General features: G+C 43.1%; 1 protein-coding gene across 1 annotated transcript; it reads left to right on the top strand.

Annotated features, from left to right (window-relative positions):
- The first annotated feature begins 92,001 nt into the window (after positions 1-92,001).
- On the top strand, positions 92,002-142,186 carry LOC127572631 (15-hydroxyprostaglandin dehydrogenase [NAD(+)]-like). Its single transcript, XM_052020099.1, is given in 8 exon segments — positions 92,002-92,353; positions 94,712-94,835; positions 96,587-96,612; positions 96,614-96,694; positions 101,066-101,162; positions 132,564-132,640; positions 134,960-135,123; positions 138,927-142,186. Coding segments are annotated over 8 exon segments (801 nt in total). The 5' UTR covers positions 92,002-92,260; the 3' UTR covers positions 139,066-142,186.
- Positions 142,187-144,179: the final 1,993 nt, after the last annotated feature.

Genomic DNA, 144,179 nt, shown 5'->3' with positions numbered 1-144,179 from the left:
ACTGATACCTTATCAAAGTACACATGGATACTGTCCCCCTCCCTTCCGCCAGACAGAACAGAATGTTCCCTTGGTCCTCACCTTTCACGCCACCAGTCTTCGCATCCAGCACATCCGGCAGACAATACAAAAGCCTGACAGCGCGTACCAGCAGGCTCAAGAACAGCTTCTATCCCACTGTTATAAGACTATTAAATGATCCCCCAGTATGATAAGATGGACTCTTGACCTCGTAATCTACCTCATCATGGCCTTGCACCTTATTGTCTGCCTGTACTGCGCTTTCTCTGTAACTGTAACACTTTATTCTGCATTCTGTTAATGTTTTCCCTTGTACTACCTCAATACACTGTTGTAATGAAATGATCTTTATGGATGGCATGCAAAACAAAGTTTTTCACTGCACCTCAGTATATATTACAATAATAAACCAACTTACCAATTTACATTATCCTTCACCATTTCCCCAGCTGCAATGGAATCCCACCACAAATCAAATCTTCTTCTCTTCCCCCCTTTCTGCTTTCTGAAGGGACTACTGTCTCCGTGACTCTCTGGTCCGCTCATCACTCCGCACCTAATCCTCCTGTCCCTTGGCGCTTTCCCCAGTAACAGAACGAGGTACAATATTCTCCCTACACCATTGAGGAACCCAAACAGACCTAGGAGAGGGAGGGATTCACGTGCACCTCCTCCAACTTCATCTGTTGCATTCAGTGCTCCAGATGTGGCCTCTTCTACATCGGCGAGACCAAGCGTAGACTAGGCGACCATTCAGTAGAGCACCTGTGCTCTGTCCACAATGGCCATCTTGAGCTTCAGTTGCAATTCCTTTCAATTCCCCTTCCCATTCCCACACCGGCCTTCTCCACTGCCACGGTGAGGCCAATCACAAGCTAGAAGAGCAACACCTCACGTTCCATTTGGGTAGCCTGCAACCCAATGGTGTGAACATTGAACTTTGCAGTTTCAGGTAACCCACTCCCCCTGTGTTCCTCTCCCACTCCTACTGGTCCACCTAGGTTTCCTCTCCCTTTGTTCACCTGTTCCATTCCCCCACTTCCATTGCCTTGATTCTTTACCCTCCCCCATCTGTTTCCATCTTCCCATCAGCCACACACCTATCTACCTGGGTTTCTCCTTCTCTGTCCTACCTCCCTATCACCTTCCCCATCTGTTTCCATCCGCTCATCATCCCTTCCTTACCTGTTTCCACTTATCACCTTCCATCCTCTGTCTCTATCCTCCTCCTCTCCTTCCCCCAACCAGCCAACACACCCAGCTCCGTTTGCCAATTTTTTATTCTTATGTTTCCAACTATCACCCACCAACCTCTGTCTCAAAACTCCCTCTCCCCGTCCCCCACCTGCATCCATCTGCCCATCATCTTCCACCTCACCTGGACCTTGTCTGCCAGCCCCTATCTCAACACTTCCCCCTCTCCTCTTGACACTGACTATCTTCCCTCCACAATCTCCATTCTGATGCAGGGTCTTGACCCGAAACGTCGACTATCCTTCCGCCACCACAGATGTTGCTCAACCCCTAGAGTTCTTCCTGAAGCATTTTTTTTGCTCCAAATCCTAGCACTTGCAATCTCTTGTTCCTCTACTGTGAAGTAGTCAGTGAGTAACCCAGCCAATAATTAAATAGCTAGTCATGGAATTGAGCAGTGCAGCATGACACCATTGGATTGTTATAAGAACCCATATGATTTGCTAAATCCTTTCAAGGAATGAATCAGATTTATTATCACTGACATATAATATGAAATTTGTTGTTTTGCAACAGCAGTACAGTGCAAATATATAAAATGACTATAAATTACAAAAATAGTGCAAAAAAGGAATGAAAAGGTGGTGTTCATGGGTGCATGGACTGTTCAGAAATCTGATAGCAGAGGGGAAGAGCTTTTTCTGAATCATTGAGTGTATCAGCCTTACAGTTCTGGCATATATGTGACTCCAGGTCCACTGGTCTGATAGACTCTGAATTGGTTTAGCAGGTTTCTCTATTCAGGGACAGTTAGGGATGGGAAATAAATGCTGGCCTTGCCTGTGACATCCACATCCTGAAAGCTGAATGAATAAGAAGAAACGTACTTAGCTGACCCTTGCCTTGAAGCTTCGCAATGATGCTTCCTCCTTATTTCACCTCCACCCGACCTGTACATCAGGACTCCCAGGAGGGACTGAAAGCAGAGAAAAGACCTGAGCAAATAGAAACAATGCATTGGAGATTCCTCTCCTCAAGTTTAATGTAGTCCAGAAGGTCACTGCAGACTCTGGCCTGTCAAGAACTGGTCAGGCTTACTGGTAAAGTGACTGCAGAGAGTCAGCAGCATCACACTAAATCGTGGAGAGGGAGACATGAGCTCAGACTGTTCAAAGCTGTTCAGAATCCACGTTCCTTCCCATAAAGCATAACTTGCCTTTACTCCCACTAGGTTTGAAGACTGTTCTCTGATTAAACTGGGAAAAAGGCAACCTATCCAAAGTAAGTTTAACCCAAACAATGATGCCTTCTACACAGTGTTGTAACTGTCCTCTTTAAAAAAAAGACACAATGAAACCAGCTTTTCCCCACTCTCTGGAACAGAAATACTAAGTAACTACTGGGTGTGAATTCATATGTTGATAGTTATTCCCAAGGCAGCTCCTCTTCGATGTAAACATATCTAAAAATAAAAGTCCCACAATAGAACATGATCCACGATTTTGTTGAGTGTGGACTGCAATCAAGTGGCTTGCCAGAGGAACTGATAACAATACTCACGAAGAACAGAACTTCCCACTAATCAAGTGCAAATTATGTCCGGAGAAACATGGAACAATTAATCTTTCAATGTGCACATGATAAAATATTAACAGCACACAATACCTTGGGAGTGGCTATTATTCCGAAACCCTCTGTTAGAAATGAAATACTTTGACTTTGTCTGATTAGTTACTGGATTATTTCTTGCCAGTCACATCATGCACAATCCTCATGCTAAATATTATTCTCACATTATAATCCACACATAATGACAGTGAAATATCTCAAGGAAAGAAGTTGTATTTATATAGTGCTTTTTTTAATCTTAATCTTAAATCTTAACCTTTAATGAAAGTCTGAATAGTCTCTAAAATACTTTAACAGTGAAGTTTCAGTTGTAATGCTGGAAACTAAATTGGTAAATTGGCAAATTGGTTAATAGGTTTATTATTGTCACACGTACCAAGGTACAGTGAAAAACTTTGTTTTGCAGTCATCCAGACAGATCATCTCACCAGTGCATTGAGGTAGTACAAAGGAAAACAAAAGCAGAATGCAGAATGAAGGGTTACAGCTACAGAGAAAGTGCAGTGCAGGCAGTCAATAAGGTGGAAGGCCATAATGAGGTAGATTGCAAGGTCAAGAGTCCACCTTGTCATACACAGGATCCATTTAATAGTCTTATAACAGTGGGATAGAAGCTGTTCTTGAGCCTGCTGGTACGTGCTTTCAGGCTCCTGTATCTTCTGCCCAATGGGAGGGGGGGAGAAGAGGGAATGTCTGGGGTGGGTGGGGTCTTTGATTATGCTGGCTGCTTTACAAAGGCAGCAAGAAGTGCAGTCAGAGTCTATGGAGAGGAGGTTGGTTTTCATGATATGCTGAACTGTGTGCAATACTCTCTGCAGTTTCGGGCGGAGCAGTTGCCATACCAAGCCGTAATGCATCTGTACTGGATGCTGTCTATGGTGCATCAATAAAAATTGGTGCAGGTCAATGGGGAAATGCTGAATTTCTTTAGCCTCCTCAGGAAGTAGACGTGCTGGTGCACTTTCTTGGCCATGGCATCTATGTGGTTGGACCAGGACAGGCTATTGGTGATGTTCACTCCTGGGAACTTGAAGCTCTCTACCCTCTCGACCTCAGCACCATTGATGTAAACAGGAGCATGTGCACCACCCCCCTTCCTGAAGTCAATGACTAGGTCTTTGCTGACATTGAAGGAAAGGTTGTTGTCATGACACCATATCACTAGGCTCCCTATCTCTTTCCTGTACTCCAACTCATTGTTATTTGAGATTTGGCCCACTACTGTGGTGTCATCTGCAAACTGGTAGCTGGAGTTGGAGCAGAATCTGGCCATGCAGTCATGAGTGTATAGGGAACAGAGTAGAGGACTGAGGACGCAGCCTTTTGAGGGGCACCAGTGTTGAGGATTATTGTGACAGAGTGTTGCTGCCTATCCTCACTGATTGCGGTCTGTTGGTCAGGAAGTTGAGGATCCAGTTGCAAAGGGAGGTGTTGAGCTCCCAGGTCTAGGAGTGTGAGATGAGTTTGCTCAAATAAAATTCTCAATTTGCACAGCATGTCTGGATGAAGGGTCTCGACGCGAAACATCGACTGTCCATTTCCCTCCCTAGATGCTGCCTGACCTGCTGAGTTCCTCTGTTTTTTTTTTGTATGATGTCCCATGAAGAGTGTTGTGATCATAGCCAGATGATCTACTTTATTGCTGTTAATTGAAGGAGTCATTTTAATCAAGATACTGGCTTCCTGAAATAGAGCTGTGAGAACTTCCCCTTCTATAACAGACAGCAACTTTGGGATTTTCATACATATCTGTGAGAACATTGAAATCTGACAGTTCCTGTCAACAATGAGCCTTGTGACACCAAGCTGTACTTAGAAACTAAGCTCTATATATAGAGATCAGTGAAGCAATGGAAATTTGGGCTAATTTATACATACCAGGTCTTAGGTAGTGTGCTGCAGCTGGCTTAGATAGTGCAGGAGAGAATAGCAGCAAATTACATTAGAGACTCTTAATTTCAGGTTTGATATTAGTTTAAAATAAGATTTTAAATCTGAGTTACAGAGTCATCAATTTATACAGCATGGAAACAGGCCCTTTGGCCCAACTTGACCATGCTGACCAAGGTGCCTTCCTGAGCCAGCCACTTGGCCTGCATTTGGCCCCTATCCCTCTCAACCTTTCCTATCTGTGTACCTGCTTTTGTAATTGTACTGTACAACTTCCTCTGCCAGCTCATTCCACATACCCAACATCCTCTGTGTGAAAAATGTGCCTCTCAGATCCACTTTAGATCTTTCCCCTCTCACATTAAACCTGTGCCCTCTTGTTTTAGACCCTCCCCCCCCCTTACCCTGGGAAAAACTGTGACCATCTCCCTTATCTATGCCCCTCATGACTTTATAAGTCTCAAAAAGGTCACCCCTCACCATCCTTCACTCCAGGGACAACGGTCCCAGCCGATCCAGTCTCTCCTTATAACTGAAACCCTCCAATCCCGACAACATCCTTGTGAACCTTTTCAGCACTCGTTGACTTTTTTCAAACATCTTAATGCAGACTTTACACATGACCCACTGGTTTCTTTTGGATGCTCCAGTTTCCTCCCACATCCCAAAGATGAGTTGGTCAGTTAATTCACGGCTTTGTGGAGGTTAAAAGCAAAAAGAATCAAAGGGGTGTTAATGGGCATATGTAAGACAGAATAACTTGCAGGGCCTCAGAGAATAAGGGAGTGGGGGAATGGAACCAATGGGATTATTCCCATTGCATGGACCCGATAGGCTGAATGGTCTCCTTCTTGACATTATAAAACGAGGATGAGGGGTTATGGTGATGGAGATTTGTTAATGACTTTGAAGATAATGATTCTTGCAAAAATATCCTCCAACAAAAGTATATTCAATAATCTAATCAATAAAAATCCGCAGACGGCTATTTCTTGTAGCAACCTCCTTCATAATGGGGAATGTCTCAACATTTCCTGCTATTTCTGGAAATCACGTATTATGGTGCTCCTTGAAATATGAGGCCGTGAGACCTCAACAGGAACTGAAAACTGGGAAATGAAAATCATTAAAAACTGTAGACAATGATGCAAATCCGAAGTGAAAACCAGAAATACTGGAACTACACAGCAGGTCAGGCTGCATCTGTGGGAAGAGAAACAGAATTAACGTTTCAGTTGAAAACCCTTCATCAGAACTGAGAAGGAGAGAAATGGGGAGACTGATTCACCATCCGATGTAACGGATGATGTTTTACATTCATTTGTCTCTGAACCTTGGGTTATAATTAAACATGCATTGACGTAACCTTCTGAGAAGTAACTAATGAAATGAATCTGTGGTAAGGACGGTGGATTCACAGCTCACTCAGCAACACATTGTTTCATAGAGTTGTAGAACTGTACAGTATGGCCCTTCAGCCCAACTCGTCCATGCCAACCAAGGTGTCTTCCTGAGCTAGTCCCACGGGCCTGCATTTGGCCCATATCCATCTAAACCTTTCCTATCCATGAAACTGTCCAAATCCCTCTTAAATGTTGTAATCGTACCTGCCTCAACCACTTCCTCTGGCAGTTCATTCCAATGGACTCTTTGGGTTAACCAAGGGATAGACAATATTTCATTGCCCAGCTCTCCTTCCCACCAAAAGATCTTCATTCCTACACCTACCTTAATTTAAATCACTGCAAAATGTTAGTGTGTTCTTTACCATCACCATCGAGCCCCTATATTTCCCTTCATTTGCCTGGTTGATTACCACCCATTGCATTCTGATGATGCTCTGTGGTTGTCTCAATGGGATGTATCAGCCTACATTTTGTCCTCAGGACTCCAGAGCGAAAAGTCAAACACATGCCTTTCTGATCCAGAAGAGAGGGTCATGGCTGAGTTAATTAAGTTGTGTGCAGTGACATGTCCAGGTGGCACAGTGACGCAGTAGGTAAAGCCACTGCCTCACCGTGCCAGAGACCTGGGTTCAATCCTGACCTCAGCTGTTGTCTGTGTGGTGTTCTGTGTGTTCATAATCCCTGTGATCATGTGGGTTTCCTCCCACATCCCAAAGAAGTGTGGGTTGGTAGATTAATTGGCCACTGTAAGTGTCCTCCAGTGTGTGAGGTGAGTGGTAGAATCTGGGGGGAGTTGGTAACTGATGTATTATTTTCAAATACTGAGGTACAGTGAAAAACTTTGTTTTGCATGCCATCCATACAGATCATTTCACAACATCAGTACATCAAGTTATATGAGGGAAAAACAATGACAGAATGCAGAATATAGTGTAACAGTTACAGAGAAAGTGCAGTGCAGGTAGACAAAGTGCTAGGACCATGACGAAGCAGATTGAGAGTTTATCTTCAGAATCCAAGACTCTTATAACAGCAGAATAGAAGCTGTCCTTGAGCCTGGTGGTACATGCATTCAGGCTTTTGTACCTCCTGCCCGATGGGAGGGGGAAGAAGAGAGGACATTTGAGATGGGAGGGGTCTTTTATTATGTTGGCCGCTTTTCCAAATCAGTGAGAAATGTAGACAGAATCCATGAAGGGGAGACTGGTTTCCATGATGTGCTGAGCTGTGTCCACGACACTCCCAGTTTCTTGCAGTCTCAGGCAGAGCAGTTGCCATACCAAGACCGATGCATCTGGATAGGATGCCTTCTATGATACATAACAAGAAAATTAAATTAATGTTGGATTAGTGTAAATAGATTACTGATATTTGGCATGGACTTGGTGAGTCAAAGTGCCTGATTCTATGCTGTAAATCTTTATGACTCTGAGGTAGAAATTTATTTGTGTCCAAGACCTGGTGCTTGGACTTCATTATTGGTGGAATCAGGAGAATTAGAAAGAGCATTTTGTTTTGTAACTAGATTTAGTTATTTTTCCAAAACCAAGTAGGATAAGCACTTAAGGTAAAATGTCTACCATGTTAATAACAGTATGTACATTGGCACACCATGTCTCGGTATGAGCTTGCTTTATTATGTGCCTTCTGTGTGTTCACAATAGCACCTTACCTTGAGATGGTGCTATTATGAACACACACAAGTCACAGAATTCATGGTTCACCTGTGAGATGGTGGACCCTTTCTTACCAGAGACCGTTGCTTGGATGGAGCACTGACTAAAAGATCCAGTAGCAAGTTACATTCACAGCAAAATTAAAAGGCTCTGTAAACACAAAAGATCATATTTGCAAATCAGGATGATGTGAGTCAAGATATCGTGTGACTTGAAGGGGAAGCTGAGCTGGTGGCATTTCTATCCACCTGCTTCCCTTGTCCTGCTTGGTAGTAGAGGTCACAGTTCCTTGTGTTGGCAAGGAACTACAGGGCATTTTGCAGATAGTACACACCTCAGGCAGCCACCACACAGTGATGGAGAAAATGAATGTCCAGGAGGGTTAATAGGGTGCCAAACAAGTGGGCTGCTTTGTCCTGGAGGAGCCAGCCTACCCACTGCAAGTCAAATAACCCTTTCTTCCTGAATCTAATATGTAAACTAACATGTTCAAAGAAAATTTAACAACACCACAATACTTAAGTACCCTTGAGATTTTTCGAACTGCACAGTGTGGTGTGACCCTGGAAATGAATCTTTAATAGCTGGAGACTCCGGGACAGATCTTTCCTGTGGGTTTAGTACAGGAAAGTGGTGCTGATAATAAATCAGCCTTGATTTTACTAAATGAACAAGGTTGAGGGACCAAATGGCTTTTTTTTGTTTACAACACCACTTTACAGAAGCACCACATTGCAGGAAGGATGTGATTTTGCTGGAGAAAGTGCAAAGGAAATTCTCAAGGATGCTGCCAATTCTGAGAAGTTTTAGTTATAAAGAATGACTTGGTCAACTCAGTTTGTTTTCTTTGCTGAGGATAGACTTAATTAACAATTGTTTTCTCTGTGGTCTATTCCAGCTCTATCCCTTTATTATTACAATGGAGAAGGAGGACATTTGGTCCATTAGCTCCATGTGGGCTCCCAGCAGAGTAATTGCAACATTCCCCATTTCCCTTCTTACTTCTCTGGCCCCCTGCAACGTTTTCTCTCTCAGATGCCCATCATCTCCCCTATGATTTGTTTTCGACCCGCTACATAATTTATAGTAGCCAGTTAACCTACCACATATCCTTGGGATATCATCGAACAGTACAACACAGGAACAGGCCCTTCAGCCCACAATGTTCTGCTTAACTAATTAAGCTACTAATTAAATGCCTAACTAAACTAATTCCTTCTGCCTACACAGTGTCCATATCCCTCCATTCTCTGCACATTCATGTGTCTATCTAACAGCTTCTTAAACACCTCTATCGCATTGGTTTATTATTGTCACTTGTACTGAGGTACAGTGAAAAACTTGTCTTACAAACCAATTGTACATGTCAATTCATTACACAGTGCAGTTACATTGAGTTAGCACAGAGTGCATTGATGTAGTACAGGTAAAAACAATAACAGTACAGAGTAAAGAGTCACAGCTACAGAGAAAGTGCAGTGCAATAAGGTGCAAGGTCACAACAAGGTAGATCGTGAGGTCAGAGTGCATCTCATCATATAAGGGAACCATTGAATAGTCTTACCACAGTGGGGTAGAAGCTGTCCTTAAGTCTGGTGGTACGTGCCCTCAGGGTCCTATCCTCTACTATCTTCTACCCGATGGAGGAGGAGAAAAGAGAGAATGTCCTGGATGGGTGGGGTCTTTGGTTATGCTGGCTGCTTCACCAAGACGAGAGGCAAAGACAGAGTCCAAGGAGGGGAGGCTGGTGTCCGTGATGCACTGTGCTGTGTCCACAACTCTCTGCAGTTTCTTGCTACCACCTCTGGCAGCATATTCCAGGTACCTATCACTCTGTTTAAAAAAAAACTTGCACTACACATCTCCTTTGAACTTAGCCCCTCTCACCTTAAATGCATGCCCTCTGGTATTAGGCATTTCGATCCTAGGATAAAGATACCAGCTCTTTACTCTATCTCATAACCACCTATCAGGAGTACTGTGTCCAGATTTGGTCATTTTGTTAAAGGAAAGATGTGGTTAGACTGGAAGGAGTGCAGAAAAGCTTTACAAGGATGTTACCAGGACTAGATGACATGCGTTATATGGAGAGGTTGGCCAGGCTAGGTCTTTATTCCTCGGAGCGTAGGAGAACGAGGGGTGATGTTATAGAGGTTTATAAAATCATGAGGGGCATAGATAAAGTGGATGATAACAGTCTTTTCCCCAGGGTAGGGGAGTCCAAACCTAGGGGGCATAGATTTAGGGTGAGAGGGAAAAGATTTAAAAGGGACCTGAGGGGCAACTTTTTCACACAGAGGGTGGCAAGTATATGGAATGAGCTGCCAGAGGAAGTGGTTGAGGCAGGTACAATAGTATCATTTAAGAAACATTTGGATAGGTACATGGAGGGGCGGGGCTTAGAGGGATATGGGCCGAATGCAGGAAATTGGGACTAGGTGGGTGGGCACTGTGGTCGGCATGGACTGGTTGGGCTGAAGGGCCTGTATCCGTGCTGTATTGCTCTGTGACTCTATAACATGTATCTTCAGAGTACATTTGCATGAAAAAAATCTATTGTGATTCAACGTGAAGATGCAACATTTCAATTGTTGGAGTAAAACACTTGAGAACAGAGTTCAGCTCATTTTGTGCGGCATCTTACTGATACTATATTCAGAAATGCAGAATATCGTTCATGCCCACTATGTTAACACCCCAGCCCAAACCTCTCAGGCACTTAGTGACTGCTCAAGCTCCAGTGTGGAATGCAGGGAGCTTATAGTCTTCATGAGACAACTGCCATCTCTTGTAGTCTTAGAAAGCTGTGTAATACTGAGAAATGGGCACCGTACTGTTGTTTTTCCATTACTTAAGTCAGCTGTATTTGGTCTGCATAGGAGTGGATTCCTTTAACAAGGAACTAGTTTGTGGTTTTGAGTTCCTCTCCATTGCTCAGGCCCTCGTGTCTGCTCCACCATTTCACAAGATCTTGGCTGACCTATTACCTCGTGCCTCTTTTCTGCATTATCCCCATATCCCTTGATTCCATAAATATCTAAGAATCTATCAATCTGTCTTGGATATATGTGACTGAACCTCCAGAGTCCTCTTGGACAGAGAACTTCAATGATTCACTGCCTTCTGCGTGAAGGAATTCCTTACCCAAGTTCTGAACAGGCAATCCCACAGCCCAGCATATCAGAGAAACCAGCCTCCCCTCCATGGACTCTTGTCTATTACCTCTTGCTGCCTTGGCAAAGCAGCCAGCATAATCAAAGACCCCACCCACCTGGGTCATTCTCTCTTCTCTCCTCTTCCATCAGGTAGAAGATACAAGAGCCTGAGGGCACGTACCACCAGGCTTAAGGCAGCTTCTATCCCACTGTGATAAGACTATTGAACAATTCCCTTATCCAATGAGATGGACTATGACCTCACGATCTACCTTGTTGTGACCTTGCACATTATTGCATGGCACTTTCCCTGTAGCTGTGACACTTTACTCTGTACTGTTATTGTTTTTACCTGTACTACCTCGATGCACTCTGTACTAACTCAATGTAACTGCACTGTGTAATGAATTGACCTGTACGAACGGTATGCAAGACAAGTTTTTCACTGTACCTCGGTACAAGTGACAATAATAAACCGATACCAATACTACTTCAATGCACTGTTATGAATTGATCTGTATGAACAGTATGCAAGATGACTTTTTCACTGTATCTTGGTACAAGTGATAATAATAAACCAATACCCTTAATTTATTTCCTATTTCAAGGCACCACATTCAGAGAAGCATCATTCCCACAAATGTTTGGCAAATCCCATAAGAACTTCATGTGCTTTAACAAGATAGCTTCTCATTCTTCTAAACTCCAGAAATAATAGACCCGGAGTGCTTAATCTCTCCTTGTGTGACAAACTCTCCATTGCTCACTGAGGCTTGTGAGACTTCTGAGACTTACTAATGTCGAAGGCAAAAGTTTATTGGTTTACTGGTTTATAATTGTGACATGCACCAAGATGCAAAGAAATTTTTTTGTTTGCATGCCATCCAGACACATCATGACATAAATAAGTACATTGAGGTAGTAAAATGAAAAACAATGCAGAATATAGTGCTGCAGTTACAGAGAAAGTGCAGTGGCAGGTAAACAAATAAAGTGCAAGGGCCACAGTGAGGTAGATTGGGAGATCAAGAGTTCATCTTTAGCATATGAGAGGTCCATTCAAGAGGTTTTAGAAAGTTTTTTTTGGAAACTCATGTGATTGCAACAGCTTGCACAAGAGAAATTTAATTTTCTCACTTTTGGTCTATTTTCTTAAGTTGAGATAAGAGGCACATGCTATTGTTGCAGTGGACCTACCACAAGGGGAAACCTCAAGATTTGAGACATGGTAAGTAGATGCTGTTAGTTTAGTAAACACTTGCTCCAAAATAAATTCTGCACCAATTGGTTGCCACGTTGGTTGAACCTTGTGTTCAATTAACTTCAACTCTCTTCAGAGGACTTATTTTATTCCCCCCAACACCAGCTTGAAGATAGTTGGATCACACGCAGCTCCTGAGCCAACATATATAATAACATTGGGAAGAAGAGCAGGAGTCGTTCTGCCATTTAATAAGGACATGCATGGCTGATCTGATCTTGGTCTCAGTTACACTTTCCTGTCTGTTCCCTTTAACCCTTGATATAGTCCAAAAATATATCTAACTTAGCCTTGAACAGATTCAATGATTCTGTCTTCACAGTTCTCTGGGGTGGAAAATTCTAAAGATAAGAAAAAAATCCACCTGTGTTGAGTGAGGAGTACCTTCCTCTCAGCTTAGTACTTCTCAAGCCAGCTCTGAATCTTGACGGAGACACAAGAGACACCAGATGCTGGAATCTGGAGCAACTATCTGCTGGAGGAACTCAGTAGGTTGAGCAGCATCTGTGGGGTGGGGGGGGAAAGGAATTGTCATCGTTTCAGGTCAAAACCCTGAATCCTTTCCTCCCACAGATGCTGCTCACCCATAGAGTTCCTTCAGCAGATTATTTAACAGCTCAGAATCTTTTCCAGTTCTGACAAAGGGTCTTTGACCTGAAAGTTTAACACTTGTTTCTCTTTCCACAGATATTACCCAACTTGTTGAGTGCTTCCAGCATTTTCAGTTTTCTTTCACCTTGGAATCTGAAGTGTTTCAATAAAATCATCTTTCATTCTTCTAAACTTCAATGAGTATAGCCCCAGCCTGAATAGGCTTATAAGACAAGGCCCTCATTTCAAGTTTCCATTAAGTTGCAAAGATTTGCTCCTGAAAGGATCCTTTTACTTGAATGAAAATCAGATGTGATTGATTGACACAACTTCCCATTTGACTGTACCATCTTAATCCCATCTGTTTCTTGTAAATTCATTAAATGATTGATTTAGTCAATTAGTCCAATGTCATCTCAAGGAAATTCACTGTGTTTAATGTTTGGCCAATATATCACATGAAGGTCTTCTGAGGGGAAAACTTGAGTTTATCGGCATTCTGAAAGGTTGGCGAATGAGTTTTAACTCCTGTGACAATTCCAGTGATAACATTTTCAAAGACTGTGAAGTCAAATCTTAGACCTGGTGGAATTGTGGTTGCTGTCTGTCATGCTGGTTTGCAACTCTAGTTAAAAGTCTGACCACAGGAGTTCAGTGGAAATGAGTTTGACAGTTAGACATGAATAAACCCACGTTTATTACATGCTTGATTACTTTAGTCACTTCCTTGGTTAATAGATTCATAAGATCAGTCAATTTTGTATTGGTTTTTTATTGTCACTTGTACTCAGGTACAGTGGAAAAACTTGTCTTACATACCGATTGTACAGGTCAATTCATTACACAGTGCAGTTACATTGAGTTAATACAGAGCACATTGAGGTAGTACAGGTAAAAACAATAACAGTACAGAGTAAAGTGTCACAGCTACAGGGAAAGTGCAGTGCAATAAGGTGCAAGGTCACAACAAGGTAAATTGTGAGGTCAGAGTCCATCTCGTCATATAAGGGAACCATTGAATAGTCTTATCACAGTGGGGTAGAAGCTGTCCCTAAGCCTGGTGGTATGTTCCCTCAGGCTTCTGTCTCTTCTGTTTGATGGGAGAGGAGAAAAGAGAGAATGACCCAGGTGGGTGAGGTCTTTGATGATTTGATGTCAGTGTTTCTGTGTGAATAACTCCTTCTGTTTGCTTTCATCCAACAGCTTGTTATAAAAATCAGCTTTAAATGTCCTTGTACTCTGTTGGGATATGATGTTTGGTTACATCTAAACCTGTGAATATACAAAACTGCCTTTCAAGTACTTGGCCCTGATCCCTTTGAATTCAGTTTACCTCAAGTTCAATGCATTCTTCCTGCATGCCTAGCCATAATGTAAAAAACAGTAAACACCATTTGAGTCAGGCAACATCTGCAGAAAGAAAAACAGTTAACATTTCAGGTCAAAGACCTTGCTGATGTTCATTTTTAATGCTAACTTTCTTTGTATATACAAGGACACACAGATGCCTCTGTACGAGAGAATTCTGTAGTCTCTTTCCATTTAAACAATATTCTGCTTTTCTATTCTTCCTACCAAAGTGAATAACATCAAGCTTCTTGTTGGACTCCAGCTGCCGAATCTTTGTCCGCTCACCTGACCTACCGATATACCTGTTACCCCGGTAGTGTAGTAGTTAGAGTAACTCTACTACAAAGCCAGCGACCCAGGTTTGATTCCCACCGCTGTCTGTAAGGAGTTTGTACGTTCTCCCCATGTCTACGTGGGTTTCCTCCCACATTCCAAAGGCATACGGGTTAGGAAGTTGTGGGCATGCTATGTTGGTGCCGGAAGCGTGGCGACACTTGCGGGCTGCCCTCAGCACATTCTCAGTATACGCAAAAAGAAGCATTTCACTCTGTTACAATGTACATGTGACTAATAAATAAATATCTTATCCTTCCTGTCATCAACACTTTTGGTTACAACACAGTCAGTTCCTCCATTCAGGTCATTAATATAGATTTAAAATGGCTGTGATCACTCTTGTCTCAGTGACCCCCTTTTTTATTTCCATTAACCCCCACTCCCAGCACTTTTCACTCTCTTCCCCCTCTCCCGATTCTCCTCCAGTCTTCCCATTTTTGACCCCTTTCCCACACACCCTCCCAGCCCCCTTCACCCATCTTTGTCCCCCTCTGGTTCTATCCACCCACTTCACACATAGATTCCTCACCCCCAATCTGGTTCCGACTGCCGTTCACCTCTCCCCTCATGGTTCCCTTCCTCACCTCCTTTACTTATCAGAATCCAGCACAGGTAGTGCTTTGTGTTCCTGCTTATCTCCCTCCAGCAGCTGTCTCCTCTCACTCTCCTCCCTCTGTTTCTTTTTCCCCTTTTCCCCCCTCTCTGTCTGGCTCTACCACTGTGTTCCTGCTCCATCCCCACTCACCTCCCCTACCTGCCTGTCATCCTGCACCCCTCCTCATCCCACCAATCACCTCGGACTCCTTTCTCACCAGTCCGGCCACCTCGCCTCTCCACTCTCAGTCCCGATACAGGGTTTCGACCCGGAACGTTGACAATTCCTTTCTTCCCACAGATGCTGCTCGACCCGCTGAATTCCTCCAGCAGGTTGTTTGTTGCTCCAGTGTTATGTTTGTTATAGCCTGCCAGCCTGTAAATGATCCACATTCCGTTTCCTGTTAGTTGTCCAACCTTCTATCCATGTTAATATGTTATCCCAAGAGCTATAGAGCTATGAGCTTTTACACGGAACACAAGAAAATAGGAGCTGGAGTGGACCACCTGGCCCTTCAAGCCTACCCCATCATTCAATACGATCATAACGCTGGCCTTAACTTCTCTTCTTTGCCAGTTCCCCACAGCCCTCAATAATTTCAAAATATATTCACCTCCACCTTAAATACCGGCAGGTATGGTAGTGTAGCGGTTAGCGTAACGCTTTACAGCGTCAGCAACCCAGGTTCCAATCCGGCCGCTGTAAGGAGTTTGTACGTTCTCCTCGTGTCTGCGTGGGTTTCCTCCGGGTGCTCTGGTTTCCTCTCTCATTCCAAAGACATTTGGGTTAGGAAGTTGTGGGCATGCTACGTTGGCACCAGAAGCGTGGCGACACTTGTGGGCTGCCCCCAGAACACTATGCAAAAAGACGCATTTTACTGTGTGTTTCAATGTACATGTGACTAAAAGGTATCTTATTTGATGACCTGGCTTCCACAGCCCTCTGGGATAGAGGATTCCAGAAATTCAACACCTGTGCAAAAAGAAATTTCTATGCACCTCAGTTTTAAATGACTGTCCCCTTATGTTGTAATTGCCAGTCACTTCAACTCCCCCTCCCACTCCACTGATGTGTCAGTCCTCGGCCTCCTCCACTGGCAGTAGTAGTCCAAATGCAAACAGGAAGAACAACACCTCATTTTCAGTCTTGGGACCTTACAGCCTAATGGCGTGAACATCGAAGTCTCCCACTTAAAGTAAACAAAAACACCCCCCCCCCACCCCCTCTTCTTTTCTTCCCTTTCCTAGCCTCTCACTCTTTTTTTCTCCTCACCTATTTGTTTTTTTCCTGCCCCCTTACCTGTGACCCATCCCCCAGTGGATCTGCTCTCCCCTCCTCCCCCGCCCCGCCTATCACCATCTCTTACCTGCATCTGCCTATCTCCACCCTGTGCCCACCCCGCCTCCCCTCTTTTGTCCACCTATTGCTGCCCTGCTTTTCCCTCCTATATATTGGGTTTCCCCTTTTCCTATCTTCAGTCCTGAAGAAGGGTCCTGACCCAAAACGTTGACTGCCTGCTTTTCTCCATGGATGCTGCCTGGCCTGCTGAGTTCCTCCAGCATCTTGTTGTCTTTTCATTGTAACTGTGTCTCTCCCCCCCCCCCCCCTTGTTCAACCTTCTCCCGCTACCAAAAACATCTCAACACCTAAGGTAAGATACCTTTATTAGTCACATGTACATCAAAACTCACAGTGAAATGCACCTTTTGCATAGAGTGTTCTGGGGGCAGCCCGCAAGTGTCACCATGCTTCTGGTGCCAACATAGCATGCCCACAACTTCCTAACCCATACGTCTTTGGAATGTGGAGGAAACCCATGCAGACACAGGGAGAACGTACAAGCTCCTTACAGACTGGCGGGAATTGAGCCCAGGTCGCTGACGCTGTAAAGTGTTACACTAACCGCTACACCACTGTGCCTGTGTCCTACACTGTCATACCCCTTATATATCTCAATAAGGTCACCCCTCATTCTTCCTTCATGCACTGTGCAGTAAACTCTTATGTGGCAAGAGAGAAAAATCCCTTCTGTGGAGGTACCCATCTGACTGACACACAAAGCTAAACAATGTAGGGATGGGAATGTTAACTCCATTTCTCTCTTGAGATGCTGCCTATGTTGCTGAATACTTGCAACATTTTCCGTTTTGTAATTAACGTTCAATAAAAATTGTAGGTGGTGTGAGGTCTTTGAGTGGACTCCAGACACCCAAAATATCCCTCTTCTGCTACAGTGTTGAGGGACGGCTCCCTGAAGGTACAGGCAGAAGATTAAGTGACAAAACACGTGTCCTGAACTGCGCATTAAGCAGCAGGCATATGCTTTTAATAATGTGTTAATACAGGGGATGACCACTTAATGGCTTCCCTGATCTCATAATGAAGGCTTCAATGAGAGCCAAGTACCATGAACATTCATCTGTTATCTTCCTCTGCATAGTTCCAATGGTACAGGATCAGAATGTCCCACACCTGACATTGAATTTGATGGCTTCAGAATGTTAGTGGAAGTTGAAATGGTAATTGGTTTATCATTGTGAGATGTACCAAGATCAATAAAAACTTTGTTTTGCATGTCATCCACACAGATTATTCCAAAACATAAATACATCCAGGTAGTACAAAGGGAAAGGCAATAACAATGCAGAATATAGTATTGCAGTTACCGATACAGAGAAAGTGCAGTGCAGGTCAACAAATAAGGTGCAAGGGCCATGATGAGGTAGATTGGGGATCAAGATTTCACCCTTATCACACAAGAGGTCCATTCAAGAGTCTTATAGTGGGATAGAAGCTGTCCAGTATCATTATATGCAGATGGCCTGTTACTTTATATCTCTAACCCTGAGAAATCCATTCCTGCAGTATTATCACTGCTTGTTCAGTTTAGTGTTTTTTTTGACTATAAATTAAATCTTAATAAGAGTGAGTTTTTTCCATTAAATATTGAAGTTCCATTCTATAGGCAATCACCATTCAGATTAGTGACTGATTATTTTACTTATTTGGGGGTTAAAATTACCAAGAAATAAGGACATTTAAAGTTAACTTTTTACTCTTAATTGATCATGTTAAACAATTGCTTACTAAATGGTCCCCATTGTCCCTATCATTGATTGGTCAAATCAATGCTCTTAAGATGACTATTTTACCTAAATTTCTGTATCTATTTCAGGTGATTCCAACCTTTATCTCTAAATCCCTTTTTGATATTATTGATTCTAAAGTTCTTTCATATGTATGGCAGAATAAAAACCCAAGGTTAAGTAAGAAATATTTACAGAAATTAAAAAAGGATGGCAGTATGGCTTTGCCTAACTTTAGATTTTACTATTGGGCAATTAATATTTCTATATTTAATTTTTTGGACAGAAGATTTAGATGCAATTCAATGTCCATGATGGGTGTATATCGAGCGTGAGTCAGTGCAAGGGTTTTCATTTGCTCCCCTTTGCACTTACTAAATTGAATAAACAAATGATTAATCCAATAACTAAACACACAATACGAATATGGTTTCAATTTCATAAATTTTTTGGATTTAATAAATTTATCTTATCAAGTCCTATTCTATTCAATTTTTTCTTTCAACCATCTAGAATTGATCTAGCTTTTCTTTTATGGAAAACAAAGGGAATAACATGCTTTTGTGATCTATTCGATAACTGTTTCTGGTCCTTTGAACAGTTGTCTAATAAATACAATTTGCCTAGATCACTTTTTTTTCCGATATTTACAGATTAGAAACTTTTTAAAACGTTACTCTACCTACTCTTCCGATACCACATCAAATTGAAATTACAGAAAAAATTTTAGGTTTTAACCCTTATCAGAAAGGCTTGATAACAATAATTTATGATTTTTATAACCATATAAATCCTATCTGTGATAGATGTAATTCTGAGGTGGCTTTCCTGACACATATGTTTTGGTCCTGCCCTCTTTTGGAAAAATATTGGAAAGACATTTTTGATATTATTTCAGTGGTATTGATTTACAACCTCATCCTATTACTGTAATTTTTGGGTTACCAATGATGGATTTTGGCCATTTATCTGCCTCAGCTTGTCGTATGATTGCATTTGTTATATTAATAGCCAGGAGATCCATTCTATTTAAATGGAAAGATCCTAAACCTCCTACTACATTCCAATGGTTTTCCCAAACTATAACATGTTTAAACTTAGAAAAAATTAGGAGTGGTACTACTGAGCCTTCGGTTAAATTTGAAGAAACTTGGAGCCCATTTATTCAGCATTTTCATATGATGTAAGCTGACCTTTTCAATAACTTTCTATTTGAATATAGAGGAGCAGAGTTAATGACATAATAATGCTTTTAACCGATGAAATACAACAGCCCAGCTTTTGTTTAGTTTTTGGTTAGTTTTTGTTTATTACCACCATTTGGTTTGTTATCGTTCTTTTTTTTTTGATTTGGGTTATTTTCCATATAAAATTTCTTTTAAAATCTTTTAAATGCTCAATTATCAAGAGATTGGGAGGTTCAGATTTCACATTTTACTCTGTATACATTAACTGTTATTATTGTAATCCCAATCTCTGTATCATGTGTATAAATACTACTGTTATGTTTATTCATTTGAAAATGGATAAAGATTGCAAAAGAAAGTTTGAAGTCTTTTGACAAATAAATAAAAAATGAGTTGTTTTTTTTCTAAAAAAACTGTCCTTGAGCCTGATGGTACACATGTTCAAGCTTTTGTATCTTCTGCCCAATGGAATGGGGGAGAAGAGACAATGATTGGGGTGGGAGGAATCTTTGATTATGTTGGCTGCTTTCCTGAGGCAGTGGGAAGTGTAGATAGAGTCAGTGGAGGGGAGGCTGATTTTCATGGGACTGAGCTATGTTTACAACTCTCTGCAATTTCTTGCAATCTTGGGCAAGGCAGTTGCCTTGTGAACAGGTTTTTATTTCTGAAGACTGGTTCTTGTGTTAATTAATGCTTGCTATATCCATATAATTCCATAATCTCCAACAGAAGCTCCATTCCTGGAGTCTCATTTGCTGCAGCAGAAATGCCTGCCTGTTCCCCTCGCAATTGAATCCCCCACCGTTCTCTCATTCTTTTTCATTCCCTCTTGCACAGCAGGAACACCTAAGATGCCATGAATGTAACTGTTGCTGATAAGCCAGCTCCCTCAACGATATCCTCAGCCATATATCTGTTAGAGAGGGAGATGCCCGTCTTCTTATACTGGGTCTGGTGGTCACCCATTCCCTTCCTGCCTGTGCACTCTTTACCTGTGGTATGATCACCTCACTCAACGTGCTATCCAAGTACATCTCAGCATTGTGGATATTCCACAATTAACCACTGTAACTCCATAATGGGGTTAGCCAGTAGCTGCAGCTAGATACATTTTCTGCACACACAGTCAAAAGGATGGTGGAGGTGTCCAATTTCCCACATGGGGTAGGATGAGCACGTCATGGGTCTGACTTCTCCTGCCCTGACATACCTTCTAATTTAATTAAATCAGAGCCCACTAATTACACCAAGACCTTATTTTATTCTCAACATTCCTAACAGACCTTATCTTTACTTTAACTGTAAAAATACCAGAAATACTCCCCTGCTTCTACATACCAATAAGTTCCCTCCCCCACCATATCTGAATCATAATTAGACTATATTCCTTTTTTCTCTCAACTTGCACTAATGTCATGTTTGTTTTAGTACGTATAAGTTAGGTTACAAGTCTCTTTTGATTTGTATTTGTCCTTGTCTTGTAATGTACTGTGCTGCTGCTGCGAAAAGCTAATTTTGTACCCAGTGTATATATTCCTATTGATGATGAACTTAAACTTGAAACATGACATCAGCTCCAACTCTGCCCTCGTTTGAGGTGGGTAGAATCTCTTGCAGGTCCTCTTCCGCGTGCCACTGTCACCAATAGTAGGCTTGCTGCTGTCACTCCCTGCCTTTAACTTACATGTCCTTCTCCCCCACCCCCTGCTCCCTCACAGCTCCTGCACCCTTTGCCACCCACTGTAATTCTATCTCAATCTCTTAGCCTCTTAATTCTGCTCTCATTTTGAACATTCCCTCAAACCTATATATTAGGACAAGCTATCGATTATCCCTCCGATATCTCATTATGTGGTTTTGTGTCAAACCTTACCTTATTTCTTCTTGGTAATACTCCTGCTGTCCTTTGGCAGATATTGCAATGTTCAAGATGTCATTGCTAATATCATGCTATTAAATGCGGCACTCAATATTAAAAAGCTTGAGTTCAAAATGAAAAGTAATTCCAGGTTGAAAGAAAGAAACCAAATTGTTAATTTACAGAAGTATCCCCAATTAATTAGTCATTCATTTGGTAACTTCAATAAGTTTTCATTCCAAGTCTGCAGTTTCCTACAAAAGCTAAAGGGCTACTTTATTTGGAAGTGAAGAATAAGTCATGTTCACACAGACAAAATGCTGGAGGAACTCAGCAGGTCAGGCAGCAACTATGGAGGGAAATAGACAGTTGACATTTCAGGTCGAGACCCTTCATCAGGACTGGAAAGGAAGAGGGCAGAAGACAGAATAAGGTGGTCATAAGTCATGTTTGTTCTTTTCTTCTTTTAAGAGCTCACTGTGATATCTGCATGAATAGGCTGATTAGGGACAGTCAGCATGGCTTTGAGAGGGGCAGGTTGTGCCTCACGAACCTGACTGAATTCCTTGAGGATGTGACAAAGCACATTGAAGAAGGTAGAGTAGTGGATGTGGTGTACATGGATTTTGGTAAGGTTCCTCATGGAAGGCTCATTCAGAAAGTCAGGAGGCATGGGATCCAGGGAAACTTGGCTGTGGATTCAAAATTGGCTCGCCCATAGAAGACCGAGAGTGGTGGTAGATGGAGCATATTCTGCCTGAAGGTCAGTGACCAGTGGTGTTCTGCAGGGATCTGTTCTGGAACCCCTGCTCTGTGATTTTTACCAATGACTTGGATGAAGATATGGAAGGGTAGCTTGGTAAGTTTTCTGATGACACAAAGGTTGGTGGTGTTGTGGATCATGTAGAATGTTGTAGTAGATTACAGTAGGACATTGATAGGATGCAGACCTGGGCTGAGACGTGGTAGATGGAGTTCAACCTGGAAAAGTGTGAAGTGATACACTTTGGAAGATTGAATTTGAAGGCAGAATACAAGGTTAATGGCAGGACTCTTAGCAGTGTGGAGGAACAGAGGGATCTTGGGGTCCACATCCATAGATCCCTCAAGGTTGCCACGCAGGTCAATAGGGTTGTTAAGCAGGAGTACGGTGTGTTGGCCTTCATTAGTTGGGGTATTGAGTTCAAGAGCCACGAGGTGATGTTGCAGCTCTAGAGAATGCTGGTCAGACCACACTTGGTGTATTGTGTTCGGTTCCAGCTGCCTCATTATAGGAAGGATATGGAAGCTTTAAAGAGTGCAGAGGAGATTTACCAGGATGCTACCTGGATTGGAGAGCATGTCTTATGAGGATAGGTTGAATGAGCTTGGGCTTTTCTCTTTGGAGAGGAGGATGAGAGGTGACTTGATAGAGGTGTACAAGATGATAAGAGGCATAGATCGAGTGGACAGTCAGAGACTTTTTCCCAGGGCGAAAATGGCTAACACGATGGGGCATAATTTTAAGTTGATTGGAGGAAGGTATAGGGGGGGGGGGGGATATCAGGTTTGTTTGGTGTTTTTTCTTTTTTTTCCCACATAGAGAGTGGTGGGTATGTGGAACACACTGCCTGAAGAGGTTGTGGGAGCAGATACATTGGGGACATTTAAGAGACTCTTAGATAGCTACATGAACAATAGAAAATTGGAGGAAAGGGTTAGATATTAGAGCAGAATAAAATGTTAGCACAATATCATGGGCCAAAGGGCCTGTACTGTGCTGAAGTGTTCTAATATCTGAGGCACTTTGTACAAAGTAAACCCAAGCGACAAGAGGCTAATATCTTACCCCACACCCAATAAACCCAGAGTCAGGAGAGAAAAAAGCTCTCTGGAAAATCCTTCTGACTTCCTCCCTTTGGTGATCCAAACTAGTCTGGGACATGGAACAACTACCTGGCTAACAGGCTTCTGTGCAGTTTTAAACACACATATTCTAACAAACAAGAATAGCTATTAGAAATTGCGGATCCAATTGTATAGTGGTCAGGAGCCAAAGGCCTAATGGTTCAGAGATTAAATGTTGCTATCTCAGAAAGTGAATATAAATTCAGGAAATTAATTTAATTTGCAATAATTATGATGAGTGCCAGTGGTCGTGGAAATTGCCATTAAAAAAAATTGCTCATGTCCTGTGGGAAAAATCTCTCCCATCATCTCTGGTTACTATTCACTGTGAATGGCTTAACCGTCCTCGCAAATGGTTCAGTAAATGTCTCAGATGCAAATTGAAAGGGTGATAAATAGTTCTGATCATTGTTGGCTATGTCCTGCGAGAGAACAATTTAAAAGATAATTCATTGCATTTCCTGTATTGTGAAGCCCTTTGAGGTCTTCAAGTTTTAGCTCCCTTGGAGTAAACAGGCACAGCTCATTAACCCAATCTCAATGACCAAGATTCTTCAACGATGCTATCTTACATTAATTTAGTGTTGTTATAATGTTCCAAGGTGGTTCACAAAAATTTGGGAGGAGGAGGAAGAATCTGGTAGGAGAGGGCAGTGGACCATGGAATAAAGGATGGGAGAGGGGAGGGGAGATGGGCAGGTCATCAAGGCAGGGGAAGGGAGCCATAGGAATAAGGACGCATCCTGCGGACTGGTGACAAACATTGGGGCTGCGGAAGTTTTTTTGGTTCATTTACTGGACTCAGAATCAGGGATCTGATACTGAGAGCAACAATCAAGATGCTGGAGGAACTCAGTGGGTCAGGCAGCAGCTGTAGAGGGAAATGAACAGTCAGCATTTCAGGATACCCTTCATTTGGACTGTCCATAGAAGGGGAGAGATGAAAAGAATGAAGTGGACACAAGAAATTCTGCAGATGTTGGAATCTGGAGCAATACACAAAAAATGCTGGAGGAACTCAGGTCAGGCAGCATCCTTGGAGGGAAATAAAGAGTCGACGTTTCAGGCCAAGACCCTTCATCAGGACTGGAAAGAGAGGGCAGAAGCCACAATAAGAAGGTAGGGGGACATGCAGGCAGGCAATAGGTGGGTTCAGGTGATAGGCAAATCCAGCTGAGAGGGAGATGATGTGATAAGCTGAGAGGTGATAAGTAGAAGAGGCAAAGGGCTGTCGAAGAAGGAATCTGGTAGGAAAGGGCAGTGGACCATGGGATAAAGGATGGGGGAGGGGAGGAGAGGAGATGGGCAGGTCATCAAGGCGGGGGAAGGGAGCCATAGGAATAAGGGAAGACAAAGGAGTGGGGGAGGTGTGGGGTTACCGGAAGTTAGAAAAATCAATGTTGAGGCTATCAGGTTGGAGACTCCCAAGGCAGAACGAGGCATTGTTTCTCCGACCTGTGCCTGGCCTCAATGTGGCAGTAGAGGAGGCCATGGATAGACATGTCAGTGTGGGAATGGGGTGTGGAATTGAAGTGGGTGGCCACCGGGAGGTCCCGGCTGTTGACGCAGACAGAGCGAAGGTGCTCAACGAAGCAAATGAAGTGATTGCCTGTGTTAAGGTGGAGATCAGGCAATACCAAGTGAGAAAGGTGGTGGTGGTGTTGCCCGAGATAAGGTGATAAAGGCTTGTTAATCTCCCTGGAGGATGTGTCAATAGAAAGGGACAAAAGAAAAAGGAGAGACAGAAAAATAATTAAAACAATAATGCTGGAGCATGTGAATACCAAACACTGGAGCAGGACAGCACTACTGATGCTGGAAATATAAAGTACAAAGAAATACTAAAAATATTCAGAAAGCCAGACTAAATCTTGAAGCAGATAGAGTCATAGTCATACAGCATAGAAAGAGGCTTCAGCCTACTGTCCACACTAACCATCAAGCACCAATCCCATTTTACTCTCCCCACGTTCCCCTCAACTCCCGAGATTCCTTCTCTCAAATGCCTCCACTCGATATTTCAGGTTGATGACCTTTCATCAGAATACCAGCTCTGATACAAACTGGAAAAGCTGGTTATCTGTATCCGCTGAGTTCAATGTTAAGTCCTAAGACTGCCCCAGCACCATTTGAATAGGCTTCTCTACAGCTGAATATTGAATAAATTGATCTCACTGAAACATGCAACTAGATGCTTGGCAGGGTGGATGCAGAGAAAATGTTTCATCCAGCTGGAGGGGAACAAAAAAGGGCCAGAATCTCAGGATAAGAATTTGGCCATTTATGACAGATTTCTTCATTCAGATAAGTATGAATCTTTGGAAACCTCTAACCCAGAGGGCTGTGGATCCTCAGTCACTCACACTGACAAACATTTGGACAGCATAGGATAGAGGATAGTATTGAATTTCATCCATAGAAAAATAGGGGGCTATGTGGGAGGGAAGGGTTAGATAGATCTTAGAGCGGGATAAAATGTCAGCACAACATTGCGGACTGAAGGGCCTGTACTGTGCTGTAGTGTTCTATGTTAACTTAGTCAATGGAGGAGCAGACTTTGAGTGGCCTACGCCCATTCCAAATTCTAATTTCTCACCTATAAACAAGGATTATTTCAAAATACATTCATAGCATGTGGAGTATTTTAGAACATTATGGAGGGGTTACGTAAATTCATCTCTAGTTTTTAAGCACTGAACAAGCTATAAAATATAAAAGCAGGAGCACATTGTACTCTGCCTCTCAATTTCTGAAGAAAGTTCAATGTGCTGTCACTGCACAGAAAACAGACTCTTCGGCCCTTGATGTTGAGTGAAGTTGATGGCGGTGGGGGGTGAATTTCAAGGGAAGGCTTCCCCCCCCTTTTTCCTGCTTTTTCTACCCTCTTTCTCTTCTTCCCTTGTTTCTCTTTCCATTTTAGTGGTTGTGAAACTTCCAGGACAGAGAAAATGATTGGATGCAGATAAATGTCCAATTATTACATCTGTGGCTCATTCTATTTAGCCATTTAACAGCTATCATAGAATTACCTTCCTTGAGCTGTCTTAGACTGGATTATAAAGGAAAGTTAACCAGATCTTTGTGAAAGAGCCCTGGCTTTCTTTCTGCTTGGAGCTGGTGATTGATTCTGTACTCTCCAGTGTTTGGTTTTTTTTAATTGCATCATAATATCTGCTCTCCACTACCTTGTTTTCTGTAAGAAACAATTTGTCAAACTTGACAAACGTTTGCAACACTGAAAGGTTCCACAATGATCTCTCCTCTGTGGTAAATGTGCTTGCAATTATAGAATGCATGTTTCACTGACAGTATTTATTGTTGTAGTTGAATTTATTTACTTTGATTATTCATCGTTGACTTTCTGACCCGTTTCTCCTGATTAGCTGGGTCCTTTGCCAATGGTGGGGTGTTCAGGTCAAAGACCAACTTTACTTCTGAATATACATTCCCGAGACTGTCATTGGCTGGAATCACTAATACTGTCACTAACCAGTTGTGGATGTTCCCCTTGACCCAGATGACAAGAAGCATTCATTTATTTCATTGTTACTCACAGGACCCAGTTGAACATGGATTGACAAATGCTCTGAATACAATCTGCACAAAATTCTCAGATGAAACACCTCTTTAAAGTTATAAGTTATGGTATTGTCCCTGGGATTTCACAGTGTACTCACGTGACTTTATGAGGATGTTGCCAGGACTCGAGAGCCTGAGTTATAGGGAGAGGTTGAACAGGCTGGGACTTTATTCATTGGAGTGCAAGGAGACTGAGGTCAGAATCAGGTTTATTATCACTGACATGTGACATGAAATTTGTTGTTTTGCAGCAGCAGTACAGTGCAAAGACAAATCTATAAATTACTAAAATATAGTGCAAAATAGAGGAATAATGAGGTAGTGTTAATGGATCGATATTAATGATGTATAAAATCATGGGGGGCATGGATAAGATGAATCTTCAGTCCTTATCCCAGAGAAAGGGAATCAAAAACAAAAGGGCATAGGTTTAAGGCAAAAGGGGAAAGATTTAAGTGACCTGAGGGGATACTTCTTCACACAGAGGGTGGTGTATATATGGAATGAGCTGCAAGAGGAAGTGGTTGAGGCAACATTTAAAAAGGCATTTGAACAGATGCATAGGTAGGAAAGGTTTAGAGGGATATAGGCCAAACGTGGGAAAATGGGAATAGCTTAGATGGCCATCTTGGTCAGTATGGACGAGTTGGGCTGTAGAGCCTGTTTCTGTGCTGTATTACTCTGACTCTATATACTTCATGTTTTTTAGTCACCAGATTTAAAATTGAGGATGTGAAAAGTCATATTCTTTAACATTCGTCCACCTAGGATCATCCTGCTGATAGACCATTGGCATTCAGGATAATTGGGAGAAATCCTAACTACCGGCGACAATTCCAGGTCCCATAAATAAATGGAAAGTACATGTCAATTAAGCCCTATGGTGTTGTGAATTTGAACAGGGTCACAGAGAGATGCAGCGCAGAAACAGGCCTTTTGCCCCACCCAGTCCGCTCTGACCATCAACCATTCATTAACAATAATCCTGCATTAATCCCATTTTATTCTCCCACATTCTCACCAACTCCCCCCATTCATTTACACTCTGGTGGCAATTTAGTGACCAAGCAGCCTCAAACGTTTGATCATTCTGCATTCTTAAATGACAAATGGAATTGCAAACAGAATATGTTCAGGAATCTGGCAGGTGTCTCACTTAGAGAGAGAAAGTACATCAATGTTTCAGCTCTCCATTGGAATTGCCAAAGGTTTTGCTGATAGGTCCCCATCGAGCTTATCATCCTGTATTAACAGGTTGTAGAATGCATTGTAGATTTTATAGCACGTGCTTTTTATATAATGTTACTACAGTTTCTATGCTTCCCATAAAGTACACAGTTGGCAGAAAAACTCCCATAATCTGCTACACTTGGACCTTTGGTGGTGTCCATCTGGCAGATTTTCCAGACTAATACTCCCATTAATATTCCAATACATTAATAATTCACTTCTTTTTTAAATGGTGCTCCATATCACAAATTTGGCTGCTGGGTTTAAAGGGAGTGCTGGAAACAGGGTGGCAGAGTGTTTAAAATAAGTGAGCCCCAGTGAATTTAAAGGGATTGGGAATAAGGCCATGATGAGTTTAAAGGGAGCATGACAATGGGGCCCCAAAGAGTTTAGACAGGACATGGGAATGGGATCCCCAGTGAGTTCAAGAGGAGTGCTGAATGGGGTCTGAGTGAGTTTAAAGGGGACATGGGGATGGGGTGCTAATGTGTTTAAAGGGATCTTGGCTCTTGATGTCCTCTGGTATTGGCCATTGCTGCCCTGGGGAAAAGGTGCTGGGTGTCCACTGTCTATGCCTCTCATAATCTTATACACCTCAATCAAGTCGTCTCTCATTCTGTGTCGCTCCAAAGAGAAAAGCCCTAGCTCTGTCAACCTTTCCTCATAAGACAGGTTCCCAAATCCAGGTAAATCTCCTCTGCACCCTCTCTAAAGCTTCCACATCCTTCCTATGAGGTGGCCAGAAACGAACACAATACTCCAAGTGTGGTCTAACCAGAGTTCCATAGCGCTGCAACATCACCTTGTGGCTCTTGAGCTCAATACCCTGACTAATGAAGGCCAGCACACCATACACCTTCTTAACCACCCAATCAACTTATGCAGCAACTTTGGGAGATCTATGGACTTGAACCCTAAGATCTCCCTGTTCCTCCACACTGCTAAGAATCCTGTCATTAACCTTGCACTCCACCTTCAACTTCAATCTTCCAAGTGTATCACTTCACACTTGTCCAGATTGAACGCAATCTGCCACTTCTCCACCCAACTCTGCATCCTTTCTATATCCTGTTGTAGCCTGTGACAACCATCTCCACTATCCACACCACCTCCAACCTTCGTGTCACCCTGCCAACTTACTAACCCATCTCTCCACTTCCTCATCTAAGTCACATATATAAAAACAAATCAAAGAGCAGGGGTCCCAGAACAGATCCCTGCAGAACACCACTACTGCTACCCTCTGCCTTCTGTGGGCAAGCCAATTCCGAATCCACACAGCCAAGTCTCCATGGATCCCATGCCTCATGACTTTCTGGAAAAGCCTACCATGGGGAACCTTGTCAAATGCCTTACTAAAGTCCATATACACCTCATCCACCGCTCTACCTTCAATTTGTTTTGTCACCTCCTCGAAAAACTCAGGCTCGTGAGGCACGACCTGCCCCTCAAAAAGCTATGCTGATATCCCTAATTATGCTTCTCCAAATGCTCATAAATCCTGTCCTTAAGAATCGTCTATTAGCTTGCCCAACACTGATGTAAGACTCACTGGTCTTAATTCCCAGGATTATCCCCATTACCTTGAACAAGGGAACAACATTTGCCATCCTCCAACCCTCCGGGTACCACTCCCGTGGCCAGGGAGGATGCAAATATCATCAATGCCCCAGCAATCTCTTCCCTTGCTTTCTGTAGTAACCTGGGGTATATCCCATTTGGTCCAATACTGCCCCTTTCTTAACCTCAAGATGCTGCAGCACATTAGCCTGTTCTACACTGACCTCACATTCATCAAAGTCTCTCTCCCTAGTGAACACTGAAGCGAAGTATTCATTGAGGACCTCCCCCTACCTTCTTTGCCTCCAGGCACATATTTCCTCCATAATCCCTGAGCGGTCGTACCCTCATCCTAGTCATCCTCCTGTTCTTCAGGAATGTGTAGAACACCTTGGGGTTTTACTTAATCTTACTCATCAAGGTCTTATGTCCCTTTCTAGCTCTCTTAAGTCCCTTCTTAAGCTCCTTCCTGGCTACCTCAATTCTCAAGAATCTTGTCTGATTTTTGCTTCCTAAACCTTTAGTATGCTTCCTTCTTCCTCTTGACTAAATGTTTCACTTCTCGTCAACCATGGTTTCTTTACCCTACCATCCTTTCCATCTCAGTGGAACAAATCTATCCAGAACCCCATGCAAGTGGTCCCTAAACAGCCTCCACATTTCTGCTGTGCATTTCCCTGAGAGCATCTGTTTCCAATTTACACTCCCAAGTTACTGCCTAATACTGGCGTAATTAGCCCTCCCCCCAGTTAAAAACTTTCTCATACCGTTCTCCTATCCTTGTCCATGACTATGCTAAAGGTTAGGGAGTTGTGGTCACTATCTCCAAAATACTCGCCCACTGAGAGGTCGATCACCTGACCAAGTTCATTGCCTAGTACGAAATCCAGCATAGCCTCTCCTCTAGTCAGCCTGTCCACATTCTGTGTCAGGAATCCTTCCTGGACACCTAACAAATTCTGCCTCATCTAAACCTTTTGCACTGAGGAGGTGCCAAACAATATTAGGGAAGTTGAAGTCACCCATGACAACATCCTTGTTATTTTTGCACCTTTCCAAAATCTGCTTCTCAGTGTCCTAGTGACTATAAGGGGGCCTACAGAATACTCCCAATAGAATGATTGGTCTTTCCCTGTTTCTAATTTCCACCCACACTGACTCAGTGGACAATCCCTCCACAACATCCTCCCTTCCTGCAGCAGTGATATTTTCCCCGATTAGCAATGCCACTCCCCTCACCCTCTTACTTCCTTCCCTATCCCTTTTGAAACATCTAAACACTGGAACATTAATCAGCCTACTCTGCCCTTGTGACAGCCAAATCTCTGTAATGGCCACAACATCGTAATTCCATATACTGATCACCCTTATTCTTAATACTTCTCGCATGAAACACTTTTCAACCCATCCAGCTGACTGCATTTTATGCCCTATCCACTGCCTATCTTTCCTCTCAGTCCCTCATTGCATCTCCCTTTACCCAACTGCTCCATCACCTGACCTAACACTCCAGTTCCCATCCCCCTGCCAACCTAGTTTAAACCCTCCCCAACAGCTCCAGCAAACCTGCCCACAAGGACATTGTGCCCTCAAGTTCAGGTGTAACCCGTTCCTTTTGTACAGATCATACGTTCCCCAGAAGAGATCCCAGTGATCCACAAATCTGAAACCCTGTCCCCTGCACCAACTCTTCAGCCAAGCATTTGTCCGCCATATCTTCTGATTTTTACCCTCACTGGTGCATGCCACAGGCAACAATCCAGAGGTTACCATCCTTGAGGTCCTGTTTTTTTAGCTTCCTTCCTAACTCCCTATATTCCCTCTTCAGGACATCCCTTTTCCTATATGGATTTGGTACCAATGTGTAGCACGACTTCTGGCAGCTCACCTTCCCCCTTAATGCTGTAGACTCAATCCAAGAAGTCTCTGACCCTGGCACCTGGGAGACAACATTCTCATCCACAGAATCTCCTATCTGGTCCTCTCATTTCCTCAGCTTCCCAAATGATCCAGAGTTCACCCAGCTCCAGTTCCCTAACACAGTCAGTAAGGAGCTGCAGCTAGATGCACCTCATAAGTGTAGTCATCAGGGACACTGGAGGTCTCTCTGACTCCCCACATTCTGCAAGAGGAGCATACTACTGCCTTGACTGCCATTCCCACTGCTCTAACTATACAATAACAAAGAAAGAGTCCTTACCAGAACTTCACCTTAGCCTCAGCTCACTTCCTTCACCTCTTCTCACCAAAGTCTCCTGAGCCAAAGCCTCAAAGTCCCATTCTAACACTGACCACTCCAACAATGGCCACTCTACTTGACCCTGACTTTTTATTGGAATGCTGCCAATTAGCTAATTAGCCTATCAATTATTAACTAACAATTTGCAGTTGGAACTATATGTTTTGGAATTCAGAAGAATGAGAGGGGATCTTATAGAGACAAATAAAATTATGAAAGGGACAGATAAGACAGAGGCAGGAAGGTTGTTTCCACTGGTAGGTGAGACCAGAACTAAGGGACGTAACCTCAAGATTTGGGAGAATAGATTTAGGATGGAGATGAGGAGAAACTGCTTTTCCCCCAGAGAGTAGTGAATCTGTAGAATTCTCTGTCCAGGGAAGCAGTAGATGCTACCTCATTAAATATATTTAAAACACAGTTAGATAGATTTTTGTATAGTAGGGGAATTAAGGGATACAGGGAAAAGGTAGTTAGGTGGATCTGAGTCCGCAGACAGATTATTGAACGGCGGAGCAGGCTTGATGGGCCAGATGGCCTATTCCTGCTCCTATTTAGTCAGAGATACAGCATGGAAACAGAGCCTTCAGCCCAATGAGTCCACATGGACTATCAACCATCCATTTCTTTCAACGTTCCAAAGACACACAGCTTGCTGAGTTAATTGGCCACTGTAAGTACTGCTGGTGTGGATGTGAGGGGGAGAATCTGGGGGACATTGATGGGAACCTGGGGAGAATAAGTTACATGGAAAATTGGAGACACAAGAGACTGCAGATGCTGGAACGTGGAGTAACTCAGCGGGTCGAGCAATACCTGTGGGGGAAAATGAATCATTGATGCTTCAGGTCGAAACCCTGCATCAGGACTAGATACTGATGCAAGGTTCCATCCATGCTGACCATGATGCCCATCTATACTACTCTCATTTGCCTGCAATAGGCCCATATCCTTTTACTCCTTTCCTAGCCAATTACCCATCCAAATGCTTTTTAAATGTTGTAGTTGTACCTGCATCTACCATTTCCTCTAGCAGCTTGCTCTCCATACACAGCCACCACCTTCTGTGTGAAAAACTTGCCCCTTATAGATACAGTCTCTATTTCATAAGGACATATGGAGTTTGGGGGTGGGGGGGGGCGGTGAAGAAGAGGAGATAGGAGGGCTTTAGTTTCAATGAGATGGTGCCAGACCTCCCATCAGACCAAGACTTGGTCATCAAGTTATAGATGTAGCAGCTACATGGCTATAAACTTTCATGGCTCACATTGGAGGATCCATAACATCACAAGATCCACGTCAACACCGATCATCACAGCATCCCTAGGCTTCTGGTCGGAGTGCAGCTGCCTGCTCCACTATTCTCAGTTGAATCGAGCCCACCATTGGACTGTGACTGCTTGGAGCAGCACGAACCCAGTGACCACAGACCCGCTCCCTACCCCAGATCACACTGCAACCCACAGTCCCGGGACCGTGGTGACCAGTGCACCCCTCATATAAGAGAGCCCTAGGCCATGTCAGGCCGGGGACTCCCTGGATAGCAGGCAGCTGGAGACCCTCCCAGCTGCTGGTGCCCCGGCCACCTGCAGCTCTGCTCCCCCAAGACCGGAAGGAATGAGTTGAAAGCTAGGTCCCAGCCACCCCTCACCCGGAGGATGATGCTGCGGGTGATCATGTTGACGGTGCTGCTGAAGGGCAGCTCACCTCCAGAAACAGTACAATGCTGCCCTTGCTGAAGATGGTAAAGAAATCACTTTTTCCCTCCTCACAAATTCCACGAGAGCAAATTTTATTCCTCATCTCAAATTTTTGGGCAGTGATTTGCGAATTTCCGTTACCCTAGAGGCAATAACAGGGGTTGCCTCTACCTGTTCCGGAAGGAAAAAGCCACAGGGGACTCCTACATTACATGCCTGCCCCTCCTGGTGGTCATCCAACTATCTGGCTGAACCTTGGAATCACAAGGGTAAAGGAGTTCCTAAAGAATCAATTTTTGAGACTGGCACCTCACATATTTTCACGTACCATCAGCTGCTTTCTCATTTCTGTTCAAATGCCCAGCAGCATTAAAGAGGATTAAGTGTTTTCCAACTAAAAACAGATACAGTTTAAGAAAAGTCACAATCCCATGAAAGTAAATTCCAAAAAATTCTAGCCTGTGTCAAAGGGGAAGCAAAGCCTAGGAGTAGAAAATATCTGCCATCTCTGGTGATGAGAAGAACAGCCCCCAAAAAGGCCAACTGACCTCAGTAGGAGCTGATATTTCACAGAACAAGGTAGCCGATCTGAAGCTGCTCAATCCCAAGAATCCTCTTGTACATACTGTGGATTTTGGCCACCGAGTGTTTTCCCAGGTTATTGCTGCTGCAGATGAGCTGCCAGATAGATCTGAAGTTCCAGCCTACATCAAGATGCACGTGGCCAGGGGGCAGATTTTGTAAGGAAGCCTTTTCACATTTGCTTCAAATCCACCTCAAAAGTAACACACTGAAAGTTTGGTCCATTTGTTGACACATGCATAAAATTAGTTTTGGCGAGAGATTGCTACAGATCCTACTCAGCATTTATCCAAACCAAAAAGGACACAAAACATAAAATATTGTTTTTGTTCTCCTGCAGATAATTTCTTTCTAAAAAAGTATTAGTTTTAATAGGTTATAAAATAGTTTAATGCAAAAGGAGATGACCTCTGATTGGGAGGGATAATTGCTAACAATGATTTAAAATTGACAAAAAAGCAGTTAAGAGAAACATTAAAGCAGGGATACAGAAAGACTATCACAAATATATGCTTTGCAATTAGATTTCAATAAAAATTGATACATTGTAGGGCTGGGATGGGGGGGCAGGTGGTTAGAAAGAGGAGGAAATAGAAGAGGAGATTACTGCACAAAATCGAAAACTTCCCTTCTGGTTCCTCACTGCACCCATACATACAGATGCCCATACATGCATTGTAGCATTCAATGGCATGCACTTCTGAACATTGCTTCTGCAATATTTATTCCCATGGGCCACTCATGCAGTTGCAGGACTTCACAATGGCTGAGAGGCTAGTTTCAATGTAACTAAAAGGGGACATGCACCATGGAATCCAGTGCTGGTAACCCAACTCAGGTTAGTCCAGTTGGTATAAACAATGTATTAATCCAGTCGTCCTTGGGCCCCACTATGCATCAGAAGTGACCTCTTCCACCCTACTAACTCCCGCCTATCAAATGCACCACCACCCCGCCCCCCCCCCACCGCCAAACAAAGATCTGCTGACACAACCTGAAGTCACTGACCCAAAATCTCCAACTACAGATCACCCCTCAACCCCAGATCGCCAAACTCCATTTGACAACCAATTACTAAGCAGCAACAGTCACACTGCCTCTTCTACCCAACAATCGGCCCTGACCCACTACTTTGTATTCTCATCACTCCTCCATCCTGAGCTTCTCTCTCTGATGGCAGAGCTGGTGGAGGAAAGTTCTTTGTGTACAGAACAGTTCAGTACAGACATTGGGTCGCCTGTGCTGAGTTTCCCCAATCGTGAAACCACGAGCAAGATCTTTATGAGCCTGCCACAAACTGACTGTTTAACGCCAACCAATTTCTTAATTGGGTTGTTTTTCCTGTATAACAGTAGAAAAAATTAAAAGTGTTTGAAGCACGTAATGTTATGTGAAAGCATAGTAATGGGACTAGTTTTAATGTGCTCTCGTAAAGGGTAGGCACTGATGCATTTGGCAGAATGGCCTCCTTTGAAGCAGTACATTTCTTAATTAAATTGGCAGTCTCAGAGAAACGACACCATGACTGGTGTAAGAAATGTTCCACTGGTGCATTGAGAATGCTGCACTGAGGATGGGGTGAACTGATCTTTACTTTATCCCTAGCTGCAGAGACGTTTTCTTAAGACCACAAACTTGAGTGCCCAGACCAACCATGTGCCCTTTCCCTAATCTAACATCAATGAGCTTAATTAACAAAAACAAAGCAAGAAAGGATGACACTATACTGCAACGCAAGTAGTTCCTTCCTGTTAGTGAAGTAACCAAGTGCACTGAAGAGAGGCAGACTAGCTTATAGGGTGCCATCAGCAGGAAGTCAATTTCTTTAACACTACTATGAATATTGCAATAATTATACATCTATTGCAAGAGCATCTTTGAACAGTGCTCTTCCCTGACTTTTCCACTTATTTTAATGCACATAATTTGCTAAATGATACACGTCCATCTAGGTCATCACATCTGAAATAAATGAAAATGCAATTCAGAGATTGTAGAACACCACACACTTCCTTTGTGGTTTGAAATGCATTGACATTGTTAATTAACTTTGTTAACCTGCACTCCGAGAAACACGTAGACCAGGCATCAATTCCTGGCAGGTCCGAAGATTCAGGGGGGTGTCATCCAGCAGTTTGATTCAGAAAATAACAATGTTAACAACATTTAAAAGGCATTTAGACAGACACATGAATAGGCAGGGAATGAAGGGATACAGACCACCTGCAGAAACATGGGAATAGTTTAAATTGGCATCATGGTAGATACAGACGTTGTGGGCTGAAGGGCCTGTTCCTCTGTTGTGCTGAACTGCTTCATACTCTATTCTAAAACCTAGGCTGATAACCTAGTGTTGTATTGAGGGAGTGCAGCACCTTCAGAGATGCAGTTTTTTTGGATCAGGCCTTAAAACAAGGCCCACTTTAGAGAGCAGATGGGATTTAAAAGATCACATGGGATTATTTCAAAAAGTCCCAAACAACATTCATCCAGTGTTGATATTTCCAAATACATTGTCCCTAGGTTTGTCTCTGCTTTTCTTTATCAACTTTTTGATATTTATTCAATACTTCACTGTTAGTAGTGTTCATAATGCAGTCAAATATTGTCAAAAGGCAAATTAAATAAATCCACATATATCTGCAGTAAAGAATGGTGTCTGCAGGATCAAGTAACAATGCCAATAGGAGGAGGAAAACTGATGAACACCACCAAAACAAATAATCTGGTCAACATCATTGCAGTTTGTGGAAGCTTGTGCACACAAATTGACTGTCACTTTTCCTGTTACACCAGTGACTGCACTTTCAAAGTACTTCAATGGCTGTGAGGTACTTTGCAGCAACTTGTTCTATATAACCTGTTTTTTTTGCATAGCATTTGTGGTGACAAATGCTGGGACATTAAAGATAATTGGACTCCAAACAGTTTGTTTTTTTACAACTCCTTCAGGGAATGGAGAAAGCAGAAGCCAAAAATAAGTAAACATTCTTGGCTTTGAAAACAAAAGAAACCAAGGCCCATTCAGTCCATTGTGCCTGCTCCGCCATTCAACTTGGCTAATTTTCCTACACTACCCCCATATCTCTTGATTCCCTTAATATCAAGCAATAGATAAATCTCTGTTCTAAATGCAATCAATGGCCGAGACTCCATAGTCCTCCACACCACACAATTCCAAACGTTCACATCCTGGAGAGTGAAAGAATTTCACCTTATTTCAATCCCAAAAGACCATCTCTTATTTTGAGGTGGTGACCCCTAGTTCCAGAGTCCTTGGTTCAAGTATCCCACTCCTTTTTGGCTTATTGTATCACAGCAACAATTACTTTTACCAGATAACATTTATACGCTTTGAAAGTAAAAGCAATAACTTTGGAAACAGCAACCAGGAAATGGAAAATAGAGAAAACTTCAAACAAGTTCTAAGCCAGAGTTTTATTCAAACGGTGTTAAATGTTTGCAATGATCTATCAGCAAATACTAAACTACTAACGGGTTTAAAATATAGTTGGATGACTAAAATTGGTAGCAGTCCGATCGATGTCACTTAGTTGAAAAGCTCTCTTTCAGCCTTGATGTGTGCTGTATTCTTTTGTTAGTATAATAAATGGAACATTAAGCAAATGAATCCGCTGTATAGCAATGCACAGGAGTGCTTAAGAGGTTGAGGAAGACAAGTACCTTAATTAGCAACAGAAAAAGTAGATGAAAACACCTCCTTAATAAATCTTCAGAACCAATTACAAAACAAAGGCAATTCATATTTCAGTGACTAACCTTTTTATAATGAAGAAAGCACAGTCAAATGTTCCATAATGCTCTTGTAGTAAATGCAAATAGTACATTCTTACAATACTGAGGTCCAAGTTGTGCTTGTTCAAGTACTTTGTACATACTCTTCTTAGATGGGAGTTGCGCAGTACATTTTACCTAAAAATCTAAAGAATGGAGTGTCCCTGGATGTTGCCTGTAAAGAAACGTGATCTTTGTTCTTAGAGAGTGTCCTGTGGTTTGGAATACTCTGGTCAATAAAGTGGAAGCATTCAGGAACAACAGAAGATAGGATCTGAAAGGACTTCAGTCTCCCTCTAATAGTTATATAATCACCTTTAGCTTTAAACACCTCTTGTTAAGATGCCAGTTTTGAGAATCCACAGAACAAAAGAGGAGATCCTCCTTCCCGGAAGCACAGTGCCAATAAATGGCACACCAGGGTAGGCCTGATTTGTTATATTGTAATTTACTAAAAAAGCCATTGGATAGTGTACGTTAGAAGCTCTTATGGCCAATGACCTTATCTACTGCCTGTTTCCTGTTTCTCGGCTGACAATTTCTGGATTGGTAGAGACATTTTTCAAAATGCTCTCATAAGAACAAACAGCCGCTGGAAACAAACAGAATCTTGTTCAACACTTCTGAAAGTTCCAGTTTATACTGCAATCAAACTGAAGTTGCTTTAGCAAAGGAGTGGAGGACAGCAGACCAAAGCCATACAGTCATTTGTAAAGGCATACTGTTCTACAATCCAGCTTCACTTCAGGCAGTTCAAAAATAAATCACATTTACCAAAATAATCCATGAAACAGTACAGACATTGGAATCTATTTTCTACAGATTTGTGTTCTCTCTCATTTAACTCAGTTCACATCTTGTGCTTTTCTATTGGAAACATATAGCAGGCTCAGCCTATAAGGGTGCAAAGATGAGGAAAATTGGATAAATGGCAAACTTAGGTTGGCATCATGCAATTTCATTTAACTCTATTTACAGACACAAAAGATTTCATAAAATTGTTACCAGAGGAGATGCATCTCCATCACAAAAGCAGAATAAATGAGTCAATAAGATTGCACATTTAACAGGTTTCCCTGGAAAGAGCTCAGTCTACTGAATAGCTTTTAGGCTCTCCTTCATTTCCATCTTTCAACCTCCATCATAAATAAAACAATAGAGAAAAATACAAATATCAAATTTCCCCAGGATTACTAAAACTATCTTCATGCCACCTTAAGACTTTACTTGGAGATCTGATCAGTAGCAGAGACAATTACAAGTGCGACCACGAACTAACTCGGGGTTTACACTGAACAATTGTGTCAGAAGAAAAATAACTTTCATGGAGAAGAGGGCTGGGATCTTTGTACGATGAAGTTGAGGCTCAATGATTCAAGTACATCTCAAGCATCAAATTATAAATCAGGGCTTCCTGATACTGATCAGTATCTCCGAGAAATTCAATAATGATGTACAAAATTCCACAGCACACAAGAGTCACTTGAACAGCCCATTCCATGGGAAATTACATCATCACAAATCTGACTCTTTCAACACATTGCAGAAAGTTAGAAAAGAGCTTTCAGCTGGGTTCAACACATCCTGGGAATACGTGTTCTGGTCAAGAGATGTCCAAAATTGAAATATACATCACTACCTCCAATGGTTGACTACATTGAACAGTACAGCACAGGAACAGGGTCTTCGGCCCACAATGTTGTGCCGAGCCAATTACATTAGTAATCAGATGCCCAACTAAACTAATGCCTTCAACCTACACAATGTCCATATGCCTCCATTTCCCTCACATTCACACGCCTAAGAGCTTCTTGAACACCCCCACCCAGCACATTCCAAGCACCCACCACTCCGTAAAATACTTGCCCCGCATATCTCCTTTGAACTTACCCCCTCTCACCTGAAATGCATGCCCTCTAGTATTAGACATTTCAACCCTGGGAAAAAGATACTGGCTGTCTACTCTATCTATACCTCTCAATCTTATAAACCTCTACCAGATCTCCCTTTAGACTCTGCTGCTCCAGAGAGAACAATCCAAGTTTGTCCAACCTCTCCTCGTAGCACACGCCCTCTAATCCAGGCAGCATCCTGGTAAACCTCTTCCGCACCCTCTCCAAAGCCTCGACATCCTTCCTATAATGGGGCGACCAGAACTGAATGCAATACTCCAGTTGTGGCCTAACTAAAGTTTTATAAAGCTGCAGCATAACTTCGTGATTCTTGAACTCAGTGCCTCGACTAATGAGGGCATGTATGCCATACGCCTTCTGTACCAACCTATCATCTGTGCTTTCACAAAGCTATGGACTTGGACCCCAAGATCTCTCTGCTCCTCAAAACTGTTAAGGGTCTTGTCATTAACAGTGTACTGTCTCCTTACATTTGATCTCCCAAGGTGCAACACTTCACATTTGGCTGGGTTGAACTCCATCTGCCATTTCTCCGCCCATATCTACAACTGATCTATATCCTGCTGTATCCTTTGTCGGTCTTCTACGCTATCCACACCACCAATCTTCATATCATCTGCAAATTTACTAATCCACCAGGGAGATTTTCATCCAGGACATTTATATACATCATAAACAACAGAGGTCCCAGTGCGGATGCCTGAGGAACACCACTAGCCACAGACCTCCAGCTAGAATAAGTCCCATCGACCATTACCGTCTTCTACAGGCAAGCCAGTTCTGAATCTAAACAGCCAGTTCACTATGGATCCCATGCATCTTCATCTTCTGGATGAGCATCCCATGAGGAACCTTGTCAAAAGCCTTACTAAAATCCATGTAGACAACATCCACAGCTCTACTTTCATCAGTCACCCTCGTCACCTCGTGAAAAAACTCAATCAAGCTGGTAAGACATGACTTGCGCCACAGTAAGCCATGCTGACTGTCACCAATTAGACTATGGTTTTCCCAAATGCTCATAAATCCTATCCCTAAGAATCCTCTCCAGTAACTTCCCTACCACTGACGCGAGACTCACCGGTCTATAGTTTCCAGGATTATCCCCATTTCCCTTCTTGAATAATAGAACAAGACTCTCCAGTCCTCCAGGACCTCGCCTGTGGCTAGAGAAGACAGATATATTGGTCAAAGCCCCAGCAATCTCATCTCTTGCCTCTCTCAATAACCTGGGGTATATCCCATCAGGCCCTGGAGACTTATCTACCTTAATGCTCTCTAAGAGACCCAACACTACCTCCTCCTTTATCTCAAAATGCCCTAGCATGTTAGCATGCTCGGCACCAATTTCTCTATCCTCCACATCCTTCTCCTTGGTAAATATTGATGCAAAGTACTCATTAAGGACTTCACCCACATCCTCTGCTTCCAAAGCACATGTTCCCCCCTTTATCCTTGACTGGTCCTACCCTCTCCCTAGTTATCCTCTTGCTCTTGATGTATGTATTTGTAACAATTCTGTTAGTTAACTTACAAAGTGTATAGAAGATGTTTCAGATAATTTATCTTGAGCAAATCATCAAAACAGGGCAAGGAATTCATTGCTTTGATACATTCCTACTCCAAGGAGAGAGTCAAGCATAACCTTCTGCTCTAAGGAACTTGATGCAACTTACATGGTAACTATTCTTTCTTTCTGACACTTGACCCCTCTCCAGCATCAATGCTAAAAGTATTTGTCAATCAAGGTATTGCTTCCTCACAACAATCATTATACTTGTGTGAAGAGTTATGAAAGTCTTTTGATTTATACCATGTAAACAAATTTAGAAATGCAAATTTAGTTAAGGTATTGTTTGGTTATAGCTGAATAAGTTTCCCCAATTAACATTTAGTTAGTTACTGATTTTGTTGAATGAACTACTCAAAGCAAGAACCTTTCCCTTCCAGTTACTGCTGCTGTGTACATCACGTTCTTATTGCAAGTGTGCCTGTTTTTGGGTTCTGCTCGGTGAAACTCACAACAAGTCCCAAGACCTGCCTTCTTTATACTCTTGCGCTTCTCACTCCGAGTCCCAGCTCCTGCTCAGTGAAACTCACACCGGTAGTAAAGAACTCACATGTAAAGAACTTGGTATGCTTGACATCCCAACTCTTACACTGAAGGCATGTTGCAGTAATACAAAATATTGGTTCAAACACTCATGTACAAATCTGGTTGCCACACTACAGGAAGGACATGGTATTAATGGAGAGAATGCAGAAGAGATTCACAGAATGTTTCCTGGAATGGAGGGCTGTGGTCATGGGGAGAGATTGAATAGGCTGGGTTTATTCTCATGGGAATGTAGGAGGCCAAGTGTAGGAACCTTAGAGGTTTATAAAATGATGAATAGCATAGATAGGATAAATAGTCAGAATTTTTTTACCCAGGACAGGGGAAATCTGGAACTAGAGGGTACGGGTTTAAGGTGAGAGGAGAGAAATTTAAAGGAGATTGAGGGTTGAGTTTTTTTTCCCCCCACACAGAGGGTGGTGGTTATCTGGAACAATCTGCCAGAGGAGCTGGTAAAGTCAGATACAATCACAATGTTTAAAAGCTGTTGGGACAGGTATTTGAATAGGAAATAAGTAGAGGGATACAGGTTTAATGCAGATAAATGGGATCAACATAGATACGCATCACGGTTGGTGAGGATGAGATGGGCCAAAGGGACATGATTCCAAGAGTATTGACTGTTGATGCATAGTTGTACCTAGACACTACTATTTAGTTGATAGTTACTACCTTTAGTAAAGGATGGTTTGTTTATAGGTTAACGTGTTTATTTGCCTATGCAAAAACCAAGACAAAGGAGCCTACAGACATTACAACCGCTACAAGATAGCAAAAGTAGAGCACAGCAGTCATAATGTACTCTGTCTTCTCTACAGAAGCTGCCTCACTGAAAAAGCCTTTAATTCTCTTACAGACCTTTCACATTATAATAAATTAAGTTCAAGATTTGTGTTTATATGGTGCCTTTCTTCTTCTCATCAGGATCACCCAGAAGCACTTCACACCCAATGAAATCCTTCTGAAGTGTTGTCACTTTGATAATGTGGTGAAAAGGAGCATCTATTTTAAGTACAGCAAGCTCCCATTAACAGCAACGTGATTCTAACTCAATAACATTGAGTGTAGAACATAAACATGCAAATATGGAGCAAGAATAGGCCATTCAGCCCGTCAAACCTGCTAAGCCATTTAGTAAGGTCGTAGATAATGTAAATGTAACCTCAGTTTAACATTCCTGTCTACCAACAGTTACCTTTCACCATCTTGTTTATCAAGAATCTATCTACCTCTGCCTTACAAATCTTCAAAGGCTCTGCTTCCACTGCCTTTGAGAACGTTTCAAGGACTCAACCCTTTGAAAGAAAAATCACCTCATCTTCATCTTTAATGAATGAACCCATATTTTTAAATCAGTGACCCTTAATTCTAAGCTCTCCTACAGAAGGAAGCAATCTCACTCTGACCTCATCTCACGGCTTTTGTTCATCTTCCCTCTCCCGCACATCCCTCATTAACCTATCAAACAGATGATTTTATCCACATCTTATCTCCATGGCAAGTTTATGTCAACTTATGTTTGTCCTCAATGTACTGAGTTGCTGCTGCAAAAAGCTAATTTTCACAGTATTTGTACCCCGTGTATATATGCCTTACGACAACAATAAATTTGAACTTGAACCATGCCTCAACCTCAGATATTTCCTTTACCCTATCTACCCTCACCCCTCTTTGCAACCTATAACCATTTTTTATTCCCTTTCCCAGTTCTGACGAAGGATCTTCAACTGAAATATTAGCCCTTTCCACAGACACAGCCTAACATGAGTATTCCCACCACTTTCTATAGTCCTTTGTATTTTTGTGTCCATTTCAACTTGTTTCTAATCCATGACCAAGGCAAATTTCATCTTGCTTTTTGCCAAGAAATTTTATTTTATAAGATTGAATCAAAAAGGATACATAGCATTTTGACTTTTGCAACAGTTGCAGAGCAGGATTAAGCAACATCCTGAACTTAAAATGAACATTCCAGGCTGGAAGGACAATGTTAGTTAGCCTGCTGTTTCCAATGGGAAAATAAAGAGGTGAAAGGTAATGAGGGGTAAAGGCTGAGCTTTACTTTGAGTATTTCCATCAATTTCTGTTTGAATTTTTAAAAATGTGAAGCTTTTTTTTTTGGGGAGGAAAAGAAATGATTTCAGATCTCTCTCTTTTGGGAACATTTTTGGACTTGCTGCTATATCACTGAGACACTTTACAGCAAATTGAAACCAAATGATTGCTCGGAGTGGCTGATACTTGAATTTTATGTGCGGAAAAATCCTATTCATATTCTTCAGAACTTCTATAATTCCCTAAATTCCAGTTCACTATCTCTCTCCCTCTGCATTGAATCAGAGCTTTATTTCTGAGCTACACATTCACGTGTGTATATCTTTTAATAACCAATGAAAGTCCATCCCTAATTGCCCCCTGCACTGAGGAGTCAATGACAAACCAACCATATTGGTGGGGTCTGGAGTCACATACAAGCCAGACCAGGTAAGAATGGTAGACTTTGTATCAGCAAATGAGATACGTTTTTAATGGTGACCAAATAGATTTGTGCTTATTGTCACTGAGAAAAGCTTCTGTATAACAAAAAATCCAGATTTATTTAATTTTATTAATTTAATTTCATCAGTTGCTTTGGAATTCAACCTTGTGTCTCATTATCAGAAATGGAGACAAGAGACTGCAGATGCTGGGATCTGGAGCAACATACGAGATGAGGGAGGAACTCATGTTTCTATGTCAATGGCCCAGTGAGTTCAAATCCCACCATTGCAGGTGGGGAAATGAAACCAATGAAACTTAAATAAAGCTGGAATTTAAATACAAGACTAGTCAGAATCAGTAATGATGACCATGAAATTACAAAGTTGTTATAAATTCCCATGTGTTTCAAGGGGGCAAATCTGCCACCCTCAACTGTTCCGGCCTATATGTGGCTCCAAACTATCAATATGGTTAATTTTTAATTGCTTCCCTAGTTTAGAGGCAAGTAATTGGTTTATCATCATCATATATACTGAGATACAGTGAAAAGTTTGTTTTGCATGCCATCGAGAGATCATTCCAAACATAAGTACACTGAGGTCATACAAAGGGAAGAGCAGTAACAGTGCAGAACATATTGTTACAGTTACAGAGAAAGTGCAGTGCAGGTAGACAATGGTGAAAGGGCCATGATGAGGTAGATTGAGAGATCAAGAGTTCATCTTCATCGCACAAGATGTCCGTTCAAGAGTCTTATAACAATGGGACAGCTGTCTTTTCAGGCTTTTGTATCTTCTGCCCAATGGGAGAGGGGAGAAAGTGACAGAGGTGGGAGGGGTCCTTGATAATGTTGGCTTTTATCTTGAGGTACCGGGAAGTGTAGACAGTTATTGGGGGGGGGGGGGGAGAAGAGAGGCTGGCTTTCATGATACTGGTCAATTAGAGACGAGTACTAGATGCTGGCATTGTTAGTGACTGTCACATCTCATGAACAAATAGCCAAACAAAAACGCCACAATTGACAAGTGTTTCGCTCAAGAAGTAGACTTTAAGGGGTAGTAAAAGGAAGCAAGAGAGAGACGTGGAGGCACAGAGAGGGAGTATTTGAGGTTAGGGCTGAGTCAGAGAAAGACAATTAGAATGGGGTTTGTGCAAAAGACAGACTGCAAAGAGCTTAAAGGGTTGCAGAGAGCGAGATAAGGTGGTGGGGAGATTTGAAGATAAGGGTGAGGATTTAAAATGAAGAGCCTAGGTCAAGTAGTAAACTCTGGGGTAGTGGGTAATGGAACTTGATATAACTTGTATGCATGTGGCAGTTTAGGATGAGCTTGTTTACAGTGAGTATAAGAGATACAGTGGCCCAGAGCACATTGGTACAGCCAACATTAACAACAACAGTTAACATAAAGCTCCAGAAAAATTACAATGACTTAAAGCAACCCTTGGTTGCATTACAGCTTGGTATGGCAACTGCTCTGCCCAGGCCCATAAGAAATCGCACAGTTGTGAACACAGTCTAGTACATTGTGCAAAGAAGCCTCCCCTCCATTAACTGTCGGCACTTCCCACTGGCTCGAGGAAGCAACCAACATAATGAAGGACCCCTCCCACCCCAGTCATTCCCTCTTCTCCCCTCTCCTGTCAGACAGAAGATACAAAAGCTTGAACGCACGTACCATTAGACTCAAGGACAGCTTCTATCCCACTGTAATCACACTCGAACAGATGTCTCATACACTAAAGGTGAATTCTTGATCTCCCAATCTACCTTGCACTTTACTTGTTTACCTGCAGTACACTTCCTTTGTAACTGCTACACTAGATTCTGCACTGTTTCTTTTTTTATTACCTTGATGTACTTATGAATGGCATGATCTGCCTGGATGGCACGCAAACTATCTTGGTACACATGACAGTAATAAACCAATCCTACCAATGTTACAAAGGAATGTAACCAGCTTGGCTTCCTTGTGAGCTGCAAGGATGTTGTTGCAGCCAATGATAAACTGGGTCTATAATTGACTGGTGTCCAGCTGTTTTACTTTGGAAGTGTTCCAGGCAGCCACAATTGTCCCCGAGCAGTCGATCCTTGCTAAATATTCTGACACTGACCTCACCCTGGGATATCATAGAATTAAAGAGAAAGGAACAGTCCGTGCTTGGGTTAGTGCTTTAATTCACATCAAATGTTGCATGTCAGCCATATCAGCCAGGCTTGTCCTGACAACAAACACATGCAAACATGCTCACTACGCATACACACATCCCCAAACACCCATATATGCATATGTAGACACAAATAGAATGTCTATTTCAGGAGTCTGACGTCAGACATGCGGACGGTGCAGCCTGTCCGACAGAGACAACTGATTGCAACTAGGGCCTCAGTGTTGAGGATGTTGGCAGGGGGAGGGTTCACTTATCCTTCCATGGTCTCTCTCTCTCACACACACACTCGCACACATACACAGGCACCCATACAGATGCATGTACACACACGCCCCACCAAAAAAAAAAGCACATTCACATTGTGATTTTCTAAGTCTCAGTACTTGTTGCACTACTTTGTAAAATACATACACCAGCCCCACTTGCACTCAACTACTTTACACATTTGGAATTGGGCTGTGGAAAGTGAGTGAAATTCAGTGTATTGCTGGGAGATCCACTCTCTAAAACCAACATTCTGGGAAACAAACACCAGGTGAACACAAAATCACGTCAGCCACCACAGAAAATGATTGAAGTGGTCACTGCGATTATCTGGGAGCGTGCTCGAACTGTCTTAAGGATGCACCTTAGATCCCGGATCAAGAAGGGAGGAGGCAATACTCTCTAGCCTTTCAATGCTCTCCGGGATTATCCACTGAGTGTTGCATATCGAGCCTGGAACTGGGACCAGTGATGATTGGATATTGTCCAGCCAACATTCAAATTTGCTCATCTTTTGTTCCTTTGTCTGACTTGCATGAACAAATCCAACCTCCAACCATCACTGGTCCCACCTTAATACAAAGAGTATAGCTCAGTATCATACCACTCAGACACATTTCAGCATATACTAGACACATGGAATTAATTTCAAAGAAATGTCTGTTATGTAGCAATGGTTTGGGCTGCCTTGTACTATATAACTGAGACATGGACAGGCCAGTAGAATTGATGGAAAGGCAGCAGATGAAGTCTAATGCTGAGTAGTATGAAGTTACATTTTCAGAGGAAGAATAATAAGAAATATAAATTGGAGGGCACAATTCTAAAATGGGTATGAAAACAGGGGCAGCACAGTGGTGCAGCAAGTAGAGCCACTGCCTCAGTGCCAGAGACCCGGGTTCAACGCTGACCTCAGGTGCTGTCTGTGTGGAGATTGAACCTTCCCCGTGACCACATGGGTTTCCTCTTGGTGTTCCAGTCTCCTCCTACATCCCAAAGACATGCCAGTTGGTAGGTTAACTGGCCACTGTAAATTTCCCCTAGTGTGTAGGAGAGAGTGGTAGAATCTGGGGGATGAAAATGTGGGAAAGATGAAAGAACGTAGGATTAATGTAAATGGGCAGTTGATAGTTGGCATGGACTCTGGGCCGAAGGGCTTGTTTCTGCGCACTCTATGACTTTATAACAGAGAGATCGGAGGGTGGACGTCATAGTTTGTGGAAAGTGGCAGGCTGACAGATGCTGGGCTTTGTAGATTGAGGCATCAAGAACAGGAGCAAGGAAGTCTTCAAAACACTGGGTGGCATGCTTCAGGAAAGAGGTGAAGACTTTGGAGATGTGCACTAAAATAATTCCAGAGATTTTTGTTATGGAGATGGTGCAGAAGACACTAAGGTAACTCAAGAGACTTCATTTATGTGGATACCCGACACCCAACTCCTGAATCAGACACTGTTCCCTCTACAAGCATCTTTCCCATGAGAGGACCAGAATAGAGAGGCAAAAACAGATCCTTAGCCATTTTTGAATTGGCCATTATTAAATGAGTGAGAAGTTTAAAGCCATAAGTTATCTTCATCTCACACACCTGCCAGAAATAAATCATTCTTTGAAATGAGCTGATGATCACTGGAAAGGAAGCAAGATGAGGATGGTGTTGCAAGACAGGAAAGGATTGTGTTCAGTTCTGGTTGCCTCATTATAGAAAGGATGTGGTAGCTTTAAAGAGGGTGCAGAGGAGATTTACCAGGATGCTGCCTGGATTGGAGAACACGTCTTATGAAAATAGGTGAGTGAGCTAGGGCTTTTCTCTTTGGAGAGGAGGATGAGGATGAGAGAGGACTTGATAGAGGTGTACAAGATAAGAGGCATAAATCGAATGGACAGTCAGAGACTTTTTCCCCAGGGTGACAATGGCTAACACAAGGGACATTTTAATGTGATTTGAGGAAGGTATAAAGGGGATGTCAGGGGTAAGCTTTTTTTTATATAAAAAAAGTGGTTGGTGCGTGGAATGCACTGCCTGCAGAGGTTGTGGGTGCAGATACATTAGGACATTTAAGAGACTCTTAGATAGACACCTGAATGATAGAGAAATGGAGGGTTATGTGGGAGGGAAGGGTTAGATAGATCTTAGAGCAGGATAAAATGTTGGCACAACATTGTGGGCCGAAGGGCCTGTACTGTGCTGTTGTGTTCTGATTCAAAGCTCTGCAATAAAATGCAACATTCCTGTTAATTCTTGGCAATTCAATAATGGAGGCAGATTCACTTGTAATGTATAAAAACAGCTGAATGAAGAATTCCAGGGGAGGGTGGGTGGGGTTGAGACTGACTGGATTGCTCTTGGATAGAGCCGGTATAAACTCAGCAGGGCAAATTGCCTCCTTCCGTGCTCCAAGCACATCAGTGATTATGGTTTCACAAATAATGATTGGCTGATTATTGACCAAAACTGACTGGAGCTTCATTGATGATACCAGGGAGCATATGAAATTGTTCACAGCCCCGGAACGGGTTCTCTCTCTGCTGATGCTGTCTGACCCATGGAGCATTTCATCAGTTTTAAGTTTTTATTTGATGTCAGATAACATTGATTGTGATTGACCAAACCTGTGCCCTGGGCAAACCCACACACCCCCTTGGTCACCTCTTCCCCACCAACCCCACCCCCTAACACACCCAAGCCATGCCAACACTAATCTTTTATGGCTACCTGGCTCCCAATGACTTTGCAGGTGGGGTAGGCTACAACTGACAACCAGGTCTCTAGGCCTCTCAATCTTTGGATGCAAATTCTCAGGCCTCATCTGCATCATGGTCTGGTTCGGCAATTCAAATATGCAGAAAGTAGTGGACTCTGCCCAATACATTACGGACACACCCCTCCCCACCATCAGTAGTATCTACAGGAAGCACTGCCTCAAGGCAGCAACAGCCAAAGATCCCCCATCTGGGCCATGCCATCTTCTTACAGCTACCATCGGGCAGGAGGTACGGAAGCCTGAAGTCTCACACCACCAGGTTCAAGAACAGCTACTTCCCATCAACCATTCTGTTCTTGAACCAACTGGTACAACCCTAATCACTACAGTTTAGCAACACTATGATCACTTTGCACTAAAATAGACTTTTTTTGTTCTAATTGTGTTCTTTCTTGTAAAAATTGTGTATAGTGTGTTTAATTTATGTTTTTTCTTGTGAATGCTACTTATATGATGCTAATGTGCCTGTGATGCTGCTGCAAGTAAGTTTTTCATTGCATCTGTGCACACAAGTACTTGTGCATATGACAAACTCAATTTTGACTTTGACACGGTCTTGATGTCCAGCTTGTTTTACTGAAGTCCTGCTTCACAATTTTTAAACCTTTGCTAATTGGTGACTTTGTAGTCAATGTCTGATCAATTCAGATTATTAAAAAAATTAAAAAAATAAAATACATTTTTTGAAAAACAATAAACTCATTAACTAAAACATGAATATGTGAAGAAATATTGTAAATTAAAAATGTTGCTAAACTTAGCTTTCTAGTGAAGGTCCATGACCCTATTCATATGAATGGATCCATGCTGGATTTGCCAGCGATGCGTGCACTAGAGCTGAGGGGCCTGATATGAAAATCATAAAAGCTGCAGATGTTGAAAATCTGAAATAAAAACAGAAAATGCTGAAACACTCAGCAGATCAGGTAGCATCTATAGAAAGAGTTAATGTTTTAGGCATAAGACCGTTAATCATACAAAGTCTCAGACCTGATACATTTTTTTTTCTCCTTCCACAGATGCTGCCTGACCTGCTGTGTTTCTCTAGGATTTTGTGTTTTTAGGTTAGGCACAAAGTATATGGCTCTCTCAACTTAGGACACTATGGAGTTCTGCTGTCCTCAGTGCTGAGTCCTAGGGTGCAGCAAGGAGGTCAGAAGAATCTGACCTCTGGTGTTCTGTATCTCCGCACTCTGGCATCCAGGCATGGAAGTTGGGAATCCACAATTAACTGGCACTTTGCCACAGAATCACTGTGGGATGATGGCATATTCTAGCCCAATTTTCCCATTTTGTAAAAATTGCATCTGTGTGCATCAAATCACACTCCATAATTTCAAAACCTTTCTCCTCAAAATTAGTCAAAATGGCAATGGATCAAGTTGGCATGCACTTGAAAGAGAATAGTTAAGTAAAGGGATTTTACTTGCTCATAAATATCAAAAGAGAAAAGGAATAAGATGTAGCTAGAATTCTAAGTGTAGTTTCAAGCCAGTATTTATGACCCACATTGGATTTCCACCAACCCTGTTTGATATAAAATGGTCTACATAACCTTCTTTTCCCACCTCCCCCATGGCTGTCTGCCCAGATTCCCTTTGGATGTCTCAACCACTCTGTAGTCGGCGAGTTTCACAAACTTGATGCTTGCACTTGTTTGTCTAGCTCGAAAGTGAATTCATCCATGAAAGAAGGGACAGGGGGAAAGCAGCTGATTTATTTTAGTTATGATGTGTATTTTCCAGTTCAAAAATCTATCAACTTAGTCCCTGCTGATCTGTTCATTCTGATTTGTTTTAGGAAGTTATAAGACCAAGTAGCACCCTGTCCACAGTTTTGTCTCCATCCCCTTTCCAAATTTATCTAGTTATCCTTAATGTCATCTTTACTACTCACATCAAGAATGACAACAATTTATACAGCACACTTAAGTAGCAAAAGTATTCCAAGGTTCTTCATGGCAGTGTTGTCAAACCATAAGAGCACTAATACTAAACCATATAAGGAAATATTACAGGTGATGAATTGATGGGCAGAACCATGTGCCAAAAGGAAGAATTAAAGTTGATAATCAACCATTCGCCAAAAGTATATTTAATACTGTCAGACTTTAGTCCTTGTAAGTTGTAGAAATGTTATGTTGCAGAAACAAAAAAGGTCTGGCAAACTGCTGGCCAGGTTGGTTGATCAGGATAAAGTTATGTCAGTTCAATCAATTCCTGGCCAACAATCAACAGCTGTGTTTGTTTGGCTCCCATCCTTCGCCAAAGGATTTGCATCACTAAAACAGTTCCTGAGCACAGATCTAAGTCAATCAATACAAAGATTAAAGGAGATTTGATGAAATAGCTTTTCACTCAAGTGACAGGGCTCCGGAACTCACTACCTGAAAGGGTGACAGAGACAAAAATAAACACAGGAGCATTCTCATTCAGGATGAGCACCTGAAGAGTTGTAACATGTAGGACAAACAGTAAAATACTGTTAGATGATAGAAATCTGAAAATAAAGCAGAAATGCTGGAAATGTCAAGAAGCTCAGACATCATCTGTGGGGAGAGAGAAATAGAGATAATCTTTCAGAATGATGACTTGTGTTCTTGTATCTCTATTAGATCATTGGGGGTATTTAAAGAGAAGTTAGATACATTTTTTTTTTAAAAAGAGATCAAGGGATTGAGGGCTATAAGGAAATGGCACAGAGAAGGAACTGAGGCCTGGGGTAGATCAGCCATGATCACATTGAATGGCAGGGCAGGCTTGAGGGGTCAGGTGATCTACCGCTCCTATTTTCTTCTGATCTTGAAAGTTCAGAAAAAGTTCTGATAGAAGAAGGTTATCAACATGAAATATTAAATCAGAAGCTGCCTGACCTTTTCAGCATTTTGGTTCTATGATCGGCAGTTTGGAGCCATAGAAAGCATCTTATCTGGATGGATCACAGGTTGGTATGGCAACTGCTCAGTCCAAGACTGCAAGAAACTCGAGAGTCGTGAACACAGCCCAGTTCATCACACAAACCAGCCTCCCTTTCATTGACTCCATCTGCCTCGGGAAAACAGCCAGCATAATCAAGGACCCCTCCCACCCCAGTCATTCTCTCTTCTCCCACCAGTAAGATAAAGTATCTTGAAAGCACGCACCACCAGATTGAAAGAGAGCTTCTATTCTGCTGTTATCAGATTCTTGAACAGACCACTCATATGCTAAAGATGGACTCTATCTCCCAATCTACCTCATTGTGGCCCTTGCACTTTACTTGTCTACTTGCACTTTCTCTGTAGCTGTTATGTTATATTCTACATTCTATTTTCTTTTATTACCTCGATGTACATATGTATGGCATGAAAGCATGGAAGCAGAAGTTTGTCACTGCATACTAGTACATGTGACAATAATAATAAACCATGATGATCCTTTTTGGTCAGCATCACAATGATGGGTGAATGGCCTCTTTCTGTCTGCTAAATTTCTGTGGTTCAATGAGAGTGAAATGGGAGCAGGTGGAGGGAGCAGGGAATGGTCACGTGCCTTGATCAGTTCAATCCAGGCAATTAACAATGAACTGGTAGGAGAATTCTTGGAGGCATTAGCCAATACCATCATTGCTAAAAAAACAAATCAAACAGAACAAAATATAAATGGAAGAATGTGCCAAAATCTTGCACTGATTTTGCATTTTATAATAATAGAGACAATATCATTGCACTGAAAAGTTGACAGCAAAGTCAGGCATCCAGCACCTCCGATGTCAATGATGCTGAGCAGTCAATTGAATTTTAAAGAATTCTCACAGGCAGAATATCAGAAAGCTCCAACTAATATTTAAAACATTTTATACGAAGTGAAGTATATATAAAACTGGCACATGAAATTATAGTAGAAACTGACATACCATAAAAATGTTTTAATTATTACAAAAATCCTGGAATATTAATATAGCAGTTAAATGCAGAAATCCAGACATTATCAGTGTTACCTGCAGAACCACTCTGCAGATGGAACCAAATGAAAATCATGCACTTGACCTGAACACTATTTCCAGGTCATTTTCACTGTAAGAACCAAATGAGTGTTGTTGGAAGAGATGTAACCAAGATTGTTGTGCAAAGCCACAATTACTGTTGAACAATCTCTCTGGCCCTGAAAACTAATTTTATGCTTGGAGTCTAAGTCCCTCAGAATGATTACTTCAACTTTTTATGATTTTCATAATAAGTAAAAATTCTGTCAGTTTCTTTAATAATTTCACTGGTCGTTTAAAATATATTTTATTCTCTATAAAATGTTATAAATGCTAGTTGGAGCTTTTTCAGTGGAGCCCAGCCCAGAGCAATCTTATTCCCCACTAATTTTCCCTGTAACCTATTATCCTTCAGATACCTACACAAGAGGGACAACCAAGAGACCAATGAAACTTTGGAACATGGGACAAAAATCGGAGAACCTAAAGAAGGCCCAGTCACAGGGAGAACATGCAAGCTCCACAAAGGTAGCACCGGAAGTCAGGATTGAACCTGGGTCACTGGAGCTACAAGTCAGCACTCTACTTGTTGTGCCATGTCAGGTGCAATCCAGGCCAAATTGGTTGAAAATCTCACAAGAAACAAGTTTTCGGTGTTTCACATCTATTGACATCATTGGAGTCAGAGTAATACAGCATGGAAACAGGCCCCCTGGTCCAACTCGTCCATGGTGCTGGTTCCAAGCTGGTCCCATTTGCCTGCGTTTGGCCCATATTGCTCGAGACCCCTCCCTTCCATGTACTTACCTAAATGTCTTTCAAACGTTATTATACTTGCCTCAACTACTTTCTCTGGCAGCTCATTCCACACACACACCACCCTCTGCCTGAAGTTGGAACATACAACAGTACAGCACAGAACAGGCCCTTCAGCCCACAATGTTGTGCTGACATATCTATTCCCTCCTACCTACAGAATACCCATATCCCTCTATTTTCCTCTCATATGCCAATCCAAGCCCCTCTTAAAAGCCCCCAATGAATTTGCCTCCACAACCTATCAGGCAACACATTCCAGGCATCCACCACCCTCAGTAAAAAAAAAGTACCCTCACATCTCTTCTGAACCTACCCCCACCTTAAATGCATGCCCTCTGGTATTGGATCGCTCAATAATGGGAAAAAGATATTGCTCGTCCACCCTACATCCCTCAATTTTATACACTTGCAACAGATCACCCTTCAGCCTCTACCGCTCCAGAGAAAAGGGCCCAAGTTTGTCCAGCCTCTCCTGATAGCACATGCCCTCTAATCCAGGCAGCATCCTAGTAATCCTCCTCTGCATCCTCTCTAAAGCCTTGACATCCTTCCTACAGGGAGGTGACCAGTCAGACATGTAGCTACCCTCTTAAGGAGGGGCTAAAAGTTGAGTAAATGGCTCAGGTGTTGGAAGTGAGAGCAGATCTTTAAAAAGGCTTGTGAGGAGGCACAGGTAAGAGTAAGTAAGGTTTTATATTGCTGTTGATCCTTAGTACTTGATTCGATGTAGGCAGAATGGTAGTCAGGACAGTGGAATGCTCCTCCTGCAGGGTATGGGAAGTCAGGGAGTCAGTCTCCCTGTGGGAAGCACACCCCAGTGCAGCTCCTGACAGACTGGGTCAAGGAGCTGGATTTGGATGTACTCAGGATCATCTGGGAAGCTGAGATCATTATAGATGAGCCTTCTACTGAGGTGGTCACACCCAAGGTAGAGGCTTCAGCCAGGAAAAGTAAGAGCAGTAGGCAGACCATGCAGGGTTCCCATGACCATATTCCTCACTAACAGGTACACCTCTTTGGATATTGTTGAGGGGATGTCCTTTCAGGGGCTAGCAGCAATAGTCAGGTCTATGACTGGTTCTGAGGCTCGGAAGGAAAGTGTGCAGTCAGGCAGGGTGATAGTGAAAGGAGACTTGATAGTAAGGGGGACAGACAGGTGATTCTGTGGCCGCAGAAGAGACGCCAGGATGGCGTGTTGCCTCCCAGGTGTTAGGGTCAAGGATGGCTCTGAGCGGCTGCAGAAAATTCTCAAGGGGGAGGGCGAACAGCCAGTGGTCATTGCACGTTAGTAGATACGACATAGGTAGAACAAGGGATGAAGTCCTGCAGAATGAGGATAGGGAGTTAGGTACAAAGTTAAGAAGCAGGACCTTGAAGGCAGTTATCTCCAGATTACTCCCAGTGAAATGATAAATTGGAATTGGTTTGTTATTGTCACTTGTACCGAGGTACAGTGGAAAAACTTGTCTTGCATACTGTTCGTACAGATCAATTCATTACACAGTGCACTGAGACACAGGGTAAAACAATATAGAATGCAGAGTTCCTGCATTCACCATTGATATTGACAAGTGCATGTGCACTGCCCCCCTTCCTGAAGTCAATGACCAGCTCTTTTGTTTTGCTGACATTGATGGAAAGGTTGTTGTCATGACACCATATCACTAAACTCTTAATATCCTTACAGGTAAATTTGCTGATGCTACACAGGAGAGTTTAAACTAGATTGGCAGGGGGTTGAGACTCTGAGCAGGAACAAGTCATGGGATAGAGCAGTAGCCAGCAAGAGCAAGTTTAGCAATCAGGATAACCAGAGGAAGAGTAAAGCCTGGGAAAGGAATACCCAATTAAACTGCATTTATCTCAGTGCATGGGGTTTAACAGGTAAGCCAGACAAACTCAGACCGTGGATTGGTTCTGAGGACTGGGGTGTCATAGCCATAATAGAAACATGGCTGAGAGAAGGACAGGACTGGCAGCTCAATATTCCAGGATACAGATGCTACAGGTGTGACAGAGGTACAGGTAAACACGGAGGGGGTATTGCCTTTTTGTTAAGGGAGGACTTAACAGCAGTACTTCAAGATGACATTCTTGGGGGATAATCCAGTGAGGCCATATGGGTAGACAAGGGGAGAGTCACTCTAGTGGGTCTGTATTATAGACCCCACTCCCCCCCCCCCCAATAGTCAGCAGGAACTTGGGGAGCAGGTGTGTAAAGAATTTGGTCATAGTTGTAAGAATAATAGGGTTGTATTAGTGGGAGATTTTAATTTCCCCAGTATTGACTGGACTGCCCAGAGTGTTAAGGGTCTGGAGCAGGTGGAATTTGTCATAAGTTTCATGAGTCAATACAGAGGACCCTACTTGAGAGGGTGCAATACTGAACCTTCTCTTTGGGAATGAGGCAGGGCAAGTAACTGAAGTGGTAGTCAGGGAACACTGACTCATGACCATAATTCCATTAGTTTAAAGATAGTGATGGAAAAGGATAGGACAGGTCCACAGTTTAGAGTGCTAAGCTGGAGCAGGGCTAATTCTGAGGGAATTAGGCAAGATCTAACAGAGGTCAATTGGGTGAGACTGTTTGAAGGGAAAGGAATGAATGACAAGTGGGAGGCTTTTAAAAGTGTGATATCAAGAGTCCAGGAGCAGCATGTTCCAGTTAGGGTGAAGGGTAAACCTGGTAAATTTAAGAAACCCTGGCTGATGAGGGATATTGAGGCTTGGGTCAAGAAAAAGGAAGCATACACTGGGTTCAGGAGGTTAGGGACGATTGAATCCCTGATGACTATAAGAATACTCAAGAGAAATCAGGAGGGCAAAGAGAGGGTATGAGATGGATCTGGCAGGTAAGGTTAAGGAAAATCTCAAGAGGTTCTATAGCTGTATTAAGAGTAAAAGGATGGCCAGGGAGAGAGTAGGTCCCCTTAGATCAGCAGGACCACCTATATCTTGAGCTGCAAGAGCTGGGTGGGATTTTTAACAGATATTTCTCCTCAGTGTTTACAGAGGAGAAAATCTTGGTTGCTCAAGAGATGAGGAAAACAAGTGAAGATGTTTTGGAGGATATTCATAATTCCAGGGAGGAGGTATTTGCAGCCTTACAGTGCATTAAGGTGGATAAATCCCTGGGGCTTGACAGTGCATCCTCTGACTTTGTGGGAGGCTAGAGAAGAAATTGCAGAAGCCCTTGCAGAGATATTTGCTTCATCGTTAGCCACTGGTGAAGTTCCTGAAGACTGGAAGGTGGCTAATGTTGTTCCGTTGTTTAAGAAGGGTAGCAAGGACAAGTCAGGGAACTACAGGCCGGTCAGCCTGACATCAGTAGTGGGGAAGTTACTGGAGGGAATTCTGAGAGACAGGATCTACCAGCATTTGGATAGACAGTCTGATTAGGAGTCAGCATGGCTTTGTGTGGAAAGTCATACTTGATGAACCTTTTAAAGTTTTTTTTTGAAGAGGCATCCAAAAAGGTAGATGAGGGTAAGGCAGTGGATGTCAACTATTTGACTTCAGCAAGGCCTTCAACAAGGTCCCAGATGGTAGGCTGGTCTGGAAGGTTAGGTCCCATAGAATCCAGGGAGAGATAGTTAAGTGGATTCAAAATTGGCTCAGAGGTAGGAAGCAGAGGCTGGTGGTTGAAAGTTGTTTCTCAGAATGGAGGCCAGTGGTGTGCCGCAGGGGTCAGTGTTGGTGATTTGGATGTGAACGCACAAGGCCTGATCAGTCAGTTTGCGGATGACACGAAATTAGGAAGTGTTGTTGATGGTGAAGGTGGTTATTGTAGATTACAGGGAGATCTTGATCAGTTAGGGAAGTGGGCCGAGAGGCAAATGGATTTCAATACAGATAAGTGTGAGGTGATGCATTTTGGAAAGTCAAACCAGTGTAGGGCTTATACTATGAATGGTAGGGCACTAGGGAGTGTAATGGAACAGAGAAATCTCGATGTACATGTGCCTAGTTCATTGAAAGTGGCATCGCAGATAGACAGGGTGCTGAAAGAGGTGTTTAGCACACTGGCCTTCATCTGTTAGGGCATTGAGTATAGGAGTTGGGACATTATGTTGCAGTTGTACAAGTTGTTGGTGAGGCCACAATTGGAGCACTGTGTACAGTTTTGGTCACCCTGTTACAGGAAAGATGTGGTTAAACTGGAAACAGTAAAGATTTACAGGGATGTTGCCAGAGTAGAGATTGGCCAGGCTAGGTCCTTGCAACACAGGAGAATGAGGGGAGAACCTTATAGAAATGTTTAAATTTATGAGAGGCATAGATAAGGTGGATGGTAACAGTCTTTTTACTGGGGTAGGGGAGTCCAAAAGTAGGGCCATAGACTTAGGGTGAGAGGTGAAAGATTTAAAAGGAATCAGAATCAGGTTTATCATCATCACTGACATATGTTGTGAAGTTTGTTTTGTGGTAACAGTACAGTGCAAGATATAAAGACATAAAAATTACTATAAGTTAAAAATAAATAGTGCAAAAGAGGAAAACGAGGTAGTGTTCATGGACCATTCAGAAAGCTGATGGCAGAGGGGAAGAAGCTGTTGCTGAAATGTTGAGCGTGGGTCTTCAGGCTCCTTTACCTCCTCCCCAATGGTAGGAGCATGAAGATAGAGACCTGAGGGGCAACTTTTTCCATGCAGTGGGTGGTGAGTATGTGCATCGAGCTGCCAAAGGAAGTGCTTGAGGCAGGTACAATAGTATCATTTAAGAAACACTTGCATAGGTATGTGGAGGGGTGTGGCTTAGAAGGATATGGGCTGAACACAAGAAATTGGGACTAGCTGGGTGGGCACTGTGGTCAGCATGGACTGGTTGGGCTGAAGGGCCTGTATCCGTGCTGTATTGCTCTAACTCTTTAAATCCAGCCCAATGATGTCATTTGAAGTTACTGGGAATCAGATTACCATGCATGTTGTCTGAGTCCTAGTATTGGCAGACAACTTGTTCAGGCTGAAGGAGTGGGGCCAGATTGCACTGAACAGATGGTTCAATAAAAATATAACAAAAGCTGACATCAAACAAATTGCTGACAAAAAGTGAACAGTGGTAATGGTGAACTGCTTTGTTTGAGTAGATTATATTAAGAGCAGAACTTTGGATAATGTCAAAATGGCAAAGGAAACAGTGTCATTGACTCAAAGAGCAGAAGAAATACATAGAACATAAAACAGTACAGCACAGAAAGAGGCCCTTCAGTCCACAATGTCTATACTATAAATTAGCATCAGGATCAGTAATCACCTACTGAATATTGAAAAACCTGGATAGTGGACATGGAGAGGATGTTTCCAGTTGTGGGAGAGTCTAGGACCAGAGGACACAGCCTCAGAATAGAAGGATGTCCCTTTAGAACATAAGAAATAGTATCTGTGGAATTCATTACCACAGACAGCTGTGGAGGCCAAGTCATTGGGTATATTTGATATGGAGGTTGAGGGATTAGTAAGGGCAAAGGTTACAGGGAGAAGGCAGGAGAATAGGATTGAGAAGGAAAAATGAATCAGCCATGATCGAATGGTGGAGCAGACTTAATGGGCTGAATGGCCTAATTCTGCTCACATCTTATGGTCTACTTCTGCCTGCACATGAACCATCCCTCCATATCCATGTGCCTATCTCAAAGCCTCTTAAATGCCACTATCATATGTGCCTCCACCACCACCCCGAGTAGCATATTCCAGACACCCTGCACTAAACAAAAAAATAAAACTTGCCCTACACATCTTTGAACTTTCCAATCCTCTGGTATTAGACATTTTGACCCTGGGAAAAAAAAGACACCAGCTGTCTACTCTGTGCCTTTCATCATTTTATAAACTTCTATCAGGTCCCGTCTCAGCCTCCGACACTCCAGAGAAAACCATCCAACCTCTTGTACTAATACCCTCTAATCCAGGCAGCATCCTGGTAAACCTCTTCTGCACCCTCTCCAAAGCTTCCACATCCTTCCTGTAATGGGGCAACTAGAAGAACACACAATACTCCAAGTTCAGCAGAACAAAGTTTTATATAGCTGGAACACGACTTCTTTTCTCAGTGGATGAGCCCTCCAGCACGTCCTCCGAGTACAGCTGTGACTGACTAGTAATGCAACCCTGCCATCTCTTTTACCACCCCCCCCCCCCCCCAAAACCCTGGAAAGTTAAGCTGTCAGTCCTGTCCCTCTCACTGGCAAGTCTGTGATGGCCACAACATCATAGTTCATGCACAGATCCAGTCTGTTCATCTGCCTTACCCATAATACTCCTTGCATTGAAATAAACACTTCAGCCCATCATTCCCATTGTGTTCATTAACCTGTCCTTCCTTTCAAACTTACTGGTCATAGCATTTACCTTCCCCTCAATCCCTCCACTTGCTAACCTGCTACTCTGGTCCCCACCCCCCACCACTCTAGTTTAAACCCTCCAGAGTAGCACTAGCAAACCTCCCTGTGAGGACATTGGTTCCTTCTAGTTCAGATGCAACCAGTCCCTCTTGTACAGGTCTCTGGAAGAAAACCCAATGATCCATATATGAAGCCCTCCCTGCTGCCCTATCTCCTTAGCCATGCATTGAACTGCACTCTTTCTAGTTCTTGCCTCATTAGCACCTGGAACAGGTAGTAATCCTGAAACTGAAACCTTGGCGGTCCTGTTTTTAAAACTCCCTGAATTCCCTTTGCAGGACCTCAGCTCTCTTCCTGCCTATGTCATCAGTACCAATATGGACCTTGACTGGCTACTCACCTGGAACATCCTGTGCCTGCTCAGACATCCTTGACCTTGGCACCAGGGAGGGAATACACCTGGAGTCTCACACACAGCTGCAGAAATACCCATCTGTACCCCTGACCATAGTCCCCTGTCACTATTGCTCACTTAGACATTGCCCTACCCTGCTGTTTAGCAGGGGCCAGATACAGTGACACTATTCTAGCTGCCATTTCCCACCCCTCCTCAGAAGCCATTCCCACCAACAAAACAGTATACTTTGGGGGGGGGGGGGGGGAAGAATGGAGGGGAGGTCACCACAGCAGACCCCTGCATAACCTGCCTGCCTCTCACCCATCTATCTGGCTGAACCTTTAGTGTGACCACCTCCCTGAAACTCCTATCTATGACCCTCTCTGCCTGCTTCATGTTCTTCCATCGAATCCATGCAGTCTGAGGGGAACTGCAGCTGGACACTTCCTACAGACAGTTGGTGAGTCAGAATTAGTGAGTTCCATGAAGAATCTGAATGATGTTTTACTGCATTAAATCACTTGGAAATCCTGCAATATCCATGTACTAGGTGTAATGGCAATTGCATTCAGTTTTATAAGCCAATTACTATTAATGAGAACACATGTTTCTTAAAGTTTCAGACAACAGTCATTGGTCACTGCAAAGAGACCCATTAAGAATACTGAACAGACACAAAATAGATAATGCTCACATCTTAATGAATACCAAAAGTATGCAAATCCAATCAAAGCTTCAGAATTATTGAACATGGAGGTATACTCTGGAATTACAATCTAAAGATCAGATATTAATCACACATTCAAGAGGTTTTTTTTACACTGGGGAATTAATGAATCAGAACCAGAGTTTGGTTGTTCCAAATGAATTCCTTCAATTGCCAGGCATAACCAACTGCACTGTCTTAGACCATTAGAAACTGCAGAGAGTTATGGACACAGTTCAGCACATCATGGAAACCATTCTCCCCTCCTTGGTCTGTCTACACTCCTCAGTGCCTTGGTAAAGCAGCCAGCATAATCAAAGACCCCACCCATCCCAGACATTCTCTCTTCTCCCCTCTCCCATCAAGCAGAGGGTGCAAGGCCTGAAAACACATACCACCAGGCACAAGGACAGCTTCTCTCCCACTTATAAGGCTATTGGTCTCCTAGTGTGATGAGACGGACTCTTGACATCATAATCTACTATGGCCTTGCACCTTACTGTCTGCCTGCACTTTCTCTGTAACATTTTATTCTGCATTGCTATTGTTTTCCCTTGTACTACCTCAAAACACTGATGTGATGAAGTGATCTGTATGGATGGCATGCAAAACAAGTTTTTCCATTGTACCTCAGTACATGTGACAATAAACCAATTTACCATAACCTTCATAGGAGGTCAGCAGAACAGCCATTTTGAATCAGTTATGCTGATCCTCCAACATTTTCAAGCCAAGTGATGCTTATTGTCATGTGCACAAATATGGTGAGGTACTTGTACAATAAAAACTTGCTTGCAGCAGCATTACAGGCAATTAGCCTTAGACAACACACAGAACATAAAGTTATACAAGACAGTGAAGAAAAAGATTGTGCAAAACAAGACATCAGTGCAAAAAAAAACACAATCAGAAACAAGTCCATGGTAGAGCAAGAAGTGGTCCATCATGTTCTGTTGATGAGGTAGGGTTAGGATTGTGTAGGTCAGTTCAAGAACCTAATGGTTGAAGGAAACTGAATTTGAAGGCACAAGTGAAAATCAGCAATGTTGAGTTGCTTTTACTCGGCCACTCTTCTGTACACCCATACTTATCTTCAGTCCTGAAGAAGGGTCCTGACCTGTAACAGTGGCCACCTGTTTTACTCCACAGCTGCTGCCTGGCCTGCTGAGTTCCTCCAGCATCTTAATGTTTTTCATCTAGATTCCAGCATCTGCCGTCCTTTATTTCTCATATTTAACCACAGCTTGCCCTGGCCATCAAATAGACCTTTGCCCACAAATTGTTCTTGTGAATGAGGTCCTTTCTTCTTAAAGCATTTAAACTGTCTGAATCTAATAATTGCTCTTTCCCTCTGTTTTACATCAACCAATCAATTAAGTTGATTACAACGATCGGTAAATAGAAACAGATGTAAGTATTTAGCTCCTCAAGCTTCTTCTGCCATTCAAAAAGATGTGTTTGATATAATCTGCCTTGCCCCATATATGGTTAAACAAAAATTGATCAATCCAAAATCAACAATAGAAACTGTCTTCCCAATGCTATTTGACTGATTTCAGTTTTTGAATATGTTGCTGTCTTATGAGGATAGGTTGAGCGAGCTAGGGCTTTTCTCTTTGGAGAGAAGAAGGATGAGAGGTGACTTGATAGAGGTGTACAAGATGATAAGAGGTATAGATCGAGTGGACAGTCAGAGACTTTTTCCCAGGGCAACAATGGCTAACATGAGGGGACATAATTTTAAGGTGATTGGAGGAAGGTATAAGGGGGGTGTCAGGGGTAAGTTTTTTACACAGAGGGTGGTGGGTGCATGGAACGCAATGCCGGCAGAGGTTGTGGGGCAGATTCATTAGGGGCATATAAGAGACTCTTAGATAGACACATGAATGATAGAAAAATAGGAGGCTATGTGGGAGGGAAGGGTTAGATAGATTTTAGAGCAGGATAAAATGTTGGCACAACATATTGGGCTGAAGGGCCTGTACTGTGCTGTAGTGTTCTATGTTCTATGTTCTATTATTATAAAACAATCATGATTTCAACCCTCAGAATAAAGTTCAGATTGTATAGGATTTCATATATGAAAGACTCTTCCTTTAACTGTCAATCAGGTAATACCCGCCCTGTCTGGAACGAGACAAAAGAAAAACAGATAGCATTCTGCACCAGGTTGTACTTGGGATACTTGGATTTCTCCAGCTGCATCTCAAACATGAGAGGGAAAGGTTACCTTTGAGACTGGGAAGCTGTCTCCACTGCAGTTTCAAGGGGTTCAATATTCAATCCCTCTAGTAATATGTATCAATAACTTGTCCTGTGCATGGTGATGACGAAAGAAAATGGAGGCAGCAGTGGGGTAGCAATAAATTAGTTAGGGGCAGGGAAGCCCCAGCTGGAAAGTGTTAATAAAATTTTATTCCCAATTTTCTTTGTTGTCATTAGGTCTAAGCAGCCTTGTCGCCTTTCGATCATATTTCTCTTTCCTGAAGTCAGCATTCCTCTTACTGTGCTGTAAAAGTTCTGGTATAAAATACTAAGCAGACCATAGAGGTGTGGCAAGAAGGGTATGATAGCATTAAAGAGGGTGCAGAGAAGATGTAGGTACAGGTTATGAAAATGTTTGGTTAAGAGGAAGAATTGCCAAGATTTGGTTATTTCCTTCAGAACACAGGAGGCCGAGGGTATAAAGTTATGGAAAGTGAATGGAAAGAATATATTTCTCTTGGCAAGTCCGTGAGGTCTGAAAATAGGAGACTTAGGTTTAAGGAAATAGGTAGAAGGATGAGAGGAAGCATATTCCACCAAAAGATTGATGGACTCAGCCAGTTCCACCATGGGTACAGATCTTCTCACCACTGAGGATATCTACAAGAGGCAATGTTTCAAGAAGACGGCATCCATCATCAGGGACCCCCACCATCTGGGCCGCGCCATCTTCTCAATGCTGCCACCAGGCAGGAGGTACAGGAGCCTGAAGACCCACACCTCAAGGTTCAACAACAACAACAGCAACAACAACACTGCCATCAGGTTCTTGAACTGACCTGAAAAACCTTAACATTACGTTTCTTCTTTTCTCTCTTTCAGCTTGCACTAGTAGTATGTTTATTTTGTTGTTTATAAGATCTTTATTAGTCACATGTACATCGAAACACACAGTGTCACAAACCAGCAACAAAAGAAACACACTGAGCATGATTCAGTGTTAAAAACTATTTTATTAATCACTACTTATGGTAATACGTAAAATAAAAGTTAAAAAAAATGTTAGTATGTTAGAATTCAAGAATGTTAAACCTCGAACGTTAACCCCAAAACTAAACTCTTCGTGTGTGTGTGTGACAAAGTCCAAAACTCCCAGTTCCGGAATGGTTCTTAAAGTTCAGTTCCGCAAGCCATAAGGTGAAACATGAGCAAGGGCTTCTTCAACAACCACCGTTGTCTGAAGATAAGATGTAGATGTAGAAAAACATAGAGAGAGTACATACGAAATCCAGATGTTCCACGATGGAACCCAAACGACACTTCAGTGTTTACTCGGTAGTGACTTCCTCACCCCGAAAAGCATCCGAACCGTGGTCGTCCACACACAAATACCTGTTTCCTTCTACAGGTCAGCAACAAAGTGAACTCCACCGGATTACTTCCAACTTCCATACATGGATTTCAGTGGTAAACACAGTTATTGTTTCTCATCCATCGATAGAGAAAACAAGCAGGCTGGTGTCTCTCTCCCTTCTCTCTCTCTCTTCTTCTTCTTCTTCAACAACGTCATTACGTCCTTTATCTTCTATTGACGTAAGCACGCCCCACACACACATACACACACTCTCTATCTTAAAGGGACTTTCACTGAGTCCATAACACCTCCCACCTAAAAAAAAAATTTTCCCAAGAAAATTTTAACCGCGCATACAGTTAGTAATGTTAATAATTATCACGCTACACAACTACAGACTATCAGATTAGTACAGATACACATTTCCCATTTAACATCGGGAAAGACAATCAGCAATCACATTATCTTTGCCTTTAATGTGAGTTATCCTGAGATCAAACTCTTGCAAAATTAAACTCCAGTTTAACAGCCTTCTGTTCTTGTTTTTGACTCGGCTCAGAAACACCAGTGGGTTATGATCTGTATATACAGTCAATGGTTTCTGAGCGGTGCAAACATATACACTGAAATGTTGCAAGGCTAAAACAAGCGACAGTAATTCTTTCTCTATGGTGGAATAATTCTTTTGATGCTCATTAAATTTCTTTGAAAAGTAAGCTACAGGATGGTCAATATCATCAAGGTCACCCTTCTGCAACAACACAGCTCCTGCAGCTTCATCACTGGCATCTACTGCTAATGAAAATGGCTTTTCAAAGTCAGGTGTTCTGAGCACAGGATGGTAGCATAAAATGGCTTTCAGCTTCTCAAATGCTTCTTGACAAGAATCTGTCCAAACAAACTTTACTCCCTTCTTCTGAAGATTAGTTAGGGGAAGAGCAATATCAGCAAAATTTTTACAAAATTTTCGATAATATCCAACCATTCCCAAAAACCTTCTAACAGTCCTCGTACCTGTGGGAATAGGGAACTCAGATATCACTTGAACTTTTGCCTGAACAGGAGCTTGCTTGCCTTGACCTACAACATAACCAAGATACGTCACAGTGGCATGGCCAAATTCACTTTTAGCCAAGTTAACTGTAAGGTTAGCCTTGGAAAGTCTTTCAAACAACCTTTCTAACGCAGAGATGTGATCTTCCCAAGTATCATTCCCAGTCACTAAGTCGTCAATGTAGGCATCTGTATGTTTTAACCCATGAATCACTGAATTAATCATTCTTTGAAATGTTGCCGGAGCATTTTTCATTCCAAATGGCAAAACATTGTATTCATACAATCCAGAAGGGGTTACAAAGGCTGAAATCTCCCGTCCTCTATCTGTTAATGGAACACACCAGTACCCTTTTAATAGGTCAATCTTTGTAAGAAATTTTGCCTTTCCCACTCTGTCTATGCAATCATCCACTCTAGGAATAGGGTAAGCATCTGACTTTGTTACAGCATTCACTTTCCTGTAATCTGTGCAAAATCTAACAGTTCCATCAGGTTTAGGTACAATAACACAGGGCGAACTCCAATTTGAAGTAGAATGTCTAATAATATCATTTTCCAACATGTATTTTATTTCCTGATCAACAAGTTTACTTTTTTCCACATTCATTCGATATGGGTGTTGTTTGATTGGTTTTGCATCCCCAACATCAACATCATGGGTAATTATCGATGTTCTGTTTGGAACATCTGGGAACAGATTTTTAAATTTTAAAATTAATTCTCTCATCTGTTGTTTTTGTGAAACTTGTAAATGGTCCAACTTCGTTTCAAGGTTCTCCAGGATATTTTGGTTTTTTAGTTTCGATGGAACAATATTTGGTCTAAATTGGCCTTCCTCAACATCAACATCAGGCATTCTAGAAACAACCTTTACACCATCCACCAAGGCCACAACTGAATCCCTCTCATAATAAGGTTTTAGCATGTTTACATGACAGAGTTGTGTTTTCTTGCGTCTATCTGGTGTTTTGATTATATATGTTAGATCAGTCACTCGAGATTCAATAACATAGGGTCCAGAAAAACGAGCTTGCAAGGGATTATTTTGGCTAGGGAAAAATACCAATACCTTTTGCCCCACTGCGAATGTCCTAGGCCGAGCACGTCTATCAAAATATGTCTTCATTCTTATCTGGCTTGTTTTCAGATTCTCTCTCGCTAGCTGGCAGACTCTCTCCAACCGAGTTTTAAATTTTTGGACATAGTCCAACAGACTCAAGTGAACTTCCTCATTAATCCATTGCTCTCTTAACAACTCCAAAGGTCCTCTCACCCTATGTCCAAATACAAGCTCAAACGGACTAAATCCGATTGACTCCTGGATCGATTCTCTAACGGCAAACAAAAGTAAATGGATACCTTCGTCCCAATCCTTGGTGTTTTCAAAGCAATAAGTCTTCAGCATATTTTTGAGAGTAGAATGAAATCTCTCCAGAGCTCCTTGAGATTCTGGGTGATATGCAGATGATACAATCTGCTTTGCTCCCAGCTCATAGACTATTTGTTGAAAAATTTTTGACATAAAATTACTACCTTGATCAGATTGGATTTCTTTTGGCAAACCAAACAAGGTAAAAAATTTTACAAGAGCCTTTGACACCGTCTTGGCCTTAATATTTCTAAGGGGTATTGCCTCTGGAAATCTAGAAGTGGCACACATGATGGTTAACAAATACTGATTTCCAGTCTTAGACTTTGGTAATGGACCAACACAGTCCACAATCACCTTCGAAAAGGGTTCACCAAAAGCAGGAATTGGTTTCAAAGGAGCCACAGGGGGTTTTTGATTTGGTTTACCTACCATCTGACATGTGTGGCAGGTTCGACAAAACATCACCACATCTTTTCTCAAACCAGGCCAATAGAATTGTTTCAAGATCTTCCTACAGTTTTATTCACACCAAAATGACCACCCAAAGGCATACTGTGGGCCAGGTTTAAAATCTCATCCCTATAAACTTTTGGAACAACAACCTGATGAATAACTTCCCATTCCTCAGTAACAGGAACATGAGGAGGTCTCCATTTCCTCATTAACACTCCATTTTTGACATAGTATCCAGTTGGCACTTTCTCAATCTCCTCACATGAGAGAGCTTTTTCTTTCAATTCTGTCAACTCAGGGTCCTTTGTCTGTTCCACCATAAAATCCTTCCTCGACAAAGACAAATCTTTAAATTCAAGCTCACTGTAAGGATGTTGATCCTCCAGTGAAGACAGAAAAGTCTCAGATAAGGCATCAAAATTTTCTTCCTGTTTAGGACTGTCACAAGGAACCACATCAGACTGCACCGGACTGTCTGTCTTGGCTAATTCTTTAGCTCTAGCTCGAGTCACCGCACATGATGGGTAAACATCTGAATCATCCTCAGACTCATCAATCCTGGTTTGGTTGTTAACCGTACCACAGGATCACTTTCTCCATTTGCAAGGTCATTTCCCAATAACAAAGAAACTCCTTCCACTGGCAAACTAGGTCTTATCCCTATCTCGACTGGTCCTTCTACGAACTTTGACTTTAAAATCACCCTGTGAAAAGGGACAGACATGGTCTCACCTGTAACGCCTCGTACTAGATTTACTTCACCAGTGTCACTTTCTTCACCAAAATTTAAAACACTGTCCAGCAAGAGAGATTGACTAGCCCCAGTATCTCTAAGAATTTTCACTGGCACCTGGGGTGACTCATCATTCAGTGAAACAAAACCCTCTGATACATACGAACGGAATTCCTTTCTCACCTCCTCCAACTTTTCCGCTTTTCCCTCTTGCAAGGACTGATCTTTAACAGCATCTCCTAAACCTTTTTGATTTTTAATTGCCTGAAAACAAGCATTGGGCCCAGCTTCCTTCTTTTTCTTCAAAAGGGCACAATTAGATATCACGTGGCCAGGTTTCCTACAGTAATAACAAGTACGCTCAACAGGTTTCTCCAGCCCTGGCTTCTTTTCATCTTTTCCTTTTTGATTACCTCCCAATTTAATCTCTGGTTTACCTGGATTGTCTTTGTAACTCTTTTGAAAGGTTTTAGGTTGTCCCCATTTGGATTTATGGGTTAAAGCATAATCATCTGCCAACCTAGCAGTTTCTTGTAAAGTTTCCACTGCCTTTTCATTTAAATATGTTGTTAATTCAGCTGGAACACATCTTTTAAAGTCTTCCACCAGTATCAATTCTGTCAATTTATCGTAATCCCCATCTACATTTTTAGCCAGGCACCATCGTTCAAAACATATTCTCTTTCCATTGGCAAATTCCATATAAGTCTGATCTGCAGATTTCCTCAAGTCTCTGAATTTTTGTCTATAAGCCTCAGGGACCAATTCATAGGCCTTCAATATAGCTTGTTTTACCTTGGTATAATCAGCTGCATCCTCAACAGACAAAGCAGAATAAGCTTTTTGAGCTTTACCTTTAATCACACTCTGTACCATAAGAGCCCATCCTTTCCTTGGCCAGTTTGAACTCACAGCAACCTTTCAAAATGTTGGAAATACTGATCAACCTGATCTTCTTCAAACGGAGGGACTAATCGAACCTCCCTGCTGGCTGAAAACCATCATCAGAATCAGATTCCGAACTCCTACGCTTCATTTGTAACTCATGCTGCCTCTGTTTTTCCTTCTCCTCTGCCTCAAACTTTAACCGAATTAGTTCCCGTTCCGCCTCTAACTTCATCCGAGTTATCTCTCGTTCGGCCTCTAATTTCTTTTGTTCGGCCTCTAATCTCTTTTCCTCTCGTTCAGCTTCTAATTTATTTTGTTCTCGTTCAGCCTCTATCTTTGCCAGCTGCACCTGTGCCTCAGAAATTGCTATTTCACTGCCAGGAAACTGTTTTAACACTTCCTTCTCAAACACTTTCTTTTCCACATAATGGCCAGCTATCAGTCTCTGAATATCTGCCTTTCTCATAGACTGCTTTACTTCTGTAAGGTTTAGCCTTGTAGCAATCTTTATCAGATCATCCTTTTTCGCCACTTCCAATCCCTTTTGGGTTGGTGACTCCAAAAATGCCTTAATATCCATTGCTGCTGGTTTCCACACACACAAGCCAATTAAAAAGAATTTATCAGACCTCCCTCAAAAATCTTTGGATTGAATCTCGAACAAATCTCGTCAATCTGGGGTACAATCCCAGACGACACTCGTTAACCTTGGGAACTATCCCGGACGAGCCCCCAATTTTGTCACAAACCAGCAACAAAAGAAACACACTGAGCATGATTCAGTGTTAAAAACTATTTTATTAATCACTACTTATGGTAATACGTAAAATAAAAGTAAAAAAAAATGTTAGTATGTTAGAATTCAAGAATGTTAAACCTCGAACGTTAACCCAAAACTAAACTCTTCGTGTGTGTGTGTGACAAAGTCCAAAACTCCCAGTTCCGGAATGGTTCTTAAAGTTCAGTTCCGCAAGCCATAAGGTGAAACATGAGCAAGGGCTTCTTCAACAACCACCGTTGTCTGAAGATAAGATGTAGATGTAGAAAAACATAGAGAGAGTACATACGAAATCCAGATGTTCCACGATGGAACCCAAACGACACTTCAGTGTTTACTCGGTAGTGACTTCCTCACCCCGAAAAGCATCCGAACCGTGGTCGTCCACACACAAATATCTGTTTCCTTCTACAGGTCAGCAACAAAGTGAACTCCACCGGATTACTTCCAACTTCCATACATGGATTTCAGTGGTAAACACAGTTATTGTTTCTCATCCATCGATAGAGAAAACAAGCAGGCTGGTGTCTCTCTCCCTTCTCTCTCTCTCTTCTTCTTCTTCTTCAACAACGTCATTACGTCCTTTATCTTCTATTGACGTAAGCACGCCCCACACACACATACACACACTCTCTATCTTAAAGGGACTTTCACTGAGTCCATAACACAGTGAAATACATCTTTCGCGTAGTGATTTTGGGGGGCAGCCCGCAGATGTCGCCACGCTTCCGGCGCCAACATAGCATGCCCATGACTTCCTAACCTGTACGTCTTTGGAATGTGGGAGGAAACCGGAGCACCTGGAGGAAACCCACGCAGACACGGGGAGAACGTACAAACTCCTTACAGACAGTGGCCAGATTTGAACCTGGGTCTCTGGCGCTGTAAAGCGTGTGTAAGATGTATAATTTATGTTAATTTAAGTTTATATTAACATGTTTGTCCTCATCTTGTAAGGTACTGTGCTGCTGCAAAAAGCTAATTTTCCTGGCATTTATACCCTGTATATGTATGCCTGTGCCAACAATGCACTTGACTTGAACTTGATGAGCTTGATCTCAATGCCTGAAAAGTTTCCAAAGGCAGAAAGCATCATCTCGTTTAAGTTGCATCAGGATGAACATTTGATGTGTGTAACCTACAAAGGTGGGGACTCAGAGCTGGGATTCAGCTCTATACCCGGCACCTTCACGCTGGTGATCTTGAATTTTTTTAGGGCAGGCACGGTGGTGTAGCAGTTAGTATAACGTTATTAGAGCGCCAGTGACCCGGGTTCAATTCCGGCCACTGTCTGTATGGAGCTTGTACGTTCTCTCCGTGTCTGCGTGGGTTTCCTCCGGGTGCTCCGGTTTCCTGTCACATTCCAGAGATGTACGGGTTAGGAAGTTGTGGGCATGCTATGTTGGCGCCAGAAGCGTGGCGACACTTGCGGGCTGCCCCCAGAACACTCTACACAAAGATGCATTTCACTGTGTGTTTCGATGTACATGTGACTAATAAAGATATCTTATCTTAAAATTCATCCACCTTTTTTTTCAATGAGCCAAATGACTTCCTTCTACGCCATAAATTTCTGCTTCCACAATGAAGATGGGAAACAAACTGTGGGGAGAATAAAAGACAGAATTAACATAGGATTGGTGTATAATTGATGGTTAATGGCTGGCACGGACTCAGTGGGCTGAAGGGCCTGTTTCCCTGCTGTTTCTCTGACAAGGAGACCCAGAAGACCAAGTTTCTTCCCACCTAGTGGCCAAAAGCAGTAAATGCACTGCATCTTGGTGAACACACCTTGCCATGGGTAAACTATCAGTCCTACCTTTGCTTGCGGCCTTTGGACTTTGCAAGGGATTGAAAGGATGGATAGACCTAACCTTCTCCCACTGGTAGGGGAGCTTAGGACAAGAGGTTAAAATTAGAGAAGTTAGAAAATGAAAATAGGAAGCACAAACATTGGTGGAAGTGTGAAACTCTGCCACCGAGAAAAAAGGAATAGCTATCTTTTATTTTCATTAGTACACAGCAAAAGGAATACCACAACCACGAAAACAAAACATTGTGGAGACTGGCACTGGAAACAAGAACTGAGAATGCAGGCAATACTCAGCAGCTCAGACAGCATCTGTGGTGACAGGAACAATGCTAACATTTCAGGTCAATGATCCCTCATCAGAACTAGAAAGGGTTAGAAAAAAAAGGCAAGTCTGGAGGAAGGGAAATTGGGGAGGGGGAGGACGGAATAAAAGTGGATCTCTGTGAAAGACAGGAGTGATAAGTGAAGACATGATGACAGTAGAAGGTATAGGGAATGGTGCTTGATAAATAAAGAAACAAATGTTGGGTCTCAAGGAGGTGTTAATGGCAACCGAAAAATTATAGATTTGTTACACCACAGAAAGAGGCCATTTGACCCATCAAGTCTAAGCTGGCTCCTGGAACAGCAATTGTATGTCCTATTGGCCCGCTCTTTCATAGAACATAGAACAGCACAGCATAATACAGGCCCTTCCGCCCACAATGTTGTGCCGACCTTTAAACCTCGCCTAATACTATCTAACCCCTTCCTCCCACATATCCCTTTATTTTAAATTCCTCCATATGCTTATCTAGCAATCTCTTGAATTTGACCAATGTACCTGCCTCCACCACCGCCCCAGGCAGCGCATTCCATGCCCCAACCACTCTCTGCGTATAAAACCTTCCTCTGATATCTCCCTTGAACTTCCCACCCATTACTTTAAAGCCATGCCCTCTTGTATTGAGCATTGGTGCCCTGGGAAAGAGGCACTGGCTGTCCACTCTATCTATTCCTCTTAATATTTTGTACACCTCTATCATGTTTCCTCTCATCCTCCTTCTCTTCCATTAGCTCTGCAAATTATTCTCTCTTGAGTACCTTTTGAAGCCACTGATAGAACACAAATTAATAGAACACAAGAAAATAGGAGCAGGAGTAGGCCACCTGACCCCTCAAGGCTGCCCCACCATTCAATATGATCATGGCAGATATACCCTGGCCTCTACTCTTCTTACCAATTCCCCATAGCCCTCAATTGCTTGATCTTTCAAAAACTGATCTATCTCTTAAGTACCAGCAATAATCTACCATCCACAACCCTCAGGAGTAGAGAATTCTGCCAATGCACCATCCTCTGCGAGAAGAAATTCCCTCCTCAGTTTTAACTGACTGTCTCCTAATGATTAGTTCTGTTTCCCTTCACTTATAGTGAGCTCACTCCTGTAGTTCATTACCGACTTCTGCTGACTGAAAAAATGAGATTAGTGGTAATGATTTTAAACTGAGAATTGATGTTGAAATAATGCATTATTGATCCAATAAATGCAAAGACCTACATGGCTTAATTATCAGGCATGATCCAAGTTTGCCAATGACAGGATGATTGGTCACTGCTGTTAACCAGAGCTTCACATTACAAAGGAACATTGTTAACTGAAGTGAGTGACTAAGGATAATGGCAGAAGATTCTCCACAGTCAAATAGTGAAGCAAAATAAATCTGGATATTACTTAAATAGCAAAGAAATATGGGGCTTTCCAGATGTAGTGAAAGGTACAGCAATGAATGAAACATGATATTTCATTGTTGTCATTAGAGAAAGGATGTACTGCTGAAGCATTACAAGGCGTTGGTCAGACCGCATTTGGAATATTGTGAGCAATTTTTGGCCCCATATCGAAAGAAGGATGTGCTGGCCCTGGAGACGGTCCAGAGGAGGTTCACGAGAACGACCCAGGAATGAAAGGGTTAATGTATGAGGAGAATTTAATGGCTCTGGGCCTGTACTCGAAGGAGTTTAGAAGGACAAGGGGGGATATTCATTGAAACCTGCCAGATACTGAAAGGCCTGGATAGACTGGATGTGGAGAGGATGTTTCCATTAGTAGGAGAGTCTAGGATCTGAGGGCTCAGCCCCAGAATAAAGGGACGCCCCTTTAAAACTGAGATGAAGAGGAATTTCTTCAACCAGTGGGTGGTGAATCTGTGGAATTCATTGCCAGAGAGAGCAGTGGAGGCCAAGTCATTGGGTGTACTTAGGGCAGAAATTGATAGGTTCTTGATTGGTAAAAGGGTTAAGGGTTACAGAGAGAAGGTAGGAGAATGGGGTTGACAAAAATATCAGCCATAATTGAATGGCAGAGCCTAATTCTGCTCCTATATCTTATGGTCTTATGGAAAATTTTGCCATAGCCATGCAACATCAAGATGGTACTCTATCCAGAATACAGCCTCCCCTCTATGGACTCTTGTCTATACCTCTCGCTGCCTTGGTGAAACAGCCAGCATAATCAAAGACCCCACCCACCCGGGTCATTCTCTCTTCTCTCCTCTCCCATCAGGCAGAAGCCTGAGGGCACATACCACCAGGCTCAATGACAGCTTCAATCCCACTGTGATAAGACTATCGAACGGTTCCCTTATACAATGATATGGACTCTTGACTTCACAATCTACCTTGTTATGACCTTGCACCTTATTGTCTACCTGCAATGCACTTCCCTGTAGCTGTGACATTTTACTCTGTATTCTGTTATTGTTTTACCCTGTACTACCTCAATGCACTGTGTAATGAATTGATCTGAACGAACGGTATGCAAGACAAGTTTTTCACTGTACCTCGGTACAAGTGACAATAATAAACCAATACCAATACAAAGTTGAGTGTGTACATCCAGAAGAGGAGCACAGTGCAAGTTCACTAGAATGTTGTCAGGTTTCCTAGAGTCAAATGCACAGGAACGTAAGAAGGTGCAGAGTAGTGGACTCAGCCCAACACATCTTGGGAAGATCCGTCGCCACCATTGGAAGTATCTACAGGAGGCACTGCCTCAAGAAGGCAACATCTATCATCAAAGACCCACACCATCTGGGCCTTGCCATCTTCTTGCAGCTACCATCAGGAAGGAGGTACGGAAGCCTGAAGTCCCACACCACCAGGTTCAAGAACAGCTACTTCCCTTCAACCATTCAGTTCTTGAACCAACCTGCACAACTCTAATCATTACATCAGTATAGCAACATGGTTACTAATTTGACCACTTTGCACTATAACGGATATTTTTTTTGTTTTAATTATGTCCCTGCTTGTATAATTTCATATAATTTATGTTTAATTTATGTTTTTCTTGTGAATGATGTGTCTCTAATGCTATGTGTCTGTAAAGGGGCTGCAAGTAAGTTTTTCAATGCAGCTATGCATACACGTACTTGTGTACATAACAATAAATTTGACTTTGACTTTGACCAGGTTTATTGATTGCCAGATGAAAGACTAATGACTGAACAGATCATAAACTTGAAGATTTTGCAGGGAGTTGAAAGGTTGGATAAAGGTAAACTTCTCCCATTGATTGAAAAGCCTGGGAAAGACACTAACTAACCATCATAGTCAAGTCAGCAAATTCCCTAAACCCCATCTCCTACACCCACCTCATCCCCCACATAGCCAGCAAAGTCAAACCAGTGTAGGACTTATACTATGAACAGTAGTGCACTAGGTAGTGTAATGCTCCCTCTATCTAGAAGAACAAGCACATATTTCATTGAAAGCAGTGTCACAGATAGACAGGGTGGTGAAAAAGGCATTTAGCACATTGACCTTCATCAGTCAGAGTACAGGAGTTGGGACCTTATATTGCAGTTGTATAAGTCGTTGGTGAAGCCGCACTTGGAGTATTGTGTACAGTTTTGGTCAGCCTGTTGTAGGAAGGACGTGGTAAAACTGGAAGTAATGCAGAAAAAATTTACAAGGATGTTGCCAGGACTAGAGGGCCTGAGTTATAGGGAGAGGTTGGCCAGGCTAGGTCTTTATTCCTTGGAATGTAGGAGAATGAGGGGCGACCTTATGGAAGTGTTTAAAATTATGAGCGGTATAGATAAAGTGGATGGTAACAGTCTTTTGCCCAGGGTAGGGGAGTCCAAAACCATGGGGCATAGATTTAGGGTGAAAGGTGAAAGATTTAAAAGGGACCTGAGGGGCAACTTTTTCACACAGTGGGTGGTGTGTATTCAGAATGAGCTGCCAGAGGAAGTGGTTGAGGCAGGTACAATAGTATCATTTAAGAAGCACTTAGATAGGTACATGGAGGGGCAGGGTTTCGAGGGCTTTAGGCCGAATGCAAGAGATTGGGACTAACTGGGTGGGCACCATGTTTGACATGGACTGGTTGGGCCGAATGGCCTGTATCCGTGCTGTATTGTTCTATGACTCTAAGTCATCTGTATTAATTGTGACAGAAACTACAAATGCATGAGTATGAAGTGATGTGGACCTACGGTGGGTTAAAGGCATTGATATCACTGAATGGTGAACTTGGACCTGTTCCCTGGTTCTTTGAAGCAAATTGCTTGGCCCTGTGCTTCCCCTTTAGGCACATCATCAATTCTATGACAAGACAAATTGTCTGCAACATGGAATGATTTGTTTTTTCTTTCTCTTTGCTTTTTTTATCCATATCACAGAATGCAAAACTCTCTATGATTGAGAGCAACTGGACAGCGTTTAAAAATTTGTTGAATTTCAACAACCATTTCTTGATATATGCAGTGTAACTGAAGCAGCTGGAAGTTGGTTTATCCTCATGCAATCTGGCCAGTGTGTGACTCTAGACCTTGGAGTTAGATACAGGCCAGACCAGGTAAGGATGACAGATCTCCTTCCCTGAAAGGCATTAGTGAACCAGATGCGTTTATTAAACGGTCCAGTTGTTTCATAGTCACCATTAATAAAATTAATTGTTTTTATAAAAAAATCCTATTTATTAACTGAAGTTAAACTCCACAGCTGTCATGGTGAGATTTGAACTCAAGGCCAGAGCCCAGATCTCTGGATTAGTAGTCCATTAATTTAACCATTTTGCCACCAACAACTGACGTAAATAAGTGAACGGTAGTGTAGCAGGGCAGGCACGGTAGTGTAGTGGTTAGTGTAACGCTTTACAGTGCCAGCGACCTGGGTTCAATTCCGGCTACTGTCTGTTTGTACGTTCTTCCCATGTCTGCATGGGTTTCCTCCGGGTGCTCTGGTTTCCTCCCACATTCCAAAGATGTACGGGTTAGGAAGTTGTGGGCATGCTATGTTGGCACCGGAAGTGTGGCAACACTTGCGGGCTACACCCAGAACACTAGTCAAAAAAGATGCATTTCACTGTGTGTTTCGATGTACATGACTAATAAAGAAATCTTATCTAAACCTCTAAATAAAAACGATATAGAACCATTTGCTGGTTACGTAAGGGTAGAGTAATCAGTTTCTTGGTAAAGTTAATAAATCAGAATAATGTTTAATGCCTAGCTATTTATGTCCTGGTGCCAGAGGAACCATTTGAATGTTTAACCATTAATCTGTATGAGTACTTGCTGGCAAGGCCAGCATTTATTGCCCATCCTTAGTAATAAAGTCATATAGCACAGAAACAGGCCCTTCGGCCCAACTCGTCCATGCCAACCAACATGCCCACCTAAGCTCGTCCCATTTGCCCCTGTTTGGCCCATTTCCCTCTCAACCTTTCCTATGCAAGGGGCTGGTGGAGGCAGGTAGTTATAGAGACATACAGCATGGAAACAGGCCCTCCAGCCCAACTGGTTCATACCGATCATGATACCCATCTAAGCTAATCCCATTTGCCTGTGTTTGGCCCATATCCTTCCAAACCTTTCCTATCCCTGTACTTGTCCAAATGTTTTTTAAATGTTGTTAATGTACCTGCCTCAACCACTTCCTCTGGCAGCTCATTCCATATACTGACCACCCTCTGGGTATAAAAGTTGCCCCTCAGGTTTCTATTAAGCCTTTCCCCTCTCATCTTAAATCTATGTCCTGTAGTTCTTGATTCCCCAACCCTGTGAAAAAGACTGTGGGCATTCACCCTATGCCCCTCATGATTTTGTACACCTCTGTTAGATCACCCCTCAGTGTCCTACACTCCAAGGAATAAAGTCGTAGCCTGCCCAACCTCTCCCTATAACTCAGTCCCTCAAATCCTGGCAACATCCTTGTTGCCCTTAAGAATAGAGTGGTGAGCAGCTTTATTGAACTGCTGCAGTTCTTGACGTGATGGGACAACCACAATGCTGGTAGGTAGAGAGCTTCATGACTTTAACCCAACAATGCTAAAGAAATGGTGATGTATTCAAAAATCAGGCCGGTCTGTGACTTAGAGGGGTCCTTGGAAGTTGTTTCAGTCCCTTATAGCACTTGGTGACAGAGGTTGTAGATGGTAAAAGGTGCTGTTGAGGGAGCTTTAACAAGTTGTTACACACTAAAGGCACAGGAGAGGTGAAGGAGGAGACCTTGGAAGTTGTGGTGTTTCAATATCTACCTGCATCAGTTGGTGGTAGAAGTTGCAAGTTTAACAGGTGCTGTTGAGGGAGCTTTGACAAGTCAATACACATCGTTGGCATTGAAGAGATGAATGTTCAGTATATTGGAGGGGCCACTGTTCCAGTGGGCTGCTTCGTCTGGGACGTCACTGAAACTGCACTCGTCCAGGCAAGTGGAACGTAGCCCATCATTTTCCTGACTTGTGCCTTGTGGATGGCTAAACTTGAGATGTTAATGGAAACTCCATAACATTCAAGTCAAGTCAAATTGACTTTATTGTTGTGTGCACAAGTACCGTGAGGTACAGGTACAATAAAAAAACTTGCTTGCAGCAGCTTTGCAGATACGTGGGTTCAGACAACACACAGAATATAAATTATACATAAAATTATACCATGCAAAGAAAAAAGACAAAAAATGTGCAAATGCAAGACCTTAATGCAAAAAAAAACAAAGACACAATCGAAGACAAGTCCATTGCAGTGCAAGAGGTGGTCCGCCGTGTTCCATTGCTGAGGTAGGGTTAAAGTTGTGCAGGTCAATTTAGGAACCTGATACTTGTAGGGAAGTAGCTGTTCCTGAACCTGGTGGTGTGGGACTTCCAGTTAACTTCAACAATTGTAGCAAAGTGAAATTGAGAGGGCATTATTATTTATTTAGAATTGTATAAGTCAATAATACATTACCAGGAAATCTGTGATTCTGTACAGATGAGCTCGGAGTACAATGAAGGAGCATTCCTTATTTAAGATTCAGAACAGTGAACTGAATCTGAGCCTAATGTGTCTGAAAAATGCCTGAGGGGCATTCATGAGAGGCATGGAGAGGGTGAATATACTCAGTATTTTTCCCGCGGTCGGGAATCAAGAACTAGAGAGCATAGGTTTAAGATCATAGGCACTTGATGGGCATCTTTTTTATATAGAGGGTGGTATCTATATGGAATGAGCTGCCAGAAGAAGTGGTTGAGGCCGGTACAGTAACGACCTTTAAAAGGCAGTTGGACAGGTACATGGGTTGGAAAGGTTTAGAAGGTTATGTGCCAAACACTGGCAAACTAGCTTGGATGGGGCATCTTGGTCAGCATGGACCAGCTGGGCCGAAGGGCCTGTTTCTGTGCTGCATAAATCTATGAATCCAATCTGCTAGCTGAAGGGAGAGAGGGGGAGAGACGCTGGGAACCACAACACAAAGAAACACAGTGAAGAAAGGTCACATGATCAACTCCTAGTGAGACCATAGCAGAGACAGCTTTCTTGCTATGTGATTTGACCATGAGAAACAGTACGAACTGCATAATGTATTGAAAGTATGAACAGGCATCCTTATAATTAAGAACTCCAAAAATTAGCTTGATAAGGAAAGATGTGTTTCGATGTACATGTGACTAATGAATAAATATATATATGTGTTTTGTTTACCCAGTCCTTGATGAGTGACAGCTTAAAATCGTAAGAGCCCTGGGCTGGGGTAAGAACAAAGAAAGTCTTTAGATTGGAGGAAAAATCGTATAAAGGAAGGTCAGCCGGTGACATCAGGAGCAATAGCCCGGGAACAACCATCACCAGAAGGAGGCCCTGAGTTCCGAACACAGAGAAGACTATGAACCTGTTGCAGTGAATCTGGCCAATTCATTTCACACAAGTAGTATTCAAATCCAAACCATGAGTCTTGTGACTTAATATGATAAGTTGGAACAGTAAATTGTTAGAAGTCAGCGGTATGCATACATGCTTAAGCAACTCAAGTGAATCGGAATCAGATTTATAATCGCTGACTTACATGACGTGAAATTTGTTGTTTTGCGGCAACAGTACAATGCACAGACATGAAATTACTATAAATTATAAAAATAAATAAATAATGCAAGTGAAAACGAAGAACAAGGTAGTGTTCATGGGTTCACGGACCGTTCAGTAATCTGATGGAGGAGGGAAAGAAGCTGTTTCTAAGTTATTAAGTGTGGGTCTTCAGGCTCCTGTACCTCCTCCCAGATGGTAGTAACGATGATAAGATAAAATAAGATATCTTTATAGTCACATGTGCATCAAAACTCACAAGTGAAATACATCATTTTGCGTAGAGTGTTCTGGGGGCAGCCCGCAAGTGTTGCCACACTTCCAGAGCCAACATAGCATGCCCACAACTTCCTAACCTGTACATCTTTGGAATGTGGGAGGAAACCGGAGCACCCGGAGGAATCCCACGCAGTCAAGGGGAGAACGTACAAACTCCTTACAGACAGTGGCCGGAATTGAACCTGGGTCGCTGGTGCTGGAAAGCGTTACACTAACCGCTACACTACCGTGCCTGAAGAGCTAATGAAGATTAAGTTATACTAAACCTTGGTTTAGAGTCTCTTTGTTTGACACATCAGTTGATATCCTATAGAGGTAATAGGGTCAACACCTGTGAATCTGTCACCATTGGACACATGGGAACATCCCTAACCACCAGTTCACTAACATGTAATACACCATTCCGGCTTGGACGTTAATCGATGTTCTTTCCCTATCACTGGTTCTTTCCTAGTACTTCAGAAGCAGTTTATGACCACTTGCTCAAGGATAACAAGGGTTATTTTGAGGGTAGGTTGAGCAAGCTAGGGTTTTTCTCTTTGGAGAAAAGGAGGATGAGAGGTGACTTGATAGAGGTGTACAATATAAGGAGAGGCGTAGATCGAGTGGACAGTCAGGGACTTTTTCCCAAGGCGACAATGGCTAACACGTGGGGCCATAATTTTAAGGTGATTGGAGGAAGGTATAAGGGGGATGTCAGGGGTAAGTTTTTTACACAGAGAGTGGTGGGTGTGTGGAATGCACTGCCGGCAGAGGTTGTGGGGGCAGATACATTAGGGACATTTAAGAGACTCTTAGATAGACACGTGAATGATAGAGAAATGGAGGGCTACATGGGAGGAAAGGGTTAAATAGATCTTAGAGCAGGATAAAATGTTGGCACAACATTGTGGGCTGAAGGGCCTGTACTGTGCTGTTATGTTCTATGTTCTATTTTCAAATGGAGGCTAAAAAAATTTGGCATGTCCCCTTTCACACTCACCAACTTTTAATTGATGCTCCATAGAAAGTATCCTATCTGGATGCATCATGGCTTTGTATGGCAACTGCTCTGCCCGATACCAGAAGAAATGGCATAGAATTGTGGACACAGCTCAGCACATCATGGAAACCAGCCTCCCCCCCCCCCCCCCCCCCCCCCCATGGACTCTGTCTATACTTCTTGCTGCCTCGGTACAGCAGCCAACATAATCAAAGACCTCACCCACCCCAGACATTCTCTCTTCTCCTCTCTCCCATGCAGCAGGAGATACAAAAGCCTGAAAGCACGTCTCAAGGACAGCTTCTATCCCACTGTTATGTCCATTGAACGGTTCCCTGGTACGATAAGATGGATTCTTCACCTCACAGTCTACCTCATTATAACCTTGCACCTTATTGTCTGCCTGCACTGCACTTTCTCTATAGCTGTGACACTTTACTTTGCATTCTGTATTGTTTCACCTTATACTACCTCAATGCACTGTGTAATGAATTGATCTGTATGAACGGAATGCAAGACAAGTTTTTCATTGTACCTTGATACAAGTGACAATTATAAACCAATTCCAATACTTGCACTGTCCTCTCTCTGCAAATGTAACACTATATTCTGCTTTTTTTCCCCTTTTGTACTAGCTCAATGTACTTATGTATGGAATGATCTGTCTGGATGGCATGCAAACAAAAGCTTTTCACAGTATCTTGATACACGTGACAATAATAAACCAATTACCAATTGCCATTGGCATGGGTCATCAAACTTCGAGCTGCTCCATAATCAAAAGCACACAATCTAACAAACTATTTGTACTTGAATTCATACTGGAGTTCAAGACCAGCTAAAGCATTACACCAAGCACAAGTTTCCTCACACTCAGGATGCAAGAGGGTGTATTCTGTCCAGAGAGAACATCCCACATTGGGCCAAATAGGCAAAGGTCCAAATATTGTGCACATGATTTCCTGTTCTGCACTGGAACCAGGGTCATACAGGATGGAAAATTCACCATCTGGAGGAGGTGATCCCACCAACATTTCGAGCCTTTGTGCTCAGACTGCTTTACTCCAGGGCAAACAGCTTGTACAGAACAGGAATGCTGTACCCATGCAGAAACAATTGACCTGGCACTGATTGATGGTAACAGAATCATCACGGGCTGCCTGAAGGCAATGATGGCCAACCCCTTGTGTTTCCTCACTGGAACAGGCCCATCAGAACGGAGAGCTGCGGCCAGTCAAGAAGGATGTCGGATTCCCGCCACTGCGTTACACTGCTGCAGGAAGAGACACAAAACTGCTTAGGGGCTTCCTCGGGGCAACACAGGGATCTGGGGCTGGTGCTGTGACTAACATTCAGGAGTCGTGATAGGCGTGGCTCATGGATTTACCCAGTGGACTCAGATTATATTAGATTAGATTAGTTTATGGTCATACACACCAGGGTACAATGAAATTTATTACTCATGTGAAGCTCACAGAGTAAACAGTATACATGGTAGTAATAACTACAACAATAAATACAGCAAAAAACACAAAATGAGCAGAATGGTGCAAAGCTTGTAGTGCAATCTAAAGAAGTGTAAAAAAGATATCAAAGTGACAATAGCGGAATAACCAAGAGAGGTAGAGTAAAGAGTACTTGGCAGCACCACTGGGAAGGGGATGTGAAAGAGGTGACTGGTTCAGGAGTCTGACAACAGTGGGGAAGAAGCTGTTCTTGAGTCTGAATATCCAGGCTTTCAAACTCCCAGAAGGTAGAAGAGAGGAAAGGGAATGGCCAGAAGGCATTGGTATTGGAACTGGTTTATTATTGTCACTTGTACCGAGGTGCAGTGAAAAGCTTGTCTTACAAACCGATTGTACAGGTCAATTCATTACATAGTGCAGTTACATTGAGTCAGTACAGAGTGCATTGATGTAGTACAGGTAAAAACAATAACAGTACAGAGTAAAGTGTCACAGCTACAGAGAAAGTGCAGTGCAATAAGGTGCAAGGTCACAACAAGGTAGATCGTGAGGTCAGAGTCCATCTCATTGTATAAGGGAACCGTTCAATAGTTTTATGACAGTGGGGTAGAAGCTGTCCTTAAGTCTGGTGGTACGTGCCCTCAGGGACCTGTATCTTCTACCCGATGGAAGAGGAGAGAAGAGAGAATGTCCCGGGTGGGTGGGGTCTTTGATTATGCTGGCTGCTTCACCAAGACAACGAGAGGTAAAGACAGACAGGCACCTTGACGATACTGTTAGCTTTCCTGAAGCAGCACCCCATGAAGACAGACTGGACGGAAGGAAGTGATGAGCCTGTGACGGACTGGGTAGTGTTTACCGCTCTCTGCAGGTTCCATTGGTTCAGAGCAGAGCAGTTGCCATACTGGGCTGAGATGTTACCCATCAGGATACTCTCTATAGCGCATCTGTAGAAGTCCAAGAGAATCCTTGTGGACATGCTAAATATTCTCAGACGCCTGATGCACTTTCTTGCTTACTGCATCTGTGTGGAGGGACCAGGAGAGGTTGCTGGTGATATGGATGCCAAGGAACTTGAAGCTGTTGACCATCTCTACAGCAGCTCCATTGGTGAGGAGTGGGACCACTTCCTTAGGTCAACACCCAACTCTTGCGCTAACATTGGGGGCTAGCTTTTTGTTCTGTCACCATGACAGAAGGCTTGTGATCTCTTTCCTGTACTCCATCTCATTGAGTATAGAAGTTGGGACATTATGCTGCATTGGTGAGGCCACAGTTGGAGTACTGTGTCCAGTTTTGATCACCTTGTTATAGGAAAGACGTAGTTAAACTGGAAAGAGTGCAGGAAAGATTTACGAAGATGTTGCCAGGACTAAAGGACCTGAGTCAGAGGGAGAAGTTGGCCAGGCTAGGTCTTTATTCCTTGGAACGTAGGAGAATGAGGGACGACCTTATTGAAATGTTTAAAATAATGAGAGGCTGAGATAAGCTGAATGGTAACAGTCTTTTCTCCAGGGTCAGGGAGTACAAAACTAGGGGGCAGAGATTTAGGGTGAGAGGTGAATGATTTGAAAGGGACCTGAGCGGCAACTTTTTCACCCTGAGGATAGTGAGTATATGGACAACGTGGTTGGCATGGACTCATTGGGCTGAAGGGCCTTATCCGTGCTGTATTGCTCAATGACTCTGTGACTCATCATTGAGGGCATTGGGGGACTGAGCAATGTCCCATGGGGGAGAGGGAGAAACAGGCCACCTGAAAGGCCCCAACTGGACATAAGAGGATGACATGGTGAGCCAGGACTGGGCTACCACACGGGAGAGCTGCCATTCCAGCAAAAGGCATACCGTGCAACAACACCTGGTCTGCACAGTGCTGGAGGACAGTCCAGGCACAGTTTGGGATCTCACAAAGAACACCTTGCCAGCTTCACATTGTACCTATTAATGGGAAGATCCAGGATCTCAGCGGATGGATACAAAAACCTCCATCAACCAATAAGCACACTTAGTAAATACATTTCCTAACATCACAATTTATTTTCACCCAATCAGCTTAATTAATATTGTGCTTTAATGCTGTTCAATGGCCATGTATAGCTCTAGGCATTCAACAATATAACCAGTTAGAGAGTCATAGAGTCATAGAGCAATACAGCATCGATACAGGCCCTTCGGCCCAACCAGTCCATGCTACCATTGGTGCCCACCCAGCTAGTCCTAATTTCTTGCATTCAGCCCATATCCCTCTAAGCCCCACCCCTCCATGTACCTATCCAAGTGATTCTTAAATGAGACTGTTGTACCTGCCTCAACCACTTCCTCTGGCAGCTCGTTCCATATATCCACCACCCTCTGCATGAAAAAGTTGCCCCTCAGGTCCTTTTTAAATCTTTCCCCTCTCACCCTAAACCTATGGCCTCCAGTTCTGGACTCCCCTACCCTGGGGAAAAGACTGTTGCCATCCACCTTATCCATGCCTCTTGTAATTTTAAACACTTCTATAAAGTTCCTTTCAAAAATATTCTTCTCTAAGTAAATGCGTCTTTTCGGAATCTTTCAACAGAATTTTATTCCTGATCAGTATATTTCCCAACTGTTGTACATCTTTTAAATAATCGGGAATATTCTGGACAGGTCGGCTAACTGGACTGAGTGTCTTTCAATGCATGAGACCGGTGCTGTGGCAATTAGGAAGGTATTGTACGTTTGATGGAACTTTCACTCCTACTACAGCCAAGTTAATTTTAACAGTCCTGCCATAACCTCCATTGGATGGGAACCAGCTTACACAGAGCAGAGTTAAAATAGCATCAGGGTCACAGTGACATCAGGATACCTGTTTCTGAGCTGAGGAATTTGTTTGGCAACTCAGCTGACCTAGAATGTGGTTGCAGGGTGGGAAAGAACCAACGAGAGCTTTGTGAGGATTTCAAATTTTGTTCTGCTGCAACTAGAGAGTTAAAATTGTCCCAGAAAATAAAGAATAATGTTAATCATCCATTGAAAAGAAAAAATGCTCGGTATTTCAGGAGTGGCCTAATTATCATCATTCATTTTATTTGACACCTAGAAGGTCAACAAATATCTCACAAACTTGTCCATACCCAACAAGGTAATGTATCTTTCTCTTTCAAAGGTCATGGACAGTTCGAACATTTACCTTCTGTTTATTACCAGATGACTATACTTAGGATATGGGCATGAATGACACCTCATTGCCCAAACCTGGATCATAAACACTTAATAAGATTAGGAAATGGCAAGTATATTGCAAGATGTACAGAGGCTTGGAAGAACATATAATGTCAGAATTGTAATGGCAGAAACCTGGGTGAATTTCAACTGGAGAGAGATGGATGGATGTTATGTATTGGCAATGGTTCGGAGGGATATAGGCCAAATGCAGGCAAATGGGTCTAGCTTGGATGGGCACCTTGGTCGGCATGAACGACTTGGACCGAAAAGCCTGTTTCTGTTCTGTATTACTCTATGATTCTATTAGGAGACCTGGGCCTCCGTACCTCCCTTTGCAACTGGATCCTTGACTTGCTCATCGGCAGACCTCAATCAGCATGGATCAATAACAACATCCCCTCCTCACTGACCATCAACATAGGTGCACCTCAAGGCTGTGTACTTAGCCCCCTGCTCTACTCTCTTTACACCCATGACTGTGTGGTTAAGCACAGCTTCAATACCATCTAAAAATTCACCAACACCACTTTGTTGGCTGAATCATGGGTGGTGATGAGTCAACATACAGGAGTGAGATAGTGTAGCTGGTTGAGTGGTGCTGCAACAACAATCTCTCACTCAATGTCAACAAAACCAAGTAACTAATCATTGACTCAAGAAAGGAGAATTCAGGAGATCACATGCCAGTTTTCATTGGTGGGTCAGCAGTGGAGAGAGTCAGCAGCTTCGTTAACTGGGTGTTAACATCTCAGATGACCTATCCTAGGCCCAGCAGATAGATGTAACCATGAAGAAGGTGTGCCAGCACCTGAACTTTCTTGGAAGCTTGAGGAGATGCTAGGCATGTCACCAAATACTCAGCAAACTTCTACAGATGCACTGTGGAAAGTAACCTGACAAGTTGCATCACAGCCTGGTACAACGATTCCAATGCACAGGAACGCAAGAGGCTGCAAAGAGTAATGGACGTAGCCCGGTCAATCACAGGCACAGTTCTCCCCACCACTCTAGAAGGCAGCATCCATCATCAAGGATCCCCACCATCTGGGTCATGCCCTGTTCTCACTGCTACTGTTGGGCAGGAGGTACAGAAGCCTGAAGGAACAGCTACTTTCCTACAATCATCAGGTTCTTGAACCAACTTGCACAACCCTAATCACTACCTCAGCAATAGAACACTACGGACCACCTCTTGCACTACCATGGTCTTGCTTCGAATTGTGTTTCTGCACTAGTGTCTTGTCTTGCACAGATTTTTTCTTCACTGTCTTGTATAAATTATGTTTAATGTATGTCCTGTGTGCTGTCTGAATCCATGTGCCAGTGATGCTGCTGCTAGCAAGTTTTTCATTGTACCTGTACCTCACTGTAAATGTGCATCGGACAATAAACTTGACTTGACTTGCATCACTGAATCTGAAGATTACAAATTCAAATTCCACTCCAAGGATTTGAACGTGAAATCCAATCAGCCTATGGAAGTGCTGCATATTGGATGTGCTAGCTTCAGTGTAGTGTTAATTTGGGGTTTTACTTGCCGTATCAAAGGATATTAATGATTTGTGTGAAAAGGACAGACTATGTCCCAAGCCCAGACTATTACTTATCCCTCGAACATCACTGCCAAAACAAGTAATCTAGCCCTTATCCTATTTCTGTTTGTGCAGGCTTGCTGGGCAAGATTCCTGCTGTTTCCCTATAAGTCAGCAGTAACTACACTTAAAAATGTACGATACAGGCTGTAAATGGATTGTGACTTCCTGAGAATCTGTAAGGTATTTTGTGAATTTGTGGAATGTGATTGTGGGTGGCAAATCCAGCATTTATTGTCCAGTCCTTATTATCTCCTGTATGTGGTGGTGAGCCACCTTCTTCAGCCTCTGTGGTCCTGGTGGTGAAGGTTCTCCCAGAGTGCTGTTGGGTAGGCTGTTCAAAGGTTTCGTCACTGTGACAATGAAGCACTGGTTTTAATAGCAAAAAGTCGCAGATGCTGGAAATCTGAAATAAAAACAGAAAATGCTAGTAAAACTCAGCAGGTTAGGCAACATCTGTGGAGAGAGAAACAGATGACATTTCAGGTCGAGCAGCCTTCATCAGAACCAAGACAGAGAAAAACAAGTTAGTTTAGGTAGCAGAGAGGGTAATTGGTAATTGGTTTATTATTGCCACAGATACCGAGATACCAGGCAGGCACGGTAGTGTAGTGGTTAGCGTAACACTATTACAACGCCAGTGAACCGGCTTCGATTCTGGCCACTGTCTGTAAGAAGTTTGTACTTTCTCCCCGTGTCTACGTGGGTTTCCTCCGGGTGCTCTGGTTTCCTCCCACATTCCAAAGACGTACAGGTTAGGAAGTTGTGGGCATGCTATGTTGGCGCCGGAAGCGTGGCGAAACTTGTGGGCTGCCCCCAGAACACTCTACACAAAAGGATGTATTTCACTATGTGTTTTGATGTACATGTGACTAATAAAGATACCTTACATACAATGAAAAGCTTTTGTTTGCGTGCCATCCAGACAGATCATTCCATACATAAGTACATCGAGGCAATACAAAAGGGAAGAAAAAAGCAGAATGCAGAATATAGTGTTATAGTTACAACGAAAGTGCAATGCAACTAGACAAATAAGGTGCAAGGGCATGTTGAGGCAGATTGAGAGTTCATCTTTGTGGTATAAGAGGTCAATTCAAGAGTCTTATAACAGTGGGGTAGAAGCTGTCCTTGAGCCTGGTGGTACGTATTCTCAAGCTTTTGTATTTTCTGCCTGATGGGAGAGGGGAGAAGAGAGTCTGGGGTGGGAGAAGTCCCTGCTTATGTTGGCTTCTTTCTTGAGGCAGTGGGAAGTGTAGGCGGAGTCAGTGGAGGGGAGTCTGGCTTTCATGATAGACTGGGCTGTGTCCACAACTCTCCGCAGTTTCTTGTGCTCTCGGACAGACCAGTTGCCGTACCAAGCTGTGATGCATCCAGATAAGATGGTTTCTATTGTTCATCTGTAAAAATTGGTGAGGGTCATCATGGACATACCGAATTCCCTTAGTAGGTTAGGGGATGGATAGGACAAAGGGAATATCTCTGATAGGGTGAGACTGGATGACTAATGTGCAGTTAGCCAAAGTTAAAATCAGATTAACCTTCTTTGTCTGAGTAATGTGTTGCTATTGACTGGTAAAATATCTCCAAGTCAGGATACTTTCCGAATTATCTCTTCTGGACTGGATTAGGAAAGGGAGTATCAGTTGTCATGGTCCATGTGTGCACTCACAATGTAGTGCGGACTATGAAGGAAGTTTTGCTGATTATTGATCATCTCTGGATTATTACCTGACTCACGTGCAAAAGGGGATAAGGAAGATTAGAGAAGTAACCATGTGTTCAAGGATTGTTGTGGGAGAAATGGGTTCCAATTCATGGGGCATTAGCATCAGCGCTGTGGGAAGAGAGAGCTAGTCTATTGGGATGGACTGCATTTGAACCACAGTAGGTTTGGTTGTGTTATGATTGTGCTGGAGATTTGTATTACCGTAGTTATCGATTAGGAAAATTCTAGTGACAGGACGTTTAATAAACCAAAAAGAAATAGGAGAGTAGTGACGCAGAGTAGTGAGGGAGAAAACAAAATTCAAGGTGTGGGGGGGGCAGAAAATATAATCAAAAGTGTGCAGCAGAAATTGAATATGGAGTGAGTAAAAGATATAAAATTCAAGGTTCAATTTTCTTTATCTGAATGTCTTCAACAAATAAAGTTTGTTACAGGATGGATGAGTTTGCAGTACAAATGATAGCAAATCAATATGATCCAACAGGTATTACAGCAATGTGGTTGCAGAGTGACAGGACTGGGAAATCAACATTCCAGATTCTAAAAAATAGGCCAAAGAGGAAAGGAGGTTGGGTACATCATCAATCAGGGAAGAGCCTGAGGGCACGTACCTCCAGGCTAAAGGACAGCTTCCACCCCACTGTGATAAGACTATTGAACAGTTCCCTTATATGATGAGATGGACACTGACCTCATGATCTACCTTGTTGTGACCTTGCATCCCATTGCACTGCACTTTCTCTGTAGCTGTGACACTTTACTCTGTACTGTTATTGTTTTTACCTGTACTACATTAATGCACTCCGTACTGACTCAATGTAACTGCTCTGTGTAATGAAGTGACCTGTACGATCGGTATGCAAGACAAGTTTTTCACTGTACCTTGGTACAAGTTACAATAATAAACCAACACCAATACCAAACCGATATTTAAGAAAGGATGTGCTAACGTTGGAGAGGGTTCAGAGAAGATTCAGTAGAATGATTCCAGGAATGAGAGGGTTAACATATGAGGAACATTTGAGGCTCTTGGGCTGTATTCCTTGGAGTTCAGAAGAATGAGGGGGGACCTCATAGAAACATTTCGAATGTTAAAAGGCCTGGACAGAGTAGATGTGGCAAAGTTGTTTCCCACGGTAGGGGAGTCTAGTACAAAAGGGCACGACATCAGAATTGAAGGGCGCCCATTCAGAACAGAAATGTGGAGAAATTTCTTTAGTCAGAGAGTGATGAATCTGTGGAATTTGTTGCCACGGGTGGCTGTGGAGGCAAAGTCTTTGGGTTTATTTAAGGCAGAGATTGATAGGTATCTGAGTAGCCAGGGCATCAAAGGTTATGGTGAGAAGGCAGGGGAGTGGGGCTAACTGGGAGAATGGATCAGCTCATGATAGAATGATGGAGCAGACTCAATGGGCCAAACGGCCGACTTCTGCTCCTTTGTCTTATGGTCTTATGGTATCATTTTGGTGCCAAGTAGTGATATTGATTGTGCTGTGGAATCAGTTTGGGTGGAAGTAAGGAACAGCAGGGAAAAGAAGTCATGGGTAGGAATAGTCTCCAGGCCCTCAAAGTGTTGACTCGAGTGGGAAAAAGCACAGGCTGAAGGACCTGTATTACTCTGTGACTCTATGCAGAAGCACTGGCTAGCTGCAGTTCATGTGTCAGTGTGGTCTGGACTTCCACGACCATGCACGGAATCAAATAGCACTGCATCTGACCTCCCACTCCATTCCTGGAACGGCCACTGAATCCAGCCGCCTGTGTGCCGAGGAGGATGGATAAACTTCACATCTGGCCCCTCAACGTTACACCACAAAGCACAAGGGGTCGGGAAAGGGGGCTGGGAAATAATTCATAGCTTTCTCTCCAGCAAGCCAGTTGCTCTCATCCGTGCATCTGAGCAGGCTGTGTGTTGGCCGAGCTCACTCCGATTGTGTAACCCATTGCAGCGCCGAAAGGTTGAAACGAAAGCAGCTCTCGGGTGCAGCTAGGGGAGGAGAGAGGCGGGGGAAGTTGGAGCACTCCCTGACCGAGGCTGGGAATGGTGTGCACCGTGCCCAAAGGGGTTGACTCGGGGACAGAACGGCGGTGCAAACATCCAACACGTGATGCAAACATTGCGAGGAGTTGCAGAGTCAACGGAGGGAGAGAGAGAGAGGGGAAGAACTTTGCTGAAGTTTGGAGCACACAAGTGACTGCCCCCTTTGTCCACGGGAACGGGGCTCTTGCCCTTTCCGCCTCCTTCCACGCATAAAGGCTCCCCGCCAAGGGCTGCGAGCACTGCAGAACTGCCGATGGCTTTGAGTGACAAGGTTGCGCTGGTGACCGGAGCGGCGCAGGGGATCGGCAAGGCGTTCAGTGCCGCGCTGCTGCGGCAGGGCTGCAAGGTACATCGCTCACGCTGCCGGCGGGGATGCTGAGCCCTGCTTGCATCGTGCCACTTCTTTGCCTTTTATTTACCCTTCCTCTCCACCATTTCACCCCCCCCCCCCCCCCCCCCCCCCCCCCGCCGCGCTTCTCTACGCGTCCTTTCCTCCCCCTCCACCGCCCTCCCTCCGCCCATTCCCCTCCTCTGCTCCTCTTCGATTCATCCCCCACGCGTTTTCCCCTTCCTCCCCTCCGTTCCCTCTTTTTTCCTCCCCTCCATCCTTCCCCTATATTCCTCCTCTCCGTTCTTTCTCCGTTCCTCCTCACCGCCTCCTCCCAATTCCTTCCCTCTATCCCTCCCTTCCTTCCCTCCATACCTCCCCTCCCTTCCTTCCCTCCATCCCTTCATTCTTTCCCTCCCTTCCTTCCCTCCATCCCTTCATTCCTTCCCTCTGCTCATTCCTTCTTCTCTCCCCATTCCTTCCCTCTATCCCTCCCTTCCTCCCCTCCATCCCTCCCCTCCATTCTTTCCCTCCATTCCTTCCCTCCATCCCTCCCCTCCATTCCTTCCCTCCATCCCTCCCCTCCATCCCTCCCCTCCATTCCTTCCCTCCATCCCTCCCCTCCATCTGCTCCATTCCTTCCTTCCATCCCTCCCCTCCATCTTTCCCCTCCATTCCTCCCCTCCATCTTTCCCCTCCATTCCTCCCCTCCATCCCTCCCCTCCATTCCTGCCCTCCATTCCTGCCCTCCATTCCTGCCCTCCATCCCTTCCCTCCATCCCTTCCCTCCATCCCTTCCCTCCATCCCTCCATTCCTTCCCTCCATTCCTTCCCTCCATCCCTTCCGACCCATTCCTTCCCTCCATTCCTTCCCTCCATCCCTCCCCTCCATCCCTCCCCTCCATCCCTCCCCTCCATTCCTTCCCTCCATCCCTCCCCTCCATCCCTTCTGCTCCATCCCTCCCCTCCATCCCTCCCCTCCATCCCTTCCGACCCATTCCTTCCCTCCATCCCTCCCCTCCATTCCTTCCCTCCATCCCTTCCCCTCTTCTCTCTCCATTCCTTTCCCCTCTCTGTTCTCTCTTCATCCCTCCCCTCCATCCCTCCCCTCCATCCCTTCCCTCCATTCCTTCCTTCCATTCCTTCCCTGCATCCCTCCCCTCCATCCCTTCCCTCCATCCCTTCCCTCCATCCCTTCTCTCCATCCCTTCCCTCCATTCCTCCCCTCCATCCCTTCCCTCCATCCCTTCCCTCCATCCCTTCCCTCCATCCCTCCCCTCCATTCCTTCCCTCCATCCCTCCCCTCCATTCCTTCCCTCCATTCCTTCCCTCCATTCCTTTCCTCCATTCCTTCCCTCCATCCCTCCCCTCCATCCCTCCCCTCCATCCCTTCCCTCCATCCCTTCCCTCCATCCCTTCCCTCCATCCCTTCCGACCCATTCCTTCCCTCCATCCCTCCCCTCCATCCCTCCCCTCCATTCCTTCCCTCCATCCCTTCCCCTCTTCTCTCTCCATTCCTTTCCCCTCTCTCTCTTCATCCCTTCCCTCCATCCCTTCTCTCCATTCTCCCTCCATCCCTCCCCTCCATTCCTTCCATCCCTCCCCTCCATCCCTCCCCTCCATCCCTCCCCTCCATCCCTCCCCTCCATTCCTTCCCTCCATTCCTTCCCTCCATCCCTTCCCTCCATCCCTCCCCTCCATCCCCCCCTCCATTCCTTCCCTCCATCCCTTCCCCTCTTCTCTCTCCATTCCTTTCCCCTCTCTGTTCTCTCTTCATCCCTTCCCTCCATCCCTTCTCTCCATTCTCCCTCCATCCTTCCCATCCGTTCTCCCTCCATTCCGTCCCTCCATCCCACCCGTTTTCCCTTCACTCCCTGCTGCCCCTCTGTTTTCCCTCCATTCCTTCACTCCATTCCCTTCCCATCTGTTCCTTTGCCTCCCCTCCTCAACATGCTCTCCCATTCCTCCCCCACGTTCTCTCTGCATTCCTCTCCTACGGTCTCTTCTCTCCCTGGACCCCTCCTCTACTCCCTTTCTTTCTTCCTCACCATTCATCTCTTCTATTCCCTCTCTGTTTCCCTCACCCCACGTTCCCATGATTCTCCCTCTGTTCCTTCTCCACTGTGCTCTTTCCCTCCTCCTCCTCCTCCCTCTCCTTTCTGTCTTCTCCCTTCCACTATCCCGACATTCTCCCCTTTCACCTCCATTCCTCCCCACTGCTATCTCCCGCCTGCTCCTTCCGCACTCCTCCGTCCGCTCCCTAGATCGACCATCTCCTCCACCTCCGCTCCCTCTCCACTACTCCCCGTTCACTCCATTCTTCTCCATTCCTCTTGATTCATTCTCTTGTCTTCATCCTCCTGTCTCCATTCCCAGGTCGTGATCCTGGATATGAACGCAGTTGCGGGTGAAGCCTGTAAGAATGATCTGGATACGGAATTTGATAGTGCGAACAGTTTATTCATTGCATGTGATGTCGGATCGGAAGAGCAGCTGAAATGTAAGTGGTAAAGGATGAGATCTGGGCCTCTTTGATAATGATTGTAATTTTCACGTAGCCTGAAGCAAGAAACATTTTGCAGAAGAAAAGGCATGTTGAATCTTAATTTGATCAGTATTACAATGTAATTGATTGCGGTGATTTGCAGGTTAATAATTGCAACTGTGTAGGCTGTATGTTATTTCAGTAAATGTCAACTACGTGCCAACACACCCAAACACACATATTCACACACCTGTTGTACTAATATTTGCCCAAAATACTTTCATGTTTTATCTGATGCATATTGAATTTGTACCAAAGAACTCTGCTGATGTTCATTTTTCTTACTTCGTTTAAGACTCCCGGTGATTTGTGCTTTACATAGGACATTGAACAGTACAGCACAAGAACAGGCCCATCAGCCCACGATGTCTGTGCCAAAAGCAATGCCAAATTAAACTAAATCTCTTCTACTTGCAAATGATCCATATCCCCCCATTTATGTATATTCATGTGTCCATCTAAAAGTCTCTTAAACGCCACTATCGTATCTGCTTCCACCACCATCCCTGGCAGCCTTTTCCAGGCATCTACCACTATCTGTGTATAAAACATGCCTCACACATCTCCTTTAAACTTTCCCCCTCACCTTAAATGCAGCTCCTCTAGTATTTAACATTTCTACTCTGGGAAAAAGATTTTAATGATCTGTATTCTCCATCTACTGCTTGACCTTAAACAACTAATTTCACGTCATTTTAAGTCCGTGTTTTTTTTTTCTCACTACTTTTAACGTTATGTTTAGTGGTGTAAGGTTAGCATTTTCTCTCCTCTTCCATGGATCTTGGCACACAAGGATAGTGCCTCAGTGTGGTGGAGGCCGGTACTCTCACAGCATGTGAGAAGTATCCAGATGAGTACTTGAATCGCCGACGCATTGAAGGCGATGGACCAGTTGTTGGTGAACGGGATTAGTATAGATGGGTACTTGACAGTCGACATGGACATGGTGGGCCGAAGGGCCTGTTCCTGTGCTGTACGACTCCCATGACTTTATGATTAGGAATCCCTTCCACCTTGGCAGAGGGGTCAATAACTAGTGGATTAGAGATTTAAGTTAACTTGTGGAAGGATGTGGAAGCTCTAGAGAGGGTGCAGAAGAGATTTACCAGGATGTTGCCTGGATTGGCGAGCATGTCTTATGAGGATAGGTTGAGCGAGCTAGGGCTTTTGAGAGAAGGAGGATGAGAGGTAACTTGATAGTGGTGTACAGGATGATAAGAGGCATAGGTCAAGTGGACAGTCAGAGACTTTTTCCCAGGGTGACAATGGCTAACACGAGGGGACATAATTTTAAGGTGATTGGAGGAAGGTATAAGGGGGGTGTCAGGGGTAAGTTTTTTACAGAGAGTGGTGGGTGTGTGGAACGCACTGCTGGCAGAGGTTGTGGGGGCAGATACATTAGGGACATTTAAGAGACTCTTAGACACATGAATGATAGAAAAATAGGGGGCTGTGTGGGAGGGAAGGGTTAGGTAGATCTCAGAGCAGGATAAAATGTCGGCACAACATTGTGGGCCCAGGAGCCTGTACTGTGCTGTAGTGTTCTATGTTCTATGATCAGGGAGGAGGGAGTATCAGAGGGATAAGGAGGAGAATGGGAAGGAGGCTGATTGGGTTTGTTCCTCCAAAAAACCCAGCACAAGTTTGATGAGTTAAACATGCTCGTTCTACTGTTCTGTGATTCCATCCTGTATTGATTTTTTTAGGTGCTTTTAAGAAGCAATTGAACCACCTTTGGAAGTTTGGATATACTATGTAACAATGCCGGAATAAACAATGAGAACAACTGGGAACAAACAATCAACGTTAATTTGGTAAGAACACAAGAGTTCCCTGTTTATACAGCTGAAACCCTTCCTTACATACAGAGGTAAGGTTGTCTGTGCCAGTTGCAGTGAGTTGCACTTCTATATGAAATATCATATTTCAGGGGTTTTCTTTTGAGAGGGGAGTTGGTGAGGTGGGGTGGGGACCAGAAAAGATGGCGTCTTATTGTTTACCATCAGGAGAAAATTTTCAGTTGTTAGAAAATAAATCAGTTTGAAGGGCTTTTATTGGCCTTCAAGTTCACCAAAGTTTACAGCAGTGTGGCAGGTGACAGATAACTCAGGAGGGCTTTACCAACAAATATTTGCATCGTGTCATATGCTGGCTTGGCACAGTGGCACAGCAGTTAGTACCACCTCACAACTCTAGGTTCAATCTCAGGTGCTGTTTGTGTGGTGTCTTCAGGTTCTCCCTATGTTTTCCTGTTTTTACTGACATCCAAAGGCATGCTTGTTGGTTAATTGGCCAATGTAAATTAATCCTCAGTGTAGGTAAGTGGCCAAAAAAAGATCAAAGCAGGGGTGTGAGAGAGATAAGTTGTAGGGCCACTGGAGAGGGGAAGAGGGACTGATGGGACTGGGAGCTGCATCGACCAAATGGACCAATCGGCCTTCTTCTTGATAAAGTAGGAATAATCAGTTAATTATTCATGGATGAAAATCACTGACTGTTTTGATTAAAAGGAAAATAGACTGTGGTATCTTTCCTCTCACATCTTATATTGTTGGTTGGGATTCCTATTAGATGGTAATAGGCCCATGGTTTTTATGGTATAATTGGAGTCTGTTATACTGCCTGACTGTGTCTTTCCTCTTAAGGAGATAACTGTGAGGGATGGCCTACCAGAGGTCTAAAGTTATGAGCAGTTTTGACAGAGTGGATGCAAGGAGGATTTTTCCACATAGGAAGAGCGTAAACTAGAGACCTTCATTATAAGTATGTCCAATGTGTCCAGTAGGGAACTCAGGCAATATCTTTACCCGAGAAGTAGTGAGAACGTGGGACTCACCACACAGGAAGTGCTTGATGTGAATAGTATACATGTGCCGGTGGGAAGGCTGGATAAGTATATGAGGCAGAGCAGAATGGAGGGCTACGCTGATAGATTTAGATGGGGAAAGGTGAGGTGAGTGGAGTATGAACGCTGGCATGGACTAGTCGGGCTGAGTGGCCTGTTTCCCTGCTGTATAACCTCAGTAATTGTGTGAATCCCGGTTATACCACCTTGATATGCACCATATTCTGGCCTTCAAGAAAAGACTGACTCCACTGGTGTTCACAGGCAATCCCAAGGAGATTTGTCAGAACACTGGCAATTCTTGCTTGGGTTTCTGAAGCAAATCAGCACCAGCCCACCCCACTCGAGCTATAAGTGATTGAGATTTTGTTTGTTAACATTTTGTTTTCTGGAGAAATTGTCCTGCTTTTATTGGAAGATGTTCTGTATCCTCTACTCCTTTTCTAAGAAGTTATGCAATAGTTTGCTGTCAATCATATCCATCTTCAACGTTGTTGATTCAGTGGTATTAATGAATACTATTATAGAACTGATTCGATGTTACAAACCAATTGAACTAATTAAGCAGAAAAATAAACAAAGCAACTGTTCAATTATTCTAATCACCAACACAAAGTAAGCTGAATAGTATGGGAGAACATCTTGGATATGATCCAAAATATTCCAGAGCTAACAATTACATATGAACTTTGCAAATCCCAAGCTGTATTTTTCAAAATTAGGAATGCACATTGGGTATAATTATTTATTCATGTTTTTATGATGAAATCTTCATCATGTCTGCATTGGTTCATTCCATCTAATTAGTCCTGGGCCCTGGGTCTTTCCCCAGAACCTTTCAGGAAGTTGCAATGAAATCTGCTTCAACCTACATCCTCACACTTCAGATATCATGACAATTCAAGTTTAAAACAAATTCCACACATGGGATTTTGTTTTTGGAAATTATCTTCATTCCATGCCCTCTGTCCACCAACGAAATGGTGACCTAGAAATTGGTGAGTACAACGCCCAAAAAAATCAGCATCATGCAAGCAAAAGTCACGTTGATGGGACGATAACATATTTTGCAGAGGCTTCTGCACAAGTTACCATGAACTGTCAATAACAGTGGACTTGTTGGTGCAAGAATTTGTTGTATACTGGTATACTGTCTTTCTGGTGTCCAAGTGACATCATCAATTACACAATACCCAAAATGTGTTTCCAGTGAAAGATTAAAAGATGTTGGTGTTCAGGGGGACCTGGATGTCTTTATGCATGAATCATTAAAAGCTAATATGCAGGTAAAGCAGGTGATTGGGAAGACAAATGGTACATTGGTCTTTATTGCAAGGGATTATGAGCACAAATGTAAAGTGTCTTTCTGCAACTATATAAGATCTTGGCATGACTGAAGCTGGAGGATTGTGCGCAGGTAGTTCTCTAGGTTTGTCCTCTGAGGAGAGATTGGGTAGATCATGAGCTTACAGAATGAGAAGTGTTCACATTGAAACATTCTAATTTCTTAACGTTTCAGCTGCAGAGATGAGGTTTCCCTGCCTGAGGTGGTTAGAATCAAGGGTCAGAGTAGTAAAATCAGGGGTCCAAGTGTTAGAATAACGAGTCAGCTATTCAGGACTGAGATGATAAGAAATTTGTTCACACAGTGAATAGTGAATCTTTGGAACTCTCTATCCAACAGGTGGAGGTTCAGTGGCTCTGTATATTCAAAACAGACATCAATAGATGTTTACTTATTAAGGGAATCAAGGGATATGGGGTTATTGCAAGAAAGTGGTGCTAAGGGAGAAGATCAGCCATAATCTTATTAATTGGCAGAGTAGGCAAAGGCTCTGAGTGATCCACTCCTGCTTATCATTCTTATGAGCTGGAGAGGAGCTGGATATTGGGAGGGCGGGAAGAAGCTGGGGTGTTGGAATAACTGGGGAGAGTGGAAAAGGAGAGGCTGGGAGAGACTGGAGATCATGAGAGCTAGGGAGTGGCCGGAGATGGGGAAGGCTAGGGAGAGACTGGAGATGGGGAAGGAGGAGAAACTGGAGGTTGGGAAGGCTGGGGAGAGGCTGGAGATGGAGAGCACTGGGGAATGGCTGGAGAGCTGCAAGGTCAGAGAGAAGCTATAGATCAGGAGAGGCTGGAAATGGGGAAGGTGGGAGAGAAGCTGGAGATCAAAGGGCCCGGGGAAAGGCTGGAGATCAGGATGGTTGGGGAGAAGGTGGAGACCGGGAGAGGCTGGATATTAGAAGGGTTGGGGAAGAGAGTGGAGATCAGAAGGGCTGGAGAACAGCTGAAGATCAGAAAGGGTAGGGAGAGGCTGAAGATCAGGAGGGCTGGGGAGGGCCAGGGGAAGCTACAACATGTTTGCAAGATGGATTAAAAGCTTGATAGAACTTTCAGTGTAGGGAGCATCCTACGTGATAAGGCTGAAGTGCCATTCAGTTTGTTATGCCAGTGTGCTACTACCAAGAGTATGCAACAATGCATATAATGCGATGATTCATCTTTTTGGTCAGTGCATTTACTGATGTGGGGCTTCATCAGATGGATGCACAGATGCCTCCCACCATTCAGCAGACCAGTCAAGCCAATTCAAGGGCTGAGACTCTCCATTTAGATGCTGAGTTCTTTGGAGAGTTCGGCGCCACAGTGGAGACAGCGTGATTAACAGCAGTCCAACTGAAAAAGAGACAAACGAGCGTGAAATCTGTTCGTCTTTCTTCCAATAAGATAAGTCTGTGCTTGTTACAGAGCCATAGGAAGATACTGTATGCCTCATGCACATGAGATATGAGATATCTTTATTGATCACATGTACGTTGAAAGCATCCTTTGGGTAGAATGTTCTGTGGGAAGCTGGCAAGTGTCGCCACACTTCCAGTGCCAACGTAGCATGCCCACAACTTCCTAACCTGTGCGTCTTTGGAATGTGGAAGGAAACCGGAGCACCCGGAGGAAACCCATGCAGACACGGGGAGAACATACAAACTCCTTACAGACAGTGGCCGGAATTGAACCCCGGTTGCTGGTGCTGTAATAACGTTACGCTAACTGCTACACTGCTGTCACACACATCACAATCCAAATCTTCTTCTGGCAAGTAGTCTATGTTCAACACTAGGGAACAAAGTCACACACACACACACACACACACACACACACACACACACACACACACACACACACACACACACACACACACACACACACACACACACACACACACACACACACACACACACACACCTTGTCTCTTTTCAACTAACCCAGTTTATTGGGGAGTAACTGAGTTTTTGGAAAAACTGCTTGGTTGAAAATATGTTTCTATTTTTTTAAATACCAGACCTCTGTGATCCGAGGAACATATTTAGCTTTGGACTACATGAGCAAACAGAATGGTGGGAAAGGAGGAATTATAGTGAACATAGCCTCTTTAGCAGGTAAGAAAATATTTCTGATTCTTTTAGTTATAGCAAAATAAATATAGTGAAATCTACCATGCAAGGTATGGCAGGTAAGTATGAAGGTGAATACTATATTTCCAGGGGAGTGGCTATTCTTGAACCTGGTGGTGTGAGACTTCAGGCTTCTGTACTTCCAGAATCTTGTAAAGATGTTTCACTACAATTATTTAAGTCCTTGGTGAAGTCACATCTGGAGTATTAGGTACAATTTTAGTCTCCTTACCACAGTCGAAATCAAAATTGAGTTTATTGTCATATGCACAAGTACATGTGCGCACAGATGCAATGAAAAACTTGCTTGCAGCAGCATCACAGGTACATTGCATTAGAGATGCCACATTGACAAGAAAGGCATAAATTATATGTAAATTATACAAAAAAGAACATAATTAGAACAAAAAATAACAAAATCGATTGTCGTGCAAAGTATCATAGTGTTGCTTTACTGAGAGAGTGATTAGGGCTCTGCAGGTTGGTTCAAGAACCAAATGGTTGAAGGTAAGTAGCTGTTCTTGAACCTGGTCATGTGGGACTATTTTGAAGACTGGTTGTCTTTTGAATTAAGTAGCTGCTATCCTTATTTCAAAACTACTGAAGATATTTGCATTTCTGTAAATAACTTCCCTGTCTTGAAAAGTGCTTGAAAATTTTATGGGAGAAATTGCATAAAGTTGGATTTCCATAAGTCAGGTCTTCTGTAACCTGGGGAGCCCCTGTATTTACTTTGTTACATGGAACATAGAACAGTACAGCACTGGACAGGCTATTCAGGCCATGATATTGTGCGTATCGTGATGCCAACTTATACTAAACGTCCTCCTCCTGTGTATTATCCATATCCCTCCATTCCCTGCATATTCATGTGTCTATCTAAAAGCCTCTTAAACTCCACCAAACTGCCTGCTTCCACTACTACCCCTGGTCACCCATTCCAGGCCCCTACCACTCTCTGCGTAAAAAAAAACTTGCCCCTCACATCACCTTTAAACTTCCCCCCTCTAACCTTAAAAGCATGTCCTCCGATGTTTGACATTTCTACCCTGGAGGAAAGATTCTGACTGTCTACCCTAGCTATTCCCCTCATGATTTTAAAAACCTCCATCAGGTTAGTGAAAGATAGTTCACTTGCAGGGTAAGTTGCTCTGGCTTTGGTCAACATGCATAAGATTTGATGGAGGTTACAAGTTCCTTGCTGATTTGGATAATATTAATGGAATAAGCTATTCCCATTAGTTGATGGACTATTTAAACTGATGATCAAAAGAAGAAATAGAAGGAAAATCCTTACATGTAGACAGAAGCCATGATCAGAACTCACTGCCTGAAAAGATGGTGGAACATCAAAATCAGGCTTTTCAAAAGGGAGTTGGATAGGAATGAGAGGAAACAATTTTCAGAGCGATGAGGAAAGTGAGGGGAAATGAGACAGATTGGTCTTTGAAGAGCTGGCATAAGTCTTAGTGGGCCAAATGGTCTTTTCTATAATGCTAAAATTAGAGCAACTGGGCTCATATTTTAATGTAACTTTGAAAGCATTCTGTTTACTGCAGGGGCAGTGTGATGCAGGGCGGATCAGTTGGAGACCAGGATAAGAAAGCCTTAGGAGCGTAATACACTTTGGAGGGCAGCCACGTCTGGTTGACAACCTCCATAGGCCTTCAGATTTGATAAAATCAGAGACCTTCATCAAGCCAGTGAAGGCCTTCCACAAGTCCCGATGTTATTACCTCCTCTTCTGGATTCAATGGGCAGTGAGTGTTGTGGTTGCCCTGTGGTATGGGCCGAAACTGCACTGAGATTCCAGCAGAATTCCCTTAGAAAGGTAATCAGTTTAAGAGGAGGTGAGAGAGGATATCTTTCCTGCCTGGGTAATTTCTACTCTCCAATGTATCTTTAAGAAAGATTGTAAGTGTTGGTATTTTTCAACTTCCCTGGCATCTCTTCACTATAACACATTTGAAGAGGTTTGGGAAACTTCCACACCTCTGACCTTGTAAACTTTGGTGTGTGTGCTGCCCCATCCTGAACCTTGGTTCTTCTGTTGCATCCTACTTTCTCAAGGACATGATGGGAGGTGGGGCAGGTCATCAAGAGATTCTCCCTCAGAGCACTGAGCAATGGATTTGAGTCGACAGTTGTCTCAGGGATAAGGAGTGTCTCCAAGTGCTCCTCACATCGTGACCTCAAAATCTACCTCATTATGACCTTACACTGCAAAATCTACCTCATTAGGACCTTACACTGCAAAGTCTACCTCATTATGACCTTACACTGCAAAATCTACCTCATTATGACCTTATTGTCTACCTGCACTGCACTTTCTCTGTAGCTGTGACACATTACTCTGCATTCTGTATTGTTACTACCTCAATGCAGTGTAATGAATTGATCTGTACGAACAGTATGCAAGACAAGTTTTTCACTGTACATGTGACAATAATAAACCAATACCAATTCCACCTGGTTCTGATTGCTTCACTTTCCTTAAGCAACAAAAAGCCTCCTTGGGCTGAGAGTGCTATGGAACCATGGGGCCTGAACTAAAAATAGCCGTTGTAGCCTCCCCATATCTTGTTTATCAGCATAAAGCATGTTCTTCTTTGCCTTTTCTTATCACCACTTATTTAAGATGATAAAGCTCTTTATCTGAGCCTCAGACTTGAGATGCTGATATGACTCTCTTCTGCTGGTGTGAGGCATTGTTCTGTCACATATGATGGGTTTCTCTTTTCCAATCAACTAAGCCTTGAACACCAGCATCATTCGCACAGAATCAATCTTAGAGATGGTTGGTGACATGGCTGAAGATCACACTGAGAAAATGATGGTCTTTAAACCCTTTGAGTAGTTTTCATTATCATCTTCAGAGATAGCCATGACAGAGAACCTCTCTTCGAGACACGGGTGAAGTGTCACCATGTCTCAAAGGGACTTTGAACTTTTTTTGCGTTGATTTTGCCTGGCTTGAGGTGGCTAAGTAGACATGATGGATTTAAGAAGTTGACTGCCTGCCTAACAGCCACCTTTTCCATGCCCTTGAGTTCTGATAACAACACAGTTAAGTCAGTGCCAAGGTTTGGAGTAAAGGTGTCTCCATGTTGCCTTATTCCTCTCACTTTTGTCTAAACTAATAGAGACAGAAACAGGCCCTTCAGCCCACTGAATCCATGCCAGCCATCAACCACCCATTTATACTAATTCTAGAATAATCCAATCTTTTATTCTCCCCACATTCCCATCAACTTTACCAGGATGCTGCCTGGATTAGAGGGCATGTGCCATAAGGAGAGGTTGGACAAACTTGCATTGTTTTCTCTGGAGTGACAGAGGCTGATGGGAGACCTTATGAGAGGCATAGATCTGACAGCCGGTACCTTTTTCCCAGGGTCTAAGTGTCTAATACTAGAGGGCATATGTTTAAGGTGAGAGGGGGTAAGTTCAAAGGAGATGTGTGGGGCAAGTTTTTTTACACAGAGAGTGGTGGGTGCCTGGAATAGGCTCTTAGACAAGCACATGAATGTGTAGAGAATGGAGGGATATGGACATTATGTAGGCAGAAGTGATTAGTTTAGTTAGGGGTTTAATTACTAGTTTAATTAGTTGAGCACAACATTGTGGGCCAAAGGGCCTGTTCCTGTGCTGTGCTGTTCTATGTTCTAACTCACATCAGAATCTAACACTCACACTCTAGCAGCAATTTACAGTAGCCAATTAACCTACCAACCCCCCGCATTTTTGGGATGTGGGAGGAAACCGGAGATCACAGGGGGAACATGCAAGCTCTGCACAAATGGTAGCTGGGGCTCCCAGCTAGGCTGAGAGGCAGCAGCTTAACCAAATGTAAACTTTAGCGGCTTTTGCAACTATATCACTATACTGTCTTAAAGATGGTGTTTTGTGATAACCGGGCCATACGCTATATATTTATTTTGAAGTTGACTTTTCCTTTCCCAGAAGTAGCATTCCAGAGATCTGATTCATGCCCAGCTCTTGGTACTGAAATCTCCAAGAATATTACTTCTATTCTCCTTTGAGTTTATAAACGTGGCTCAGTTAAAATCTGACTGTTTGGAGCATCTAGCTGTCTGAAAGTGCTGTTTATTTGCACCCACACAACCTGAGGCTGATAGAGGAAAAAGGTGTCTGAAGATGAAGACCCTAGACATGGCACAAAGCTCATGGTCTACTGCCCAGCAGTGATCCCTGCCCTCCCATCTGCTTCTGAATCCTAGACCACAGCAGGCAACTCAAAGCACTAGAAAATTACCAACAAACTCTGCAAGTTCTTTCCGATTCGCTGGAAGGACAAGTGAACTAATATCTGTGCCCTCTAATCCAGGCCACATCACTTGCAAGGAGAAACAAAGGACTGCAGATACTGGAATCTAGATGAAAACCACTATGATGCTGGAGGAACTCAGCAGGCCAGGCAGCATCCGTGGAGAAATGCAGGCGGTCAATATTTCAGGTCCTGAAGAAGGGTCCTAAGCCGAAACGTTGACCACCTGCTTTTCTCCAGCATCATCGTGTTTTTCACATCATTTGCATGCCTGATCCCAGAATCCAGAAATAGACACTCTGTTCCAAACTCAGGTCATGGGAAAAGATTGCCAGGTGTACAGAGGAAAAGATTTAAGAGATACACCGAGTCATACAGCACAGAAACAGTCCCTTCGGCCCAACTCACCCATGTCGATGCCCATCTAAGCTAGTTCCATTTGCTCACGTTTGCCCCTTTCCTATCCATGTACCTGTCCAAGTGTCTTTTAAATGTTGTTGTTGTTATAAAATTCACTAGCCCAGGCAACATCCTTGTAAATCTCCTCTGGACCCTCTCCAATGCCACCTCCTCTGCACGATACATTCATTAACATATCTTCCTCTATAAATGACTTGTTTGCATGCCTGGAAGCATCTCGCACTTGGAACGGAATGAAATCCACAGCCAGCAAATTTCTGGCCGCAAGCATTGAGAACGTTTTATTTACTTTCCATCCTTGAAGGAACCTCTGACAAAAGTCGCAGTGGCAGAAGTTCACAGTGCCACGGTGTTTGGTGACATTGTCGTAAATCTTCTTTGCATTCTTTCCAGCTTAATGACATCTTTCCTATAACGGGGTAACCGTATGAAAAGCCTCCCTGAAGAAATACAATATTCCCACTAACTTCTGGGCATTAAAAATTTGCAGACACTGGAAATCTGAAATAAAAACAGAAAATACTCGAAACATTCAGTAGGTCAGGCCGCATCTGTGGGGAAAAAGAGTCAATGTTTCAGGTCGAAACCCTTTGTCAGAACTGGAAAGGAGATAAAAGAGGCTCGTTAAGCTGCAGGCAGGGTGGGGCAGGGGGATGGCTCTGATAGGGTAAAACCAGGGTGACCATGGGGATAAGCTGTAACCAAGGTTCCCTGGTCAATGAGTGAATGGGAGCAGTTAGAGAGTGAGACCTGGAGGAGTGAACAGAAGGATGTGGGAGTTTGAAATGCAGAGCAGGAGGACATGTCCAGCAGGTCAATCTGGGCACCTCCTCCAATCCCATGAGAAAAAATAGGGAAAAATAAATAAGCTATATTCACATGGATGACAGATACGGATTGAGAAATCAAGTTACCTGAAATTGTAGAGTTCAATATTGAGTTCGGAAGGCTGCAGTGTGCCCAGACAGAAGATGAGATGATTTGCTCAATAGTCCTGGTCCATGGTCATTCAGAGCAGATGAGGAACATTCCGAATGGTGTTGAGAATCTCAGGGTCATGCTTCAGGAAGATACAAGAAGCCTTCTATAAACAGTGGAAGGAGTGGACCATCTCATAGAGAAAGAAAGAGGACTGCAGGTGCAGAATCTAGATGGAAGCCACTATGATGCTGGAGGAACTCAGTAGGCCAGGCAGCATCTGTGGAGAAAAGCAGACGGTCAACTTTTTGGGTCAGGGTCCATCTCGTAAACTACCGACCCATTCAGTCAGGTACCTCTTGCCCCATCTGAGGAAGAGTCGACTGTTGCTACATTGGCCTCATCAGACTCCTCAGAACCCATATAACTGGAGTGCAAGTAAGTCATCCTTGATCATGAGGGACTGCCTAAGAGGAAGTATTCTTAGCATTTTGATGAGTTTGCTTTCTCTTTTGCTTTGCATTCTTAAAACTTACCATAACTCAACCTAAAGTTCTTGCATAGTTCAACCCAAAACTAGTTCTTTCTCCTTAGTTTAGATTGAGTTAATCGATGTTTGGAAAAGATCTCCGTGTATTTAAACATGCTATCAAGGGATTTTAGATAATCATCTTATTGAAATCTGCTACACTGAAGGAGATTGCGTAGCCATAAATGGACTTATTTATGTAACTCTCACTTCCCACGGTTGGTCCATAGTGACTCAAGTCATGACCCTTCAAGAATTCATCCAGTACTGGCGAAATGTAATCAGGATGAGCTCACTGTGTGAAATAATTTTTCTTCAACTCCCTTCTTATCAGTCTATCAATTACATCTATGCTTCCTAATAATTGCCTCTGCCAAAAGAAACATAACCTTTCTGTTCACCCTGTGTGGACCCCTCATAATTTCTTTCAGCTCCATAAAGTGTCCACTTATTCGTGGTCCAAAGAAACCAGCCCCAGTGTCAACAATCCCGTCACAAAAAATAAAATTCACCAGCCCAAGTAACATCCTTGTAAATCTCCTCTGCACCCTCTCCAATGCCTCCTCCTCTCCAAGGTACATTTATTAACGTAGTTTTGCCTAAAAGCATCTTGCACTTGTAACAGAGTGAAATCCTCAATCAGCAAATTTCTGGCCATAGTTGCTGAGCTTTGCAAGGCAAGCATTGGGGCTTTTTATTTATTTTCCGTCCTTGAAGGAACCTCTGATAAAAGTCACAGTGGCAGAAGTTCACAGCGACATGATGCTTGATAATATGCAGTCTTTGCACTTCAATCTGCCTCGTCAGTAATTTGTAAATACTGCCCTGAGTAAGCTAATATTTACAAGGAAACATAGCTGTTTTCAAACCTGTGGGAGAATTGGTAATTGGTTTATTATTGTCACATGTACTGAGATACAGTGAAAAGCTCTTGTTTACATGCCATACTCATTGCCAACGTTGAAGCATTCTCAGAGAAGTTGTTGTTTCTACTGATGGAAAGGAAAATGCAGTTTTAGTTTTTTTATTAATGCCAGCTAAAGAATCCTTATTGCATTACAGCTCATAAGTTGGAAGGTGTGTCTTTTTATGGGAAGACCTATTGAAGATTGTGACAGGGCGTACGTAATATTCCCAGGAAATTTGAACAATGTGCAATGCACACAACAGTTGATCACCAGTCCTGCCTTATATTCAAAGGATTTAGCAAAATCAAAGTTAAAGTCAAAATTGAGTTCATTGTCATATGCACAAGTACCTGTCTGCGTAGGTGCAGTGAAAAACTTATTGCAGCAACATCACAGGTACACAGCATTAAAGTTACAACATTCACAAGAAAAACATAAATTATGCATAAATTATACAGACGTTAAACAAGGAAGAACACAAGTAGAACAATAAAAATGTTGATTGTAGTCATAGCGTTGCTATACTGAGGTGATTAGAGTTGGTTCAAGAACCGAATGGTTGAAGGAAAGTGGCTATTCTTGAACCTGGTGGTGTGGGACTTCAGGCTTCTGTACCTCCTGCCCGATGGTAGCTGCAAGAAGATAGCATGGCCCAAATTGTGGGGATCTTTGACAATAGATGTTCCCTTCTTGCGGCAGCGCCTCCTGTAGATACTACTGATGGTGGTGAGGGATGTGCCCGTGATGTATTGGGCTGAGTCCACTACTCTCTGCAGCTTTTTACATTCCTGCGCATTCAAATTGCTGTACCAGGCCATGATGCAACCAGTCAGGATACTTTTGATAGTGCATCTGTAGAAGTTTGTTGGAGAGTTCAGTGACATGCGGAACCTCCTAAACCTTTTAAGAAAGTAAAGACGCTGGCGTGCCTTCCTTGTGATTGCATCTATGTGCTGGACCCAGCCATGGCTCAGGCATTCTGTTAGTGTTATTAACTCCTGCTGCAAACTGCACTCTAACTGAATGGCAACTGCAAAAGTGATAGCAGGTCATTCAGAAAATATAAGACTGAATAAAGTCAACATAGATTTATGAAAGGGAAATAATGTTTGATAAACCCAGTGGAATTTTTTGAAGTTGCAGAAAACTGGATAAGTGTGGGAAAAGTAGTTCACGTGGTGTATTTGGATTTTCAGAAGTCCTTTAATAAGGTGCCATGCAAGAGGTTATTGAACAAGATTAGAGCACCTGTTATTGGGGGTAATATACTGGTAAGGATTGGTTAATGAACAGAAAACAGAGAATTGGAATAAATGGGTTATTTTCAAGCTGGGGTGCTATAGGATCCAGTTCTCCACAACCTGTAACACTGATTTAGTTGGGAAAAACACAGATGCTGTAAATCCAAAACAAAAACAGAAAATGGTGAAAATACTCAGCGGGTCAGCCTGCATCTGTGGGAAGAGAAACAGAGTTAATCTTTCAGGTGGAAGATCCTTTGTCAGGAGACAAAAGAAACTGCAGGGAGGGTGGAGAAGAGGATGTCCTGATAGGGGTGACCATGAGGATAAGCTGTATGTTCTTTTCACTGTTCTCACTCGAACTGCCCCCATTCATAACCTTGTTTGCATCTTATTCCCATGGTCACCCTGGTTTTACCCAGCTGCATCATGCATTTATAAAGGCAAGCTGTATGGTGATCTTTTTTGCAAGAGGATTGGAGTAGAAGAGTATTGCCCTGGTGGAACAACACCTGGAATATTGTGCATAAGTCTGGGCTACTCACCCTACTACAGAAGGACTGTGACAATGGTGCTCCAGGTTGAAACTTGGGAGGATAGCTTGTGATATGAGGAGAGGTTAGTCAGACTGAGCCCACGATCTCTTGCATTCTGAAGAATGATGATCCCTTTGAAACAGGCAAAGTACCAATGGGGCTGGATAGGGTAAGTGATGTTTCCTCAGCTCGGGTTTCTTCAACCAGGAGTCTCAGTCTCAGAATAAGGGCTCAACAATTTAGAACTGTGGAGTGAAGGAATTTCTTCATCTAAGGTTGGTAGACCTTCAGAATCCTCGGTCCAAAAGGGCTGTGGAGGCTTAGTATTCAAGACAATGAGTGATGGGATTTTGGATATTAAGGGAACAAGGGAGATGGTGTTGGTGTTCAGGTAAAAGATCTGTCTTGACCTTATTGAATAATAGACCAAGCGTCAGGGCTGAATGGCCTATTGCCCTCGCTGTTATGGGGTGTTCTGATAACCTCAGATCAGATCAGATTAGTTTATTGTCATATACACCAGGGTGCAATGAAATTCCTTGTTTGCATGAAGCTCACAGAGTAAACAGTATATATGTTAATAATAAATACAACAATAAATACAACAACGAGCATAAGACAACAGAATGGTACAAAGATTGTAGTGCAATCTGAAGTAGTGCAAAAAGGAATTTAAAGAGAAAATAACAGTAGAATTAGGGGTTCGAGAACATGGCAGCACCACTAGGAAAAGGGTGTGAAAGAAGTAATTGGTTCAGGAGTCTGATAGCAGTGGGGAAGAAGCTGTTGTTCAGTCTGGTCATCCAGGCCTTCAAGCTCCTGTATCTTCTCCCAGAAAGTAGAAGAGAGAAGAGGGAATGGCCGGGGTGGCAGGCATCCTTAACAATACTATCTTATTAGCCTTCCTGAAGCAGCACACTGTGAAGGTGGACTGGACAGAAGGAAGTGACGAGCCTGTGACGGACTGGGTAGTGTTTACCACTCTCTGCAGGTTCCATTGGTCCAGAGCAGAGCAGTTGCCATACCAGGCTGAGGTGTAACCCATCAGGATACTTTCTATGGCACATCTGTAGAAGTTCTAGAGAATCCTCATAAACATGCCGAATCTTCTCAGACGCCAAAGAAAGTACGTACGCTGATGCGCTTTCTTGACCACTGCATCTGGAGGGAGCAGGAGAGGTTGCTGGTGATATGGATGCCAAGGAACTTGAGGCTGTCGGCCATCTCTACAGCAGCTCCATAGATCATGACAAGGTTATGTTCACCTTACCACTTCCTTCGGTCAACAGCCGACTCTGTCATCTTGCTGACATAAAGGACAAGGTTGTTGTTCTGACACCATGACGCTATGACAGAAACCAAGGAGGAAGAGCCTTGGCTTCTACTCAAACTGTGAGGCTTTTTTTAAATGCCTCTCAAACTTTAGCAACATTAAAAATCATTAACAGTGCTGTAAATAAGTTTTTCTTTTAAATATACAAAATAATAATGAATACAATAAAGCTCCAAAAAATAACTAAGTTATTACAGTAAAGAAGTGAAAAATAACTGAAGTTTTTCCTCCGGATCTTCAGGCTGGGAATTCCCATTCAAGAGGAAGGGGTCTCCAATCCTATTGCAAGTCCAGCTGGTGTAGGGTAGGACAGGTGGATTTCCCAATGTAACACTGACAACCCCAGCTTGTTCAGACACAATAGCTGGGCTTCTAGTGGTTTGCTTCTGATGTGTCTGCTGGTTGTCTGCTAAGGCTTTACCAGCTGAATGAGCTCAAACTAAAGATAAGCGAGGATGCCCACTGTACATTGCCAATACTGAATCTCCCTTTGCTTTACCCAGCGACACATGTGGACTTATTTAAATGAGTCAATCATCTTTCATGATTCTCGCCAAGCTGTTAATTGTTTGTAGATCTGTCCATTCCAAAATGCAAAATCATAGAGAATAGGAGCAGGAGTGGGCCTCCAGGTCCCTCAAGCCTGCCCTGCCATCCAGTATGATCATGGCTGATCTATGCTGGCCTCAACTCCTCTTCCCCATAACCTTCCATTGCTCACTTTCAAGTATTTACCTATCTGCACCTCTAACGATCCAGCCTCCACCACCCTCAGGGGCAGAGAATTCCAGAGATTCACCATCCTCTGAGAGAAGAAATTTCCACACCTCAGTTTTAAATGACCGTCCCCTTATTTTGCAGCTATGTTCCCCTGTTCATGACATTTCCATTAGTGGAACCATCTCAACATCTACTCTGTCATGCCCCTTAGGGTCTTACATGTTTGAATGTGGTGATGCCTCATAAACTCCAATGAATACAGATCCAAACTGTTTAGTCTCTCTTAATAGGACAATCTATCATCTGAGGAATTAGCCTGGGGAATCTCCTTTGTACTGCCAGCAATGGTACTTTATTCTTTCTTAGATAGGGGGAGTAAAACTGCACAGAAGTCCAGGTGTGGCCACACCAACACCCTGTGTAACTGTAATAAAACCTTCCAATTCCTAACCATCAACCCCTTCGCAATAAAGACCAAAAGCTGTTTGCGTTCTTAGTTATTTATTGGACCTTCCTGCTAACTTTTATGATTTGTGCACTAAAACATGTAGATCCCTCTGAACTTCACTCATTTGCAACCTCTCTCAAGTCAAGTTTATTGTCATGTGCACAAGTACAGTGAGGTACAGGTACAATGGAAATCTTGCTTTCGGCAGCATCATAGGCATGTACATATAGACAACACACAGAATATAGATCATACATAAATTGTATAATTTATATTCTGACAGTGAAGGGAGAGAAAAAAACTGTGCAAAAACAAGAGATTAGTGCAAAAAAAAGACACAATCGGAGACCAAGTCCATGGTAGTGCAAGAGGTGATCCACAGTGTTCTATTGCTGAGGTAGAATTGCAGATGTCTGATGTCCTTCACTTGGTAGACATGTTAGAAAGACTCGCAAGATGTCGGAGGAATCCAGCGGGTCAGGCAGCAACTGTGGGGACAGTCAACATTTCAGGTCGAGACCCTTCATCAGTTCAGATTGAAGCATTTTGTATGGTTGCTCCAGATTGCAGCATCTGCAGTCTTTTGTGTCTACGTTGGAAAGACCTTGGTTTGTAAAGACATTTTAAAGGATATGGAGATCTTAGGTCTTCCCCTTGGATAACTGAGAGCTAAGGGGCTAAGGGCCGATTTGTAAGGGCCTTGGTAGCCAAGGCTGAGTTATTATAATCTGTGTATCACACGGTTGTAATTTTTTTAAGAGGCAGCTGCATAAGTGCATCACTGCTGTTCCAGTATGAAAACCCTGGCAGCCAATTTGCATGTGTGAATCTCCCATAATTTCCAGTAGAAAAGCCCTGGCAGCCAATTTGCATGTGTCAATCTCCCATAAACAGGAATGTGAAAATGATCCAATAAACTGTCTTTGTGATGTTGATTGTAGAGTAATTGACTAGAATAACCACCCCTGCTCTCTATTAATGAATCATCATGTTTTTATTTTACATTCACTTCTGAGAGAGCTCATGGCTAGAGTTCAGATATCTCATTTGGAGGATCATATCTCCAACTCAAGAACCCTACTGGAGTTTGGCCAACATTTATGTGCCTAGGTTTCTGGAGGTGGATTTGAACTGACTAACATTCTGACTCAGAGATAAGAGTGAGATCAGCTGAGTTGCAGCTTATTACTCAAAGCTGTAGAGTAAATAAGGAAAAACTTACTACTGGTGGGTGGGTTGGTAACTAATAGACTATAAAAAATAACTCGAATGGAAATTGGGCTCTTTTACACAGTGGATGCAGATTCAGTCATTATCTTCAAAAGGGAAATATCTTGGGGGGGGGGGGTTCAGGGTGAAGGGGGTGAAGGCCATTAACTACCAGCAACATGTAGTCCATTGCTGAAACAATAATGAGAATTTGCAGAAGAATGGTCAAGTTGCTCAATAAGTAATTGTTTCTATGTGGTTTTATGTTTTTTTTACATAGGATGTTTGTCAACCCCTTGTGCTATCTCACACACACACACACACACACAGAGAGATTGAAGATCATGTGAAGCTTTTTGAGATAAGATATTTATTTATTAGTCACATGTACATTGAAACACACAATGAAATGCATCTTTTTGCGTTACTGAGAATGTGCTGGGGGCAGCCTGCAAGTGTCGCCACTCTTCCGGCGCCAACATAGCATGCCCACAGCTCCTAACCCGTACGTCTTTGGAATGTGGGAGGAAACTGGAGCACCCGGAGGCAACCCATGCAGACACAGGGAAAACATACAAACTCCTTATAGACAGCGACCAGAGTTGAACCCAGGTCACTGGCACTGTAATAGCATTATGCTAACCACAACACCTGCTCTAGAGAGCAGGGAATGATTAGATCAGAGCATGTAGGAGCTGAAGGTGTCCCAATTATAACACCCTGCATCTTGTTATTTTCACATGAAGTTCACTCTGATCTGCATCACTTTGCAATCTCATTGGATATTCCTCATGACATATTTTCGTGACACTTCAGTGCAAAATCCACACTGAGGCGCTTGTACAATAGATAGATAGATAGATATCTTTATTAGTCACAGGTACATCTAAACACACAGTGAAATGCATCTTTGGTGTAGAGTGTTCTGGGGACAGCTCACAAGTGTCGCCACACTTCCGGCGCCAACATAGCATGCCCATAACTTCCTAACCCGTATGTCTTTGGAATGTGGGAGGAAACCGGAGCACCCGGAGGAAACCCACGCAGACACACAGGGAGAACTTACAAACTCCTTACAGACAGCAGCGGGAATTGAACCTGGGTTGCTGGCACAGTAATAGTGTTACGCTAACCGCTACACTACTGTGCTTGCCTTTGGAGCAGTGAAGTATTGGCAGAGATGCAGTCTTCAAATGAGAGTTTAAGTGCAGCTTCTCACAAGTGAAAGACTCCACAGTACATCCAAAAGAGCAATTCACCTGGGTGTACTGGGCCAGTATTGATCTCCCAATCACTAACTATATCTGGCCATATCACTGTGCTGTTCTAAAGAACATTGCTATGCACAGAGAAGCTTCAGCATTCCTCTCAGTACAACAGCGCCTCTGGTCACTGGCTTTTGTGCTTTTCTTGTTCATTGACAGGATGTGGTTATCACTGACAAGGCCAGCATTTATTGCCCGTCTCTAGTTGCCCTTGAGAAGATGGTGGTGAACTGCCATCTTGAGCTGCTGTACTCCTGTTGGACAGGCTGTTCCAGGATTTAGACCTTGTGATGATAAAAGACCGATGCTGTATTTCCAAGACAGGATTGTGTCTAACCTACAAGTGGTGTTCAGATTCAGATTAGTTTATTGTCATATACCCAAGAGTACAATGAAATTCCTTGTTCACATGAAACTCACAGAGTAAACAGGATACATGGTAATAACAAATTAGTAAAATTAGTTTAATTATTGTCACATGTACTGAGGTACAGTGAAAAGCTTGTCTTGCATACCGTCCATACAGATCATTTCATTAAGGGAAAAGCAATAACAGAATGCAGAATAAAATGTTACGGTTACAGAGAAAGTGCAGTGCAGGTAGACAATAAGATGTAAGGCCATAACAAGGTAGATTGTGAAGTCAAGAGTTTATCTTATCAAGGGGACCGTTCAATAGTCTTATAACATGGGATAGAAGCTGTTCTTGAGCTTGGTGGTACTTGCTTTCAGGCTTTTGTATCTCCTGCTCAATGGGAGGTGGGAGAAGAGAGGATGTTCAGGGTGGGTGGGGTCTTTGATTATGTTGGCTGCTTTACCAAGGCAGCGAGAAATGACAGAATCCACAGAGGGGAGGATGGTTTCTGTGATGTGCTGAGCTGTATCCACAGCTCTCTGCAGGCTCGTGGTCACACAGAGCAGTTGCTATACCAAACCACAATGCATATGGATAGGATGCTTTCTATGGTGCGTCAATAAAAGTTAAGACTAAGATATCTTTATTAGTCACGTACATCAAAACACACAGTGAAATATCAAAGGGGACATGCCAAATTTCTTTTGCCTCTTGAGGAAGTAGAGGCGCTGGTGAGCTTTCTTGGCCATGGCACCTGCATGGTTGGACCAGGACAGGCTATCAGTGATGTTCACCCTTAGGAAGTTCTCAATCCTCTCGACCTCAGCACCATTGATATAAACAGGAGCATGTACACCACCCCCCTTCATGAAGTCAATGACCAGCTCTATTGTTCTGCTGACTTTGAGGGAAAGGGTTTGTCATGACACCATGTCACTGGGCTCTCTGTTTCTTTCCTGTACTTGAGATACGGCCCACTACTGTGGTATCATCTGCAAGCTTGTAGATGGAGTTAGAGCAGAATCTGGCCACGCAGTTGTGTGTATATAAGGAGTAGAGGAGGAGGATGAGGACACAGCCTTGTGGGGCACCAGTGTTGAGGTGTTGCTGCCTGTCCTCACTGGTCAGGAAGTCAGGGATCCGGTTGCAAAGGGAGGTGTTGATTCCTACATCTAGGAGTTTAAAAACGATGAGTGCAAAACAACAGAATGGCACAAAGATAGCAGTGTAATCTGAAATCGTGCAAAAAGAAATGCCAAAGCGACAATAACAGAATAAATGAGACAGGTAGAATTAAGAGTCCAACAGGAGTTGTTGGTGTGAACTTACTGACCTTGACCTTACTGCTGGTAGAGGACACAGATTTGGGAGGTGCTTTTGGAGTAGCCTAAGTAAATTACCTCAGTGTATTTTGCAGATACACAGTGCAGTCACAGTGTGGCAGGGTGGAGTAAGTGAGTATTTAGGGTGGTTTTTGAACATTATTTGGTTGTGAAAAGAACAACATGTGCAAGTAAATGGTAAGTAACATTCTGCAAACAGAAATGCTGCAGACAAATTTAACCCTGGAAGTTGTACAAACTAGTTCCACCTTTCATTGGCTGAGCTTTACCTCAGTAGGTTTTTTACTCTTTTGTTCCATATCTGGTATTATTTCTGACTAATAAAAAACTGATTGACCCAGCATCCAGGCTGCTCCTGTCAGATGCTGCAGCATGGTGATATGGTAATATCTTGGTTGAGTTACTGTACTTGCAGCAAGAGTCCTGGACCAGGATCCAGATACATGAGCTCAAATCCCACCATGGCAGCTGAGGAACTAAAATTCAATTTTGGTTTTGAAGGATTTGAGGAAGAATTATTTCACATAGAGGCTGGTTGGAATTTGGAACGCACTACCTGCAGAGATGGTGGAAGCAGGTATTCTCACATTTAAGAAGTACTTAGATGAGCATTTGAAATTCCATTGGATAGAAGGTTATTGGCCAAGTGCTGGGAAATGAGGTGAGTATAAATAGGTACTTGATAGCCAAAATGAACATAGTGGACTGAAGGGCCTGTTTCCATGCAGTATGAATCACCGACTCTAAATCTGGAATTTAAAATAATGGCTAGTCTCAGTGTATTGAAACCTAACTGGTTCACTAATGACCTTCAAGAAGAAAGTCTGCAATTCCTACTTGGTCTGGCTTTTGTGTGGCTCCATCAACGTTCTTAACTCTTAACCAACTCCTCAGTACAGACCACATAAGGGATGGACAATAAATGCTGTTATTCCCAGTGATTTTCATATTCTGTGGGTGAATAATTACTGAAATAAGATATACAAAACCTTCACAGCTGTGGAAATGGTTTCTTCATTGAATCCCTTGAACATAAATAACAAGGGGCTATATTCACAACATGGTTGCACATAGATCACAGTTTTTTTGAAAATGTATTTTTTCATGTCACTGGTAGGGCCAGTGTTTCTTATTTCCTGTCCAGATGAAGGGTCTGTTATGAGAAAGGTTCGTTTGGATCTCAGAGATAGAGGTATCTGGACACACAGTCTTTGTACTTTAAAAGGGAGAATTTTATTTACAAAGACAGACGCGAGAACAGAATGAGAAGGAACAACTGCACACTCGCACTTGGGTGATCGCAAAACGTGAGGGGAGTCGCAACAGGGGTGAAGTGCGCGCGCGCGAGCACACACACACACACACACAACGAAATAGTACAAATGATCAGGAAACGAACAAATACATTTTCTGAACCCCCTGTATCTGGACAAACAATGGCTCTACGCTACTGGGAATCTACTTAGGATGCTCTTAGACCCCTGTGGAAGTGCACCCTCTCATCCGTGGTCTCGACTCCAGCAGCAATCGGAAAAGAGAAAGAGCTGCCCTAGTGTACCATCTTTTCATAGGGCTGGAGAGCTGGGTGGAGCCTGCTCAGATAATTCAAACAAGCCAATGAATCAAGAAGAAAGGTGTGTTACAAAGCCAATCCTTAGGTGTGCTCTTGATTGGTGGGGTGGAGCCGAACCCTTGATTGACAGTGGTGTCGCTTCCGACCTAATGAGCAATGATATCATCCAACCACGGGAGTCAGTAGTGTTGTCACTGTCATCTGACAGCCATGGCCTTTCATACTACAGGGTCTCAGCCCGAAACGTCGACTGTTCATTTCCCTCCACAGATGCTGTCTGACCTGCTGAGTTCCTCCAGCATTTGGTTTGTTGCTCCGGATCTGGCAGGTCCTTCCAGCATCTGCAGTCTCTTGTGTTTGCACTGGAGCTGAGTGGTCAGTTAGGCCTTTTTAGTTACGAATTCATTTTGTGGGTCTGGGGTAACATATTGGCCAGACAAGTAAAGAGAGGAGAGTTCTTCCCCTGAAGGTCATTAATGAACCAGCTTTTTTTTGTGTAAGAAATAATAACAATTCATCAGCCTCACCTTCACAAACAATGGTGTTTAATTACAGATTCTGTTAATTGCTTAAATTTAAATTCTCCAGCTGCCATTGTGGGATTTGAACTAACATTGCTGCATCGTAAGATAAAATATCTTTATTAGTCACATGTACATCAAAACACAGTGAAATGCACCTTTTGCATAGAGTGTTCTGGGGGCAGCGTGCAAGTGTCGCCACACTTCCGGCACCAACATAGCATGCCCACAACTTCCTAACCTGTATGTCTTGCAGCTCTGTCATTACTGGATCATTAACTTAACCACTGTGCCAACACTGTACCTGTCAGTGACTGTGTTTTGTCATTGTTGCAGTCTATGTGGAATTTATTGATTGGCTTCATGAATGTCTCCCAAGATTTAAAGCAGGTTGTGGACTGCATCACGTTTCAAGGCCTGGTACTGTTGTAGAAGTTGCAAACTTATTGACTCAGCTCTCTCTTTAGGAAAAATTGTATTTCTGTGTAAACAGTTTTTGACCCACCTCTACCTAGTTCATTGTTAAATTAGGCTGCAGCCTTGTCCTTCTGAGTGTTGAATGGTTCAGTGGGCCAGATTTTCCTGCCCACTACTCAGGGCACCTGCACTATATCAACACTTACCTCCAGTGGATTTTTTGATGTAAACATGTTGCAAGCTACCAGCCCAGTCTGTGTAGTGGTGCAGCCTTGTGTGGGTAAATGCTATGTGATGGTTTTTGCTGGTGGAGGGAGTGGAGATTGACAAGCTTACTTGTCAGGACCTTGCTTCCTAATCTGGAAATGTTGTTAATTAATTTCAGAGGTCTTTTTTCAACAGCCTTATTTATAGTGGTTTTCAATTCACTCCACTTTTAGTAGTTGAGTTGGGTATTTTCTACAGCACTTAATCTCAGCAAGTAGTTAGGTTCATGTGGTAACAAATGTTTTGGCATCTTTCCAAGAGTGAATTGCTTTGACATACTGCAATGTCAAATTATATTTGGACAGTCCTCACTGTGGTGTTTATGGACTCATCTCCAAATTGTACACTGGATCTCAAGCAATAGGGAGCTGGCTTCCTAAAGCCTTGGGGAGTTTCCTTAGCAGAATGCAGTCAGTTCAAGAACAACTGGAAAAGCTCCTCTTTTGGCCATCACAAAAAAAAAATTACTTTGAATTCTACATCCGGCACATCGCGCTGGAGTCTTTTCTGAAATGAGATCTCTCAGCATTTATGTTTGTTTCAATTAAGAGCACTGAACATTGTTAAGTTTGTGATTAATGGCTCATCTTTGGAGACATTCTGTTGACCCCTTCCATATCCAATCATGGCGAATCTTTTACTCTTCCAGAAGTTTTATCCTGGTGCCATCACTTACTTAAGAGAAATTTTCTTGCATGTTACAAGTGTGCCCGGTGGCCTACTCCTGCTCCTGTTTTCTTGTGCTCTTGTGAAACTGGTTCAAACTCTACACAAGCAACAAAGTCCTGATGAACTCGTATAAAACACTGGCTTGGCCACATCTGGAGTATTATGTCCCTTTCTGGGTATTGTACTTAAGGAAAGGTGTGAAGGTTTTGGAGAGGGTGCAGAAGAGATTTACCAAGATGATTCCATTATAGTAAAACAAGTGATTTCAATTACGTAGATACTGGAGGATCTGGGGTTGCTCTTAATAAAAGAGGGGGCTTAGAGGAAATCTGAAGGAGGTATTTAAAATCCTTAAAGGATAGAGAGAGCAGGGAGGGAGAAACTGTTCCTTTTGGCAGAAAGATCCAAAACTAGGGGACATAGAAAGAGAGTGATTATCAGACGTAGGGAAGAGCATTTCACGGTATGTAGTTAGGGTCTGCCAAGAATGGCAGTGGATGGCATTTGTGCGTTCAACTGGGAGCTGGAGAAGTCCCTGAAAAGAAAGGATTTGCAGGGGTATGGGGAGGCAGCAACCCTAGTTTGTCCAACCTCTCCTTACAGCACATGCCCTCCAATCCAGGCAGTGTCCTGGTTTGGAATAGCAATACGTTGGAGCCAGTGATTCTGATGCCAGTTGACGTGTACAACTCATTCTTTTCTGCGCATGTTACAACAACGTTTTCCAGGCTTAAATTAGCTTCACATGGCAATTAGGAAACTGAATGACATCTGGGATCAGGTGAGGGATTTTGGAATCAAGCCACAAAATTTGAGACTAGTCATGCAGTCCTGAGGGAATTCTACACTCTCAGTGGTCAGTCTTTCTGATGAAGGGTATCGATCAAGGTGGCACAGTTACAAGGGGCCTGTCGGAAGTCAAAGTGTCATGCACTATAGAAACAGCCCCTTTGGCCCACCAGGTATATGTCAATCTTTTGCCCATCTACTCTCATCCCATTTGCCCACATTAGGTCCTTACCTTTCTATGCCTTACCTATTTAGATGCCTGTCTAAATGTCTCTTAAACGTAATGATTTTATCTAATTGCATCACCTCCTCAGGCAGCTAGTTCCAGATATCAACCATTCTCTGTGTAAAAAAAAACTTTCCCCTCAGATCTTGTTCATACATCCTTCCTCTCACCTTAAATCTATCCCCTCTTGTTTTTGATGCCCCTACCATGGGGAAAAGATTCTGATTATTTACCCTATCTATGCCTCTTATAATTTTATATGCCTCTGTAAGGGAAAAAATCACTGGTGGGAGTTGTCTATAGGCCACCAAATAATAACATTACAGTGGCACAGGCAATAAACCAAGAAATAGATGTAGCAGAGGATGCAGAGAGTCTACAGAGAGATATAGATAGGTTAAGTGAGTGGGCAAGGGTCTGGCAGACGGAGTACAATGGGCATGCTATGTTGGCGCGGGAAGCATGGCAACACTTGTGGGCTGCCCCCAGAACACTACGCAAAAGATGCATTTCACTGTGTGTTTCGATGTACATGTGACTAATAAAGATATCTTGTCTTGTCATGTTGCCCCTCAGCCTCCTTCACTCCAGAGAAAACAAGCCCAGCCTATCCAATCTCTCCCCATAACTAAAGTCCTCCAATCCAGGCAACATCCTGGTGAATCTCCTCTGTCCTTTTCATTTGGTGTAAGAGATCCTTTACCTCTGTTTCAATCTCCAGTGCCTTGACCAAAATTGATCCAGCAGGCAGTGACACAGAAATATCAGGTAACCTGGATGTTACTGCGTTACTATTTGTGGGAGCTTGCTGTGTGCAAAAAAGAAACTACTGGAGCAATTCAGCTGGTCCCTCAGGACTGCACTTGTGTGTTAGCTGATCCATAATAAATGACAGGCCCCTTGTAACTGTGCCACCTTGATCGAGACCCTTCATCAGAAAGAAAGACCACCGAAAGTGTAGAATTCCCTCAGGACTGCACTTGTGTGTTAACCTCAGATTTTGTGGCTTGATTCCAAAATCTCTCACCTGATCCTGGCTGTCATTCAGTTTCCTAACCATCTGTTTTGGGTCGATACCTTTCATGGTGTACGAGATGATAAGAGGCATGGATCAAGTGGACAGTCAGAGACTTTTTCCCAGGGCAGCAATGGCTAACATGAGGGGACATAATTTTAAGGTGATTGGAGGAAGGTATAAGGGGGATGTCAGGGGTAAGTTTTTTTACACAGAGTGGTGGGTGCGTGAAACGCACCGCTGGCAGAGGTTGTGGGGGAAGATACATTAGGGACATTTAAGAGACTCTTAGATAGACATATGAATGATAGAGAAATGGAGGGCTATGTGGGAGGGAAGGGTTAGATAGATCTTAAAGCAGGATAAAATGTCGGCACAACATTGTGGGCTGAAGGACCTGTACTGTGCTGTATTACTCTATGTTTCATGTGTCACGAACCAGCAACAAAAGAAACACACTGAGCATGATTCAGTGTTAAAAACTATTTTATTAATCACTACTTATGATAATACGTAAAATAAAAGTAAAAATGTTAGTATGTTAGAATTCAAGAATGTTAAACCTCGAACGTTAACCCCAAAACTAAACTCTTCGTGTGTGTGTGACAAAGTCCAAAACTCCCAGTTCCTGAATGGTTCTTAAAGTTCAGTTCCGCAAGCCATAAGGTGAAACATGAGCAAGGGCTTCTTCAACAACCACCGTTGTCTGAAGATAAGATGTAGATGTAGAAAAACATAGAGAGAGTACATACGAAATCCAAATGTTCCACGATGGAACCCAAACGACACTTCAGTGTTTACTCGGTAGTGACTTCCTCACCCCGAAAAGCATCCGAACCGTGGTCGTCCACACACAAATACCTGTTTCCTTCTACAGGTCAGCAACAAAGTGAACTCCACCGGATTACTTCCAACTTCCATACATGGATTTCAGTGGCAAACACAGTTATTGTTTCTCATCCATCGATAGAGAAAACAAGCAGGCTGGTGTCTCTCTCCCTTCTCTCTCTCTCTCTTCTTCTTCTGCTAACTTCTTCAACAACGTCATTACGTCCTTTATCTTCTATTGACGTAAGCACGCCCCACACACACATACACACACTCTCTATCTTAAAGGGACTTTCACTGAGTCCGTAACACATGTTCTATCTGCATATCGGTTGCCACCTTTCCAACAGCAACTGGGCTGTCAAAAACTTTGATTAGCTGCAAGGTACCCTGAACAATCCTGAAAGTAACCTGACGCTATTGATCAATTCTGACGAACCTCTACAGATATACAGTGAGAAGCATTCTGATTGGTGCATCACAGCCTGGTAGGGAAATTCCAATGCACAGGAATGCAAGAGGCCACAGAGAGTGGTGGACTCAGCCAGTTCCATCACGGGGACAGCTCTCCCCACCATCGAAGATATCTACAACAGGCAATGTCTCAGGCATCCGTCATCAGGGATCCCCACCATGCCTTCTTCTCGGTGCTGCCATCAGGCAGGAGGTACAGGAGCCTGAAGACCCACACCTCAAGGTTCAACAACAGCTTCTTCCCCACTGCTGTCAGGTTCTTGAACCCACCTGAAAAACCTTAACACTGCCTCGGACTTCATTTTACTTTCTCTCTCTCTCACAACTTGCATTAGTGTCGTTAGGTTTATTTTGTTGTTTATTTTGCACATGTGTAAGTTATATATAATTTATGGTAATTTAAGTTTTATCTTATATTTGTCCTCGTAACTGCTGCAAAATGTTAATTTTCACGGCATTTATACTCTGTATGTATGCCTATGACAACAATAGATTGAACTTGATCATTTATAGGCTGGCAGTTCTGAGCAGACCTGCTGTTGGTAAAATCAACATCACAGGGCAGGATATTGAGCTGCTGATAAAGTTAAGAGTGTTCCATTGCTGGTGTCAAATTACTTACCTCGTTCTGTTTACAGGCTGTAGGTATTGTTGCTTTCTTTAAGCTGCAGAAGCGTGACATTTGTAAAAGAGGAGTGGAAGTCAGTTGGAAAGTGTCTGTTTTTCCATTTTATTTGTCTGAACACTTGCTTAAACAACACCAAGCCACGCCAGGCACAACAGCCTTTCGCAGCTATATAGAACTTTAGTTAGGCCACACTTGGGAGTATTGTGCGCAGTTCTGGTTGGCCCATTACAGGAAGATTGTGGAGGCTTTAGAAAGGGTACAGAAGAGGTTTACCAGGATGCTGTCTGGATTAGAGGGTACGAACTATAGGGAGAGGTTGGGCAAACTTGAGTTGTCTTCTCTGGAGGGAGACCTGATAGAAGTTTATGAGAGGCATAAATAGGGTAGACAGTCGAAATCTTTTTCCCAGGGTGGAAATGTCAAATACTAGAAGGCATAGTTTAAGGTGAGAGGGGGAAAGTTTAAAGGGGATGTACAGTAAGTTTTTTTTTAGCACAGAGAGTGCAAAAAAACCCTGGAATGGGCTACTAGTGGTAAAAGAGAAAGCAGGCACGATTGTGCCATTTAAGAGGCTTTCAGGTTGAAACATGAATATGCAGGCAATGGAAGGATGTGGGTCATGTGGAGGCAGAAGAGATTTAGTTTAATTAGGCATCGTGTTTGGTACAGACATCGGGAGCCAAACTGCTGGTTCCTGTATTGTTCTATGTTCTGTATTCAATGTTAGTGCCACTAAGCATTGTAAGCAAAGAGCAAGTGCCAAAGGGGAAGGTTAGAAACAGTGATGGGAGAGAATTTAGCCAGCAAAACTCATAATCAGTCAGATTTTAAAAAAGACAGAAGATGCTGGGAATCTGAAATTAAAACCAAAAATGCTGGAAAATCTCAACATGTCAGGCAGAATCTGTGGAAGAATTGGTAAATTGTTTTATTATTGTCACATGTACCGAGGTACAGTGAAAAACTTTGTTTTGCATGCCAGCCATGCAGATCATTTCATTACAACAGTGCATTGAGGTAGTACAAGGGGAAACAACAACAGAATGCAGAATAAAGTGTTACAGTTACGGGGAAAGTGCAGTGCAAGCAGACAATAAGGTGCAAAACCATAACGAGGTAGATTGTGAGGTCAAGAGTCCAGAAATTGAGAAAAGAGAAACAGAGTTCAGGCTCAAGATGCTTATTCAGGACCATCAGACAGATTAAACCCGTGAATTTTCCAAGTTTTATACAAATAGATGAACATGCAGGGAATGGAGTGGATGAACGTCAACTGTTCATTTCCCTCCATAGATGCTGCCTGACCTGCTGACTTCCTCCAGCATTTTGTGTGTGTTGTGTGTGTTAAAATCAGAGCCAAGTCCATGGTAGTGCAAGAGGTGGTCCGTCGTGTTCCATTGCTGAGGTAGGGTTAGGGATGTGCAGGTCGGATCAAGAACCTGATGGTTGTAGGAAAGTAGCTGTTCCTGAACCTGGTGGGGTGGGACTTCAGGCTTCTGTACCTCCTGCCCGATGGTAGCAGCAAGAAGAGGGCATGACCCAGATGGTGGGGATCCTTGATGATAGATGTTCTTGAGGCAGCGCCTCTAGTAGATTCTGTCAGTGATGGGGAGGGCTCCAATGTACCAGACTGTGTCCACTAGTCTCTGTAGCATCTTGCGTTCCTGTGCGTTGGACTTGCTATACCAGGCCATGATGCAACCAGTCAGGATACTTTCAACATATTTGTCAAACATAAATCCACTTTGACTCTGCCCAATCCTGTAAATTTTTCCTAAGTGCCTCTGTTCCACTTCCACAATAATAGAATCAAGCATTTTCCATACCACAGGTTTCAGGATAACCGGTCTGTAATTCCTGTTTCCTGTCTCCTATTTTTTAAATGGTGAGATTACGTTCCAATCTGTGACAACAATTTAAGAATCAATCGAATTTTGGAAGGCATCCATTATCTCCATATCCACTTCCTTCAGAACTCCTAGGATGCAGGTCATCATGTTGGAGGGATTGATTTGTTTTCCATCCCATCAATTTCTCCTGTGGTAGAGAATTCCACAGATTGACTACCCTGTGAGAGAAGAAATTTCATCTCAACTCATTCTAAACTGGTTTACCTCTTATTCTTAGTCTGTGACCCCCCAGTCCTAGACTCCCCACTCATCAGGAACATCCTTGCTGCATCTAATCTGTCCAGTCATAGAGTCATACAGCACAGTAACGGGCCCTTCAGCCCAACTGGTCCATACTGACCAAGATGCCCATCCAAGCTAGTCCCATTTGCCAGCATTTGGCCCATAACCTTCTAATTTTTTCCTATCCATGTACCTGTCCAGCTGTCTTTTTGGTGTTGTTATTGTACCTGCCTCAATCACTTCCTCTGGCAGCTCATTTCACATACATACCACCCTTTGTGTAAGAAGGTTGTCCCTCAAATTCCTATTAAATCATTCCCCTCTCACATTAAATCTATGCCCTCTAGTTCTTGATTCCCCAACCCTGGGAAAAAGACTATGTGCATTCACGCTGTCTATGCCCCTCATGATTTTATACATCTACATAAGATCACTTCTCTATCTCCTATGCTCCAAGGAAATATGTCCTAGCCTGTCCAACCTCTACCTAAAACTCAATCCTGGAGCCCTCAAATCCTGGCAACATCCTTGTAAATCTTTTCTGCACTCTTTCCAGTTTAATAACGTCTTTCAGACTGAAAAGTGGCAGATGGTGTTCAACCCGGAAAAGTGTGAAGTGATACACTTCGGGAGATCGAATTTGAAGGCAGAATACAAGGTTAATGACAGGACTCTTTGCAGTGTGGAGGAACAGAGCCATCTTGGAGTCCATGTCCATAGATCCCTCAAGGTTGCTGTGCAGGTCGATAGGGTTGTTAAGAAGGCTATGGTGTGTTGGCCTCCATTAGTCAGGGTATTGAGTTCAAGAGCCATGAGGTAATGTTGCAGCTCTATGGAACTCTGGTTAGGCCACACTTGGAGTATTGTGTTCAGTTCTGGTCGCCTCATTGTAGGAAAGATGTGGAAGCTTTAGAGAAGGTGCAGAGGAGATTTACCAGGATGCTGCGTGGATTGGAGAGCATGTCTTATGAGGATAGGTTGAGTGAGCTAGGGCTTTTCTCTTTGGAGAGAAGGAGGATGAGAGGGGATTTGATAGAGGTGTACAGGATAAGAGGCATAGATCAAGAGGACATTCAGAGACTTTTTCCTGAGGCAACAATGGCTAACACTAGGTGGCATAATTTTAAGGTGATTGGAGGAAGATATAAGGGGGATGTCAGGGGTAAGTTTTTTACACAAAGAGTGGTGGGTGCATGGAACACACTGCCGACAGAGGTTGTGGGGCAGATACATTAGGGACATATAAGAGACTCTTAGATAGACACATGGATGATAGAAAAATAGGGGGCTATGTGGGGGGGGGAAGGGTTAGATAGATCTTAAAGCAGGATAAAATGTTGGCACAACATTGTGGGCCGAAGGGCCTGTACTGTGCTATAGTGTTCTATGTTTCCTATAGCAGGGTGAGCAAAACTGAACACAATACTCGAAGTGTGGCCTCATGTTGGAATTTTGCAGGTTTCGATGAGACCTCTTAAAAATGTTATAAACTATAGTGAATAGAAACCTAATCAGCCAAATATCTCTTTAAATCTATCCCAGTCTAGTGAACCTTTGCTGAACTCCCGCTACAACACAAACATTATTTAAGCTGGACTTGCATTCCTGGAAATCAGAATACATGAGGCTGCTTTGATTGAGAATTTCAGCATTTTGTAAGGAATTGATTGCAGATTGGGGGAAGCTTTATTCACGATTCGTGAAGTCAGGATAAAGGAGCATCAAGATAAAACCAGAGCAAGAAAGGAGTAAAAAAGCACAAAAGGTGTTAGTTGTAAGACTTTTTGCCATAAAAAGCAGCATCGTAGAGCAGTACTGCACAGTGCAGGCCCTTCGGCCCATGATGTTGTGCTGACCTATATAAACCTTATCCACATTCAATCTATCCCCTTCTCTACTTCACCTCCCATAACCCTCTATTTTTCTTTCATCCGTGTGCCTATCTAATAGTCTCTTAAATGATCCTATCGTATCAGCCCCTACCACCACCCCCAGCAATGCATTGCAGGCAACCACCACTCTCTGTGTAAAAAACCTACCTCTGACATCTCCCCTGAACTTTCCTCCATGCACCTTAAACGGGTGACCTCTAGTATCAGTCACTACTGTCCTGGGAAAAAGATGTTGGCTGTCCACTCTGTCCCTATAATCCTACATAAGATTATGCCTCTCATAATCTTATAGACCTCTGTGAAGTCTCCCCTCATCCTCCATTGCTCCAAAGAGAAAAACCCTAACTTGTTCAACCTCTCCTCATGAGACATGGTCTCCAATCCAGGCAGCATCCTTGTAAATCTCCTCTGCACCTTGTAAATCTCCAAAGTTTCCACATCCTTCCTATAATGTGGTGACCAGAATTGAACACAATATTCCAAGTGTGGTCTAACTAGAGTCTTATAGACTCTATCCTATAGCATTTAATAGTTTTAAGTATGCAATGGATTGGGTGATGGAAAGGAGTATTGGGGAAATCTGGATCCTGGACAGGTGAATGAGTTAAGAATAACCAGACAGACTCAGAGAGTTGACTCCCATCTCTACACTCATCACTGGACTGCCACAATACTACTATCTGCCACTGCCCAGTAGATAGCAAAGAAGGCATATGGCATGCTTACCTTCATCGGTCGGTGCATTGAGTATAAGAGTCAGGAAGTCATATTGCAATTGTATAAAGCTTTGCTTAGGCTGAATTTGGAGTATTGTTTGCAGTTCTGGTCACTGCAGTACTGGAAGGATGTGCAGGCTTTGGAAAGGATGCAGAAGAGCTTCACCAGGATGCTGCCTGGATTCGAGAGCATTAGCTAAAAGGAGAGGTTGGACAAACTTGGATTGTTTTCTCTGGAGCAGCGAAGGCTGAGGGGAGACGATAGATGTTTATAAAATCACAAGAGGCATAGTCAGGGTCTTTTTCCCTGGGTAGAAATGTCAAATACTACAGGGCATAGATTAAGGTGAGAGGGGGAAAGTTTAAAGATGTGAGGGGCAAGTTTTTTTACACAGAGAGTGTAGGTGTCTGGTTGAAGCAGATACAATAATGAGTTTAAGAGGCATTTAGACAGGCAGATGAACATGCAGGGAAAGGAGGGATACAGGTCACTTGCAGGCAGATGGTATTAGTTTAATTTGGCACTATGGTCAGCACAGACATAGTGGGCTGAAAGGCCTGCTCCTCTGCTGTATTGTTCTATGTTCTGTGTTGTAAAACCTTTTCTTCCTCTGGCAGATGCTCTGCCCTATCACACTAAATTTTTCACAGTACTGTTGCCATGACATCCCCTTCCATCAGTGAGTGGGAGTAAAGCTTTTGATGATACCAGGGTGAACTCTGGATTCAATTCACTTCTGTGCGTTGCTGGATCGGAAGTCATAAAATTTGTGACCTTCACAGAAAACGGAGTTGCAGATAAAGCTGGTGCCTATAAAATAATTTTGTTTTGCTCTAGCGCCCAAGCTGAATTGCAGCCCAAAAAATGTGATCCCATTTGCAACATGAAAACAGAGAATGCTGGACATACTCAGCAGATCAGGCAGCATCTGTGGGCTTATTGTTTCAAGTCAGTTTCATCAGAACTCAGAGCATCAACCTGAAATGTTCGTTGTTTCTCTCTCCACAGATGCTGTCTGACCTGCTGTGTACCTCTAGCATTTTCTGTTTTTATTTCAGTTTCACAGTGCCTGTGGTCTTTTGCTTTTCAGTTCCACTTGCAGCTTACTGACATGTTAAATATGAGGGAAATGAGAGTCTCACGTTCAGCACTTAATCTGGGATGACACTCTGGTGCAGTGCTGTGGGAGCGCTGCATAGTCAGAAATGCCTCTGAGTGAGGTGATAAGCCAAGACCCCTCTATTTCCTCAGATGAACAAAAAAGACCCTTTGACACTATTTTTGTGAAGGGGACATAATTATCCATGGGCTGCCATTAATTGAAATACAAATCAGTGCTATTTGTGCAAATTAGCTGGAGCATCTGCCAACAGTGACTATACTTCAAGCCAACTAATGATCAACTAGTTGCGGGATCATGTTGGGAGATATTCCACTTTGGTTTCTTTGTGAAATGGACTCTTCAATATCAGCTGACCATCATACTCCTCTCCTGATATTCTAGAGCCGAATATCGAAGGGTGGAGATGAGGGGGAGTTGTATGAGTGGGTGCTGATATCATTTACTTATACCAAACTCAAATTTCTACCTCAAATAGTGGTATTTAAATACAAGTTTGATTTTCCTTTTTGCTTCTTTCTCCTCACACCTACCTTAATCTTCATAATTTTAAGGTGATTGGAGGAAGGTATAAGGGGGATGTCAGAGGTAAGTTTTTTACACAGAGAGTGGTGGGTGCGTGGAACGCACTGCCTGCAGAGGCTGTGGGGGCAGATACATTAGGGACACTTAGGAGACTCTTAGATAGCCACATGAATGATAGAGAAATGGAGAGCTGTGTGGGAGGGAAGGGTTGGATAGTTCTTAGAGCAGGATAAAATGTTGGCACAACATCATGGGCCGAAGGGCCTTTACTGTGCTGTAATGTTCTACAGTATGTTCTTCACTGGTGAGAATGTGTCTCTGTGTCTCCTTTTCATCATAGTTTAACTCTTATTTGTAATAAAAAGAGAAAATGCAGGGAACACGCAGCAAGTCAGGGATCGATGGAAATTGAAACAGAGCTAATGTTTCTGGTCCAAAGCCCTTCAGAGTGATGGGTCTGATAAAGGTTCTTCATTCTGAAATGTCATCTCTGTTTCTCTTTCCACAGGTGCTGCCTGAGCTGACAAGTCTTGCCAGTATTTTCTGTTTTATTTCAGATTTCCAGCACCTACAGTTTATGATTTTCTATCTGACTGGTAATGTGTAGTCCAGTTTGTGCAGAATGGTATCCTACAAATAGCAAGCTAAGCACGCATCAGTTCTGATGGAGTAGGTCAAGAGGTTAACACTGACAGAAGCCAGGAACTGTTTGTGCTCTGTGCTCTACTAATAAAGCCCAGGAACTCATGTTTTTTTTAAACACACATACAACTAACCCTGCCAGCTTCAAGGATATGTATCAGTGAGTAGATAGAATCATTTACTCAAGCACTCCCTTTTATCTATCCACTGATTAATTTCATTGTATAAACCCCTCCCTCTTGTCAATGGATTTATCTGTTTCAAGGCTTGATTTCAAGAATTAGTAGGAAAAAATGTAAACAAGAGAGAACGGCATGCACAGCTATATTTCTGTGCCTGGATTATAAAGTACTACGTTGGCCCATGATGTCACCCACAGTGATTTAGCTATGGTCATGGTTTCTGGGGGGTGATATTGGATGGCAGCTGTGCGATGTACTCTGCTCCTGACTTTCACTTCTACTGAAGCCAATGGAATTGAAATTTGAGCACACTGATTTCACACTGTCCTCCAGAGGTCGAGCCCACTTGGTGTCCTTAGAATGGATGGAAAATTGACAGATGCAGATCTGATCCTATCCTTTCAAAGGACATTAGGGTTAGGGTCCTATTGGTACTTTCTGATATTCACTATAAACATCTGTGAGCATTTATAATTGGAGCTGTTTATCTAAACTTGCAATTACCCTTGTCTGAGCCAAGTATTACATGAGAAGCTTAATTAAATGGACACAGGAATGTGTCATTGGATTACATAGGAATTGCAAAATGCACCAGGTACATCTGCCTAATGAGTTGTGTTTGTTTAATTTGCAAAGAAACAGTACTCCTGATAGCATGCAAACATATTTTTTTTATTCTCCTTTTTCACCATCCAGGAATGCATTATATCTTACTGAATAAATTTGTTTCTGTCACTCTCTATCCTTTATCTCTTGCATTTAATCTTTTAATTGTTTCACGTTCCAGACCCTTTATAATTCCTTCTTAACTTTAAATGTTTAGTCTTGAAGTACCTCCAGATTACAGTGGTAAATGCAAGCAGATGTGAGATTGATTTATAAATGATAATGGAATTCTATTGCATGCCGTCAGAGTCGTACAAACTGCATTGAGTGTTCATATTTCAGTTGTTAAATTCTACACCCTTGCCCTCTCATTTCCATGATCTCCTCCAAGGTCTCCATTTCTGGCCTGTTGTCCCATCCCAGATTTTCACTGATGGCTGTGCTTTCAGCTGCCTGCACTCCACAACCCTGGAATCCCTCTCTCTTTCCCTCTTTTACTAAGCTTCTTAAAACCATCTCTTTCCCATCTCAATCTCCCTTTCTGGCTTAGTGTCAAATTGCTCTTGTTAAACGCCATGGGATACTTCGCCATGGAACAGATGCTGAATAAATCCTTGTTACGATTGTTCTGTTTTGTTTTATCCTTATAGGTATATACCCAGCACCACATGGACCAGTGTACACAGCCACAAAGCATGGTGTAGTTGGCTTCAGCAGGGCTATAGCAGTGAGTACACCTGAGACATTGTGTCCTCCCACAATCATTAACCATCCTCATGTTAATATTTCGGGTAACAGATTGAATCAGCATTTAAAATGGCTTTAGGTCGTGTGAACTGTGCTGGGGATTTCGGTGCAGGGAAATGTTGCCCAGTAAATTGATGTAGAATTTCTTAATCCTGCCTTCCCCACAGGTTTTAGATCTACCCTCTGGCTACCAATGCCCATTGCTTCATGTCACAGGTTTCCATTCTCCATACTTGCTGATCTGTTGCACTGTGCATTGAAGCAGAAACCCTTCCCATCAAGGATCTGGATTGAAACTACCACAACTAGTTTCAGGGAAGCCGCTTCACAGAGAACAATTTTCGCCCTGTTCTCCTGGATTGGGTTTTTAGCCGGTTCGTAGAATGCGGCTCATGTTGAAATCACCATGGCTCTCAAAGCCCCAAATGTTTTTAAACCAGGTAGATCTGATCTGATCTGATCTGATCTGATCTGATCTGATCTTAACTGCTGCTGCCCAGAACCAAGAGCACCAGTAATTTTTGCTTATATCTTTTACTGGCCCTATTACAAGTATAGTCATATAGTGGTTGTTATTGGACTGGAGCTATTGAGTCATAAAGTAATACAGCACGGAAACAGGCCCTTCGGCCCAACTCTTCCAAGATGCCCATCTAAGCTAGTCCCATTTGCCTGCATTTGGCCCATATCCCTTTCCTATCCATGTACCTCTCCAAGTGTCTTTTAAATGTTGTTATTGTACCAGCCTCAACCACTTCCTCTGGCAGCTCATTCCAGAAACTGACCACCCTCTGTGTGAAGAAGTTGCCCCTCAGGTCCTTTTTAAATCTTTTTCCTCTCACCCTAAACTTATCCCCTTGCCCTGGGAAGAGGACTGTGTACATTCACCCCATCAATGCCGCTCATGATTTTATACACCTCTGTAAGGTCATCCCTCAGAGTCAAAAGGAAGCAGTAAAGAAAATGCTGGAAACACTCCAAGGGTCAGGCAGCATCTGTGGAGAAAGAAACAGAGTTAACCCTTCAGGTCTGAGACTTTATCAGGATGAGGAAAGAGAGAAAATGAGTTAGTTTCAGGTAGAGAGAATCGTTCCACCACTTCTCTGCGACTGAAGCTCACCTTGTTTTCTCTTTCCCAGTTCTAATGAAGGATCGCGGACTTGAAATGTTAACTCTGTTTCTCTCTCCACAGATGCTGCCCGACCTGCTGAGTGCTTCCAGCATTTCCTGTTTATATTTCAGACTTACAGTATCTAATAGTCGGGTCTATGTGTGATTCCAAACCCACCAACGAGGTTGATTCTATCTGCCTTAGTTCAGGGGCTTTTTCGGATGGATCTCGTCTGCAGCATCCTCATCCATTGAACGAGTAAATATTTAAAAGAAAAATCACTGATAAATGGCCACACTCTTGAATAGGGTTGTCAGCGAAATAGCTGAAAATGCTCTGTCCCATGGGGGTCCCTGCTTGGGATGCGTGCTGTGGTTCTGCATCTCACTAAAGCCTGGTTCTGGCAGAAGGGGGAGGAACCAGAAGCACAGACCAGCATCATCCAGCAGTTCCAGCCAAAACATAAGAACATACTCCACTACTCCATAAGACCAAAAGACACAGGAGCAGATTTAGGCTATTCGGCCCATCGAGTCTGCTCTGCCATTCAATCATGGCTGATATTCTGCCTCAGCTCCATTTTTCTGCACTGTTCCCACTTCCATTGAGCTCCTTAATATCAAGAAATATATTGAATGAACTCAATGAGTGAGCCTCCACAGCGCCCTGAATTCCAAAGATTCAACACTCTCCAAGTGAAGAGGTTTCTTTCTCATCTCAGTCCGAAATGGCTTACCCCTTATTCTGAGTCAGTGACCTCTGGTCCTAGATTCCTCAGCCCAGGGTACTATCTTCTTGAAGTAACTTCGTTGACTGCAGGGGTTCAAGAAGATAGGATAAGATAAGATACCTTTATTAGTCACACGTACATCGAAACACAGTGAAATGCATCTTTTGCGTGGAGTGTTCTGGGGGCAGCCCGCAAGTGTCGCCACGATGAAAGCCCACCACTGCCTTCTCACAGGGCAAAGAGTAAAAGGCTGTAAAGGACAGACCCTGAAAAGAAGATGATTTCCCAGCCTACTGGTGCACTGCAGAATTCTGAAAGTGTGCACGACTCCCAGCTTCTACTTGCCCCGGAGTTTCATGGGGTGCCCAGCCATGAATCTTTACCTGCTTCAAATCGTATGCGCTCAGCTTGTCCACTTTTCATGGCAGATGATAACTCCCCATTGGCTTTGTTTTCAGGCAACGTCGAAGCTGGCGGGCTACGGAGTCCGGATCAACACCATTTGTCCAGCCTTTGTGGACACTCCGCTGCTTAGCTCTGTGAACAGCAAGGAAATGATGGGAAATTATTACATATTCAAGGACACTGTCCAAAAGTTGATTGACTTCTATGGAATATTAGAGTAAGTAACACTTTGAGAGAAGTTAGTGTAGAAAAACAATGGTCTCTGATAGGAGATAAAAAAGGAAATTTGGGGAAGTCTCAACTGGACAAGCAGCATCGTAGAGGGAGAAACAGTCTGTAGTCCAGGTCAATGATTGTTTCATCAGGGCCAGAAAAGATCTGAGATTAAAAAAAGGTTCATGTTATGGAGAACAATGGACAGAGAGAACTAAGGGAAGTTCCTGAGGCAGCATAGTGGCACAGCTTTTCAGCTCCAGTGACCTGGGTTTGCTTCTGATCTCTGATGATGTCTGTTTGGAGTTTGCATGTTCTCTCTGTGACTTAAATGGGATTTCCTCTGGATGCTCTGGTTTCTTCCCACATCTCAAAGACGTGCAGCTTGATAGGTTAGCTGGCCATTGTAAGTCGCCCCGACTGTGTGGTGAGTGCTAGAATCTGGGGAGAATTATCGGGGAGTGTGAGGAGAATAAAATGGGAGTAGTGTAAGATTAGTGTAGGTGGGTATTTGATGGTCGGCTCAGACAGTAGGCCAAAGGGCCTGTTTCTGTGCTGCACGTCTATGTCTGTGATCGGGTGGAGAGCGGGAAGGATTAAATAGCAAAGGGGTTGATGAAGCCAGGGAAAAGGGGATGGCTGGTGAATTGCAAAAGATACATCTGGGGAAGGTGAAACCAGAAGACGAATTAATGTGTGAAATTGCCAACAGAAAAGAGAAAATAAAGCTTAGGAATACTAAAAATGTGAGACAGAGGCTGGAATTGCTAATTATCTGAAATTGCTGAACTCATTGTTAAGCACAGAAGGCTATAATGGGCCTAGCTGGAAGATGAGATGCTCTTCTTCAAGCTTGCATTGAGTTTCATTGGAAAGGCAGGTCAGAGTGGGAGTTGGTTGGAGAATTAAAGTACACTGCTTATGGAATCCCTGAAAGGAAGTGGGTTGAATCCCTTCCCACAACCCATTCTTCCTCGGTTTACTGCTCGCCCTCCACCTTTCACCAACTAATGCCCCATCTCCCAAGAGTGTCAGGAATCTTGAACCCTCTCTCAAAAAGTTACGAGCAATTGCAACTTAGAACATAGAACACTACAGCACAGTACAGGCCCTTCGGCCCACAATGTTGTGCCGACATTTTATCCTGCTCTAATATCTACCTAACCCATCCCTCCCAAATGTTAACCTTTCCCTCCCATTTCTCTATCATTCATGTGTCTATCTAAGAGCCTCTTAAATGTCCCTAATGTATCTGCCCCCACAACCTCTGCCAGTAGTGCATTCCATGCACCCACCACTCTCTGTGTAAAAACCTTATCCCTGACATCCCCCTTATACCTTCCTCCAATCACCTTAAGATTATGCCTCCTCATGTTAGCCATTTGCAAAAGTAAGATCAATAGATTTTTGCTGGGGAAACCACAATGATGAATATGGTAGTAACATAAGAACATAACATAAGAAATTGAAGAAAGAATAGTCCATTGAGTCTGTTGTGCCTGGTAAATTGATTTATTATCATCACATGTACCGAGGTACAGTGAAAAACTTGTCTTGGATACCGTTCATACAGATCAGTTCATTACACAGTGCATTGAGGTAGTACAGGGTAAAACAATCACAGAGTGCAGAATAAAGTGTCACAGTTACAGCCTGCTTTCCACTACCAAGATCTTGGCTAATCATTTGCTTCAGCAACACTTTGCTACACTCTTGATTCCCTTAATATCTATTGATCTCTGACTTGAAAAAGGTGGGAAGGTTGTTTAAGTGTGAAGGTCTAACTGAATGGCTTACCAAGTTGAGAGGCTGATTGGTCTATCCCTCTTCCCTTGTAGACATTTTACCACCACTTTCAAGGCAGGGTTAGGTGTTTCAGCAGATGGTAAAATCAGAGGAAGTGAAACACCAACATGCAGCAGGGACATGATCATGCCACTCCACTGGGTAGGGTATTGGTATTGGTATTGGTTTATTATTGTCACTTGTACCGAGGTACAGTGAAAAGCTTGTCTTACAAACTGATCGTACAGGTCAATTCATTACAGTGCAGTTACATTGAGTTAGTACAGAGTACATTAAGGTAGTACAGGTAAAAACAATAACAGTACAGAGTAAAGTGTCACAGTTACAGAGAAAGTGCAGTGCAATAAGGTGCGAGGTCACAACAAGGTAGATCGTGAGGTCAGGGTCCATCTCATTGTATAAGGGAACTGTCCAACAGTCTTATCACAGTGGGGTAGAATCTGTCCTTAAGTCTGGTGGTACGTGCCCTCAGGCTCCTGTATCTTCTACCCGATGGAAGAGGAAAGAAGAGAGAATGTCCCGGGTGGGTGGGGTCTCCCTAAGAAGACTAGACTGTTGTCTCCACCTTCCCTGCTCCATTCTCTCACTTTCTCCCCATTTTCCCACATCAGCCTGCCAGAGCGATCAGGAGCCATAGAGTCAGTGTCATACAGCAGCCCACCATACCTGTGCCGACCGTTTTGCCCATCTACACTAATCCTATCTCCCTGCTGTATCCTTCTAAGCCTTGCTTACTTAAGTGTCTGGCTCTTTTATTTATTGATTTATTATTGTCACATGTACCTAGATACAGTGAAAAGCTTTTGTTTTGCGTGCCATCCAGACAGATCATGCTATACGTAAGTACATTGAGGTAGTAAAAAGGAAAACAGAATGCAGAATATAGTGTTACAGTTTCACAGTGAACAAGGAAAAAATTTAAAAAGGACCAGATCAGCCCAGAGAGTAGTGTGTATTTGGAACGAGCTGCCAGAGGAAGTAGTTGAGGCAGGTACAATAACAACATTTAAAAAATAGTTGGACAGTTATGGTGTCACAGAAAATGTACAGGGCAGGTAGACAAATAAAGTGCAAAGACCACGATAAGGTAGTTTGGGAGATCAAGAGTTCATCTTTCAGCCTATGAGAGGTCCATTCACAGTGGGATAGAAGCTGTCCTTGAGCCTGGTGGTATGTGCCCTCAGGCTTTTGTATCTTCTGCCCAATCAGAGAGGGGAGAAGAGAGAGTGACCGGGGTGGGAGGGGTCCTTGATTATGTTGACTGCTTTCCCAAGGCAGCAGGAAGTGTAGGTAGAATCAATAGAAGGGAGGCTGGTTAAATGTAGTAAATACGTATATCTTATTCTACCTCCTTCTCTGGTAGCACATTCCAGGTACTGTATGTAAGTGTGCAGGTCACTCTCTGAATGAGATAGAATCAGGAAAACAATTTATTAAAGTGAAGATGTCCTCCTTTCACATTATTTGTCAAATGATCCTTGATTTGAGATTAGCACAAGACACATTTAACAAAAAGGTGGTATCCAGTTTCTAGGTCACAGAGGTAGCTGATAGATCAGTCATGACTTTATAAAATAAGATAAGATCTTTATTGGTCACATGTACAACGAAATGCACAGTGAAATACATCTTTTGCGTAGAATGTTCTGGGGGCAGCCCGCAAGTGTCGCCACACTTCCGGCGCCAACATAGCACGCCCACAACTTCCTAACCCGTACGTCTTTGGATTGTGGGAGGAAACTGGAGCACCTGGAGGAAACCCACGCCGACACGGGGAGAACGTACAAACTCCTTACAGACAGTAGCCAGTATTGAACCCAGGTTGCTGGCACTGTAATAGCATTACGCTAACTGCTACACTACTATGCTGCCTGCCCTTTGAATGGTAGAACAGGCTCGGCGGGGGACAGGTGGGGGCACAAATTGCTAAATAGGGACTTAGTGTATCTGTACATGCAAATGAAAATACGTGTTATCATCAGTTTTTTTTGCCATTTGCAGCCCTTCATTAATTGTTCAGGGACTGATGAAGATAATTCAAGAGGAAGACTTGAATGGGGCCGTAATGAGGATAACCAAGACGAAGGGAATCCACTTTGAAACCTATGAATCAGCACTGATTCAGCCAGAACTAAAGTAAACCATCGCCAAGAAGTGCCGGGCCTTGCCGGGAATGCGCTGTTCCTGGCTGTGAACTCAGCGGGGGAGAGCGTGAAGTGAAAAACTGTGCTTTGGCACATGTGCCACCAATAGTGCACATTCATTCCTGTCTTAACTTATTTATAACTTAATTGTGTTTATGCAGTCATGGAATGCAAGATCATTGTGGATTCCTTCAACTAATTTTGATTTAAGCTAACTGAGAGCAATTTTTGATGCTCTTTCTATTGACAAGGTTATCTGCGCATTGTATACTGCAGAAGAACTCCAGACCCATTCAAACTTCAGGCTAAAATGACAGATTATCATACAAATCGCATCAAAATCAAAGCTTGTTTTTATTCACAAGGTGCCTTTAATATAACGACGAATGCAAAGTATTAGAAAAAGTGACTCAAAACTCCAGTGGAAACATCGGTTTTAGAAGGTATTTTAGAGGAGGGGGAGATAAGGTTTCCATGAGATCGATCTTTGCAAGACTGAAAATCCCTATGGTAGTACACCTCATTACAGCAGCACCAAAGATTAGACCCATGATTAGACCCATAGAAGCTGCAGAGAACAGCCCTCTGCATTGTTGAGTGCTGTTTACCAACTAACTCCCTGGAAGAGTCGAAAGGGTAGACGTTCTTTGCCAGCTGTCCCATGTATTGGAGAATTCCAGACACTGAGTTCAAGACTTCTTGAGGGACAAAGATTTAGAACTTCTGTCCTAATGGCAAAATATGATTCCCATGAAAGAAAATGGGGCAATGTAAAGATATTTCCTTTATCCTTGAGATTAGGAATGGAGAAAAGCATTGATTTTAATATTTCCTGACGTCATGGAAGGAAGCTATTTTGGCCCATCAAGTCTCTGTCAGCTCACAAAGTAATCCCATTCCCCACCAGTGTCTTCTGTAACCTTTTCTTCCCACATTCCCATCAACACCTCCCAGATTCTACCGCTCATCCACACACTATGGGTCATTTACAGCAGCCAATTAATCTGCCAACCTGCACATCTTTGGGAAACCCAGGCAGTCACAGGGAGAACATGCAGATTCCATGCAGACAGCACCTAAGGTCAGTATCACACCCTGGTCAGCTTTCACTGTGTTACTGCCCCTAACACTTGGCCTTAAAGGACATGAGAGGCAGAGAGCTCAAAGGAGGGGAAAACAGAGTTCAGGGCCTTGGGCACTGAAGGCGTGGCCTTCAAAACATGGTGTGAAGGAAATTGAGGTTGGCCAAAATTGGAAGAGTGCAGATAATTTGGAAGGGATGCAGGCCTGGGTTAATAAAGAGGGGCCAGGACCATAGAGAGATCTGAAAACAATATGTCTAAGCATTTCAGCTTCCAGTAGGTTAATCTAGGAAAAGAGAATATAACACCCTCCAACCTATTCTGCTAAAATTGTTCTTTCTTCCTCTTCCCTCCCTACCAGTTATTTTTTTCATCAGGCCACAAGTAAAAATCAAGGCTTGAGAATCACATGCTTCTGGATAATGAGATTGATAACCAGCAAGTGTATTTTTTTGACATTTAAAGTCACGCTATCTCCTGCTGCTTCCTAATGGTGTAATTTTCACATTGGGACCAAAGATTACTGTAGCCTATCTTTTAACAAAGGCTGCAAAAGTAATTTGAAGTGATTAACATTAACTTGTTCAAACCAAATACCTTAACTCTGTAAACAGCAGATATCAAACTCCTTGATTGTTCTTCACTGATAACGTTACCAGGCTTTCACAAGGTCTTTTATTTTCATAATTGATGGAAAAGCGAAGTGTGAAGAAGTTTTAAGCTTATAAACTGGTCTTTTTTTTAACTATCTTTGCCCAAATGTTAGGTGGGCAGTTTGATGGAGGGAAGGGGAATTATTTGATCGTAATTTAGAGGATGAGAAAGCGGTGGGGTCAGAGGAGAAGTAAGTTTTACGTCCCATTCAGTATTCCTCCACAGTGGCTGCAGAGTAGAACCAGTATCACACCCCATCTCACCATATTCATGAGAGATGGCTGAGGTTAAGATTATGTCTGTGATGTGTGTTCAGGTCAAGTACAGTCACAAAGTAGTTAGGTTCCTTGTCTAGAATCCAGAGATGTGGGTTGTGGACTTTGAATTTCTCTGCAGAAGGTGGGAAATTTAAATTCAATTAACTAAATCTGGAATAAAAAGCCAATGTCAGTAATGGTGACCACACATTGCCAGACTGTTGTTAAAAATCTATCTGGTTTATTAATATATAGGGAAGGATATCTTATGACCCACCAATATGATTAACTGCTCTCTGAGGAGGCACAGCAAGCCACCCAGTCTGGTCGATTCAGGAATCGACAGCAAATGCCAGCAAAGCTCACACCTTATGAATAGATAAGTATAAAGTACCCCCATGTTACTGCAGTTCATGTAATGAAAACCCGCCCTTACAGAATTCACAAAAAAGTTGAGATACAGAATAAAAACTCGCTCTTACGGAATTTATGTTAGACAAAATAAAGTGTGAAAGAAACAACAAATTTTCTCTATTTTTGTCAAGGGTTTGCGTTACGGAAATCACGATGAACAATGTTTTCTAGGAACACAACCCCTCTGTAACACGGGACTGTACCGAATGTACTGAGATGACATTTACACAACCTACTCAGAGAACGATGAGGGGATTTTACAGAACCCACACAGCTCTGGTGCACCAAAAGTCTGCCCTGTGAGAGAAGGAAGTTCATCCTGGATATCATAACCCATTCCTGCAGAATATTCTATCAACAGGGTGGTTGAGGCAGGTACATTAACAACATTTAAAAGTCACTTGGACAAGTACATGGATAGGAAAAGTTTAGTGGGATATGGGCCAAACACGGGCAAGTGGGACTAGCTTAGATGGGAATCTTGGACCAGTTGGGCCGAAGGGCCTGTTTCCATGCTAGAACTCCATAATATATAGGTGAATTGCCAAAACTGTTCGAAGAAAATAAAATTTCTCTGTGTTTCTTTGCAATAAAATCATACTGTACTGTCTTAACTGTTGTAAATTTAGATTGATCAGTTGAACTATATTAAAGCTAGTTGTCATAATGACAGTGATGTCACACATTGGACTGTAAAATATAAGATAATGAAATGATTCTTTTTGCTTTTAAACTTTATTTACACAGCACGGTAACAGGCTCTTCTGGCCCAATGAGCCCGCACTGCCCAATTATACTCATCTTAACCTACTAACCCATACGTCTTTGGAATGTGGGAGGAAACCAGAGCACCCGGAGGAAACACACGCAGTCACAGGGAGAAAGCAACCAATATTCCTCCCACACACACAACCACTGAAAATGTATCTTGTTGCCCTGTCTGGGACCTTGATGTGTGCCAACAGCCTGTTGTCAGTACCACCCACTGCACTTAAGTGGGCAGTTGTGGTAGGGGACTGTGTACACCAGTGTATTGCAAAAATAGGTGGCAGCCAACTATCTCAATCTTTATTTCTGCATTAAGCAAGCATAACAAAAGAGTCAAAGTCGAGTTTATTGTTATATGCATGTGTGTGCAGGTGCAATGAAAAACTTACTTGCAGCAGCATCACAGGCACATAGCATCTGATACGCAACATTCACAAGAAAAGCATAAATTATATGTAAATCATACAAGGAGGAACACAATTAGAACAAAAAATAACAAAGTACATTGTAGTGCAAAGTGGTCATAGTGTTGCTTTACTGAGGTAGTGATTAGGGTTGTGCCGGTTGGTTCAAGAACCAAATGGTTGAAGGGAAGTGGCTGTTCTTGAACCTGCTGGTGTGGGACTTCAGGCTTCTGTACCTCCTGCCCGATGGTAGCTGTGAGAAGATGGCATGGCCCAGAGGGTAGGGATCTTTGATGATAGATGTTGCCTTCTAGAAGTAGCACCTCATGTAGATACTACCGATAGTAGTAATAAAACAGGGTGAATACCACCAAACGTGATTGTTAAGGACTAATATCTCTCAGAAGCACTTGTGCTGATCTCAATTAATTGGGCTTGTATCAAATTCTCCAGTCTATTTAGTGAAAGCTTTATTTCATTTAACATGAAAAGTTGGATGAACACAGTGTGAATTTAACAAGGGTTCGTACATTCACTCTATTAATAGAACTGTTTTTCACAGCTCCAGAATCCAGCTAACAGTGGGAATGACTGTGCTTCTCAGCACTTTAATAATTTACAGAGAGCAAACAAATTGCTTTTATACAAAGTTTATTTTTCTCTCTTGTGAAGGAGACATTAGATGTGATAGAAGATACAGAAACCAAGAGAAAATACTTGTTTGACCCCAGTCATAGTATTGTGCTCTTGTCATTAAAGAAGGATAGGGAGGGTGCAGGAAAGATTTATGGGAATACTACCAGGGCTGAAGGTCTTCAATCATGGTGCTTTACAAGGGAAACAATGAAGGTTAAGCATTTAGGCAAAGGTGTTCAAAATCGACAGAGCAAACAAGGGGAAACTTCTTTCCGGTGGCACATGAATCAGTACACAAAGATAGGGTAACTGGTAAATGGATCTGTGGCCACATGTGCGATTCTTTTTAATGCAGCAAGCCATTGCTTAGTTGGCTGATCATGTGGGCCAACAAGCACTGATAAACTTTTGATAAAGCTGAAAGGGATATAGTGCGAGTTAGGGCAGAGACAGCAGGGTTTGTTAACCTCACAGGTCTAGCGACCCAAGTTCAATCTTGATCTCCAGAGCACATTCTCCCAGTGTCGGTGTCCTATCTCATGTCATTTCCCATCTATGGAGGGAAGTGAACAGTCGACGATTCGGGCCGAGACCATCACGACAAAAGGAAGAAGACAGAAGCCAGAATAAAAAGGTGGGCTGAGGGGGAGGAGCACGAGCTGGCGGGTGATAGGTGAGTCCAGGTGAGAGGGGGAAGGTAGGCGGGTGGGGGAGGGAGGGTAAAAGGGAATGATGTTAGAAGCTGGGAGGTGTTAGGTGGAAGAGGGAAAAGGCTGAAGAAGAAGGAATCTGATAGGAGAGGAATCTGATAGCAGAGTAAAACTAGTGCCTGATCACTGGGGTAGTACCAGTAAACATTTGACACTTTCTGCAAAAATCTGTTGAGCTGAAGAAT

Source organism: Pristis pectinata, chromosome 7, assembly GCF_009764475.1.
Source record: "Pristis pectinata isolate sPriPec2 chromosome 7, sPriPec2.1.pri, whole genome shotgun sequence".
Lineage (NCBI taxonomy): Eukaryota > Metazoa > Chordata > Chondrichthyes > Rhinopristiformes > Pristidae > Pristis > Pristis pectinata.
The sequence above is the reverse complement of the archived record's forward strand: the minus strand, read 5'-3'. Positions and strand labels throughout refer to the sequence as shown.